Source organism: Lissotriton vulgaris, chromosome 12, assembly GCF_964263255.1.
Source record: "Lissotriton vulgaris chromosome 12, aLisVul1.2, whole genome shotgun sequence".
Taxonomy (NCBI): domain Eukaryota; kingdom Metazoa; phylum Chordata; class Amphibia; order Caudata; family Salamandridae; genus Lissotriton; species Lissotriton vulgaris.
Window position 1 is genome coordinate 92,536,092 of NC_141700.1, and position 144,179 is coordinate 92,680,270.

Genomic DNA, 144,179 nt, shown 5'->3' on the forward strand with positions numbered 1-144,179 from the left:
AGTCTGGACATACCTGTCACACTTAGGGTATCAAATACAAATGATGCATGAAATGCTTGAATTGAGGTGAATGTTTTGATTTGTTCTGCCTTCCGTCCATCAATTGTGTGTCTTTTGCTTTCTTGCCCTAAGTGCGCCGAGTATGCCCAGACGTGGGTCCCGGGCTCACTGTGCCACCGCAAACAAGCTATCCTGGCTGATGAGGGGTGAAACCCCGAAACCGGTCCTAGGATGCTTGTTTCTGGTCCAGGGAGGACCTGGCTTGGCAGTTCGGGCTGGACTGTTCCCATGAGGCACAGGGTCAAGACTGATTTGCATATGGCCAGGTCTAAACTGGGGTGGCATGGTATGCAAAAGAATGATGGATTTAACCCAGATCTTTTGACTAGGGGTGAATGTTTTGATTTGTTCTGCATTCCGTCCATCAATTGTGTGTCTTTTGCTTTCTCGCCCTAAGTGCGCCGGGTATGCCCAGATGTGGGTCCCGGGCTCACTGTGCAACTGGACACAAGCTATCCTGGCTGATGAGGGTTGAAACCCCAAAACGGGTCCTAGGATGCTTGTTTCCGGTCCAGGGAGAACCAGGCTTGGCAGTTCCGGCTGGACTGTTCCCATGAGGCACAGGGTCAAGACTAATTTGCATATGGCCAGGTCTAAATTGGGGTGGGGTGGTGTGCAAAAGAATGATGGATTTAACTCAGATCTTTTGACTGGGGGTGAATGTTTCGATTTGTTCTGCATTCCGTCCATCAATTGTGTGTCTTTTGCTTTCTCGCCCTAAGTGCGCCAGGTATGCCCAGAAGTGGGTCCTAGGCTCACTGTGCCACTGGAATCAAGCTATCCTGGCTGATGAGGGGTGAAACCCCGAAACCGGTCCTAGGATGCTAGTTTCCAGTCCAGGGAGGACCCGACTTGGCAGTTCAGGCTGGACTGTTCCCATGAGGCACAGGGTCAAGTCTAATTTTCATATGGCCAGGTCTAAACTGGGGTGGCATGGTGTGCAAAAGAATGATGGATTTAACCCAGCTCTTTTGACGGGGGTGAATGTTTAGATTTGTTCTGCATTATGTCCATCAATTGTGTGTCTTATGCTTGAATCAATTTCAACCACTTGCGAAGGCAGGGACAAAGTTCAGATTTCACCAGAGGGAAAAAATGATTGCACCCTGACACCTGCAGTGATGATTTCCTGCTACGAAATGTCCCACTGGCTGCATTACCACTCAAGGTTACCAGGTACATGATAAATGGCAACAGGCGTTGCTCAGCAAATCCAGGGTGGCTTTGCTTCCAGTGTGGTGGGAGTGGTCTAGACACGAGGCTTCTTTCTGTGTTTGTCAAGAGATGGGGCATCAGAGCAGGCACAACGCTGCTCCAGTCTATCTGCTAACCAGTGTTTCCTAGAGTGTCTTCCCAATACTGAGAACAGCAGTTTAGTCTGTCCCTTATTTTTCAAACAATTTACAAACTTTAAACTTCACAAAGTTAATGGAAATTGTCAGGTCTAACTGTCCATGTCCAGGGTCTTGAATTGGGGAATTAATAGAGGGAAGTCTATTGACATTTCTAAAATTACAGGGAACCATGCCGGAGATCTCCAAAGAGGGGTGACCACTATTACTGTTTCCCTGAATCTCCGAATATGTAGGAGGAACCTGGGCAGCATGATAAATGGCAGGAAGGCATATGGCCTCAGACCTCTCCAATCTTGCAGGAAGGCGTCCACGCCAGTAGCTTGAGGGTCCGGCTTCCAGCTGAAAAAGTTGGGTATTCAGCCTGTCTGCAAATAGATCCATGTCGAAGGGGGCCCCAGAGGCGATTGATGTAGAGGAATATTTCCCTGTCCAATTTCCAATTGCTGGAATCTCTGAAATTTCTGGAGAACCAGTGGGCTACTCCATTGCTGAGACCGGGAATGTGTTGCGCTACAACTGTAATCCCTCTGTTGAAACAGTAACTCCAGAATTCCTTTGCTAAGTCTGCTAAGTCTTTCGAGTGTGGACCCCCCATCTTGGTCACATATTGGACTGCCGAGATGTTGTCCATGCGAAGCATCACCCAACATTTCATCTTCTCCTGAGTGAAACTCCGGACTGCGAAGGAGCCCGCTAGGAGTTCCAAGCAATTGATGTGCATTTTCTTCTCTTCTTTCGACCAGCGTCCCCCTGTCGAAGCCTGTCCGCACCTTGCTCCCCAAACCTCTAAGCTTGCGTCTGAGTCTATCACTAGTTCAGGTTCCTCCCCGAAGATCGCTCTCCCGTTCTAAGCCTGTGCGTTCTTGAGCCAGCATTCTAACTCTTCCCTTGACTCTCTATCTAAGGAAAAGATTTGAGAGTATGAATGATTGGTATGAAGGCATCCCCTTTTCAGTCTCTGAAGGGCGCGGTAGTAGAGGGGTCTGGGGAATATGGCTTGGATGGTGGAAGATAAGAGACCCAGGATATTCGCTAGGTCTTTCAGAGAAATAGTCTCTGCCAGTAGGATTTTCTTTATTTCCTTTCGTAACTTTTTTAACTTGTCCCTGGGAAGGCGGAGATCCGTGTGGAGGGTGTCCACCACGAATTCTAGGAATTGAGTGTCTTGTGCTGGGACCAGGCAGGACTTTTTCTGATTTATAACAAATCCCAATTTTTCTAGTATTTCTATTGCCCATTGAGTATGAAGAGATACGATTTCTTTTGATTGACCCATGAGGAGGATATCGTCTAGGTAGATAATGAATCGTACCCCCTTGTCCTTAGCCATGCTGCTATTGGTCTGAGTACTTTTTTGAAGCACCAGGGTGCTGAAGAGAGACCGAAGGGGGGACTGGAGAATTCCCACATCTTGCCTTGCCATGTAAAACGGAGGTATTTTTGATGAGGAGGCCAAATGGGGATAGTAAGATAGGCGTCTTTGAGGTCTAGTCTTGTTAGCCAATCCCCCTTCCTTAGGATGTCCCTTAGGAGGTAAATGCCCTCCATTTTGTAGTGGCGGTAGACTATCCATTCGTTCAAATCTTTTAAATTCATGACAGGTCTCATCTCTTTGTTCTTTTTCTCTACCAGAAATATGTTGCTGATAAATCCACCCTCGAGGTGAGTTGCTTCCCTGATAGCACCCTTGGCCAGTAAATCTTGTACCTCTTTTGTTACTAGTTCTGAGTGTTCCCCAGAGAATGTGATTTCCCTTGGGATTTTGTTTTGAAAGGGAATGTCTATGAATTCTATGTAATACCCTTTGACCGTTTGTAGGACCATGGGGTCTTGTGTCACTATGTCCCAGTTTCCAGAGAATTGGGCCAGTCTGCCTCCCACCTTTATCGGGAAAGGTAAAGGGTGTTTGAGGTGACATACCTTCTGAGAATCCTCTCTGTCTTCTATCACTCGTTGTTTCTGAAGCGACCTCCTCTCTGTCTTTGTGGATAGAAATTGGAGTAGCCATAGGAATGGAAGGATCTATTCCCTCGAGGGAGGTAGGGTCTGGAGGAAGGTATACCACGGCTGGGGAACTGACCCCTTGTCCGCCCGGCCCTTCCAAAAACTCTATCCTTAAAAACTTTTCTGATATCTTTTTGAGACTTTTGTATGGAACTAAAGATTCCAACAAATTTTGCCATTTCTTTTATGAAATTATCACCAAAAAGTTGGCCTTGGGAGGAAGCCCCTCCTTCCTTGTTAGCAAGTTCTATGAGCTTTGGATCAAGTTTTAAAAGGATACTTTTCCTCCTAATATTTGACAGGGCCGTATTTGCGTTTCCGAGAAGGCAAACGGCTCTCTGTGTCCATTCTCATAGTTCTTTGGGATCAACCTTGTCATCTTTCAGGTAGGCATATTCGGCCATTTCGAAAATCTTAGTAAGTGCGCCAATGACATCAAGAAGCCTGTCCTGACAGGACTTCAGGCCTCTGTCTAGGCCTCTTCTGGGGTCTTTACCGTTCTTGTTAATGAAAGACACCACTTTGGGATCGAGTTCTGGGGTCTTGGTAATCATATCAGGAAGAGATGGGCGAGGACATTCAGAGTGTAGGCGCGATCTGACTTCCTTAGGAATCTCTCTCCTCAACCGAAAGGTAATATATTTTGCGACGTGCTGGGAGGGGCTCCACTCGGGTGAGAGGGGGTGTTTTATCATCAGCGGGTCGAACATATCATCCCCGAAAGGGTTGATAATCTTGGATCTAGAGGCCGAAGACGCCTCTTCAGGTATCCCTTTTTGGTCCAATTGATTATCTTCGTATTCAGAACCGAATTCTGAAGAGCAAGATAGATCAATTTCGGGAATGTAGGAGTGATCCTCATCGGAGTCACTGTCTATAGGGACAGTCGGGCCGTCATGCCCATCCGCAGCGTCAGGTACACTGAGTCTATCACCGGCATCGTCGGTATCTTTTCAATGACCCCTTTTGACTTTTTGGATTTTTTAGAAGGTTGATCAGAAGATGGTCTTTTCTTAGAGGGATTATCTTGCCAAGAGGAACAACCAGGTTCGTCAGAAGGTTGCTTGGAAAGGCTTTCAATCTTTTTATTGATGGGGTCATGGAGAAGTGTGGCTCACTGGTTAGAGCGGCAGACTCTGAAGCAGAGATCAGGCCTGGGACCAGGGTTCAAGTCCCGACACGGCAGGGTCTTGGGCTCAATGTCCGCGGACTCGATAATTCTCGCCTCGGTGCCTACTCTAATCATGGGTCCCACGCTGCAACTCTGGGCAATAGCTTGCTTAATCTCCACAACGGCCCGAACAACACTGGGATGCCTAGCTTCACCTTGGGGGTGCCCAGGAGGGGCATCTCACAGGGAGAGCCAGGAAGGGTTCCACAGCGTTATACAGCGCCGGGAAGCCCTGTTGCTGGGGCAGCTGTGCGCTTTACAAGTATATTACATTTACATTTACATATAACTACCCCATCAGCTTACCTAGAGCCCTATTTACGAGATCCTCTAATTTATTTTGTACTAAGGAATCTAATTCTTGTTCTTGTTCTGACATCTTGGCTTTCCTTTTTTTTTTGTATCTGTATATATTAAGTAAATTAGTAGTAATGGCTAATTTGGTAATAAATAAATAAATAATCAGGTGAGGTCAGAGTGGGTTCTGAGACCTATTAGGATCCACTATAAATAACCTGGGAGTAGAGTTGAGTAGAATGATCTATTTAGAAATGAGGGTAAAATCCTCAAGGCTTTATAAGACTGAAAGGCAATGGGGGGCGGCTAAAACTACATGCAGGCTCGTTAGAGTGAGTATCGTTAGGGGAACGCTTTGAAAAGCGTTTCCAAAGCGCCCGTAAGGGTCTGTCCTCTAGCCGACCCAAAACGAGGCTTGGAGGCTCCTCAGGCGAGGAGGAGACGAGAGAAATCCCCGGTGCGGTCGCGTTAGGGAGAGCGGCAGCACCAGGAGTGTGTCGGGTACGTGGACGCGGACGTGGAGGGTCTAATGGTCTAATCAATCCCGTTTCAACTGATATAGTCCATGTAGTTAACTACCTTACAGAATTATTTGATTCTGGATTATCCTATAGGACAGTTAACATCTATAGGTCAGCTATCTCTGCTGGTCACTCCTTAATAGACGGTCTTCCTGTAGGTCAAAGCACCTTAACGAGGAAAATTATGAGAAGCATTAGGGTCCTTAAACCCCCGATCCCAAAGTACTCTTTCCTTTGGGATGTTAAACTAATTCTTCAAGTTTTGGACAACTGGGGTGATAATCGTCATTTGTCACTCAAAAGACTCTCTTAAAAACTCACAACCCTTCTATGCCTTGTTTCCTTTAGGCGTACGTCTGATATTAGAGCTCCGGACATCAACAGTAGGGCCTATCAGCCCAAAGGTGTTTGTTTCTATATTAAAAGAAGGACTAAGACTCTTTCCTCCACCATTTTTTACCCCTACTTTCATGGTAATCCTAGATCAAGTGCCCGGGTAAACTAATGTTTTATCTATTCTTTCTTTCAGAGTGACAATTTTGACCACGGATTTAATCTTTCTTCTCCTGGATGTATTCAACAGGAATTTCTTCGGATTAAAGTTTATTTCGTTCGCAGCGCCAATAAAAGAAGGAAGATGGCTGCCTGAGGCTGGATTACATAGAGACGTTCAGAATGTTCTTGATGTTCTAAATTCTTTCTAATTGTTGCTGCTGTGTGAGCCGGCAATGAAAGGAGATTGCATAATCTTAGCCTCCGTGTCTTTAATAAAATCCAGATTTTATTTTCAGTAGGCTGTGGAAAATCTACATTGTCCATGACAACATACATATTGGGTTTATCATGTTGACACTTACCAAATGTAATTGTGTTAGCTGCTCTCCAGTGAATGTCATGCTATTCATAATTTTGCAACTTAGAAGACAAAACGTAGGAGTGCTTAATTTACATACAAAAAATGCTAGCCTCAAAAATTGGCTCTTCCAGGGACAGATAGCAATATTAATGTGTGATGGGGTGCAATGGTGACAAACTCACCATACCTGCGGCTCCCTCGATGCAGCATCCCCGGTGCAGCCCTTCTTCCCAGGCGCCCACAAGCAGGAATGGAAGAACTTACTTCCTGCCTAGTGGAACACCAATCCAACCAATCCTGGAGCTTCTCTCATCAGCATGTGAGCAGCTCCAGGATTGGTTGTAGCAGGCTCACCAAGCACTCATTTTGAGGCTAGGGGCCTCTGCCAGCAATTCCCCTGCTGTTTCACAGACGTGGGTTTGCTGGGTCTACAGTGTGCATGTCAGGCTGTCCGTAGCAAGCCAGCAAGCCAACCTGACATGCAAACTTTAGGGACAGCTGTAATTGTTAGGGGTGGTCGGATTCACAGACCCTCTGTAACGTGTGTTCAGCATTGTGTTCCCTCTTAACCTGACTTGCATTTTTTTACAAGTCCCCTTAATGAACTGCTTATGTTCTTTGTACCCTGTCGTGTACTTTTGAGACGATCCCTAGGGAACTGAAAAAAACGTCTCTCACGCGAGTCCACGCTTGGCTTATTGATTCTGACGTGACACGCCCCCTTTACTTAGCGTTCGCTCTTCGTGCTTCGTGGAAGCTACCGGAGCCTCTGTTTCCCGATTTCCTCCTGCTCAAGTTCCAGATATTGATTCCTGGCCATCGTTCTGGAAAGAACTTCTGTACCTTGAATTCTATTCCCTATTTCCCCTGACTGCGCTCTGCCTAACTTTTGACTGGATTGTTTTCTTCGTTTTCACACACCCCCTCCCTTTCGCGAGGGGGGTCTTGTCTTGACCCCGCAATCCTTTACTTCCGGGTTCCGCCTTATTCTGGGTTACGACTCTCTCATCTTTACCTGGCATTCCACTGTGTTCGTGAGTGTTGTCATTTCATGTGTGTATGTCTAGTGAGGTGCTCATTCCGCTCCGTCTTTAGTTTACGAGCGGACAGCACTTCCTCTTGTCTCGAGTGTGTCCGTAACATTCTGTCTATTTGAGAGCCCCGTACCACTCTGTCTTTAGCTTAAGAGTTGGGCCGAGCTTCTCATTCGTGTTTGTGTTTTGTGTACACACGTTCCGCTCTGTCTTTAGTTTTAGAGCCGGACGTGGTTTGCTCAACTTATAGTCTAGTACGTTTCCTTCCAGCCCTATCTCTGGTTCATGAGCCGGTAGGAATTCCACTGGTAGTGAGTGTTTGCTCCGCTTCTGTTGCTCTGGAAGCTGGGTGAAACTCCTATCCTCCCATGTTTTTGCTGTTGCCTCTTTTCTGTGTGAGTCCGCCACTGCTGTCGGGGTACATAACTTCCCTGGCGTTTTTTCCTCTCTGGAGTTTCCTGGTGACACTTCATTCAAGGTCTGACTCTAACTATCGTGGGGTTAGTGGAACTTCATGTTGAACACATGTATATAATTCTTGTTGTTTCATTGTAGTTTAGAAACACTGTGTATTTTTTGCAGTCTTCTCCTGTCTCCAAGTCTGCAGCTACAACATCCAGCTTGGGGAGAGTTGGTACACTCCTCGGATTATTCCCCCCCCACTTTTCGGGAGCAGTTGGCATTGAGTGTGTATATATCCCACTCTTGTCGTTGCTTTTTGGAAGTGTGGAGGACTTTCATCTTCGCTTCTGTGGAACTTGGCCCCTCCCTATTAGGGGAATCGCGACAGTAATGCTGCAATCGTAGGATTCAGCACTGCCTCCTGCCCTAACATGCGCAAGCTGGGCACAAAAAAGAAATGCCATGGCAATAAAATAGCATTGCCATTCTATTTTATTTATTTGTTTGTGCCTGCTGCTGCTGCTTGCTCTTAAGGAGGAGCTGGCCCTGTCCATGGATCTTATTGTAAGAGGTAGTATCAGCCAGGCAAGTGGGCAGCACACAAGCCTGCCAGGAAAGAGAGAGCAATAGCCCTACTTTCGTTTTCTTTGTGGTTCAGGGAAATAAAAGGACTGCTAATACACTGAAATTATAAAGGATATACCAATGAAGACATCAGGTGACACATTATCCCACTGCGCAATCTAAATTACTAAATTACAACCCTTAAACTAGTGCGACCTGCCACGCCCCATCCACTTATTCTAATACCTCTAAAATGTTTGGCACAAATTTATGCTGAAAGCATCAATCATAAAGCTGCACCTAAAGAGAATAGGCATGTGGTAATTTTACACGAATTGCGCCCTCCCCACAAGACACAATATAATTGTAGTCAATCAATCAATCATTTGTAAAGTGCACTACTCAACCGTGACGGTCTCAAGGTGCTGGGGGGGGTTGCTACTGCTCGGTTAACCAGGTCATGAGGAGTCTTCTGAAGGTCAGTAGGTCCTGGGTCTGCCATAGGTCGATGGGGAGGGTGTTCCAGGTCTTGGTGGTGAGGTGGGAGAATTATCTTCCGCCGGCGGTCGTTCTTTGGATGAGTGGGACGGTGGCGAGGGCGAGGTCAGTGCAGCAGAGCTGGCTGTTCGGGGTGTAGAAGGTGTGTTGAGGTATGCTGGTCCGGTGTTGTGGAGTGCATTGTGAGTGAGGATTTTGAAGGTGATCCTCTTGTTGACAGGGAGCCAGTGTAGGTCGCTCAGGTGTTTTGTGATGTGGCTGTGGCGGGGGATGTCATGGATCAGGCTTGCAGGGGCGTTATGTATGTGTTGGAGTCGCTTTTGGAATTTGGCTGTGCTTCCCGCGTAGAGGGCATTGCCATAGTCCAGTCTGCTGCTGACGAGGGCCTGGGTGACCGTCCTTCTGGTTTTGGTGGGGATCCATTTGTAGATCTTGCGGAGCAAAGTCATTAGAGAAAGATTCCCTTTGGGCAGATACACGCTAGGACATTCATTTATACATATACAAATTACATAGTAACAATGTATTAAATTGAACAAATGAAACAAAAAACAAATATCAAATAACAAATACAAAAACGACTTATATAAAAAGGCAATGCAAAAAAACAACATGTATAGAATTCATGTCTCACAGTTTATTAAAACAAATGCAATAAGAAAGGTCATAACCAATATGGTTTATGCTCACTAAATCTTCCCACAGTAAAAAGTTTAAAATATTTGCATAACAAATGACGCGATTGATAAACATAAAGGAAAAGTTAGTTCCTATTTGTAAACAAGGAGATACACCAATGAGATCAGTTAGGCTTCACATCAAAACTGTTGTCTCTGTAATATTTATTCCTCCTTATATTTCAGCATCGACGCGTTTCGGTGTACGCTTCAACGAAAAGCAAACACCTTCTTCAGGAAAATAATATAACCATCCCATAAAATCTTTAAAATTGTTATAAACCTGTCATTCAGATGCGACAGTAAAAAAGTTCAGCGACTGGAACACAAACATGTGCTTCCAAAGAAGAGCTCGATAGAGAAGGTCTGGTTGGGACGCTCGTTACGCTGCCTGTTTCGTCGGCTATGAACGTACGAGGGGCGATCTTTTGGCGCCATTAAAATTTGAAAGTTACTCAGAGGCATCAGCCTTGTTTACAAATAGGAACTAACTTTTTCTTTATGTTGATCTATCCCGTCATTTGTTATGCAAATATTTTAAACTTTTTACTGTGGAAAGATTTAGTGAGCATAAACCATATTGGTTATGACCTTTCTTATTACATTTATTTTAATAAACTGTGAGACATGAATTCTATACATTTTTTTTGCATTGCCTTTATATATAAGTCATTTTTGTATTTGTTATTTGTTTTTTGTTTCATTTGTTCAATTTAATACATTGTTGCTTTGTAATTTGTATATGTATAAATGAATGTCCGAGCGTGTATCTGCCCAAAGGGAATCTTTCTCTATTGACTTTGTCTTATTGGTACCCCATCCCTTTGGTTAGTGGACCCCTCTCTTTTATTAGAGATCTTGCGGAGCATGCAGAGGATGTTGAAGCAGGAAGGTGAGACGGCGTTGACTTGCTGGGTTATTGATAGCGATGAGTCTAGTGATTCCCAGGTTGCGTGCGTGGTCGATGTGTGTCCGTGCAGCTCCCAGTGTGACTGGCCACCAGGAGACATCCCAGTGGGATGGGTTCGAGGATGAGGACCTCCGTCTTGTCCGAGTTCAGCTTCAGGCGGCTGTTCTTCATCCATTCCGAGATTGCCTTCATTCCCTTGTGGAGGTTGGTTTTGGCAGTGGTGGCGTCCTTGGTGATGGAGAGGATCAGTTGGGTGTCGTCGGCGTATGAGATGATGTTGAGGTCGTGCGATCAGACAATGTTGGCGAGCGGTGCCATGTAGACGTTGAAGAGTGTCGGGCTGAGTGATGACCCTTGGAGTTCGCCGCAGGTGATGTTGGTGGCTACCGAGCGGAAGGGAGGGAGGCGGACACTCTGTGTTCTGCCGGTGAGGAAGGAGGTGCTCCAGTCCAGGGCTTTGTCACGGATCCCTGCGTTGTGGAGGCATGTGCGTAGGGTCAGGTGGCAGATGGTGTTGAGGGCTGCCGACAGGTCCAGGAGGATAAAGGCAGCGGTGTGAGAGGATGGCTCCCCGATACCATAAAAACACTACAGAGACAAGAGTCCTTCAAGATCGAGAATGAACGTAATTGGGGGAGTCACCAACCAATCGCTAAACAAGAGGAAATTCCACCCACCTTTTGTCTTTCTTTACAGAGCCACACGGAAGCCATTGAGGAAGGTGCTGACCCCGGAAGTAATAACACAACCTCCTTGAAAGACAGGACCCAGCAAGACGGAGGCGCGTTGTCCTGCGGAAGCGGAACCCGAGAGGAGGAGCCGACTATGGAAGTCCCTGGCGACCTGGAGGAACAGGAACGCGAAGGCGACGCAGCAAGCAAAGACGGAGAAGACGACCACTGGACCGGAGATTGGTGGCGTCCACTGTAGGAAGCTGAGGAGCGGCCGCAACTCCGGAGAATTGCGGCAGGGTCGGTGAGTCACACTGATTCACGGGCAGTCGGGGAGGGCTGTGTTGAGGGTGGAGGGAGGGAAGAGGCTGTTAGGTAAGGATCGATTGTGTTGATTTTGCTTTTATGAAATCCTTCCGGCACGTAACCCTCAAAACCCTGCACTACCTCCCGTAGTTTAAAACCCACATTTGCACGTAACCCTCAAAACCCCACACTACCTCCCGTAGTTTAAAACCCACATTTTCACGTATCCCTTGTCATCCTGACTCGTTTATAAAAAGTGCTTTCAAACACCAGGTGTTGGTGACGGTACCCTAAAACAAGTATATACAGATCACACTGATGGCCCCTCATTTTCTTCTTTCTCCTTGATGAGCCTTCGGTTCCGGACACCACCACGGAGGAAGTGAAGTCTCAATCCATGGCCTCTGGCCCCATACCGGGAGACACCAAGACCACTCAATCATCAGAGGATAAAGAAGAAGAGGACGCCCTTTTCCCTACAACCTTATCTTCACACACTGTACTTCCTGATAATAAAACAACCAATGCCAGACATACATAAAGCCTCCGCGTCTATATATCTGGCCTGCACGCGCTTTCGTTGTTGTTTAGCAGGGTCCTGATGTTGTCGGTGGCGGGGAGGAGGGCGGTTTCGGTGCTGTGGTTGCTGCAGAATCCCAATTGGGATGTGTCCAGAGCATTGTTCTCTTCGAGGAAGCGTGTCAGTTGCTTGTTGACCATCTTTTCAATTACTTCCACCGGGAACTGGAGCAGGGAGATAGGCCTGAAGATCTTAAGGTCCTTGGGGTCCGCCTTGGGTTTCTTGAATAAGGCATTGATCTCTGCATGCATCCAGCTTTCCGGGATGGTGGCGGTCTCGAAGGAGGTATTGACGATCTTGCGGAGGTGGGATGAGATGATGGTGCTTGCTTTGATGAAGATGTGGTGAGGGCAGGGGTCGGGCAGAGATCCGGAGTGGATGGTGCTCATGGTTTTGATGGGGTCATCATAGTTGAGGTGGGTCCAGGACAGCAGGAGTTTGGTGTGGCTGGGGGGCGGTGATTCTGCGGTATCGGTGGCTGTCGGGGGGGTCTGGGTGTTGAAGCTGTCATGGATGTCTGCGATTTTACGGTGGAAGAAGGTGGCTAGGGAGTTGCAGAGGTCTTGCGACGGCGGGAGGTCGTTGGAGTTGGAGCTGGGGTTAGAGAGTTCCTTCATGATACCCTGACAACTTAGGGTGAACAAAGCAGGGTCAGACTGATTTGCATATGGCCATGTCTGAACTGGGGTGGCGGAGTGAGCTAAAGAATGATGATGGATTAAACCTAGATCAGTTGACTAGGGGTGAGTGCTTGCAATGTTCAACACTCCGTCCATCATCCCCTTTGGTTTTGATTAGAGCACTTTACATCAGTAGCATGATACAAGGGTATATACAGCAAGTTACAGTTAATATAATTACGTTCAAACATATTGCATCAGTGGCAGCAACCAGGACAAAAGCAGCCGTTGGACAGGAACGTACACTGTTCAAGCATTTTTAGAAATGGGGGTCTCTGGTTGGCAGGTTGTTTGATTGTCCAAGTAGGGATCCTTCTTCCTACTCAGGGTAAGGGGATATACTCTCCTGAAATAACCCCTGCTCCTCCCCATAGTAGCTTGATACGAGCAGTCAGGCTTATCTCAGAGGCAATGTGTAAAGCATTTGCACATAACAAACAGTAATACAGTAAAAACACTACTAAAGGACACCACACCAGTTTTAGAAAAATATCCAACATTTATCTGTGTAAAACAAGACCAATACAATAAAAATCCAACATACAGTTATTATAAAAACTCATAAAGCAAAAATAGACTTTAGGAACAGTTCCTTGTAGTCGATAGCTCTGTCTGGGACTATCACACCGCTGTAAACAAACAAATCCAATAGTTCTAGCTGACCGTGGTGTTGCGGGCCAGCTACGGTGTCAGGAAGACCTGCAAAACAGTACCTTTGGGTGCTGTGGACCTCACAGTGAACTCTGAAGAGACGGCGCAGCAGGCGTCTGTCTCGGAGGTCGGTGCAGGAGTCGTTGGGCCCTTGAAGTCATATGTGCTGTAGGCCCAGCTCCGTGAGGTTGAAGTCAGGAGTGCCAGCGTCAGCGGCGGCGAGGCTGTGGTGCGAAGTGTAGTGGTGCGACGTGTAGGCAACAGCTCGGTGGCAGCATCAGTGATTCAAGGTTGGGTGCGAAGTGGGACGGGGCTCATCGCGGTGCTGCAGGTCACGGTGCAGGAAGTGGCATCATCGTTGCTGATTCAGAAAAGGGGGTGGTGATAAACAGAGTGTCTGAATTAAGCAGACCACTCTTACCCAGTCCAAAGATCAGGGCTTGATCCATCACCGTTATTTATCTCACTGCCCCATCCCAGCTCAGAACCTGGCTATATGCAAATCAGTCTGTCCCTGGCCCAGTGCATCATGGGAACAGGGCAGACTAAACTACCAAGCCAATTCTTCACCAGAAAGGAGACAAGCTACCGGGGACCGGTTTCTGGCATTTCAGCCGTCTTCGGCCCGGCTTGCTTGAATCCCTGCGATTCAGGCAAGCCGGGCCGAAGACGGCTGAAATGCCAGAAACCGGTCCCCGGAAGCCTGTTTCCTTCCCAGTATAAGAATTGGCTTGGTAGTTTGGTCTGCCCTGTTCCCATGATGCACTGGGCCAGGGTCAGACTAATTTGCATATAGCCAAGTTCTGAGCTGGGATGGTGCAGTGAGCTAAAAAACGGTGATGGATCAAGCCCTGATCTTTGGACTGGGTAAGAGTGGTCTGCTTAATTCAGACACTCTGTTCATCACCACCCCCCTTTTCTGAATCATCATCGTTGCTGAAGCACTGTCATCGGCTGACGAACTGGAGTTGATGGTGCCGGCCTCGGTAGGCTATGGATGCGGTGTGGGACATGGTGGTGAATTGTGTAACTTACAAGCAGTGCCCTCAAACCATGGCGAAGGCAGCAGTTTCAATGTGGAGCAGCATTGTTGGGGATACCAGGGCAGCAGTGTGGCGTGTGGCTGTACAGAGTACAGTGCCCACAGGTTGCGGTGCAAGCAATGGCTTGGTGACAGTTTTGAAGTGCGGCAGTGCCCTCCGCGGTATCATCAGGTCATGGCATCGGAGGCTGTGTCATTGACAGCGCTGTGTTGCTTTTTCCTCTGTTGCAGCACAAAACACACATTTCCAAGTGCTGGTAGCAGATGAGCTTGAAGTCTTTGCTGTTCCTGAGACTTCTTGAACAGGGGGCAAGCCCTACTTAAAGCCCTTAAAGAAACTCAGCAAAATAGGATGCAGACAGTCCAGTACAGTTCTTTCACTGCCCAAAACAGAAGCAGACAGTGCAGGCCGACACAGAAAATCACACAGCAAAGTGGTACTCCCTCCTCACAGTTTCTCTGCTCTTCTTCTTGGCATGTTTCTTGTTCCAAAAGAGTTCTAAAGTTCTGGGGTCAGGCCCCAAATATTTATACCGCATTTCCCTTTGAATTTGGTAAAAAGTTCCACTGGCATACATCAACCAGTTCTGCCTGGTCCAGGCGAGGTTCACTCTAGGGGGTGAAGACAGCATTGTAGAAGGCAGACACAGTCCATTCAGAGTCAAGCTACAACTCCTCCCACTACTGCGGCCAGTTCTATTGAGCCTGGCTATGAGTCACCCAGGAAAGGCAGGATGCACCTCAATCCCCCCCCCCCCCGCCCCCCTTGTGTCTGTCTAATGAGAATGCACAAACCAGCCCCTGCCAGTCTAAAGCCAAGACAGATAATACACAAAACAGGCAGAGGCACATAGATGGTAAGACATGGAAACACCCACTTTCTAAAAGTAGTATTTCCAAACACACAATATAAAAATCATCTTTACTAACAGATGTACTTTTAAATCCTGAGTTCAGGCATACTAAATTCAATTTCTCTCTCTTTTCTCAATTGAAAGTTATGCTTGTAAGATGTTACAATACCACTCCAATGTTGGCCTATGGGATAGACCCAGCATTGCACTACCAGGACATGTAAAACATACCAGTACATGTCCTACCTTTTATGTACACTGCACCCTGCCCAGAGGGGTACCTTGGGCCTACCTAAGGGGTGCCTTATATGTATGAAAATGGAAGGTTAGGGCATGGCGAGTGGGCACAAACTAGGCACAGACACTGCAGTGGCAGGTCTGAGACACCTTTGAAAAGCTACTTTTGTGGGTGGCACAACCAGTGCTGCAGACCCACTAGTAGAATTTGATTTAGAGGCTTTGGGCAGCTCTGTGCACTGTACGAGAGACTCACCAGTAAATAAAAAAAACAATCATACCACAATTTACAGTAGGAGCCCTTGCACTTTAACACTAGACAACAGTGAAAAAGTGCGCAAAAACTAAGCCCGGCATACCATCAAACCAGTAGGTCAGAAAGCAAAAAAGACAGGAGAAACACGCCAAAAGATGCCAAGTCTAACAAACATTGATTAAGATGGCGGGGACACACAATGAAGGTAGTTTGTCTCCTGGATAGAGTGCTTAGGTATGGTCAAGGGTGATCAACCCAGGTGTCTGTCGAATAGGAGTAACTTGAGGTCCTTTTTGAAGGTGACTAGGCAACTTGTTAGACAAAGGGAGGTAGGTAAGGAGTTCCCTATTCTTTTGGCACTACCAGAGAGTGACTGGCTCATATACTGTTCTCAGCTAAAGGTGGTGGGTTCCAGGAGCAGGGATTGGGAACCCCTGTGTGCTCCAGAGATTTTCAGATTCTCACTTAGATAGGAGGAGTGCAGAGATCTGTGGGTAGTGCAGGTGGTTTTGAATTGGGCCCACGCTCCAATGGGGCGCTAGTGGAGCGTTATCAGAGCCGGGGAAATGTGATCACATTTCTTGAGACTTAACACAAAGTGCGCTGCTGGTTGTAGAGTTGCTCTCAGTGGGCCTAGATGAACTTTGGGAATGCCTGAGAGAAGTGCAATTCCAAAATCTAGTCTGGAGAGGACGAGGGAAAGCACCACTGTTTTGAGGTCTTGTTCCGGGCTCAGTTGGTTCACGCCCCACAGCTGCCTCAGTTGATGTTGTGCGGTTTTGGCCATGGCTGTGTTTTGGTTGTGGAGATTTAGATGATTGTCAAGGGTGATATCAAATGATCTGGCACTCTGGACAATGGCGGGCCTGCCATCCAAGATGAGAAAGTTGGCCATCCATTCCTGTACGGTTGTTTTTGCTTTAGGGGTGAGATCAAAAGAAATTCTGTTTTAATTGGGTTGAGTTTTAGATGATGGTTAAACGTCCAGTTTTGAATCTTTAGGAGCATGATTGAAAGGAGGGCAAGGTTTTCAGGGGAAGTGGTTTTCATATATATTTGAGGGTCATCAGCATAGAGGTGGAAGAGAATCTCAGTGTTTCTGAGAATCACATATAGTGGCTCTAGGTACAGGTTAAAGAGGGTTGGGGACAGTATCGAGTCTGAGGTGCCCCTTGATGTACATGTAACATCCTTATGCAGGCGCTACATATGAAACAAGTTATTATTTTTGCATAGTGCAGAAATAACCATTCTGAAATGTGTGCCTACACTTTACCACGTCTGTTGCTTTTCAGCAGCCACCTACAAGACAAAGAGCTTTATTTGGACTCCTGGAGCATAGGGAACCAAGTTCGAGTCTTGATGTCGGCTCAACATCCTGAGATTCTGGGCGAATCATTTAACCCTGTGCCTACCAAAAATGAATGTGCCCTGCCCTTGTGTAATGTAACTGGTGCTCATGCAACACGCTATAATACCTTCAGGTTGAGTTTGCACTATATAAAACTGCAAAAAAAATGGCAGGGGAGAGTCCACCCTATTTAAAAATCCCAGCCAGCCTGCCAGAGATCTTCGTGCGTGTAGGGAGCTCAAATATAGTGTGAAGGGCGACACCCCTACCTGGACTTATGTCACAGGAATGAAGGTGTTCCATGGACACCTTGTTTATAGCACACAGGGTGCAACAACAAAAAATGTTTTGAGAAAATAAACTCCAAAAGTGGAACGAGTTTTGTCAACACCAAAAATAAATGTCACCGATGAGAAGGGCTTTTATTCTAGGCAAGTGGGGGCTATTTTAAATTTAGCCTGTAGGACAAATGAGTGATAGTTATCCTGTGTTAAGTAGTGTTGGGTGACTAACCGGTGTAACCCTGTTGATGCTCCCATCTCCAGTGCATAATTTGAAGCTGTGGTTTGAGTGCTTGGCACCGGCACTTAATTGTCAACACCGACTCTTATGACAGTCTGCCATGTGGTGGCGCTGTCTGTCTAACTAGAAATGAGCACAACAACAACTCTTTATTAATTGACTGTACATTAACAATGACTAATAACTGCCACCCAAGCCATTCTTATAGCTTTGGGAACCTGAAATAGTCTGGGTGGTGTAAGCTGCAGTGGCCTGCTGACAAGGGCCCTGGCACTTATTTTATTACAAATTAAGCACTGCCCATCTTCAAATGGAGAAGGAGAACCGCGAGATTAATGAGGCGGGAGCACCGCCAGTTTAGACAGGCTTCAGCTTCCCTAAGCCCTAATTAAGTCTTTTAGTTCCGATGTCAAGGACCCCAGAAAGACGAAAGGCTGTGTCAGACTTACAGGACACAAGCCTGAAACCTGCAGAAGTGTCTGCAGTAAGTGTGTTAACCCGCCCAGCTGCCTTTCCAACATTAGTAATGAAAAGTCGAAAGAGTCAAATCAAAAACACATTTCTTCCTGAGCACTTGCTGGTCTCCACAGACTTAAATCCTTTCCTAGTATTAATTAACAAACAGCATGAAAACATTTTTATTTAAGAAAATAAAGAAAGGGAGGTTGTTGAAAAGTTCTGTTTGGTCGCGGCATGTCAGGCTGCTCAGTCAGCGCCCCTCCAGGGTGACTGGATTTCAGATGTCAACACCAGCTGTGCCCAGGGTGTGTGCGTGAGAAAAACCGCTGCTTTGACACACATGCCACGTTCGTCAGCTGGTATCGCGAGAATTAAATCCGAGCACATTCAAAGAACAGGAAATGCCTGGCTTGGAATGTTCGTGGTGGACTTCAATGCGAGAGGCGCGCAGAAGGCGGGAAAATAAACCATCTTAATATGGTCATGGTTTGGGGAGTCAGGGGCCAGATTCGGGGGTCAGGCTTCTTAAAGAATCCAGATGTCAGAGTTTGAAAAGGAAAAATAAAGCATTGCTGTCACTCTTGACTCAGCAATTGACACCCACCGGTTTAAAATGATTTGGAGTGGAGAGACCGGAAATGGAAGGCGATGGTGGACACCGAATTCGGTGCATCGGGAGCAGGGTTGTAAGAGTTATCAGCCGTTCTGCTTATCCACAATTCAGCAATGCAGTAACTTCTCATAGTGAGGTGGCAATCGCAGTCAAACCACTGGCTAGCGCACTGCTTGGTTTGTAATAATGTAAGTGCCAGGGCCCAGTGCTTTAAATGTAAACATAGAAGTGCTGGCACTCACTAAATAGAGTACTTGTGCACTGGTAGTCTCATTAGATGTATAGCAGCAGTGCTGGGGGTGCAGGTACTCTCCCTTTCAAATTAAAGAAGTGCAGGCACTCAGTACCGGGCAGTGCCTGCCAATTTAAATCACTTCCAGGGCCTCAGATATTTCCTCAGGAGGCCACATGGTTGGCATTACCCACTGCCCCTGTTGCGCTGCTAAATTCGAACCATAACACAATACAAGCATTATATTTTGACTATTCCAGGTCACTTAGCGCTGTAAACATGTCCTGGAACCGCTGCTTTTATGCTTTTTTTAAATTATATTGAGCATGATGTAGATGAGTTCTGCTCAAAAATATCACCACCATGTGGGAGCTTGTTATAAATAAGTGCCTGCGTTTACAAATAATTGCAGGTGCTCGGCACCAGCAAATACCGGCACAAATTAAGCTCTGGGCTAGTTTCTACAAATGTTGCCCTACTGTGCATTATATTGGCGACTGTCGAGGTGGTCACATGCCATTTGGATACATAAGTAAGTGCAGAGGCAGAAAGATTTTCTTGCTGCTGCTGGTGCTTCTGGGTGCTCGTGCTGCTGAACATCAAGGCTGCTTAATTCCACCTCACGCCTCTTTCTTCCTCCTTACACTTCCTGCCTCTTTATCTCACTCTTACAGATTCTTTTTCATCCCTCATTCCTTACCTTGTCATTGTTTTTCTCTCTTTCTCCTTCTTTTTCGCCTTATGCCTTATGATACGGCTGTGGATTATACCAGTTCGGCGGCGGTCTGAGCAGCAGGAAACCGTAGGTTTATGGGTGGTGCTATTACCTTTGACACAAGTGTGACTACAGGATTTCATCAGGTGCCAGACATGCATAATGCCAAAATAACCCATAATTAGGGTAGAATGAATTCACAAATGTATCATAACCTTAAGTGAGAGCTATAGGCCTCTTACACACACAGAGAGAATGAATGTGTAGTAATTTCAAGCAGGGCTAGAACTTTAGCCCAAAAGAAGGCCCCAGATCTGTTTTGGACTTGTTGTGAGGGCCGAAACGTGTTGGCATTCGGTTGAATCAAGGTTAATTGAGTAATAGCTAAAAAAATATAACCTTGTTATACTTATATTTTTACCCATACCCCCAGGAACCAACTAATAAAAGGCTTTCTTTTGGATATACTGTGGGTATTTTTAACTCACTACCCTCCACTCTTTTCTGGATCACTACTTTATCCAGCTTTATTTTAATGAAGAACTTCCAGAGACCTTCTTATGGTTGAGTCCGCCCAGGTGTATCAACTCACTAGGGTGTGGCTAGGCACAGATGATGAAGCATGTTGCGATAAGTGAGTGGGGTGTCTACTCCAATATCTTTGGATACCCCTGGAAGACTAATGAGCTTCAACCGGTACTCTTGTTCTCATGTTTTCTTTCTTTTTTCTTTTTTATTCATGGCTCAGTTTCCCTTTTTGTGAGTAATATTGTTTTTGGGAGAATGCAACTGGACACAAATAAATCTTCCCCTCTCTTGGCACGAAACACGGGCTAGAACACCCACAGCCTTCGTCACCCGTTTTGGCGCTTTTCACTTCCAGCGTATGCCATTTGGGCTTGCATCAGCAGCATCGGTGTTTCAGGAATTGATGTTTAGATTATTTGGGCATGAAAATAAGTCCTGGTGTGCCAGGATACCATCCTAGTATGTTTCACAACTGAAGATGATTACGTCTCACTGCTGGACAAGATCCTTCGAAACCTCAGCCACGACATCATAACCGTCAGGAAAGAAAAATTGTGTTTTTTCCAGGACATTGTAAAATATCTGGAGCACACTACTACACCAGAAGGAATCAAACCGAAGAAAGATCTGCTGTTGGCAGTAAGAGATGCACCTAAACCATACTCGAAAGACCAAATTAAGTTACGCTTTTGGCTAAGGCTATTATGCCTGGTTTGTGCCTGGGCTTGCAGTTCTGGACGAACCATTTAAGAAACGACCCCAAAAAAACTTGTCTTTTAGTGGGGTGTGGACGAGATAATGCATTTGAGTTGAGAGTGAAACAAATAATTGTGGGTGGTCCCGCTCTTAAACCATTTGATTTTCTGGCAGACTGCATTGTGGCAATTAATGCAAGCAATGTGGCCATCGGAGCAGTTTTGACATAAGTGTGTGAAGAGAAAAAACACGCAGTGAGGGGTTCATTCCCAGTGCTTGAGGGAGGTGGAACACCAATACAGCACAATTGAAAAAGAAGCTTTGGCAAGCATGAGGGCCGTTGAATATTTTGAAACATTCTGTGGGGAAGAAGATTTAAGACATTAGCGGGCCAGAAGCCGTTAACATTTGACAGGTATGCGTGATACGACATTCAGGTTGATTCTTTTCTTCAGAAGTCCAATTTCAAAATATGTTACATTCCCGACAGCAAGAATGCAAGGGTAGATTTTTGTCATGTTTCCCTATCGCATCTGAGATAACTGTTGGTGTGGAAGACTGTTTAAATGAATGATTGGTGGGTTGGGCGCTGTGTTGAGACAAAATGCTGGGGTTGTAAGCAAAGAGGAATGGTTTAAAGTGGAAGGGGATGCTGAAATCTGGCAACAGTTGAACAATGTTATTTATCTTTGGGTGGGTCTGCAGAGAGTAAGTTATTGAGGCACTCAGGAGCTGTATCAAGGTGATGGATGGGCTAAACATTGAAGGGGATTTGTTGTTAAGAGGTGACAAATTAGATGCACCATCTGGAATTAGGGTGTATTTGATGTGGTTGGCTCACTCTGGGCAAGTGAGGGCGACGTCGACAAAGAAGAAACTGAAGTTGTACTGTTGGTGGCTAGGCATGGATGCACTTGTTGATGTCATTGTGGGAGCATGTTCTCCATTTCAGGATGCTGATAAGCAATTTGTAGTTAGGAACGCATCCTTGTCACCAATAGTGTTACCAAAGTTGCTATGGAGAAAGATGGCAATTGATTTCATGTGTCTAATTTCAGTTTTCTCCATTGGAGTAAAATTATTGTTTGTCCTCATTGACTACCATTCCAAGTGGATTTTTTACAGGCTTGTAGTGTGGGATGATTATTGGTCATTGATTGATTTTTTAAAGTCCGCTTTTGCTAAGTGGATAACGGGGTACAATTTATAACATTAGAACACAGTACGTTTTTAGAAACTTCCAGGGTTTCACACATTACCGTGTGTCTTTATAGCTCCAAGTCCAATGGGTTGGCAGAGAGGTTAAACAATATGTTTAAAGAATGTTTGCAACTTACAGTGTAGTTCAAGTTAGACGTTGAGAAAACTGTTTGGGGCGAATTTGGAATTATCCTTTAACTCCTCATTCCACAACTTAGGTTTCCCCATTCAAGGTGTTGAGGGGTAGAGAACCACATTTGGGGCTGAAGCCATCATCGTTGTATGACAAGTTGGCCTTAGAGGATGTGGACATGAAAGTGGTCAGACAAACTTGTGTTAAGGTTGTTTGAAATGGCAAGGAAGTTGAGGTTGGTGGAGGTTAAACTGCACACCTTATTGTGACTGGTGGACTTAGATTTTGGAAATGGCTGGGGTCAGAAGATATGAAAGTGTCACGATGGTGTATGAAGGAGCTTCAGCTGAGTGAATTAGATTGGGCTAAAGCAATAAGGAAGAAACTCTATTCCATATGTGAAAAGTTGAAGGTGAAAATTGATCTGCACTCCCTATATATTGATGAATCAAAAAGTGTACTCAAATCTTTAGCAAAGGAAATGTCTAGATTGAATGACATTGAGTACATGTTAAAGAAAGGGTCTGTGCAGTTCATGATAAACAGCTTGTGGAAAGAAAATTGGTATCCCTATCTAGACACCCTACCAAATCAATGGTTCAGAATGAAAGTGTTAAGGCTGAGAATCGGTATCAATCCTGCTCGGTTAAATGACAAAATAAAAAGGGAACTAATACGACCAGACGGTAGATGCACATGCAGGATGGGCACGAAATGCAATTGCTTACACATTTTAATGGACTGTCACAAATTGTTAGCCCAGCGAAAACAGTTCTTACTACCAATTTTCTTAAAATATTGTATTAGGTCACGTAAGCAAGCAATCGAGCTCCTTACGGACATACATTATCTTGATATCGCAATAGCTGTGGCGAAGTTTATTCAGGCAGCTAAAATGTTTTTTATGGAATAGGGAATGGAGGGCTAAGTTGAGTAATGATTTATAGGGATTTAAGTTTCTTCTTTTTTAAATGTTTTAAAATAGGATTTTAGTACTGTTTGGATCATATATGGGATATTTGAATGTGTTTTTAACGTATGTATGGAATTGTTTTTATCAAAACAGATGGATTTTATGAAAATTAGCCTCCTATAATGGAATAAGTGGATGAATTTGTAATCATCTTTAGAATTTTATACAAAACTTTGTGTTTTATGTGGTTTAAAGATCAATGGTCTTAATAAACTTTACTTTTGATTGATTGATTAATTGACTGGTAGCGGCGTGTGAGGTGGCGGAGTTCATGGTTGCGATATTCCAATCCAGAATACGGCGCTGGAAGAGTTGCAAGAATTGCGATCGGTTGCTGAATGTTTTTTACATTCAAAGTGTTGAGCTCTCTGTTGGAGGGATGCAACAGTTTGGAACGTGTTTCGGGTATGATGACAGTGAAGATGTCCAGAACAGTGATGGTGGCAGTGAAGTCCTGTGAAGGATGCAAAAAGGTGATGGATGGAAGGCTTCATTCATTTCAGCCACTGGTAATCACTCGGGCCCCATCCCAGTTCCCAGAGAAGAGGAGCAAGATATGGATGAACAGTTCATGGATGACAAAAAACGCAAGTAAAAATATAAGAAAAGGAAAGACGCTGCTAAGAAGGTGTGTGACTTAGAGTGCTTTTGATCAGGCAATATCTCAAGTAGGGCCTTTTATCCGGGTAATGATGATTGTGAAAATATGGCCCTAGTTCATGGAAGGGTAATTAAGAGGAGACAGCGTTTACAACGTTGTTGTTACAACGCAGTGAATTTACAACGCGGTGGTTACAACGACCGCATTGTAAGTACACAATACCTTTACATCTCAAGTCATTAGAATGACTTGCGGTAGGGGGTGCTAAGTAGGGTGACCAGATTCTCAAAACAAAAAACGGGGACAGGTCATAGACATACAAGTAGGACTACGGTTTGCAGTAACCATCGACATAAAAGTAGGACTATTTGCCAGCTGTCATGGACATAGAAAAAGGACTACAATGACAGCTCCCTCTGCAGACCAAGATGAAGCATTACAGACAACAAATCTGAGGTCTTTTATTGACACCCCTCTCCTTTACGCAGCAGGATTAGTACTTTTTATTACATTTACACTTTTAAGGACTATAGCATATATTTGCCAAAAAGGAGAACATGCGCGCGCATGCTCAACTGGAATAATGAAAAACAGGGACATTTCTGTGTTTAACCTGGACACTGTTTGAAAACAGGGACATTTGAGTCACTTGGAGAAAAGTGTTGGGACACAGGGACACTTCAACAAGCATTTGCAATGCAATAGGTCTCGCATTAGGAAAGTTTGATCTATTGGTTTTGTAAATGACAAATATAATATTTATGTGTTTGTTTATAAAATAGCTAAATTAATAGCTTTGTTATTGACAATGCAAATAGTTTTAACTTTTGCTAATGTGACACCTATAGCATTTGTAATGCAACATGTTGTGTATTTATGTGACTTAGATGTATTTATCATACAAATAACAATGTATTACTTTTTTTAATTAATTAATTAATACTTAAATAAAAGTGATTTTAATTTATAATGGCAATAGCTAAAACTTTTGGAAATAACTTTTGTGAAGAATATGTTCACTGTATTTTATTGTGAGGAAAATCCAAGAACAGAAGTGAAATATTAACATCATTTTTGTGACATTTGTAATAAAGCATGAAACGTTGAGAGAACGTATTTGAACCAGTTGTTGTTGAATGGTTGCACTGATTGATACTGTAATGGCGCGGAGTGATGTTGCGACGAATGATGCTGTGGCGTTCAGTGATGCTGTGGTAGCACATAGTGATGTTGCGGTGCCCCTCAGTGATGCTGTGGTGTCCCTGAGTGATGCTGTGGAGGCCCTAAGTGATGCTTTGGAGGCCCTGAGTGATGCTCTGGAGGCCCTGAGTGATGCTCTGGAGGCCCTGAGTGATGCTCTGGAGGCCTTGAGTGATGCTCTGGAGGCCCTGAGTGATGCTCTGGAGGCCCTGAGTGATGCTCTGGAGGCCCTGAGTGATGCTGTGGGAGCGCATAGTGATGCTGTGGTGTTCCAGAATGATGATGTGGTGATACTGTAGTGTTCCAGAGTGATGCTGTGGTGGTGCTGAGTGATGCTGAGGTGGTGCTGAATGATGCTGTGGTGGTGCTGACTGATACTGTGGTGGTGCTGAGTGGTGCTTTGGTGGTGCAGAGTGATAATCTGGTGGTGCTGTGTGATGCTGTTGTGGTGCTGAGTGATGCTGTTGTGGTGCTGAGTGATGCTGGGGTGGCGCTGAGTGATGCTGGGGTGGCGCTGAGTGATGCTGGGGTGGTGCTGAGTGGTGGTGCTGAGTGGTAAAGTGGTGGTGCTGTGGTGGTGCTGAGTGATGCTGTTGTGGTGCTGAGTGGTGTTGTGGTAGTGCTGAGTGATGCTGTGGTGGTGCTGAGTGATGCTGGGGTGGCGCTGAGTGGTGGTGCTGAGTGGTGCTGTGGAGTGGTGCTGTGGTGGTGCTGAGTGACGCTGCATTGGTGCTGAGTGATGCTGTGATGGTGAGTGACGCTGTGGTGGTGCTGAGTGATGCTGTGGTGGTGCTGAGTGGTGCTGTGTAGTGGTTCTGTGGTGGTGCTGAGTGATGCTTGGTGCTGAGTGGTGTTGTGGTGGTGCTAAGTGGTGCTGTGGTGGTGCTGAGTGATGCTGTGGTGGTGCTGAGTGACGCTGTGGTGGTGCTGAGTGACGCTGTGGTGGTGCTGAGTGACGCTGTGGTGGTGCTGAGTGATGCTGTGGTAGTGCTGAGTGGTGCTGTGTAGTGATGCTGAGTGATGCTGTGGTGGTGCTGAGTGGTGCTGTGGTGGTGCTGAGTGATAATGTGGTGGTGCTGAGTGATGCTGGGGTAGCGCTGAGTGATGATGTGGTGATGCAGAGGGGAGAAAGGCACAACGAGGCTGGTGCAGACCCCATAGGGCAGGGGTTATGAGAGAAACGCAACGATGGCCGGTCTCTGGGACTCCGGGTTCACATACTAAACATCTCTAAGAAGAATTTGAAGCATTCGACCTCGGGAGGATGACGGTCTCAGCAAGCCGTTGTCAAAAATAAAGTGGTTATAGCGATTTGCTGTGGGGCACTAAGGCGGTGCTGCTTTCACTTTAGGAGCTTCAAATGTCCCATCTTTGTAGCAAACAGAAAAGCTCATTCTAATGTGAATAATCATAACATCTCTTTTATGTTGAGCAGCCTCGGATTCCCTAGCAATACTATGGTAAAAAAAATATCTGTGCAATCAAAACGAGTTGGGGGGAGAGGGATTGATGTTGTGTGGCCGGCATGGGGAAGCACACATACAAGTTATGAATTCTAGGGGCACAAACAATTCGCACAGGATAGTGATCAGTACTAGTGCGGGAGAGTGGGAGGAGGGTTCAGGGGGGGAAAAAACAGACGGCGAACGGTTAAGTGGAGCCCTAGTGCAGAGAAGCACACGGGCTTCAGGGTGACACGTATAGCGTGGTGGAGAGAAGCATACAAAGGAAGCCACTGCAATACATGCAACATTCTCTAGGCAAATCATGTATCTCCCCGTGCCTAAAATAAAATGTAAACTTTGCGTTTGTCACATAAAAGCGATACCTCTTTAAGAAGCCATCACCCAAATAAAAGAAAAAATTCACGTCAATGAATGTGAGCCTAACAGGGGCAGAAAAAACGTGGCCGCGAAATGAAAGTAAATAAACGCGGCCCTTAAATGAAACGCGTTTTAGAAAAGCACTTTAAAACGCAACGACACGTTCAATTTGAATCATCTCTAATGGAAGGGTTGTCTTGTTTGCTGCAAGTTTCTTCAGCTTGTAGAAAGGGTGGAGGTTACCACATTTATTTACTACAGTAGTTTTACTTAAAGTATTGGAGAGAGCAACAAAGAATCAAAGAAATGCGAGCCTGAATCCGACAGAGTATCCAACGAAATTACAATGCACGGTTATGCATGTTATTATTGCACTATGGTGGCCACTAAACATCTGTATTTACGGTTCTATTTACCTAACCACAAGGACGGGACACGAACATCTAAAGGGAAGTCCTGTCCTAGCGTTGAGGAGGCAGTTGTTGCCGAGCAGCTCCGAGCAGCAGGAGAAACATTCCAAACAGCAGCGCCATCTTAAGAGCAGATACCAAAGCAGGGGGAGGGGAGCACAGGCGCCCTTGACAGTTTCCATGGCTCTTCTTACAGCGGCCCAGCGAATTCCGATGTGTGGTCTCTGCTGTTATGCAAATAGCGCAATTGTAACCGAGATTTATCAAAGAACATTTTAAGTATTTACTGTAACATATTTATTTGGTACAACAGTATGAATCAAACTCCACGTTCTATTCTCGCAGAAAATAAATTATGTGGTATTTATCACTATCAATAAATTCCGACTCGGATGTTATCGGTGCGATAACTTTCCAATCAATTGATTACCGGATCTCTGTAATGAGGGCCACAGTGCGGGAATGCAGTCTAACCTAAAGGGATATCTAAGATGGAAGGATTCGCGTGCTCTGCTGTCAGGCTATGAACCAAGCCTAGAAATAAGTGATCAGGGAGATTTACGCAAGAGATGCACGAACTTGAGGATGAGCGGACACAGAGTACAATAGAAAACACAACGAAACCAAGACAGTGAAATGGGTGGAGGAGCCACAATTCGCCCAACATTAAGGGGAGACGGGTTGCGGGCAGCGTGGACTGGCTGCAATCAGTAGTGACAGAGCAAGATACAGTATGGGTCTGTCTCTGGCCGCCCCTTCACTCCACAGGAGAAATTCAGTTCACTTCTCGTCTTACCTTACCACTCCCACTTCAGATCCCGATGAAAGGGATTGCAGTCCCATAACCTACCTGTCACCTTGTCAGAACCAGCTCTTCTTTTTCCGCTGGCCAGTGACACAGGAGCAGAACGACGCAAGCTCCAAACTCCTCCTCAGGACTCCCAGCCACGCACAATATTAAATGCGTAGCCAGAAGAGCCCCAACGGGGAAAGGGGAATTGGACAGAGAAGAGAATGCACACAAGTGTTTTCTTCTTTTTCTTATGTGGTCTTCTATTCTTCTGCTCTACTGTTCTATATGCTGAAAAATAAATTACATGTAAATCACTCACTGACTCTACCTTTTTTCTGCTCTTATTCTCCTTGTATACTCTAAACTTACTCAGGAGCTGTGTGCCTTTACTTCTCTTCTTATGCTTCTTGTTCTTCTATTCTTAGTATGGTTCACTGTAATGTAATGGACTAGTGTTATTTGTTGTTCTTTCGCTATTTCTAACTTCTACCTTTTCTCTCAACGGGTACTCACTTATAGGACAGAGAACTGAAGCCTTGGTAAGTATTTTCCTTTTCTTCTTCACCTATAATACTTCTTATATTTAACTACAGTTTATTCACTGTTGTTATTTAGCTTTTCAGAGGCTGGGCACTATGTTAACAAACTACAGTTACATCACTGTCGTTATTTTGTTTTCTGAGGCAAGACTCTAATTATATTCTCTTAACTTTCTTCGTCATTTGGATACTGTCCTCAAGCGTTTAAAAACTCTACTATTCGTACAGGAGACGAACAGGACACGGCTGTCAAATAAACATGAATGCCGTCACCTCTCAGAACTCCCGACCAACTGCCGAATACAAGGTATATTTTGAACTTGTGCTGACTCTAGATTAACTCCAGACGACCTTTCAGTGATACTGCGCACTCGCTCTACGAAAGCGGAGCTGCTAACGAGCATGTGCTGTCACTAGTTTTCTCGGACAACTTCTCTACAAAAAATGGAACAGTCTTACTAGGGTAGCTGTTGCACTCGAACTCTGGTTCTTTCTCTGGATACTCGTGACGCGTAGCTTCTTTTTCCCTAACTAGCGCAACGCATTAAAGACACCTCTTACTCCTCTCTTGGTTCAGGTGAAGTGCGCAGCTCTCTGCGCGCCTCACCTGCATCACTCAAATCTGCCGACCTGACTAGAGCGCTGACCCGTTTCTCATTAGGGAACTCTCTGCCGCCATCTTGAAATCGACCTTGCACCCAATGCTGTTTACACAGCTTGGACAACACGGCAACCACAATTCCTTTCTTCTTATACTGGATATCTTTCTTGAAATGAGACCTTTTAATTGGGGACCTGACACACCTGCTTACTCTCATAAGCAAACGACAGCTCAATCGCATCTAAGCCGTACTCCCAAGCCTGTGACACAGTACAGTTGCTTTTACAAAATATCTATTTGACAAGTATTCAAATGCATTAGACCACTTTCTTGAAGTTATGTTGAAGCTTTCGTTCACGTCTAGTGCATTTTCATAAATAGCCAAAGGAAATAGAATATTTTCGGGTCAATGGGCCAAAGCAATTAACAGCCCGACACCGAGGGGTCCGCCAGTTTGTGAGCTCAGGAAATGTTGCCTATGTCGTTAAGGAACGCTGTGGGTGTGACATGTTGGTGTGCGATTGTCTTTAGTGTCAGGCGAAGGTGAAAACAGTTCTTGAACAACAAGCAGGTACAAAAATCAAATAAGGACAATGAGAAAGAAGGCACATACCAGACATGCGTTATGTGAGATTTCTTTTTTTTAAAGATGTACTATAATGCGAATTGTACTGATAATTTGTAAAATGCTACAATGGCTGTTGTCGGCAAAACGAAGGTGCTCCAAAAATGTAGAAGCTCCAAACTAAAAGTAGAGCGCAGCAAATCGGTAAACTATTTCAAATAATGGACGCGGCGGGGGGAGGCGAGGCGCTTCAACAAAACCATATAGGGTGCAGCAGGGGGCGGAGCGGATCGCTTTGAAGTAGCTGGCGGCCGTGAAAGTGAGAGCAATTGGGGGGGGAGCAGAAGTGAGGCCATCGCGCACTGCGCACGATGGGGAAGCCTGTGGGAGGAAGGCTGATTGCTTTGATGTGGAGAGCATCAGGAAAGCTAAACCAGCAGGCGGATGGAACGCGTTCATGAGACCACATGCACTTGTGGAAATCCGCCGGCTGGTTTAGCTTTCCTGATGCAACCCTATAATTCTCGCTATTCATTCCTTGCGGAATGTTATAGCAAGACCTAAAAACGGGGACCGTCCTGGGAAAACGGGGACGTCTGGTCACACTAGTGCTAAGGTATTGCATATGAAATCTAACTTCTTCCCTGCTGTTGGGCAAACTGGAGTAGGAATAGTAAATAATACTATTTCTAAGTCCAGCATGCCCCCTACAGCAAATCGTTATAATGACCTGCGACGTAAAGGTATTGAGTACTAACAACGCAGTTGTTTTAACGACTGCGTTGTAATAGTACGTGATGTAATCCCATGCGCTGTGACATGCTATATTCTTAATTAAGTATACTTTGGCCTTGTGTAGCATACAGACCCTGTACCAAGGTTGGCATACTCCAGACTTTATTTAAATGGCTGTCCTCGGATGGCTCACAGCAGGTTAGACTCATAATGTGTAAGTGATGTGTACACTCGAACTTGCATGTTTTAAGCTGTCTGCCCGGAGATGGCACACTATGTATAATCTTTTCTTTTTACAGCTTACATCCTCAGATTGCTTTCTACAGCTTACATCCTCAGATTGCTTTCTACAGCTCACATCCTTAAATTGGTTGCTATCACAGAAAGCCGCTTTCCACTACACTCCCAAAACCCTGCATGGAAAAAATGAACTTGACTTAATTCCTCTTGATTCCTTTAGGCTTGAAATCCCTCCTTTCTCTCTTCAGAGTGGCCCTCTTCTTCCCTTTCATCCTCCACGTGGTTTCTATTGCTGATACCCGCCTCCCGTCAGTCTCGTACCGAGGTGCCTCATTCTCTCTCATTGTAATTCTGCAAAAGGCTGACACCTCATTTCACAGATCGCAGCATTTCCTGCTTTAAAACCCTATCCCTGCAACCTAACATTACATAGTTTCCCTCAGCCGATCTATCTCACTAACCTTTAACCTGAAACCCACCAGCCCCCATTAACGACCCCACCTGTCTGGTATTAATATAATCCATCACGAAGTAACTGACGTAAATGCATGCGGTGTTTTTTCTTGAGAGCACATGACCAATCGCAATAATCAATATTTAGCCACTAACCTTGGGTTCTGGAGTAGCGTGGTACTCGCTGTAAAGCGCTTTAACGCCTTGTCGGGGGTAGGAAGCACTATATAAATTCAATTACAATTACAAGTTATTTTGTACACCCTGTCACCTCAGTTGGACTCAGCCATGTTCAAATCTGTCTTGACCCTGTTCCAACTGAGGTGGCATAGAAAGCAAAATAACGACAGACTGGGATGCGTATGTTCCAATGGGCGTGAACCTCAGTCGCACTCCGTCTTAGGTACACGCTCAGGCTTGGTTCTTCGATCCTTAATGGATCCAGCTACCAAAATCTGCCACGCTGGATGTCTGTATTCCTCAGTGTAACACTCCTACACGTGGGCTGATCTTTGGTACGCCACCACCAATCGGCTGGGTGTTCATCCCTAGAACATGGCAACTGGAATTATGCAATTCCGCGGCCATGTTGTTCTCCGCATAATTATGTGCTTGTCACACTTGCCCCATAATCCATCATCTGCTGCATAATCTGCAGATTTTAACTAACAAAAAACATTCAGTTTCTGGCTCAAATAGTTCAAACGTTCCTGAAAACCTGGCTACCGCCTTTGCTGCGAAGTGGAAGATCCCTTGCAAAGGTTGGCTGGCCACCTTTCTGTTGCCTAATGCTGTATTTGGGGTTTGAACTGGTGCTAATGAAGCAAAACGCTTCCCCCAGACAGTGCTAGCATGTGTAAAAAGACAAAATAATACGGTAATATGTCACAAAATGAATGTATCTTTTTTGTCCGCATAATGTAGTCAACTCTGCTGCCAGTTTAGTACTCCCCTGCTGCATCATGACAGTGGTCCTGCCCTTGATGTAACAAAGATCAAGGCTCGCTCTAGAATGCAATGGGCATGACCCTGGACTCCTGCCCGGAGCAGTGAAATCTTGTCATTGATACCCTGAAAGCATCAGAACCCTACCCCCTACCCCCTACCTACGTTGTCGTTACAACACCTACCTACCTACCTAAAGCCAGAGTGCTGTCGGAACACGGTCCAACGGTGCAGGCGACACAGCCCCAAACGGGCCTCACAGAGCTGATAAAAAGCCACCTTTACAGGTGTTTCTGTTCTTAATGGGGCAGGTGTGTGGTGTCACGTGCCCTGCAGCGTGGACGCGGTAGCGCGTAAGCACGCGACGTCCCTGTGCGCGCGTGGAAAGAGTCTACGTCAGAAGCTCCCCTAGTTGACTAGAACTAGAATCTACCACGCTAGAAGATGGAGCGGGGCAGGGCACAGTGAAGGTGTAAAACGACTATTTATACGTCGTGTGCCGTTTTTTTTCCCTCTAAAGTTTTACTACGTCGTCGTTCTTGACCTTATGTACATATATAGGGTACTATTTGGTAATGTGGAACCATGTGTACCACATAAGTTTATTGTAAAACGCAATAGCACCTTTGAATAATGTCGCTGATATAAATAAAATAAAAAAATGTTTTAAAAAAAAGATATATATATATATATATATATATATATATATATATATATATATATATATATATATATATATATATATATATATATATATATATATATATATATATATATATATATCCTCCTGCTCCGAGGGGGCTCCTCGTTAAAAAATTCCCACTCATCCCGCAGAGCTCGTGCGCGTGTGTTCACGCACAGCGCCGTCCTTGCACAGCTCGAGTTGCAGCGCTATACACTATACGTAACAGGGCATTTTCCCGTCATTAAACAATTGGCAGCGACGGGTGTTGCTTCACCGTCAGCTGGGACGACCTTTGTAACTTCGCTTCACCTGGGAGTGGGCGGGGCCGGACCGGTGGACCGGCTGAAGGAGGGGGCGGGGCCTGACTGTTGGACCGGCTGAAGGCAGGGGGAGGGTCGGACCGGCTGACTGCAGGCGGCGGGAGGGACCGGCTGACTGCAGGGGGCGGGAGGCACCGGCTGCGATGGAGCCCGGCCCCCGACAGTAGTAGAGGCCACCTGCCCGCAGCCCTTCAGTCTGCTCCGGGGCTCCTCTCCCAGTCACTGCTGTGCAAAGCGCCTTCTTCTCACCCCGCGTGGCACCAGACCCCGCCTCAAGATGACCGGCTACTCCACCAACATGCGGGTCAAGCTGCCCGTGATCTGCGCCATCCTGGAGGGCATCACCATCATCCTCTTCGCCATCTTCGTGCGCTACGACCACGAGACCGACTCCCGGGCGTGGCACGAGCACACCAAGAACCTGAGCGCCTCGGACATCGAGAACGACTTCTACTACCGCTATCCGAGTGAGTGGCGCCGACCACAGTCAGTGTGTGATCCTGGGCAGATGCCCTGTAGGGAGGGGATGGGGGGTGCGGACTAGTATAGATCACAGTTGTAGAACCAGAAATCTTCAATCCTGGCTTCTACGCTGGACCACAGTGTGTGATCCTGGGCAGATGCCCTGTAGGGAGAGGGTGCTGGGACGGGGGTGCGGGCTAGTAATTAGATTACAGTTATAGAACCAGAAAACATCAATTCCGACTTCTACGCTGGACCACGATGTGTGATCCTGGGCAGATTGCCCGAGGACCTCCGTGTTCAGCGGCTCCCTTATCTGCTACAAGTCTGGAGGGGAGTCGGGGTGAAATGCTGGACCTGCACGTGCTGTGGGTGACTTAGCGTTCACAATTCCCGCTAGTAAGCGAGAAAAGAAGGTAGGACTGTCAATACCGCACACGAAGAAGTGCACACTGTTAGGAACAAGTTATCCCGATGTGTGCAAGGCTAGGCTGCAGGGGAGTCGGCGCAGAGTTGTTTTCACCTTGTTGCTAATGTTAATGATTGTAAGTGCATGGGGGCAGAGGTCCATTTCTTTACCTACGCACACAGTGCGCACGTGGCATGGTGCATTCTCTTGGTTCGCGGGGCTCTGTCGCACATGGGGTGTTCTGTGCTATTGAAGAGACGTCAGTGGAGGTATCCGAGCGCCTCAGTCACGGCGACGCATGTCTCCTCACTCACAGCGCTAGGGGGTCTCGGGCTTGCCTCCTCGTCCACACCTAGGAAGGGATCTGTGTAACCCTCCACTGTCGCACATGTGTAGAGCGATCTCTGAGCGTGTCTCCTGAGTAGATGACCTGAGCATGTTTTCAGGCACCGCTGTAGGGGACCTGTGCATGACTGTTCATTCACACCTGAAGGGAGACCCGAGCCTGTCACTTGGGTCACATACGTACATGGACCTTTGCATGTCTCTTTAGTCACATCTGCAGAGGGGCACGTGTGTCTCAGCCACACACGTACACGGACCTATGCACGTCTCTTCAGTCACACCTGCAGAGGAACTTGTGTATGTCTCCTCAGTGACCTCTGCAAAGGAGCATGTGTAAGCCTCTTTGGTCATCCAGTCTCCTCAGTGACGTCCACAAAGAATGTTGTGTATGTATTTTTGACCACACATGTAGGGAGACCTGTGCATGTCTTCAGTCTAACTCCTATACAGGGACCTGTGATATCTCCTAAGACACCTGCAGAGGAACAAGTGCATGTCTCTTTGATCACACATGTAGGGAAACCTGTGCATGTCTTCTCAGTCACACCTAAAAGTGACCCGCTTGTCTGCTCGGTCACGTGTGTCGCGGGATCTGTGTAGTTCAAACTGTTCTTGTAAAGTGGCAATAACTTCAAGTGGCCACTCACCCACATGTCTCCCAGGTTCGAGTTCCCTACTCGGTCCCATTTCTTGAAACCAAATAGTCTGGGTGGGTGAAACATGCGTGTGCCACCCTGTAGTGAATCCTCTTGTTCGCCATCAATTTACAGTTTAATTAAACCTCATTCATTCTATTTCATAATCAGTAGAAAGACATGGTGGGCCAGAATCACCAAGCATTTACGGCCAAAAATCAAGTTTATGGCCGAAAATGGCCCATTTACGCCAGTCCACAATCCACAAAATAATCGTAAATGTGGTTTTCTTCAACATAATTGTATGTTATGACTGCATGTGATTATGTAATAGTAAATCCATTGCAAGGAGTGGGAGGTTTAAGGGGTGGTTTGGTGGGGGATTTGTGAACGCCAGCCAACCTATGAGTATGTGGACAGTCACATACCTCTCCCCGATACCTTCCCTGGCTGAAGCCAGAGATTTGCTCCAGAAAAAAGGATGATGTTGACCCTTTGCCACCCTCGAGTGCCTCCCCTTCTAGGGTGTGAAAAGGAACAGAACATGTCCAGACTTTGTGGGAGTGCAGGAAAGGGGGCTTCGCCACAGGCAAAAGGTCTTCTGTGTGGAGGAAAAAATGTGAATTTGCATAAGGCCAGGTATCGCCGAGGCCCAGCCCTACCAATGAATGACCACATATCCTCCCACCTGTACCCCTATCATTCCCCATTGCCAAAGGCGGCACACCCCACACTTTTAAAAGCTTTGAGGTTATGGGTCGTAAACCCCAGCTGTATTTATTATGATAACAAAAACATGTCGCATTAAAATGCACTCAATATCACTTTACAAAATTATACGCAGAAACCCCCATAAAACAACAAAGTATTATTTACAATTTTGATGGATGGCTAACCTTAACATGGACTCTAATACATAGAAATTCCTGAGCATATCTATCCTTGTCCCTGCGTATCCAGTATTGATCCTACAAGTGAGATCATGACTGGTAAACTTGTGCAGGCCCTTCCCTAAAGGGAGCGGCCCACCCTGTTTGCATTCCTCCTATGAGTAGGCTTGAGCAGGGGTCCCGTCTGCCCGCCAGGTTACCTACCTCGGGCACCCCCTACACCCACATTATCCCCCTCGAGGGCCTGAGCTAGCTTGTAACTGTGGGCCAAAAATCCGTTCCGCTCGCGGGATTTTCGGCAATTTCGCGATCCGCAAATCTTCGAAATTGCCCAAAAAAACGCTCGCATGCAGATTTTTTTTGGGGCCCACAAGAAGCACTTACAGTTAAGGCAGGTGCTAGACTATGGCGCCGGCAAGCTGCCAGAGTTGAAGTTGCTTACTTGCAAGTTGCAACTTCAACTCTGGCAGCTTGCCGGCGCCATAGTCTAAAATGGTTACAAAGTAAGCTTCAACTCGGGCACCTGCCTTAACTCTGTAAGTGCTTCCTGTGGGCCAAAAATTAAACCTCAACAGGAAGCACTTACAGATATAAATAAAGCAGGTGCCAGAGTTGAAGCTCCAATTCAGTAACGTTTTAATCAGCCCAAAACATTAGTAAGCACGGCTGGGCAAGTGTGCTTTAACCCCATATCTGCTGTCAAAAATTAGCTGTAATACTCGAGGGAGGTCTTTGAATTCCTGAGTTTCTCGAACGCAACGCCTGTGTAGTTCCTGCGACCAGGAGGCTGCTTTCTCCTCACCTGCTGCCCTGCCCGCTCTCTGACCCTTTATACACAAGAGGCATGTTGACACGCATAGATTCGTGGATTTTTTTGCGTTTTCGCGTGAGTTTGCGGACCGCAGATCCGCAAAATTCGCCCATACTTACTAGCTTGGCGCCCGTGCAGTGATTGTCTATAAGGGTCTGTTGGCAGCGAGCACTTCCATACACCTGCACCCTCTAGCCGACTTGCTACAAGCACCCCCTGGTGGACCCCCTGGGGCGCTGTCCCACGTATCTCAAGTAAAAGGATGCCTTCAATGGACCCAAAGCGCCCCACCTATCATGCGCAGCAAAAGATGAGTCAATGCGAAAGAAACATAGCTAACAAAAAACTCCAACTTAAATTATGTTAAGCTGAAAGAGAAAAATTCATGAAAACATGACAGGAAAATTAAACTACACAACAATCTGCTGTCTAAGAGGATGGTGGGCGGGACAAAAAAATGTAGCCCTTTCAGCAGAGCCGTGAGCAGATGAGACCGCTTCACCACAATGCACCCTCTGTTAAGGGGGAGGGGGGTCAAGAACCAGAATGGGTACAACCCAAAAATCACTTAAACTGCTTTCAGGTCTCATGGTGCCTGAGCCCCAATCATAAACCCACTACGGGCAGGTGGCATCACATACCGCCCGACCCCGACTGGCTGGTCAGGTGCGGCCCCTAATTTGGGGGCGCCATGGCAAAGTAGGTTGGATTTTCCCAATGAGAGGTTGCACCTTCCGTACAGCTCCTCGTAGGGGAAATAGCCATTGTTACATTGTGTGACCAATAGGTCTGTGGAAAGATGTGACTGGCTGCTTCGGGTGGAATTGGTCACATTTTCGAAACATCCTTGGTCACTTTTACTCCGGTTAAGTCTGACATTGGCACAATTCAGTTGGTATAGCTGTATACAACAGATAATTCATTGATATAGTCACTTCTTCAGCAAAATAAAACAGAAGAATGTGTCCCCAAATCATTAGAGGTCAATTTTGCCTCACATGTTACCTGATAACCCTCTTCCGTTCACCCTAGTTTGTTTCACTCATGTGCTAAATACTCAGGACCAGATAACCATGCACAGCTAAATTGGGTGTAGATTGTCAACCTGCTAATTTACAATTGTCCAAGGTTTGTAAATTAGCAGATGTGTAATTTGCATTAGATTACATGTTGGAAAAGGATCAACGTGCTAATCACCCATAATATTCACCATGCCAATATATGCAAAAATTGCACATACTATATTTGTTCCAGCAACTTGCACCTAGTTTCACCAGTCACACAACGTGAGAGCAAACTCCTGAAATTTGCTCCCCACCTGTAATTCAGTTTTGAGAGCAAAATGGAGTTTGCACCCAATACGGGACTAGAAAAAGCTGATTTCGAGAAAACCCCAAACAAAACATGTGTCTGCTGTCATGTGGGATAGTTATATAAATAATTTTCCCTCGTTGTTGTCTGTCGAAATCCCCAGCGCCACCGCTCTTACCTGCTCGGGCAGCGGCAGGAATTTGGGTAATCAAGCGAAATGGCAGTTTGTCGTTGGAGTTTGTCAAACTTCTTACTACAAAGGCCACAGTTTGGCATTTTCTTGTTCTTTGGCACCGTCCAGTGATGAAGCCCTAAGGCTAAACCTGGTCATTTGGAAGCACTGGCTCGGTGAGGGCTTGATGGGAGGGGACGGCCGGTCAATTGAATGCTCTCCGATTTGTATTGGGGCCTAGTATTTTCACGTCCCTTGGTGTAGCGCCTTCTGTAATCTGCGGGGTGGGGGGGGGGGGGGGGGGTTAAAGAGCATGATTTGCCATGGTACTTTCACCACCCCTCTTTGTTTGGTGGATAGACACAACCGGATTCACCAAAAAAATTCTTCGAGGTGCTGTGAGGTGTAAATAAGGAATATGATGCACATACTCACATAATTATCCTTGAGAACCAGCCCCACCAATGGCTTCTTTGGTTTGACTTTGATGCAGCAGCCAGATGTGCCGACCAGGGATCCAGGTTCGAGTCTCTGTGTCGGTGCAACATCCTGCGATTCTGGGCACATCACTTAATCCCCATGCCCATGGATAGCGCCTCGATACCCTTGTGGGTGATAAGCCGCACTATATAAATAAACAAACCAAAAAACAAAGAGTGGGCCTTGTTAGGGTCTCCTGTAGTATTTGATGGCTTGATGGGGCGTGTCATATTAGTTTCTTGTATTGCACCTCCTACCAACTGCTGTGTGAATGCTAGTATGCTCAAAGCCAGACTGCCAGATCTGCCACTCCAGTATTTGCCCTTTGGGCTGCGGGCGAGGGGGCTGCTTTCAGAGCTGGATAGTCTGCCATGATCCAGCGTCTCTCCCCATGGTGTACATTATGCATGCCAACATTTTAGAAGAGGAAAGTGGGAGATTAAAAAAAATAACCAAAAAATGTCCCCCCCCCCCCTCCCCCCTCATTCACTTTTATTGAAAAGGAGGCAATTTCAGGCAGGAGACATCCAAAAGTAAGCACGTTTTTAGCTATAAAAAATTGGGATTCTCCCGCTTGATTCATGTCTAATGGCATGTATGATACATGTCATCATTTTAAAACTTGAACGTGGAAGATGTTGAAAAAGACATCTGGGGACATCGTTTTCCTCATTGACATACATTGAAGCAAAGGCCGTTTTAGGCGGGAAACCGCTAAAATAAAGCCATTTTGTCTTACAAAATCAATATTCTTCCATCTGAATAGAGTCTGTTGGCATGTGTACCAGGGCTAAATTTTGTTCCCAGTCTGTTCTTAGATATGTTGTGCTTATGTTATGGTAAGTTTTGCTATGCTGGATTGACCAGTTTCTTTTCACTGCTGTAGCTGGTCCCGTTCCATCCCTGCAGAAAGAGGTGCCCGTTCCTGCCACCAATGCCCCCCCCACCATTTTCCGATGGAGTGATCACTTCCGGGAATTATCCCTGCCTCTTCCAGCCTGAGCATGCACTCTGAGCTGAGCACCTTCCGGTAATGGTACTTTAAAGCAGTTTGCAGTGTCTGTATAAAACCCAGGGTGGGGCCCTCACTAACGCTGTCGGACCAGGAGTTGTGACATTCGCCAGGTGTGCTACAGCACATAATCCCTGAGAACCGGAAGAACCTGATCCGAATGCTTCATTGTGAGGGAGAGAGCAACATGTTCGACAAACGACTGTGAAGTCAGTAGCGTATATTCTGGACCTTGCAATTTCAGGTCTAAGCCTATCAGACAGCGCAACTGTCTAGTTTGCTAAAGACATCTTGGGGACATTCAGAAAGCTGACCTAGGAATGCATTCCGCCCGTTGCTTACCATTGGCTTTATGGTTTGTAACTCCCATTTACTGACTTTCTATTTGCTGGCTTTACTTGCTTAGGCTGTTCAGCTTGAGTTCCTCCCACCCGTTCCCTAAACCGTGTTTACTGTATTCTTCCACAAACTCACTTTCTGTAAACAGCCTTTAAATCTTGTTCTTATCTTGTTACATTTGCGGTGCATTCATAGACAGCGGTCAAATGTGAAGGTCTCTCTTTCGAGGGAGCTTGGTGTTTACTTTTTTTTCTCTGACTTCAAAGTGAGAGAATTGAGGTAACAATCCCGCTGAGTATGCATGTAAGAGGAGAGGGTGTGGGGTGTTATTTTATTATATTTCTAGAACACAAAAAATGAACTGAGCTAATGTCACAGAATATATAAGAATTATCACAAATGAAGCACACTTATTTTGTAATTATAAAGTGTGGTGGAAACAAATATTTTAATACAGTTTAAATATATCAATATACTAGGTGATCATTTGTGTGCAGTAAAACCATATTTCGGTGTTGTGTGCAGTAAAACCATATTTCGGTGCGAATTTAATGGTTATTTCAATTGAAAACCTGCTGTCTGTTATGGCAGTGAGCTACCCAACATGCATAGTCCCCACTAAGTCACTCCCCTCTGTGCCACACCAGTCGATTCTACAACGCTCCCCTCTACAACATGCCACTCTACTCTATACCCCTCAACTCTACGACACACCACTCGACTCCGTCACTCTAATCTGTGCCACTCACTCCACGACATGCCCCTCCACACCACTTACTCCACTCCAATGTACCCCACACTACTTCACTACAATCTACTCCATTCCAATCCACCCCACCCCACTCCAATCTACTCACTCCACCGCAATCTACCCCACTCCATTTGAATCTACTCCGCTCAATCTACCGTACTTCACTCAAATCTACCAAAGTCCAATCGATCCCAATCCACCCCACCCAAATCTGCCACAATCCAATCTACTCTAATCCACTACACTCCACACTTCCCCAATCTATTCCACTCCACCCCAGTATATCGGACTCTAATCTACCCCACTTCACCCAATTCAATCTGTCCCACTCCCCCACTCCAATCTACCCAAATATACTCCACTGCACTCCACTTCAATCTAGTCCACCACATCCCAATCTACCCCATTCTACCCTACTATATTCCACCCAATCTACTCCACTACACTCTAACCCACTCCAATCTACCCCACCACAACCTCTTCTCTACTCCAATCAACTCCCTCTACCCGACTCTTGCCCAGTCTACCCCACTCCACATAATTTCACTGCAATCTACCCCACCCCACTCTATCTCACTCCACTTCAAACTATCCCACTCTTATCATCCCTCTTTGATGTACCCAGCTCATATCCAATCTATCCTACTCTAATAAACCCAATCTACCCCACTCTACTACACCCTAATCTACCCCAATACACTCCACTCCAAGCTACCCCACTCCACTCTTCCAGTCCCCTGTACTCCAATGTACCCCACTCCAATCTACCCCACTCTGCCCCAGTCTACCCAATCCACCCTATTCAATGCCAATGCAATCCACCCTACCCCACCTGCTCTAGCCCACTCCACTCCACTCTACCCCACTCCCATCAACCCTCTTCAATCTACCTCATTCCAGTCCAATCTACCATACTCCACTCCAACCAAATCTAATCCACCCCACTCTACTCTACTCTAATCCAATCGAACAAACTCTATTCCACCTTACCCAATCTACCCCACTCTACTCCAACATACCACATGCCACCCAGATCTACCTCATTCCAATCTAACCTACTCCAGCCCAAGCCACTCCATACCACTCCAATCTATCCTATCCTACTCCAGTCTACCCCATGAAATCCACCCCACCCTAACCCAATCTACCCCACTCCAAACTACTCCACTCTGATATACCCTACCATAATCCACTCAATCAACCCCACCCCACTTTACCCCACACCATTTCAATCTACTCTACTGCACTCCAATATACGCCAGTATATCCCATTCCACTCCAGTCTACCCCACTCTAATCTACTCCACTCCAAGCAACCCCACTGCACTCCACTTCAAACTAGTCAACCTATCCCAATCTACCCCACACCACCCCAGTCTACCTCACTCCAAACTACCCTAATTTACCCCACTCCATTGTACCCTACTATATTCCACTCCAGTGTACACCACTCCAATCAATCCCACGTCACTCCAGTCTACCCCACTTCACCCAACTCATCCCCCAATCTACCCCGATGGATATCCTACTCCACACTACCACAATCTACCTCGATCTACCACCTCTAATCTACCCTGATCTAGCCTGCTCCTATCTTTCTCACACCAATCTATATCCTCTAATCTAACCCGATCTACTAAACTCCAATCCAGTCTACCCCAATTCAATCTACCCCACTCCACTATAGAACGCTAATCTACCCAACTCTCAACTCCAATCTAACCCACCAAATTTACCCCAATCTACCCCACTCCACTCCATTCTACCCCATTTTTCTCTACCCCACTCAACTGTAACCCACACCACTACCTTTAGCCATGATGAACAGCAGCACCACTGATGTACATAATGGCTAAAACACATTGCCAAAGCCAATAGCTGTTGCACAGGCGAGAACTGTTGGCTTTGCCAATGCTTGTTTGTGTGTGTGTAAAATTACTCAGTGGGTGTGGGAAAGCAAATATTGCCTGTTCAGTCGCAAAACGGAAAAACAAACTCCACTGGCCCCATTCCTGCCACGCTTCAGAGACTTTAATGTGTTTTTATACAATTAGGAACTTTTTGCAGTGTATTCCACTACGTGTGTGCGTGCGAAGTGACTAGAGATGGAAACAAGGTAATAAATGCACCAGAGCAAAGGCTCTGCCCTTCACACTGCCCCAACTCTTCCCAGGCCCGTCCTGGCGCGTGCCCCCCACGTCCTTCATGCCAGCTGCGAGGTTAGTGTGTGCTGGAGAGTGAGAACGGACCCAGGCTCACCACCCCCCCCCCCCCTCGCTCACATACATGCTGGTTGAAAGGTATACCCGGCCGGTACCCACCCCTTCCGCTTTATTCGAATCCTTTGTGATTTACGTCAGCCCTCTGGTTTCCGGTTCTAAGGATTTTATTTGACAAAACCTATTACCTCTTGCAACAACATCTTTACATGTTCATAGAGTGGGATTTGGCTCCACCCAGAGACGTATCACACTTTCACTTTTGGTCATTGGCTGTTTGGCGTATCATTCGGCCATTTAGGAAGTTTTCCTTTGGCATGCACGAGGGACTATTTTACATCAGAAAAGCAACCTCTGTCATCACCATGTTTGTCCCTGTCATCCCTACATGCATTTCAGACAGAAAGCAATCCATGTTACAACTTTTCCCAGAACCTGCAAAACTTACAGGGCTGTCTGTAAAGTGATAAAACAGCATTTGTGCATGCACTGCACGGAAACAGCATTTGTGCATGCACTGCACGGAAATAGTATTTGTGCATGCACTGCACGGAAACAGCATTTGTGCATGCACTGCACGGAAACAGCATTTGTGCATGCACTGCACGGAAACAGCATTTGTGCATGCACTGCACGGAAATAGTATTTGTGCATGCACTGCACGGAAATAGTATTTGTGCATGCACTGCACGGAAATAGTATTTGTGCATGCACTGCACGGAAACAGCATTTGTGCATGCACTGCACGGAAACAGCATTTGTGCATGCACTGCACGGAAACAGCATTTGTGCATGCACTGCACGGAAACAGCATTTGTGCATGCACTGCACGGAAACAGCATTTGTGCATGCACTGCACGGAAACAGGATTTGTGCATGCACTGCACGGAAACAGTATTTGTGCATGCACTGCACGGAAACAGCATTTGTGCATGCACTGCACGGAAACAGCATTTGTGCATGCACTGCACGGAAACAGCATTTGTGCATGCACTGCACGGAAATAGTATTTGTGCATGCACTGCACGGAAATAGTATTTGTGAATATCTGTGTTGGCGTGCACTGGCACATTAACACCATCGATGCTAGTTTTATTTTCCTCCTGTGCTGGTTTATTGAGTTTCCCAATGTTCATGACGAGCTGAGCTCCTCATGAGCGTCCAAGGAGTTAAGCCAGCCCTATTGTATCTGCCAAAGCTTCTTAGCCTCATGCTTATAGCAGTGATAGTGCAGTGGGATTCTTCAGGCCTAGACCAGTGCCATATAATGCCCAGGTCCCTGGCTCTGTATGTGATGAGCAGTCTGGTCAAGTCTGTCATTGCCAGTGCAGTCTTAAAAAATAAGAGTCTCCCAGAAACCAGAAAGGACCGGGTATCAATAATGTACACAAAAAGAATTCTTTCTGTGTTATACTTCAAATTGGAGACCAAAAGGCCTACACACAAGTCATGATTTACTTTGTATTCAGATTATGAAACGGATAAATATTGCTACGCAACACTAGATTTACTTTTGATTTCTCAATTTTTATTTTCCTTAAAAAGTTTTTAACTGAAAAACTTTTTCAGGAAAATAAATTGAGCGATCAAAAGTAAATCTAGTGTTGCGTAGCAATATTTATCCGTTTCATAATCTGAATACAAAGTAAATCATGACTTGTGTGTAGGCCTTTTGGTCTCCAATTTGAAGTATAACAACACCGAAAGGAATTCTTTTTGTTTGCATTGCCAGTGCAGTGACACTACAGTATGCAGTGGCAAGCTTTAAACCATTGGGAAAGTTGTGCCTGGGCTACCTTACGAGCTATGATGCCCCACCAATGGGATTATATAAATGGAGGCCAGCAATAACACCAAAAGCGCAGCACTTAACAAAAGCCAAAGGTATATTGACGGCCTTCCTGCCAGGTAGGATCCCTGGGGTAAACAAGAAAAAGAGACTGGTGAAGGGCTCGATTAATCTCAGCTGCTGGTAATTACCCTGGGAACCAATCCAGTCCTCTTTCAGCATTGCCTGGATTGTACACCCAGCATGGCGTGACGCAATGTCCGTCTCTATTGACCGATTGCAGCAGAGAGAGAGAGAGAGAGGTCTCTTGTGACACCCAGGGGCTCGGTTTTCAGTGTCAGTTACTGTGTGGTTCCTTGTTTCACTTTCCTTCCCGGGGCCAGGACTATCTGTCCCATCAGTTTCCAGCCAGCCGGTGCCTCGTTTCGGTTGTCTCACTGGCAGCCTGTTTGTAGCAGGAAGAATGAAGAGAGCGGGCATGTACCATGTTTATATAGGAGAGGGGTTGTCGCACAATCTCTCTTCGGGTCCTTTTAAACCCCACTCTTGAGGATCCTTGCTGGGCCGGCAGCAGCCACAATAGGGTGCCCGGTTGCCAGAATTAAACCCTGTTGCTGGGTAAGAGAACACGTGAACAGCCAAATAGTATTTTAGTTTGGGCTCTGTGAATCCTCGCACCAGGGCTACCTCCTTCCTTTCTGCTGGTCCACACACTAATTATTTATTAACTCTCAAACTTCCAAAACTAAAAGCCCCCTAAAAATTTAATTTTGACCGAATTCAGACTTCCTTTAAAATACGCCGGCTCGTTGGATAGGCCTTTGTGAATGGAATGAAAATGAAAACGCATGCAAAGTTTATTTTATGAGCAGAAATAAGGAATATAGTTCAGCTAACTTTCAAAATGAAGCTCACAATCTGCACTGCCAGTAGCGTAGCAAGGATTGCATGTGTTCTGGTGCATGCCAGGAAAAGATTCCCTTTGACTGCTGTCTGCTTAGCAAAATAAATCAATAATTTGTGTTTAATAGGTCCCGCAGGGTCCGAGACCCGGTGCCACTGCACCTGCTGCACCAATGGTACCTAGGCCTCTGTGTACTACCACCAGAATAGGAAGAATACCCCCAGCAACCTCTGAAGCAGGTTGGATGCACACAGTATGAAAATGCCAGAAAATTATACTGGTGTACCGTGGGAGGAGATGGCACTGGTGCCCGATGAGCTAAAACACGAGGGTCGATTGTGGAGGTGATGGGACATTGGTCCAGCTCACTGGAGGAGCCGGCACAGTCTGATCCAATCAATCAGGATTTATAAAGCGCAGCTAATCACCCTATAGAGCATCCAGGCGCTCGCAGGTCCCGGAGGCTTATTCGAACAGACAGGTCTTGAGGGCCATTCAGAACTCCGGGAGTGAGGTGATGGTCTGGAGGTGCGTGCAAGGCTGTTCCAGACCTTTGTTGTGATGTGGAAGAAGGAACGTCCTCCACTTCTGCTTTGGTAGAAGTGGGAGTATGGGCAAGTCAAAGGGAGGTGGAGAGTAGTCTACTCGATGGTTGGTTGAAGTTCAGAGGTGGTTAACGTAGGCGGGTCCTTGGTTGTGTAGAGCCGTGTGTGCGTGGGTCCGAAGCCTGAATTGGCATCTCTTCTGCACACGGAGCCAGTGGAGTTGCCTCAGGTGGGGTGTGAAGTGGGTTCATCAGGGAGGTTGATGACTAGTCTGGCTGTGGCTTTCACTAGTGAGCAGTGTGAGAAGCGGGCAGTGTTGTGCAGAAAAGAATGGGCATTTGAGAGTTGTGTGAAGTACTGGCATTGACAGGAAGTATAACTGACATTGATGAAAGATGTGAGAAACAAACACCAGGGGTCCTGTCGGGAGGGAAAGCTTGCTGTAACAGTTGGCGGTGTGAGGAGCAGGAACTGATGGGCCGCGGCTGGAGTCGCACTAATGTGCGGTGTGAGGTGTTGAGGATGCAGCAGGCACACCAACTATGAGGAGTAAGTAGAAAGTATGAGGAGCTGGCATCGGTGAGCAAATAGGAGGCTGTGGGGCTATGGGTGTGACGGGGGGGCAATCAATGCCCTCATCTGGTCTTAGGATGCGTGATGTAACCTCTGCTACCCATTCGTTTGTAGTGAATTGGCGTCCATCAGCACAGGCTGGCAGTATAAGGAGAAAAAACCAGTGGGCAGTGTGAGACCTCTGCGCTGGTGGAATGTGTGTGGAGTTTATGTGGATGGGAAGTGTGAGACGCTGACACTAGTGGGAGGTGCAAGGGGCTGCTATTGGTTGGCACAGTGAGTCATGAGCACGGGTGAGCAATGTGAAAAGCAAGCATTGATGGGTGGTGTAAGGAGTTCACTCTAGTAGGAAGCTTCAAAAGCTAGACCTGGTGGACAGTGTTAAGAGGTGCAACTGATACCTTGTGTGTGATACAGGCACTGACATGAAATGTGATGGGAGGAACTTCAAGAAGCTGTTAGGGGCTTCTGGTGGTGAGAAGTGTGAGTAGTGGTGGTATACGGCATATATACGGGATTGTGCAATGCAGGTGGGCAGTGTTTACCATGAGCCTTGGCTAACAGTGGCAGGTACACACACGTTTCTGCAGTGTGAGAGGCTCTCATTTTACGCAGTTTGAGGAACTGCCGCAGGCATGCATTGTGGAGCTGGCACTGCTTGGCAGCAAAGACAGTAGCCACGTCTAGTCCAGATGATGAGCTATATTATGGTGGGCAGTGTGTGAAGCTTGTAGGTGGCCTGGTGGGTAGCTTGGGGGAACTGCCCCCGATAAGCTGTGTGAAAAGATGGCCCTCGAAGGTACCTTGAGAGTTTGCACTGCTCAGGATTGTAAAGTAGACAATGAGGTGCTAGGGCTAGCTACCAGTTTAAAGAGCGAGTGCATGGGCCCTGTCCAGGGCAGGTCGCGTAGCAGTAGAATTTGAAGTTCTTTGCTTGGTTCTGAGATTTGGCTTGAAACTCTGCCTGCTGAGACTCCAGAATGATGGACCAACACTAGAAGCTAAACAAACTCAAGAGAACTGAGAACAACTGTTTTCAGAGGAAAATATTTATAAGTTAAGAACATCTATAGTTTAGGGTAAAGCAAGATCACCAAGCAAAGGAGTAAGAAGGAGCAGCAGTAATGAAGGAGCGCGTCAGAAACCCCGGACCGATCAGACTGGACAACAACGTATCCATGTTGCGTCCGGCTAACTCCGCCTCTAGAATGTGTCTTTATGCCGAAAGTTCACAGGAAATAAGGAGACGAACTAGAAATTCCTTTCTGCCATCTTGGATTGGGAAGAAACAGATAAAGGTCAATCAGGCAGACAGTTCCTAAAGTAATGTCAGGATTGCAGTTCAAGGAAGGAATATCTGAGTTTTGGTTTTTGGAAGCTAGACTCCTACTCACTAACATCCCTGAACACAAACTGTCGAAATATACTTCAATATATGCAGGACTTTATGAGTGAGAGAGGCGTGGGAGTTTGACTTGGGCCCGCTCGACGCTGAGGACTGGACTGAGGCTTTGGCTGCCACCAGAGAGCCGGTGAAAGCTTCCCAGTTCCCACTGATCCAGCCGAAATGTCTCCACCGCACTTGCTTCACCCGTGATATATAGTTCAAGATGGGTTTGATCGCCTTGGGTGCCTGCCTGCGGTGAAACGTCCTGTTGGAAACTTGGTACACACATTTTGGCACTGCCCAATCCTCTTCCCCCTTCTGGAGTGGGGTACTGGGGCCCTTGGAGGGGCTTCTGGGGTGGAGGATACCTTGTGACCCCAAACTGACAGTGCTTCACATAACATATGATGTAGATTGAAACGGGTACCATAGGGCGCTGCTCTGGTCGGGCCTAGTAATAGCCAAGCGGGACATGGCACAGGCATGGAAGGCTACAGCAGCCCCATCTGTTGAGCGATGGGCCTCCCACTCTTCCCCCTCCTAAGGATCAGTCTTATGTGGAAATAAACAATGGAACCTCGCTATTAAAATGGGAGCATTAACTGAAGTGGGTATCTCCCCCGCCCTGCGGCAAGGTTGATTACCTTACCAATGTACCAGATACTACAGTTTACCTCCAAGAATTCTGGAGTAGCAAAGTCATTTTCTACATATTCCTCCTCGCCATCTACAAAAATAGGTTTGGGAAGTTGTGGATCAATCAGAAAATATCTAGGACAAGAGGCTTTAGAAAAGACACATGGAAAGAAGGATGAATATGCCACAAAGAAGATAACCAGGCAAAAAGGACCTGCCTGGTCTATTTAATTGGCGGAATATCTCACCATAACCTGGGGATGCTAGACGATCCTCTAGGAGTATCTATCTATTTATCTATCTATCGATCGATCTATCCCTCATTATTTTCAAAAGATGTTGTTTGATGTTGCATATGCAAACTCCACAGATAGAAGTAAAGACTTCCAATTGGATTGAGTGCCTTGACAAAACAACAAAGATCTCCTTCCATGGTTCTAATACATTTCTCTGTCATTGGTCTGAGGATGAAATCCAGAAGAGATAGCTCTGTGGATGCTGATGAAATTACAAACCTGGGCCCAAAATTCGAAAACAAATTGCACTTCCTTTTCAGAAATGATCTTTGTTGGAAGTCAATGGAGTCTGACCATTTCAGAAAAGAAGATGGCTGTTATCTGTGGGCCCGAGGCTAATTTAATCAAGGAAGAAAACGGAGCCTTCTTGGCGAAAAAATTTGGCATTACATCCTTGAGATTTAAAAAGATGGATTATAAAATCTACAGAAAGGACTTTCCATGGTTGATGATGTAACTCTAGACTATGTAGAAGCCAAACCTTAAATTGAGTACTCCTTAGCTTGTACACAGATGCTGCAAGACTCAATATAGTCTACTATGTCCTTATGGAGAGATGGCCACCACAAATTTCTCCTGACTATATCTTCAGTGGTCTCCTGTTTTCTATTTCTCGCCATCAAAGAGTCATGACTTAAACTGTAAGATTATTTTTATTGCAAGCGTTTGGTAGGAATTAAAAGCCTCCAATTTCCGAAAATTAAACCTTTTTAAATATAATTTGAATTCCTTTGTTTTCCAGGGATAAGCAGCACACTTTGTGGTCTCTGCTCGAACTAGATCTAAAAAAGACAGTGATTCCATTTATTGTAGAAAAGTTCTCCGGTAATAAAATCTTTTGGTTATGTAGGGAACCTTCCTTGTCTGGATACATTCTGAGCATGCTATTGGCAACAGTGTTCTGAGAACCTGGTGAGTTTGCGATGTCAAAGTCCTACTGCTTAAAGAAGTATGCCCATGTAGCCTTGCGGCTGTTCCTACATACTGACTCGCATATTGGGGCTATCTGTTCTAACCATGGTAGTAGGAAGACCCCCAAATAAAAAATGTCTCCATTCCTGAAGCTATCTTAGTGGTAACAGTTCCCTTTCACGTACAAAATCATTGATTTTGGATGTGCTCCATTTATGCGAGTAGAAAGGCGCTAGACAATTGATCCCTTATGTGTATTACATTTAAAAAGGGGTTTTATACCTGTTTTAAGCACGCTTACCTGCTAGGAAGCACCGTGCTGTTCTATTAAATTAATATGTTGTGGTTGCTTAAAAATATTGCGATTTGTATGAAAAGTAACAAAATGTTACTATCACAACAGCTTCTCGAGGCAGATACATTTAACCTGAACATTTTTGGGGGGTCTGAGCTCCCAGGAGCCCCAAAGGCAAAAGTGTGAGGTGGTGGGCAGGGGAGAGGGGGACCCCTCCATGTACTTTGCGGGGGTGCACCCTCAAGTTTTGTTACACCACTGATATAACGCATCCATAATTATCAGATGCGTTAAATAACAATCTTCACTCGATTTCTGAAGATTTAATGGGGGGAAAAGCATGCAGTATTTACCGTATCATGTGGATTTTGGGGTGTTAAACACCAAATCGTATGTTCTATCACAAAAAGTTGTAATAGGTGCTATTTATCAAACCTGAAAAATAACGTACCCCACAGTGTTGTTGTTAGGTGCACTAAATAGCACCTAAACTCATGGCCAGCCCTTAATTGTTTTTAATCTGCTAATAACCTTGTAATTGGGCAGCACTGCCAGTACCACATGCTTCCTCTGATACACTGTACTTTGCAACTTTTACTCTTTGATTGACCATCTGCCAACCTCCCTGTCCACCAACTCGATGGTGTCCTTGCCCAGGCAAAATAAACACGAATGCTATGTGGTTTCCGATAAAAGCTCAACTTCATGCGCACACATACATCCGCGAACCATTATCTAGGCACAGATCCAAGTCAAACATTGGTATCTAAGAGGGCAACGGATGGGACAGTACAAAAGAACAAGTCGCTTTGAACAAGTAGATCAGAAGTACCATCGAAACTCAACACAAAAAGGAGTTTCCCGGGAGATGTATATATACACTCCACCTTTAGTGTAGCATTATGAAATATCCGTAGCACTACTCATTGACCACTACATGACTTGTGTCCCTGAGCTGCTGGTCAGGACACGTGACCAGGGTAAAGGACAAAGGTGAGCTTTAGTGACCAGCTCCAAGGTCCATAATACTCATGGCAGATTACTGATCCTCAAACAACTTTGCTTCTCTTCTCTCCGCTTCCTGTACTAGTAGCTATACGCTGCATTATCGACCATCTGGTTGGCTGACTCCTTCTGAGCACTCCCACTTGACAATAGTGATGTCGAGGCGAGCTTCTTGCCACCGATCCAGTGGCGGCTTCTCTGTTCAGGCGGAGAAGCGTTGCCCTACTGCTCATGGAGCAGTGTAAAAGAAAACAATAAAACTGAAGTTATTATCATTTTATTTTAATATCCTCTGGTTAGGGCATGGCTTGCCTCCCGCGACATTGGGGAGGAGGAGTGGTTGCTGCCCTCTTTAGTGCGTATGGCGCTTTGGCCGGCCAGCTTGCCCTGGCCAAACCGTCATGCGCACTTTGCATTTTCTCCACCCAGGTTGCATTTACAGCCTGGGTGGAGAACATGCCCAGGCTCCCTGTCCCCTTCTGAGCGCTGAGCCACGGCGCTCAGGCCAATCATAGCGCTGCATTGCAGTGCTGTGATTTGCACAGGGGCGCCTGGGTGCTTACCAATCACAACACTGGCTATGGGGAGCCTGGGTGCATCCTGCAAGACGCGCGGAGGAGACACGACATAGGAGCGACACAGCAATCGGGTAAGTGATTTTTTTTTTTTTTTTTCCCGAACCCCTCCTGCCTCACCAGTACCATACCGACCGCCACTGCACAGATCTTTTACTGTCTTCCTCATAGTTCTTTGTTCTTTCATTTCTGTAGGATGGCAATCTTTGCACATTCACTATTTTATTTGTTAGCATTTTGTACTGGATTACAATTAAATACAGCTTTTAAAAGCCATAACATGTAAACAGTAAATACATCATCGAATGGACCGTCGCATTTAATCAACTGGGTAAAAAGGCAAAGCGGAGGAGGCCCCCAATCATATCAAACATTTCTACAACAGCTGATGCATAACAAAATTCCCATTCACAGAAGGTGAAACAACTTTTGTATTCCATACTAAGATTGAGCCTATTTCTGTTCAGTTGTTACCTTTACAACTATCTAGTCTAGCAAGTTAACCAAGGCAGCAGTGTCAGCGCAACTTGTACCCTTCCATTTGAGAAGCTTCATCTTCTTCAGGGTCATAATAGTCTTCTGGATCCAGAGCTTTGATGGAGGGTACTGTAAAGGAATTTTGTAAACGTCATGGAAAAAGCAACTTTTAATGAATACATATTGCCTCAGCCAGTATCCTTTTAATCCTTCCCATGGGCTGTTGCTTGCTGGAAACCATAGTCTGGGGTGAAGGTTTTGCACCAATGCAGTCTTCGCTGCCACCACGCTGTTTCTGTCAGTAATGGTTTGTGGGAGGTTGTATACTCGCTGTAGAAGTGTCCAGAATGCACCTGGGTTACAATAAAATGTTACCAAACCAGAAATGCCAGCCTTTTACTGTTTGTCACTTAACCGTTATGTAAAGTCAGTACAACACACACACACCCACAAGACATTCAGAAATACTACCGGCAGTTTTAAGTACAACATTCCGTTTCTGATACATTTCCCACGTTGATTTAAGCCCTTTGTGTACTCCATGTTTGAGAGTTGTTCACTGCCTCGTTCGTGTTGTAATTGTGTTCTCCTGTTCATGAGGTACTGACTGCCTCTAATGCTCTTTATTGCTCCCCTTCCTCAGACTCTTGCCCACTTCCAGGGACCCTGCTGCCCCCTCTTTAACCCCATAAATCTATCCAGTGTCCCTCCATATTTTTAAGTCCTCTTGCACTTTTTCGTCTTTCCTAGTTAGATGTTCGTTTTCCCCCCCCCCACTAGAGTTCATCCTCTCACATCACTAAGCCATCTCTTGTCTTTAACCCCTTCCCTGCGGGGGTTTTTCACCTCCTGTGCGGGGAGGGCGGGGGGCGTGCAGCGCGGAGCTGCATTCATGATGTCATGGCCACACCCGTTTTTCGAACGTTCAGCACAGCGGGGAAATTATCCCTGCGTGCGAGCTTTCCAACGGCCGTGACTAGCTCAGCTCGTCATGAGTGCAGCTCAACTGTGCCTCATGACGAGTTCAGCTTGTCATAAGCACGCAACGGGTTAAGATGGAATGTAGGGCCTGGTTTAGAGTTTGGAGGACGGATTTTTCTCCATCAAGGTCACGGAGTAAAATACCCCATTGTCCAGACAGTCCAGTGCTCCACATTTAGAGTTTTCTGATGGCCCTGTGAACAGCTCTAGTTATTGGCAGGAACCACCACCATGGCAGTTCCTGTCAATTAGTTAAAAGTTTGATGGAGGGCTCCGTGAAACATGACAGCTGCCTGTCAAACTTTTAACTTTTTATTTAATTGTTCAAAAACAAAATCCAAAGCAGGATTTTCTTTTTGAAAAATCCAAAATGAATGAGCCCCAGTCCCTGGTGAGGGGGCCATTAAATGTTTTCGCTGTCCCTTACGGCCAGATTTTTCTTGGAGTTGAAGGAGAGTAAAAATTGGCCTTTAGACGCCTACTCTAAATTGTGAAGGCGGTTGAATGTCAAAAACTCAGACGGGCAGTACTCTGTCAAGTATGTCAGCAAAGGAGGCAGAGTAGACTCTGTCACTGACATACTTTGGGTCCTCCTGCCAGTACATCGGTTGAGCAGACCGAGGTTTGGCGGAGAGGGTGCTCCGTCACAGATTTAGCAGAGTACGTTCTCAGTCAAACTTCAAATAAGTCCCTTAGTTTTAATATGACTGAAGCGCCTCAACTGTGCAGAGACTTTGCAACAATTTGCAGTGTTCGGGGGAGGGGGGTGTCTTAAAACCAACAATTCTAGTGAGGAAGTGGCCATATGAGACGCAAGGAAAACCCTAGTAGGCTGAGGATTCCGAGGCCGGTTTTAGGGTGATGGAGAGAGGGTTTACTAGTTAAGCACCATCGCAAACACCCCAGAGGGAATATAGAGAGTTTTCTTGTGGATAGATATGTAACTTCTCTTAACTATACTCCTCCTGGAGATGGTCAGATCCCTTCGAAACCCTCAATGGCTGGGCTATGAAGCCGATAAGAGCACATTTTCCAGGAATGATTTTAGCTGCCAGTTCTCCGCTGCCGGTGGTTCACAAAACTGGCCAGGTGTAGCACCCTTCAACCTACGATGACATCACAAAGCTTATAACATTTTCAGCCTTTCAACAGCACCCTATCTACTGCAGGACATCTTTGGAATGCGCATGGATGGAAACCTACTGAAAGCAAACAGTCTTTCCTTTTATCCTGTTACTACCCTCATAACCTCTGAGACCGGGGGTAGAAAGAGCAGTACTAGGGGTCTCAACGGGCATGCTGTGACTAGTAACTGCTAACCCTGGTAAACCATGAAGGAGGTTGATGGTTTCTTCTCCTTTTGGTGCTCTGAAATGGCTCAAAGTATCACATAGTGCTAATGACAAATGCAATGAATTCTGAGAAAATTAAAAGATACAAGTGTCCGAATTGTCAGATTCCAGGCTACGAGCCAAAAATATTTGATATCAGCCAACTTAGTTCCATTGGGTTTGTTTTTAAAGGAGGTCGATTCGGTATCTTTTAGTTCTTCCTGGCTTTCTTAGGATGACCACAGGGGGCAGTAGCTGGTCTGGGAGTGGCGTGTCTTTTCATGTCCGCTGTTTATCAGTTTATCAGCAGAAGAGGATAGGAAACAGGTTTGAGTGGGTACTGTCAGGAGTAGGACACCCCAGAGTGCTAAAGGCTGCTGGAGGGTGGGCACAATTATATAAATGTTAGTCCATTTAGGGCACCGTTTGTTAGATTAGACTTGTCAGAATCTGTAGAGTGGCTTTGCAGTGAAGATAATGTTAAAGCCTCTTTGGGCCACCGCCATCTTGCCATCCCTAATTGGTCTGGAGCAAAGACAAATTAAACAGATTTTGATGACTATCACCAAGCTTCAGAAAAAAATCTTATTGCTGTCCGTGAAAATGTGTGGTTCATCGCCTTCAATGAAAAGGAGACCAATGTGGTACATTCTGGGCCACCTAAAACAATACCATCTCTGTTTTGCATATGTGTCTCATAACACAACATTTACTATACCTGTTGTTGCTATTAACAAGCACAGTGACGCTGGAAAGGTCAGCATCTTGCTTGAATAGAGATCAGATGGTCGCCACAATAGCGGAACGCATGCGTGTTGGAAGAGAATGCTGGGTAGTCTACAAATGTTTGTCGATCGAGTTCCATTATGGTACCCTTGAGAACTATTGCCTTTGAAGACTTACAAAACATGCCCTATCTGGTGTACCAGTCCATTAGATATATCCTTAAAATCAAAGTGGGAGGAAATTAATACTTCAATATAATAATTATTGGTTAATCGTACTCCTTGAGTAGGCGTTGCAATATAGAGCCATCAACAGGAACGTTTTCCCCAACCCAAAAGACAAAGCGAATGCATCTGATTTTACTGATTGTGTGGATAAGGCTAGGAAGGAGCAAGAATACTGGTGAAAAACCCCACCACTGAAAGAATTTAAGAATGTCAAACTGGAAGCCGTCTTCTGTTATATTGTCACCAACACCAAAGATCCTCAGTCTTGTTTCTGTAAATTAATGTAAATAAGAAGTCCAGTCTGGGCAACCAAGGGACTCCAGATTTGCTTTTATGTCAAAAAAGGGGAAATGCCTAAGATCAAAAGTCTCAATAGGTATGCTCGGTTTGGTGGGGATTGCTCGCCAGCCGGATCCTATGTAAACTCCATGCTCCATTCATCCCTCCGTTTTCTACACTGTTATGGTTGGAGAGTTGGAGAATTTCACAACTTTCTTAGAAGATGAATGGTCTTAAAACCAGTAATGGACCCACAATCGAGTAAGTCATCTGTCCCAGCAGGGAGCTTGTCTTTAAAATGTTAAATCTGCTAAGTCATGATGCAGTGGTTCAAGAGGGTGAATACCACGCTGGAGCCCTCATGGTGCATTAATTTGGCTTCAGCAACAACCTATTCTAGGCAAAAGTATCAAGATCTCAACTGTGAACATTAGAGTAATTGTAAGAAAGGCTTCTTGATCAATGTCAGACGTTTTTGCAATGGCTGGGGCCAAAACTCAACGCTAGACCCTCTGGATGCTTCTTCCAATTTTTTTTGTCGGATGTCAAGCACCTACTTCAGTATATTAAAACATGTATTCCTGGGACAGAGAAAATGTGGCATCTGGCAGCATCTAGAGGTCTTACCACATAAGCTGCCTCATTATTTAAGAGATCAAGACTAATTGCAGTTAAACATCAATTAATAAATGTTGCTGAATAAGAGCGAAGCCCTGGAACACATGAAACAGTGGACATAATGCCATCTTCCTGGTAACGAACCAGCATGTTTTCTCGAACCGGTATGTATTTGTGTGTGAAATTCATACAGAAAAGTCACTTATGAAATACTGACAATTGTATATAGGTCTAGTACTGCAAAATGGACCGTGAGATATAATCCTAAATAATTGATCCAATGGTTGTTGCCACACTTTATCAGACCTTTGCATAAATTAATTGAAGAGCCATGCACTCCTGTATACCCACTGTGTACTGCAACTGGTGTACATCAACATGTTTCAGCCCATTGCACAATTTGAAAGGGGCCTTCATCGGGACAGTATATGTAGCAGTACTAAATACTGTCATTTTCCTCCAACTGCTGTAGTAAAGGTAAAATGTGATGAATATAGAACATCTGTGGTGGACTTCAGGATGAGTCTGCCAGAATGACAGCCAAGGAAGGGCACAGAGCATCAGTTAATTCATGGACTAGGATCTTTCAGAGGTCCGTGGAGGCAGCAACATTGAATCTGTGTAATCCTTTTTAAAACACTTTTAAACTATTAAAAACCATGAAAATATATTTTTTAGAGGTGACACATTTCGTTGAGTAATGAAAAAGTCCTCTGCTCTCTAGAGTATCCCTCTCAGACGTTAACCACTGCCAGTTGTCCTTCATTTCAGGCATATAATTGAAAAAGTCAGTCTCCTAATAAGAGCGTGGTGAGTACAGATAGTGTATAGTCTGAGGGTTGGGGTCTTATCTGCTTTCAAAGAACTACGTTTAGATGGTAAAGTTTTGGCACTTTTCAGAAACACGTTTTAAAGGGGTTGTCTTGTAGCAACTTTATATATTCTCTATTACAGGCTTCCAAGATGTTCACACAATGATATTCATCGGCTTTGGTTTCCTGATGACTTTCCTGAAGCGCTATGGCTTCAGTAGTGTTGCCTTCAACTTTCTTCTTGCGGCATTCGGCCTCCAGTGGTCTACGCTGATCCAAGGATTCTTCCACAGCTTCCACGACGGGAAGATCCACATTGGAGTTGAAAGGTAACCTGGTGCAAAGTGACATGGTCTTCTGGAGATTTCCTATTTAATTGTTTTATAACCTGCTCTGCCGCACCTTTATTAGAATTTACCACAGTCCTGCTGTTTGGGTCCATGCCCAGTGTGATGGGAATGCTCCCAGAAATGTTGTGTCCCACTCTGCCAAGTTTATCAGTTCAACCTCCTCTTCTGAAAACAGGGTAATCTATTCTTTAGCTTGTGTATGAGCAGGCTGACCTCAAGCCCCGTACAAACCACCCACATTATGATCACTTCTGGCCCCTCAAATCAAAACAATCTGAAAGCACCTGGAAATGGGTGCATACCCATAATTAAGGAAGATAAAATAATTTCATCGTGATTAGAAGCAAAGTAATTCGCTATCTAAAGCTCTAAGAAAAACTTGGTATTTACAATGTAGATTCATTGCTCTTGTAAATCCTAACTTATACATAGTTTCCAATTTCAATCATTTACAAATTTAATTTCAAAATGAGATGGTTTGCTCATGTAACTCCTACTTTTTAAAAAATGTCAACCTGCAATTGTCCAATAAATTTAATTTCAATCACCCTTTGCTGAGAAACAATAACAATTCGAAAGATATCTACACAGCTAAGTAATTTAATTTTTACACTATTCCTTCCTACAATAGAGAGACACACATGTCACGTGTATTTTTTATTATACTGAGTCGACGTTTAAATTGACACTCCTCTCTGTCGCTGCTTTGCCTACTCCTTATTATTGGTCAATTAAATTGACGGCTTTGCCATACAGTTATTAAACACAAATACCCCTTGTCCTTCAGGTTCAAATGCACATCTTTTATCCTCCCGACCCCTTTCTTACAAGTAGCTCCTTTTTGCCCATTGTCTCCTCAAGGATTTAAAGCAACAACGTGTGAGACCATATGAAAACCTGGTGTTCTGTGTTGGTGTATTGTCCTAGAATTTGCTGCTATATTTGAAGTAAGATCTAAGCATTTCCATCTATCCGCATGGCAACCAACGGCCTTGCTTACAGAAATATATCTTTTTAGGTCTGGCAATATCCACCACCTTCAATTCAAGGTAAATACCATATGACATGTACCTATAGGGGAATGAAACCAGCCCTCTTCACCTATTAGTCTGTGCCAGTATAATTTTTCTTCCACCCACTACTGCATATAGCATGGGGCAGCGTGTCTGCCCACTTCAGCCATTGGCTAAGCTCACTGCGAGTGATGACACTACGCTCTTTCACAAGGAAAACATCTGCACTCTAAGGGCCTGATTCTAATGCGGGCTGGAAAGCTTCCCGACCGAATCAGGTTGGAAATGGTTTCCGGCCCACTCGGATCGGGAGAGTCCGACGGACGGAGTACGATGTATCCGGATGCTTCAAAATACGATTTGGTTGGACTCCCATTGACTTCAATAGGAGCCTATGATCCTAACCGCATCATAATTGGGCCCTTGGTCGGGAAGACAAGTTCGCGATCTGATTTGGAAGGAGCAAATGCCATTAGGAGGCCCTCCTAACCGCATCAGAATCGGGCCCTAAGTAGTTACTGTGGTTTTTTTTTTTTTTAGACCAAACCTATCGGTGGTTCTGGATTTTTTTATTTATTTTAGAGACCCCGGTAGCTCCTTTAAAAGATAAAGCTTTACAAAAATCATATCTAAACAAAACAAGCGTTGACCAAGTTAAAAAGTTGGCAGCCAATGCCTGACCTTTTGGCTTTGCCAGTGCTTGTTTTCAATTCTGTACAAGCCTGCATCCTTTGGCCAGTAAGTATCTTGAAGTATTTTATTTGGCACTACTGCGCAGTAGTCCTTCATTCCTTTTTAGGCCGAGCCTGCCAGCAGGGCGCATGCACTGTTTGGAGGCTGATTTTTTGTTTTTTATTTTATTTTTTAAACTCTAAAAATGGGCTTTTAGCCCGCCCTCTACTTACCATTTATTGCCATCAATATCCCTCCTGTTAGTTGTCTTCAGTTTGGCAGCACATGCAAAGCATCACTAGTCGTTTCCTTTTCTTTCTATGGTGCATGGACCAAGCACAGATTTATTTATTTTAATTAGTGTCTGACGCTACTCATGCTGTGATTAAAGGACCATCTCTTCTATTTTTTACAAGAGCACCTGTTCCATTACAGTAGGTCACATTAATTTTTAGGCAGGGGAAGATTAAATGATTTGCCCAGAATCACAGGATGTTGAGCAGACGCTGGGACTTGAATCTCCTTACTTGTCATGGTAGCATCTGTAGTTGGGCTGAATTGCGCCCTGTAAATCTATTTCTTTAACACATCACAGGTTTGAACTGTCCTGCAGGCAGTGAGAATCAAGACTGTCTTTGGGTAGGAATTAAAATAAGAAAAGGTACAAGGAAATAAAATTCTATTTATTTTAAAGAAGACCCAGATCGGTCAAACACACTGTATTGTAATTTCTTTGGAAGGCTCATTTTATAAAATGTACTCTGTGCTAATGGCAGAGCCTGGAAGCCATTTCCTGTCTAAAGTTGCACTGACGTGCATACTTTCTGTAGTTACCATGCAGTAAACTACGCCTCCTTCTGCCAGGAAATACTGGTTTCCCATAGGCTGTTACTGGCAGGATCCCTTACCACAGCCTAAGGCCAGGCCCTGCCTGACCCGGTTGTTATGCAGACCGTGAACGCTTCTCTACCCGCAGCGTTCATTTTTCATTTCCTTTGCTTTACTGGGAAAACACTGACAATTTCTGATGAATTAATGTAATAAATGTTCAGGTGATCCATGTCAGTGATTTAGTTCCTGTTTATATTTCACATGTTTCACTGAATCGTTACTGCATTAGTGTTCGCTGTTCCCAGGATGTTGTGATCTTGCATTTATTGTCCTGTAGCATATTACACTTGTAAAGTTCATGCTTAGAACAGAGTCGCCTCCAAGTGTTTATAATGGCCACTAAAAGGGCTCTGGTGTTCAGGCCTAAGGCAGTGCGAGTCATCGCAGTGCCCGTCACTGGGTCAAAAAGGTGTACAGAATACACGGTCATTCATTCAATCCTTGGCCTCTCTGCAGAGCACATACAGACAACTGTTGACCAAGCCATGGTCATGGCTGGTTTTGTGTATGTCCGAATACATGGTCATCCAATCCTTGGCCTCTCTGTTGAGCACATACAGACAACTGTTGACCAAGCCATAGTCATGGCTGGTTGGTAAAACACCTTTACAACAAATCTTTCTTCCCGCATACTATCACTCCGCATACTTTTACAACGAAACTACCATCACTCCGCAATGCAATTATAACGCATGGCATTATATCTTACATACTTTTACCACGCATGCTTTTACAACGAAATTCGTTGTAAAAGCATGAATGGTAAAAGCATATGTTTTTAATATTTAAGTTTATGGCGGGCTTTAAAAACTGATCCAATCGATCCCACTAAAATAACAAAACAGAGGCCCGTAGTCACCTTAAGAAAGCAAAACGTGAACTACGCATAAGCCAATGGAACTTGTTTTGGGTCAAATTGCAGCACGACATTAAAACAAACAACTCTGCCAGGTTTTGGAGCACAATCAATAACGCATCTGGGAACGTATCCAAAGTTGCCTCTTCGAGCATACTTTAAATAGAGTGGGTCGAATTTCTCTACTCCCACTTTAACGACCAGGAACTGCCCATTAACCATCCAAATCTCCCTCCCATGGACAAAGTAACACAAACAGAGATTGTCCGGGAACCTGTTCTGAACACTTCAAACTCCCTAAAGAAGCTAGGTCACAAAATGACACCAACAAAAGAATGCCTCTTGACCCAAAGCTGTGCAAATTTTGCAACAGTCCAGAATGCGGAAATAGAAAAAATAATAAAAAAGGGACGCAAGGATGGTGCGCCTGGTCGGGGTGGAATTCCTCAAGCTCTGTTCAAGGAAGATGCAACTTTCTGGGCTGCGAAACTAAGCCCCCTTTTTAACTCATGTCTGCAAAACAACATCACACCGCCTTCATGACATGGTTCCATCCTTGCACCAATCTTCAAAGGTGGGGCAAAAAATCCCCAGGGAATTACCGCCTCATCGCACTCATTGACAATGAAGCAAAGTATTTTGCGGGAGAGCTACTCAACTCACTTAGGGCATGGGCCGATTAAACTCCACAATTCCTCTGAATCAAACAGGATTCACAATAAACACCGGCACCTCAGTCAATCTCATGACCCTTTCTTGCCTGATTGACCAAGCGAAATTCTGCTCCTGCCCACTCTATATGGGGTTTATTGATTTCCAAGCAGCTTTTGACAATGTTAACAGAACTAAACTCTGGCAGAAGTTGTCCAGACTCAACATTCCAGAGGTCCTCTTAAGAGCCATAAAACTCTTACACCAGGACACATGGGTTAGAATTAAGATCGGGGACGGCTCAAGATTGTCCCGCCCAATTCTGACGGAAAAAGGCCTCAAACAGGGTTGTGTCTTGGCCCCGACACTCTTTAATCTATTCTTAGCCGACCTCCCTGAAGCTCTCAACAAGGTCAATTCCCACGCTCCCAAATTATCTGGCTTGTCGCTGACAAATCTACTATATGCCGACGACGTGGTACTGTTAAGTAAAACAAAGATCGGAATGCAAAGACTTCTGGACGCTACTTCCGACTATTCAAATAACAACGAGCTTCGCATCAACAACAGGAAGACGAAAATCTAGCAGGGCACTCAAGGAAAGCTAATAAACTGTCTTGGGCACTGAACAATGAAAGCATCGTTGAATCAAATTGCCAAAGGTACCTTGGAGTCACTTTCAATCACAATGAACAATATAAATCCCACTTGGAAGAGCAAAAAAGGAAGTGTTCGGCACTTGCTTCTGCAATCGGACTAATTCAAAAGAAGCTACAAGGCCTAACTTTTGCACCCACACTTCAGGTGGCTCAGGCAAAAATCATTCCCACCTTAATTTACGGCAGCAAAGCTTTAAAAGGATTAGACAGTGACCATTTGGACAAAATTATTAGCAAGATCTATAGGTCAGTTTTCAAATTACCAAACCAAACGTCACCGGCACAAATTAGGTTGGAACTAGGCATCTGCAAACGACCATTGGCCAGAGCCATGTCTTTTCTCGTGTGCTGTCACAAATTGAGGCTATCAAAGAAGGGAAGTTTAGGATACCATTTGTGGGCCAGCATTGATAACAACTCATGGCGAGCAGGACATGAATACTGGGCACAAGGTTTAAAAACCCTATGCCTAAATGACCTCTGAAATTTGCACGCTAGTCAGAAGGAATTTAAAAGGCTAGTGAAAATCAGTACGAAACAATTATCAATAGTGGAAGATAAAGCCAGCCTTGCAAAAAGAAGTCATGGGTGGATGACCCTTCAATCCTATCCCTTGCTAATTCCACAGCCGTACCTTACCACATCGTTCAGTGCTCGAACGAAACTAAGTTTTTTAAGACTGGGAGTTATTAAACTGCTGACTCATTGGCCAAAATGGAAAAGAGAACATGGAAAAGTTCAATGCCGACTTTGTGGGACCCACAAAGAAGACATTATACACATCATATGCTTGTGCCCAAAACTACTGATAGAGAGACGGGCCCTACTCAAGCACCATTGGAATAGAAATATGATTAGAAGTGGTAGAGCAGCGGTTTTGGCCTGCTTTGACCCTAGGAACATTAAACTAAATTGTGCCCTAGTAAGATTTATGGAGCGCGCTGTAAAAAAACTCATTGAGGTACCCAGAGTTTGCGACCGCCCCCCCCCCCCCCATTGGAACAACGCTGTCAAGTTAAACTTGTTGTTGCTATTCCTACTGGCTTATTATGAATATGACTTTTTAAACGGAAGTTTTATCTGTTATCGTCTACATATAATGGTTTTTTATGAATATGACATTCTAAATGCATTTTTGAATCCTTTTAAATGTCTGTACTTGCAATGTTTTTTTTTAAATCACGCAATAAAGATTTATTATAGTCAAATATTTAAGTTTAAGGTAAGTATATAGTTTTAGTTAGGGGGTGTTGAGGTATGTTTCAGGGGTTCGGGAGTATTTTAAGGGTGGGTTTATTTTTAGAGTATGGTATTTTTAGATTATTATTTTCTCATTATTTTATTAGATTGTAATTTTTTTTAGGGTTCAGGGTGGGTTTTGGGTTATTGGGTACAGGGGTATTTTTAGGGTTCAGGGCTAGGTTTGGGTTTTGGGGTACAGGGGTATTTTAGGGTTCAGGGTAGGTTTTGGGTTATGGGTACAGGGGTATTTTTAGAGTTCAGGGCTAGGTTTGGGGGTACAGGGGTATTTTTAGGGTTAGGTTTGGGGTACAGGGGTATTTTTAGGGTTCAGGGCTAGGTAGGAATTTTGGGGTACAGGGGTATTTTTAGGGTTCAGGGCTAGGTGGGTTTTGGGGTACAGGGGTATTTTTAGGGTTGAGGGCTAGGTGGGGTTTGGGGTACAGGGGTATTTTTAGGGTTCAGGGCTAGGTACGGTTTTGGAGTACAGGGGTATTTTTAGGGTTCAGGGCTAGGTATGGGTTTTGGGGTACAGGTTTTTTTTAGGGTTCAGGGCTAGGTATGGGTTTTGGGGTACAGGGTTTTTTTAAATTCAGGGATAGGTTTGGGGTACAGGGGTATTTTTAGGGTTCCGGGCTAGGTATGGGTTTTGGGGTACAGGATTTTTTTAGGGTTCAGGGCTAGGTATGGGTTTTGGGGTACAGGGTTTTATTTTGGATTCAGGAATAGGTTTGGGGTACAGGGGTATTTTTAGGGTTCAGGGCTAGGTGGGTTTTGGGGTACAGGGGTATTTTTAGGGTTGAGGGCTAGGTGGGTTTTGGGGTACAGGGGTATTTTTAGGGTTCAGGGCTAGGTACGGTTTTGGAGTACAGGGGTATTTTTAGGGTTCAGGGCTAGGTATAGGTTTTGGGGTACAGGGGTATTTTTAGGGTTCAGGGCTAGGTATGGGGGTACAGGGGTATTTTTAGGGTTCAGGGCTAGGTTTGGGATTTGGGGTACAGGGGTATTTTTAGGGTTTGGGGCTAGGTTTGGGGTACAGGGGTATTTTTAGGGTTCAGTGTGGGTTTTGGGGTACAGGGGTATTAGGAGTTAGTGTGGGTTTTGGGGTACAGGGGTATTTTTAGGGTTCAGGGATAGGTTTGGGCTTTGGGGTACAGGGGTATTTTTAGGGTTCAGTGTGGGTTTTGGGGGTAAAGGGGTATTTTTAGGGTTCAGGGCTAGGTATGGGTTTTGGGGTACAGGTTTTTTTTAGGGTTCAGGGCTAGGTATGGGTTTTGGGGTACAGGGTTTTTTTAAATTCAGGGATAGGTTTGGGGTACAACGGTATTTTTAGGGTTCCGGGCTAGGTATGGGTTTTGGGGTACAGGATTTTTTTAGGGTTCAGGGCTAGGTATGGGTTTTGGGGTACAGGGTTTTATTTTGGATTCAGGAATAGGTTTGGGGTACAGGGGTATTTTTAGGGTTCAGGGCTAGGTATGGGTTTTGGGGTACAGGTTTCTTTTTAGGGTTCAGGGCTATGTTTGGGTTTGGGGTACAGGGGTATTTTTAGGGTCAGGATGGGCTACTGTTTAAGGGTGCTGAGGTATTTTACAGAGTAAGGGTGGGTTATGATTATGGGGTGCAGGGGTATTTAAAGGGACCAGAGTGGGATTTTTTTTAGGGTGTACAGGGTAATTCAAAAACAAAAATACATAAAAATATATATATATTTAATCAATATAAATATATGTGTATATATATATATATATATATATATATATATATATATATATATATATAATATATAAAAAATATTTTTTTTAATTAACAAAATGTGTGTGTGTATATATATATATATATATATATATATATATATATATATATATATATATATAATGGCATGCGTGGTAAAGGCATATGCGGAGTAAATGTTTGCAGGGTCATGGTAGGTTGGAGTAAACGCACTTGCGTTATAAAAAATGCGCAGTAATGGTATGCAGGATATTATCCTGCGGAATAACATCACATATTCGGCTGGTTTTGTGTATGTCAGAATACATGGTCATCCAATCCTTGGCCTCTCTGCTGAGCACATACAGACAACTGTTGACCAAGCCATGGTCATGGCTGGTTTGAGGTGTACGTTCGTTGTTAAACAATCCACAGTTCCCTGAATCACGTGAAAAAGACATCTCCAAGTGCTGGCAAGGACATTTCTTTAATAATCTCTGAGTTTAGTTTATTTTGTGGTAATATTCCTGCTCTAAAACCTGATGCCTCACCCTGGACGGAAACTTTCACCCTAACTGGTTCTCCCAGCTTAGCAGTGGCACCTTTAGTTATTTGCAGCTTTCTTTATTTTTAGCCAACACTGCTCAAGCTCCTGACTAACAGATTAATAATACAGAAAGCCAAACTGGAATCTACAGCATTTAGAGGCTCAATAGGTTTTCAAAACAAAAACACAGATAGCTAGTGAAACCAGCATTGGCAAAGCCAATAGGTTTCACCGAGGCAATGTCCCCACTGTTTACTTTAGCCATGTTGTGCAACAGCACGGCTGCTGTGAGGCATGGCAGAAAGTAAAGGAAAAGTGCTATGACGCAGCCAGCACTGATCGCACCACAGCACTTCTCGTTTGTTTACTTTCAGCCATACTGCACAGCACCCCCACTGTTGTACAACACGGCTAAAACACATTGATTAAGGCTGTTGCCCAGGCATAGGCGAGACCTATTGGCTTTGCCAATGCTGGTTTAATTCTAGTTTTCCAAAAGCACTTTCAGATTAGCCACCAACACTTGAAAGATATACTAGCAGGGTAATCTAGCGCAGGGGGGGGGGGGTCCAGAAGAGCTCCAGGAGGGCTGGACGCATGCCACATTTTTGGGACAACCAGTGAGTATATAAAGATTTAATTTCCATTCAAACTTATGCAAATTCATTTTTTTGTGAATATTCTGATAGTCTGTCATGAATTCAACAATCCAGAACCTCTGCTGGACCAGGGACGTGGCGCAGCCCCTGTGCCGCAAAGCCTATGGATAGAGATGAGATGTGGGGGCCTCAAGGGCCCCTCATCACATTCTGCAAGGGGGACCATCATTGTGCGTTATGCCACGGTGTTGGACACCTCAATGTGGTGGCTATTGACTTAGCGCTGGGGGCCCTTATGTATTAATGCATTTCCCCAGAGACCCAGAATGTTTGAGATCCTCCGATGCATCAGGCCTTAAATCCATAAGAAGACTTCCCCACTTGACTGTGCTACACATTCCTGGCTATATCCAGGGCCACTGGAATTATGCGGCAGCAGAGGGCCAAATTATGAGATAGGGTTGAGTAAATTATGCAGCAAGAAAAGTCAAATTATGCGGCATATTTTGTGATTAGTATTACTTTCATTATTTCGTCATGTATAAACTTGTTAACACTGTCTGTGCATTAGCTGCACCTCTTTAGTACCAGTTTCACACCCCAATATATCCAGAATCTACAGAAAGGTGACTAGTCAATGTTTGCAAAGTGCCTACGACAGCACGGTAAAGTGTGTCCATGCGTTTTTTGTAACTTTTGAACAATTTGAGCTAGAAACAAAAAAAGTATGTTAAAATCTGCAGATTATGTGGCAAATCTATAATTATGCGAAAATTGCAGCAGCCGCACAATTGCATAATTCTAGTGGCCTGGTTATATCATTTCATCTGTATGTGGCAAATCTGTGGTCTCCATCTGAATTAGCCCCCACGTCTGCTGAGAACTGGAAGCGCCCTGGAGCAGGTTAACCCTTAGTGCTTACAACAAAACCTGAACATTTAAGGCCACCACGAGCTCTGGAGTACTTTCTGAAAGTAAGGTGAACTTGTGCTAGTGAAGTCTCATTTATTCACTTTGCAGAGCGGCCTCGAAGCCCTATGCTTCAATAATTTAGACCCTGAAGGACTAAAATGTACACTTGACTTATTCGTTAACTGATGCATTTCGAAGAAACTCCACCTATCACTTTGGATACACATTGCCCTCTTTGAAGTCAATCTCAGCAGAGAGGCCAAAGAATGAATGAGCAATTTTATCGTCCTGACTGGGTAGGATGCACCCAGGTGAGTAGTAAGGGAAGTTCACCTTGCAGCAGAAGGCTTTCGCCTCAAGTACTCAGAATAAGGTGTTTTTTTAAAATAAATGCACCTCTGTAAGTTAAGTGTGTATAAGTGAATCAAGTTGCACTGTGCGCTATTCTGAAAAAAAATTCACGTAGAGCTGAAGAGTCAGGGCAGAGAAAAATGACATCCATTCAAAGCTTCTTCCGTAACCCTATCTTTTGGAAAGGTCTACAGTGCCAGGGCCTACATTTCCTAACTTTTAACCCCCACCCCCTCCCCAGGGATGATCAAACGAGTATTAACGTCACGCGATCCCAGGAGAAAAACATCAAAAGGCATTTGTTGATATTTCACTAGGTGAATTTCCAAATGCCAGGGTCATTGCTCACCTGACATTCTGGTTGCCAGCACACCTGTGTCTGTACATGTTTTGTGCAACAGACAAGTTATGTCCTAATCACTGCAAAGGACGAAATGATATCAAGGTCGTCACAAAATCACAGCTCTAGTCCTTGTGCCGGCCTCGCCTCAAGGAGATTATGTGGAATAAGGGAGAAAGGGAGGCTGATTTTTCTCTTTGAGTCTGCCACCAGAGTTTCTGTATGCCTGGGCTTCCAAATACCAAGTTTGCCTGGTCTTGGTTCCACCTAATGACTTATGACTCTTAATCTAACTCCTGCATTCTCCTTTTCATCCCTGCTTTCTCTATCTGTTTTACTATCTTTACCTTTTATCTCGGGCTCAGTCTGATGAAGAAAAAGAAGTCCCTGTTCAAACCACTGGCAAACACCGGCATAAATTAAGTGCTGTTGTTGTAGCATAGATATTGAAATATACGTGGCTCTGCTCTGTCTCGGCTGCACTGTCAAATGCAACAATAGGACACATGGATTAGCATTTGGCCGTATTATATATTTTCCTAGTGCTTTTGAATAAAAACTTGTTGGCTGCATTTCAGTGCCACCTCGTGGTCACTATAAAAACTGCAGCAGCAATGTGGAAGATACAACATTCATTTTGACAGACATTGAAGAGTCAAATGTTAGTTGTTGGCTCTTGTATGCAGCGCTGGAATTAGAAAAACTTTACTCTGGTAACCCATAAACTGGGAGTCAAGGTGGGCAACACACAGGGGGTGGAGGCACAAGAGGTGGAGTCATGAAAAGCAGCCTGACAGTAAAAATATATACATTATTTTTAAAAATCTCTACCTCAAAGAAATTGGCACCAAGGATAAACATGACAGAATATTTATTCTGGCTTAATTGTTTGCAAACACTGCATTTTAAAATATCTTACTGGGTAAAGCACATGTTGCATAGAGCTTTGTGTGCTCAGTTGATCACAGGAAATTATAATAATGGTAAAATAACTGGTGGTTTAAAACACTTCATGCAGAGATCTGTGTTTTCTTTAGTCACATGTTTGACTCAATAAGTAGCATACAGGGCGAATGTGTCGCCTGCAAAGCAAATCGGGTAACATGAAAATGACAGATTGTTATGTTAGGTAAGTGGGTCATTGTTTTTTTTTTTTTTTTACTTCGAGATCCTTTTAATACTTGCAGTTCATAAATTGCAATCCTTACAATATACATCAGTGAGCTTTGAACCCGGACCAAGGACCTGCCTGCAAACTGCAAGACATGGGTTTAGAACTTTATTGGCTTTTCTCAATCTTTTATTTCTTTTATTATTAGAATGCTAAAAGGATTTAGACAGTAATAAGAGGACAAACACAAGCACTGAGTTACGATTTTAACCCTTACTTTGTGTTTCTCCCAGCTTCTATAATCTCTACCAGTTAAGACAATGTGTGACTCCTACACCTTGAAACCGTCTGCCTTTTGTTACATCCTGTATACTGATTTACACTACATGCTTGTATGATTTATTTTCAATGAATGTGTGTGTGTAATGTAAAAACACCATACAGTGGAAAGAGTAGTGCTATGAAAGTACTAAATAAAAAATGTGCAAGTTCTATTTAAATTAGTTATTCGTGCAAATACTCGTATTTATTGATACATCAGACATTCTTACAGTACTTGCATGTCTCTTGCATATAGGGTTTGCACTAAGTCAAAAACCTAAGTGGTATTTTCACTTAAATACTTATGAAGTGATAACAAGCTGTGTGCCTTTATTTCATCATTAAACAGGGATCTAGGTGTTAGGCTGCAAATAGCTTCCTGGCAGGATTAGAACAAAAGAAGGGCTAATGGCCCTTTAAATTTGCCATTTGTTTTGATCTCAAGCTGGAATAGAAAATACATTTTTTTAAAGCCTCCTCACTAGCTGCATGTTGTTGCTGGAAACAAAAAGCTGGCAACATGTAGGCACTGCTGAACTGTGTCCCAGTGTTGGCAAATGACACCAGGACCAATCAGCATATTTCACTGGGGCCAGCTAGACCTCTGAAATGGCTGAATAACGGCTGCCAGATCGGGGATCCAGCGGTGTCCTCCTTCATTCCAGAACTGCATGCATGTAAAAGTAAGCCAGTCTGATTGGCATTGTCAGTGCTTGTTAGAGGTGTTGGCACCTTATCTGGTGGCCCGGTGCCAGAGTAGGATGAGCTGTAAATAGGAAATCTAAATACTGAGGGTGGGCCGCCATAATGTAGATGGAGAGTGCTGGCAGAATCACCTCCACTGCCTTCCTCTGCATCCAGTTGTAAAACCTGTTTCTCTTCAGTGCTTGATGTACTTCACCTCCTCTTGTTTATCTCCCTGGCACTAGCATGATTAATGCAGATTTCTGCACCGGAGCGGTCCTCATCTCCTTCGGAGCGGTGCTGGGGAAGGCTAGTCCCGTCCAGCTGCTGATCATGACCCTGTTTGAAGTGACTTTGTTTGGCATCAACGAGTTTGTCATACTGAACCTGCTGGAGGTGAGTGCCTTAGAAAGGGGCCTTCATAATACTTTGATGTATATTGACTTTGACATTTCTAATGGTAGTGTACCTGAGTTAAGGTTCAATGCACTTCTTCAGAAACAAGAAGGGAAGCAACCTATTTGTCTAAAAGTCAGTGGCGGTTGGTGATTTACAAAAATAGTGGGTTGACATAAATACAATTAAAAAAAGACCCATACCAATAAACATTTGAATATGAAAAAAGTTTCACTTAACTTAGCCTGCAGCAGGTCCTCAGTATTCTTCGGTCCCTGGCTCCAGAGTCCTCCGAGCGCAAAGTCCCACAGAACTTTATCCAATCCAAACTGCTCTCCTGCTGCATGAGTGAAGCATCTGGCATGGCTGGAGCAGGCTGCCTCAGCACTTCGAAAAGTACAGGAGGCCTGTCCCTGCTCACCTGACTGTCTAAGACAGCTGGGTTGGAGAGCTTGAATTGCGCATGTCAATACTTGGAGGTAAACAAACTATTACATACTAGCCAATCAGCCTTCCGACCTCACTTTAGCACTGAGACGCGCTTCTGGAAGTAGTAGAGCATGTTTGAAGCACCCTTTATAAGGGAGGCAAGTCCATGCTGATCATGTTTGACTTAAACGTGGCTATTGACACGGTTCCCCATCTAAAACTACTTGCATGCCTTCCGGCAATATGGATCAAAAGCAATGCCCTGAAATGGCTTACTTATTTTCTAACAAATCGAAGTCCAGAACTATGGCTGCCCTCATTCTTATCGCAAGCTAGAACTTTGACAGTAGGCATTCCCCCCAGGGATCAGCCCAGAGCCCCACTTCGTTCAATATTTACCTGACGCCTCTAGCAACATTGGTAGAGTCTCTGGGCGTAAAAGTAATCTCCTACGCAGACAACACCCAGCTTTACTTCTCCTGTGGCAAGAGAGAGGCGCTAGATTAGGAGCTCATCTCACAACGTCTTGCTATGGTGTTTCGGTGTTTGGCTTGGCACCAACTGAAATGTAACAAGAATAAGATGGAGATCGTGCTTTTTGCAGCCGCCCCTCCCAGCTTCTTGAGATCTTGCTGGCCTAAAGGTACGCCACAGCCTGGCCCTGCCCAAAGCTCTGTAAGGAACCTAGGTATCAAATTTGATGGTACCCTCTCCTTCCAACCTCGGATACAAGCGTTGGCCGGTTTCTGTTTCAGCACTCTTCGCATGCTGAAAATATTCCTACCTCTCCTGTCTGAGTCAGCCAGGAAACGGTCATCCAGGCCCTGACTGCACTATGGGAATGCCCTTTACTCCTGGACTATCTCCTTAGTAGATTTCAGGTGGTGCAGAATTTGACGGCTAGACTTGAACTCAATCTTCCCCCTAGATCTCATATGTCCGCCCATCTGAAGGCACTTTACTGGCTTCCAGTGAAAAAGAGGGTGCAATTTAAGGCCACAGTACTACTGCATAAGGCCGTGCATGATTCAAGAGCAGGTTATCTCAGAGAGCGGATTCATGAATACATTCCAGCTCGCACTTTGCGCTCTTCTTCTGCTTACCGGGCAAGAGTCCCCCGGATCAATTGACTTAAAATGGGCGGCAGATCCTTTTCTTATCTAGGACCCTTCAACTGGAATTAACTTCTAAGAGATAGTCTAACCAGTGATCTCTCTGCTTTCAAAAATAAACTTAAAACCTGGCTTTTCGCATAAACTGACTAGGTTTTAAGTCGATACCTTGAGCGACGGGACACTCTTGAGTAGATGTGCACTGTACAAATTGTTATAACATGTTGGTTTGGCTGTAGAAAGATAGCCGACCAAACCGACATGTGTAATTCATACTGAAGGGGTCACTTGTCATTGCTGCCAAATTAGCAGCAGTGACGCACTGGCCCAGCGTGCCCTCTCCAGATGGCAGAATGTTGACAAAATAAAATGGTAATAAAATCTTTTTATTACCATTTTATTTTTCCAGCTTTCTGCGCAGAGGGGTGAGGGGGCATTCCCACCGCTACTAAAAGTGCAGTGGAAAAAAAGGTCTTCAAATGTAAAGTGGAATAGATGGACGGATCAATGGGAGATTGATCGATAGATTTAGAGAGAAGAGTCAGATTTTGGGTAAATGGGAACAAAGTTAATTAGTCAAAGATTAGGCCAATATGAACAACTGAAAAGCAAGATAGGGTAAATGTAATGGTCTGGAGGTAGAGAGGAAAAAGCGTGAGTGAAGGAAAATGAAATAGTGAAAAATGTAATATGAAGGGTGTTAGACCTGTCTGGCTTATTGACGTAGTCCCTCCTATTTATTATTTATTTTGTCCCCTTTTTTGCCCCTCATACCCTTAATAATTTTTGTCCACTGACTTTTTATATAGGTGTTGGCCATGGGGATAGGTGTTCTTTTTCCCCTCATGGTTTTTCACCTCAGGCCTAGAGGCCTGTTCTGTCAGGAAACTCCTGTAATTCACAAAATGGAGGACCCCAACTGTTTCCAACTGCCACATCTTAGACAGCCCCATAGGATAACCTTAGGCCTTCCAGAACCTTCTGGGCCCTACTGGACTCTGTGGGGGTTGTCTATATAAGGGCAGAGGTTGGGAAGCCATTTTGGTGCTGACCAGAGAGTGGAGGAGTGAGGCAGTGGTGAGAGGAGGAGGACGCACTGGGAGCAGTTAGTTTGTCCTTGTGACACTACAGGGAGACGTTCCCCCTTCAACCCCTGACCAATCCCTCCCAACCACCTTCTTCTACTGAAGAGATTGTCCCATCTGAGGTGGAAGCCCCCCTCTACATTTGAGCCCCATTGACCCCTGTCGGGACGCTCTGCTTAAGGATTTCCCTGACTTCCCCCTGGCCGTGCTTCACTTACCAGCGTTGTGAAGAAGACCGCTCTAGCCCAGTGTTGAGCCCAGTGTTGTCCCAGAGGCTTAGAGGGAAGGCGAGTGGCTACTGAGCTTGTGTGGCCCTGTTGAGCGAGCGTAACGCTCTATTCAGCGTGTCCCTGGAGCCAGGTGAGGGGGAAGACTGTGAGAGCAGAAGCGGAGATAGCGCGGCGCCAAGCGGGAACACTGGTCCCTCGCGCCCGCGCTGACGTGTTCTTCATCTCTGTGAGGCGACGTGGAGAGCGAGCAGGCCCCTGCAGGAGACGCTACTGGCGGCGGTTCCGCGCATGCTCCAACGTGTGAGGCAAAGGGTAAAGTGAGCAGGCCTTCGCGGGAGACGCTTCTCTCGTCAGGTGATCAGCGCCGACTCCCAGCCGGCACACTACTTCCCCGCGTCTGCGCGAAGGAACCGGAGTGCGTAGGAGACGCCCAGATCACCGAGGAAACGATCGGCGAGGAAGCAGGCTTTGGCGCTTCCTCGCATCAAGTACCCCTCCTTGTCCCTGCAACAGCGCATCACAGAAGAAGCGCGCTGAGCAGTAGGGAAGGGGGAGACAACCAGGCAAGCCCCCACAGTTGTGGCATTGACTACCCCAGCGCCAGCCCAAGCTAAGGAGCTAGTCAGGGAAGCTGGGCTGAACCCTTGGAGGCCGATTGTCAGACAAGAGAGGAGGACTGTGGCGGAACTGCCACTGAGACACTAAGGAGAGTGGGGGTGAGAAAGGAAGGTGCTGTGCCCTGGTGGTTAATGATACAAATTTACAAGATCTAGCGTCTAGCAAGGTGCCCTGACTTATTGTCATCTTAATTTCTAAACTGTGTCATAGTAGGTGAGGGGAAAGTAACTTCATAACCCCAACCTCATTTTTACAGGTTTAGGAAACATAAACTACTGTCAGTAGAGCGCTGACGGTACTCGCCCATTGGGGAACTACCTTCAGGCATTTATAGCAAGTGTTGATGAGTACAGTGAACCTGGGAAATTCCTGCAGTCCACTCTGAGTGTGCATTCTAGCGCTGTATTAAGGTGCAGATAAGGGAGGAGAGAGCATAATATCAGTAGTGAAGGTGTAGTGATTTGGCAGGTTAAAGTGATGAAATATATTGATATCATTGATTATTAATGCAAAGTGACACTGCTTAGCGTAATCCTATTGAGATCCTTTCAATTCCAACAGTAAGCATTTCTGAACCCATGACAACTGAATGTTTTGAACTGTAAATTTTTCCACAGCAAGAAGAGTGTTATTTACTTCTTGAGATCAAAGGTATAATTGTTATTTCTGAGAAGAACTGAAATGTCTTACACTGTATAATTTGAAACCGAAGAGTATATTATTTTTATAAAGCAGTACTTATTTTCTCACATTTTTGGTGTAGCGTTATTTTTGTGTGATATTGCGTGGTTTTACTGTTGGGTGGTCTGCAACCTTTACACTGTGCCTCTGAAATGTTAGTCTTGCCCTAGGCCAGGCTACCCCAGTTCCAACAAAGGGAAATTAAGAAAAATATGAGATTTAGGGAAAACAAAGTATTCAGTCTTGTGCCGCTTAATGCCTGATCGTGGTTAGTTCTACATACCAGTCAAGGATATAATTAGAGATGACACATTTGCACTTCAGTTTTTTCTTTACTAATACCAGTATAATTGTAACAGTATACAGATACACTGAAAAAGAGGCTTTAAAATGTAAATACAGTGCTCATGAACTAGAACTATATATGACTCGGAGGTACTTTGAAGGGGCCAAAGGAGTTTTTAAGGACCTAAAATACTGTGAAACCCCAGAAACTGATGCAATTCAGATTTTCTTTGTTTGAAAAACCAACAACTTTGTAGAGTCAGTTATGATTTCATAAAGTTTCCTTGACGAACCCTCCAACTTTTTCCGTCACTTTGGGGGTTCTTTTGTTTTGATTAAAGCAGAATGGTGTATCTGTTTAATGAAGTAAGTTGGAAAATAAAAGACTGTATTTCAACATTACTGTTCCTCTCATAAAGAGATGTTAAGCAGCTGGTTAGGATAGGGGATATGGCTTTCCTGACTTTGAAAAACATTACACATCATCTTTTCCTTCAAATCAAGAATCGTTGTCATGGGTACACATCAAAGTCTTTAATTAGATGAAGTACCTTTTTACCGCAGCTCTTCTGTGCAATAGTAATGGAGGCACAACCGATGCTAGATGTTAGCATACTCCAATGAGAAACCATGCCTGGAAGAATTCAAAATCTGAATGAAAAATATCAAATTTTGAAAGAAACTGCAAAAATAAAAAATGTCTAATGCTTCAAAGTACAGGCTGTGCCATCTCCATTCATAATCACACCATATTTTGTGGAATACAATAATACAAAACTATAAACTGTGTAAACCAATGATTTAAAATGAAGGTACCATTCATTTCAAAAAGCTGATGGACACGGTTGAGAGCAGAGGAAACATAATACCCTAGAAACATGACTGTAAAATCCTCGAGTTCGACCTACTACGTCTTCCTGAATTTTGGAAATAAATCTTGGAACATGATTGTCGTTATGTTCTCAAAAATGCAAAAGGAAAAATACTCTGTATGAGAAATCATTAAAATAATAGTGTGTCTGCTACTCAAACTATCTTGCAGCTATATACATAGTCATACGAAAGCTTGAAGGGATATTTTTCATTACCAGAATGGAAGACCTGTGTATCATTGTTAGCCTAGACTCATAACCTATAAATATTACACCACACTAAACTCGTAAACATCAAAACTATTTGACATCATAAAACAAATGTTGGAAGCAGCGTGAAATTGTTGGAAAAGGCGAAACTGTTGGAAATTGCAAGCATAGCACTGTAGAAAATGAAAGGATGAATCAGTTGTCAGTGGAGGTAAAATATGTGGCTCATAAGAAGAAGCTTGGTTACAACACAGACCTTGGAGTTTAGAACATACTTTTTGACATCTTCAACACTAGCATAAATAACCCCCTTGTATGGATAAACTGCCCTATTGTAGCTGGGATCAAGAATAATTCTACCGCTCTGGAAATGCCCCCTACAGTACACAAGTTGAATATTTCACCGAAGTCTTGTTTAGTCCTGTATAATAAGGAAAGGGTCAAGCACTATATAAAATCGGATTACATCCCAGAGGAAAATCGAGCAAGGAATCGTCAAGGAGTGTCGGGGTAGTTAAGGGTCCGTCTACAAGAGTCTCGAAGTACGCAGGTCTACGGCATAGGTCTGCCTGTTAACACTCATCTGTCTCTTCTTCTTCACTGTTCAGGCAAAGGATGCTGGAGGCTCGATGACCATTCATACCTTTGGAGCCTACTTTGGACTGGTGGTGTCACGGGTGCTGTACCGTCCGAACCTGGAGAAAAGCCGGCATAAGGAGGGATCGGTCTACCACTCTGATCTCTTTGCAATGATTGGTATGTTATTACTTTGTGAGCAAATACTTCTGTACTGCACTTACAAAGCACTTCTATGAATTAGCGCAACAATCTATGAGCTCAAAGTGAAAGAACACAAACCAAGACACAGTTTGCCATATATATGTACTACGTTACCATGAAAAAGAGAATGGTTGACAGATTTGTTTTCTGCCTCAAAGGCTTACTAAGGATTTTTTTAAATGATGAAAATGCAAAATTTAAGGAAATCTAAATACATCTGCAAGATTTACTTAAACAAATTGTACCATACTATTGTACATTACAAATAACTGGTCCATAAAGACATTTAACATATTTCTGTGGAAGGCTGATTCTTGAAAGTGATGAAAGATAAGTTGCTAGACAATAAATTATTGTGCACCAACAATGCAGTTACTTTACATCTTCAAAATAAACAAGTATTGCCTGTCATATGCTGCACATGTCCTCAGAAATCTGTACATTTTTAAAAGGCACTGAAAACAAAATGGCAAAAAGTGATCTTGAATTGTTTTTCTCTCCATAAAAAGCAACAACATTATTCACTTTCAATATATTTTAGGATGATAACTCATTACTGCAGTTGTTCCTGATGCATAGAGACTAACCCAAGGTAGCAACCCAGCATATAAATATTGTTAGGCCTTAAATAAAAAGATGCAATTTAAAGAATAATCGCTGATGACAAAGGTGCATTGGGCAGCGGCATCACTCTTTTGAAAAGCTTTAGTTCTATAGATTACCAAGCAAACCTACACAGGTGACTAATACTAGGCAGTCTTGCTAAATAAAAATATTATGTGAGTTCCAGTGGTAAGAAAACCAAGTAACGGCGGTGTGTTCATAAATCTGCAAGCATAATCTGCACTGGGAACACAATGGGGAAATATTATTTTAAAAAGTTGAAACCAATGCAGACACCCTAGGCATATCATTGTTCATGAGTCTTCACACCTACCTTTCACCTGTTCAATGCTGTGTATTTCCACAATTCAAAGTAGGACATCAGAGTTATCTTTACTTCTGGGTGCAGGGATGCCTCTACAATATTCCTGCATAACTGGTAAATGGCCTCTAATCGATTTTGTAATAAAAAAAATACATGTAGATGTGTCTTTAGATAAGTGACAATGTCTATGAAGTTCTAGGTGATGAGAGCCACAGATGTTTATAATTTGGCTTTATTTTTGTGTACAGGAACAATTTTTCTGTGGATGTTCTGGCCAAGCTTCAACTCGGCTGTCACCGCTCATGGAGATGATCAGCACCGAACCGCTTTGAACACCTACTATTCCCTGGCAGCGTGCACCTTGGCCACATTTTCGACATCGGCGCTCCTCAACGGGGAAGGAAAACTAGACATGGTGAGCATGCTAAATTTAGTTGCTTTATTAATGTTCCCATAAAGACTGGTAGTCTTTTTGGAAGTCGGCAAATTTCACACCGGTCCATGCTTGTCAAATAATGCTGAGGCAGAGGCAGTGCTGCCAACATGCTCTGGGCCTAGTCCTACTTGCTATGTGACATGCATTGGCTTATTTGGAAATACAGTTGTTTGCCAATAGGCCTGCAAGCCTCTGTTTTTCCTTACAGTTGGTGACTTTCTCCTGGGATCTGATTCACAAAATTCTTGCTCCTCTAAGTTGGATCTAGGTGTAGTAATACCTCCATTTGTTAGTGTAAACTCACATTTGCTTGTCACAAAATGTGACAATACGCTCACAAGTGAAGCTACTCACACCCAAAATGTCACTATTAAGGTGTAGTTTTGTGTGTAAATTACTCTGTGAAAAGCAGCGGCTTCCTGGCATACTAAGGCGGGGATGCGAGCCTAAGTTCTTGAATGCCCAGCCAGAAACAGGATATTTTGTGGTTATTCACAAATCATTGACAGCAGACACATTCCCATCCTGTGTGTCTCAGAGATTTACTCTAGTCAAGTATGGGATTTTTGAGAAGTAAAAAAAAAAAGAACAAAATTGCAAGGGCAAATGCACTCTTGGGTTATATTTAAGCATGCACAAATGTACACCTGAAAAACCTAGATATGTATGAATGTGTGAGAAAACTACAACAATTGCAGTATCCTAAGTGTACCACTGAAATACTTTGTGCAAACATTGTAGTATTTTTTTGTAATTCTCAGATTGTATTGGCAAAACAGTTCAGATAGTATCTTTCCTTGGAACCTGCAAACCATTTTCAAATAAAAAGCCAAGATTCATTCAAATGCACAGCCTAGCTCGAGTTTCAGTATAATATGTTCACATTCACTAATTATTCAAGTCATGGCTCTAAATTGTAACCGAAACCCCCAAAATTTGCCATTTATGGTCCATTACGCAAACTATAACCAACGCCCCGGGTATGATCACCATAACTCGATCACCAAATCAACTGTTCGTGAAGTCACAATATTTCTACCAGTGAACAATGCAACATCATTAAGTAATAGCACCTACTATAACAAGGGATACTGTGTCCATGGTGATGTCATTGATAATATTAATAGAGTATCGTGTAGTGATGTGCATGTAATGCAACGTAGAGTGATGTGTAATCGCCAGTGATGTCCTCAATGCAATGAGGCGTGGCGTCTGCCAGAGCATCTTGGAAGTCAAGAGTGGTCCATTTTGGAGACGAGATATGGTTACAATGACGAGGGCAGGAGTTTTGATTTCTGTAGCAGACCATGACTGAAGACTTTCAGGGATTTTCTAGGTAGGGATTTAAAATCCTAGTGCCACTTTAATGGCATTTTGATTTTGGTGAATAGAGGATTCTCCATGTAAAACGTAGAGGGCTTGTACTATCTGACTTTAGAAATTGGCAGTGTTTGAAGCAGTACTGGCCATAGCCAGGTCCAGCACTTAACCACCCATGTATTTTACGTGGCCCTGCACACAGTTTTGTTCCTCAAACTTAATCTGCCTTTTTTGAAGTTCACAAATTCACAGAAAGTTTCAAATTAAAGAAAATGGGGCTCGCTGCCTACATCAAAACCCACATGGGTTTTTCAGTATTCGCATTTTTACCATTCACAAAAGTTTTCATTTTTTTTACTTTGAGCAATATTCCCTCGCCTCTGGGTACCTGCCTACCCTCTTTGTAGCCCAGATCTGGTGGTCGTGGTCTACTGTCTTGATTGTTTTCTTATGACACAAAGCTTACGAGGATGGGCACAACTACGAATTCCACGATGAAGGAAAAACATAATTCTTTCATCAGCCAATCTCATTTCGCAAAACATTCTAATATGATTGATATAACTCTTAAGTTCCCAGCTTGTAAGTTTAAAAGACAGAACACTTTAAATTTGTACTCTTCGGTGCCTGCACAACCCTTTTTCAAGTACTAATATCTCATAAACAACTGAATGGTATTACCCAAACCCCAATTTCATGTCCAGTTTGGAATACATACATACAAGTGTGTTTTGCTGCAGTGAAGCAGAATGTGCTATGGAGCTAAAACCAAGAAATTCATTTTTTATCCTCCCTATAGATCTGCAAGATACTTGGACAGCCCAACTCCAGCTAGTTTTTCTAATGGTGTGTCAAATTTCCTGCAGGTTCATCACACAGTTCCAAGTTATAAGCGAACCAATAAATGCATTTTTAAGGAAAAGTGCAGCCGTACCAAAAACAACAGTTGACATCTTTGTTGTCTATCCTGTGCAATGTTAACTGTTTCTCTAGCTTGTTTATTGTCACTTACCACCTATAGGCCTAGGACTTAAAAAAAATCTGTGAAAAGTGCAACTGTATTGTTTTGTATTTTACAAATGTATCTGTGACGAAACACTCTGTATTATTTTGTACTATAGGGTTATTTACCAAGTGTTTTCGCTGTCCCTCGAAATACTATTACTTGCTCAATTAATAAGTAAATAAGTTTCTTCTCTTTGTAAATAAGCTCTAATTCTAATCATTGGTATCCAAATTTAGAAAGGTAATGGTAGACTGGATCTATATCAAAGATCTATATAATAATCTATTTAAATAGTTGAAAAGTTGAGTGTACATTAAAAAGTAGGTAGAAGCATAAATTCACAGGGATACGAGGTAGGTGAGGCTAAGGGGAGATAGTAAAAGGTGGATTATTTTTGTATTATTAAGACCATGGGGCTCCCAAACTTTCGACATTGTTATGTCTTCTAAAAGAGGCCTCCCCAGTTTTCAATAAGAATGGGCCTCTCCTTCGTAGTTAGAAGAATGGCAATTGTGTGAAATGGTATTTTCCTTTTGATGCAGAATTAGGTTATGACATATACCACCTCTGGGGAACTGTAGTTACAGGTATGTACTTTGTTTATTCTTGCTTTGACTTTCTGGGTATGAACAACAATCTTGTTCTGTTTCTGCAGGTTCACATCCAAAATGCCGCGTTGGCCGGGGGCGTGGCCGTGGGTACTTCTGCTGAGATGATGCTGACTCCATTTGGATCCATGATTGCAGGGGCCCTGGCTGGCATCATTTCCACCTTCGGGTTCAAATTCCTCAGCGTGAGTATACTCCGTGCAGGATCACATGATGTTTTAGAAGAAAGTGTAGCTAGACTCTCATTCACCAGGTGTTTTGCTCTTCAACTTTATTGGTATAGAAATTCAGAACGATATTTTCTTCATTTTCCCATGGTCCACCATGCAGAGACCCAGGACAATAATTAACATTAGAAGTAATGTACTTTCTAGAAGTACTCACCTCTCAGGTGCCTCTGACCAATTCTTCATTCCTTCTGACTTAGGGCCATATGGATCAACATATTTCCCCATAGACACAGAATGGGCAAAACCCTTTGATACATCCGGCCCTTAGTCTCTTCTTTGGCTGGCCTCTCTGTTCCGTCTAGTCTAGGCCACCGTAGAAATCGAATGGGAAAACTGACTTACATGGTCCTTTTTAGTCTCGCCTCCAAAAAACGTGATCTTCTTTTGTATGTTTGGTTCTAAAAATTCATAATAAATCAGAAATTAGAAGACTTTTTTTACATACTGGACTTCAAATTCAGTCCTCGTCTTTTGATGAAACTGCATTCCCCCAGAAAAGATATTCTCAAAAACAGTATTTCTCAACCTTGTGCGTTCTGCAAATGGGTTTTTTGACTAGTGAACACCATACTGGCACAGGGGAAGAGGCATGACATGAATGTGTCCTACGACCAGAGTGGCACCGTGTGGGTGTGGCATAGGCATAGGCTCTGAGAATAGAGATTCAGGCTTCCAAAAGCTGTCATAAGAGTCCATAATGGAATGAAAAGCTAACAGTGGAGACCTTCCAAGCCTTTGCATGTCCCACAGGAAAAATACCACTGCCGCAGAAAACACCTTCCACAAAGAGTTGAATTATCATGCACAGCTCAGGCCTGTTTGTTGATGCTGACCTTTGTCCCAATCGCACTTTAACAGTCCCTAACAAAGGAGATCTTCACAGAATGGCTAACATACGAAGTTTAGATAAGCACAGTATCAAAGTCCTGCCTAATAATCACTTAGATGTCCCCTATCAATAATCCCATTTAACCCTCTTCCCTTTCTTTGTGTAGCAGACTGTAAAATACAGTAAAAAGTCAATATAATGAAACAACCTACATTATGTGGCGAGTATAAGCAGAGTTGGCGGAACTGGAAAGAATCCACTGTGATGTGAAGTTTAAGAAAATTGATATTTTTTGGGGGGGTCCAGATTCTTTAGTTCCCACATTGTTGATGATGGTTGAATCGCAGTGTAAGCTCAATTAAAATTAATTGAAAACAAAAAAGAATCAAGCTATATAGAAGGAACAATGGACAGGAAGGTTATTGTAAATGATTGAACAGCTGCCCATGGTTAATTGTTAAAAGTCAATCATTGACATAGCTCCCGCTTAGCTGTGGCTTTATGTGCCAGTTTATACCTTATCTCTCCGAAGCTGTAAAATCTCTCCTTTATGATGGGCGTAGCTTCAAAACGCCTCTCGTGTCTACTGGTGATCACAATGAGGGTGCTGTTTAGAGGATGGGCCCATATAACAGGTTTGTATGAGCGACAGCTGAAGGCCAAAATTAGGAATATCTCACGGTGGAACGTCTTGGCTCTGCACCGACTAAGACAATAGGCTTGTCTTGTTGATAGTGAAAAGATTTTGCTGTTGCACTAACACATTCTTAGTTTAGGCTTGCAGGGTTACTTTGAGAGCAACCAGTCAAAGTTCTAGGACTCCCCAATAATAAAATGCTGATCCAACTCCAACTTTCCCTTGACATTTTTTGGCCTGACTGAATGAGGACTTTCTTTTAGCAAGGCAGCGTTAGGGTGAATACAATGAAGGTGGTCTCTAAGCGAGGGTCTCTGTAGGGCTCTGAAGGACTTTGCTGTACTTTAGAGTATCTGCCTACAAGACCCATGGTGTTATGAGTGCTGCTGATGGCTGTGCCAGGGTTGTTTGGTGAAAGGCGCCTTGGACCTATGATGAGGTGCCCTGGTGGCTGTGCCAGGGCTCTGTGGTGCGGCCTGCTGGGCAAGGGCTTTGTGATCATAGTTCTTGGTCGCTGTACCTGTGCCTGGGCTCAGTGGTGAGATGGGTTAGTGGCTGTGCCAGGGCCCTCTGCTGGTAGGTGCTAGTGGCTCGAGAAAAAGAGGTAGCGGGAGATGGGAATCTAGGAAAATACATAAAGCAGAAGAAAGGAAGGGTTATGTTACACAATGGATAGGAAAGCGTAAGAAAGATGCCATAAAAACTGGTAATATTTTGCATAGAAAAAAAATGCGCAGACCTGAGATGGACTAGTCGGGTCCCCACTTTTCCATTCACCTTCGCAGCATTTTGAGGCACATAGGAGGTCAGTGTGAGGAACTGGCATTGATGAGCAGAAGGAGGAGCTTCAGGGGCAGCGAGTAGTGTTAGAAGCTGAGCTGGCACTTGTGGGCTGTGTGAGAAGTTGGCAATAATGGGTAGTGTTAGGAGCTGGCATTGATGGACAGTGTGAAGAGATGATTCGCTGGTCACTGTGAGGAAGAAAGCATTGCTGGGCAGTGTGAGTAGCCTACACTGTTGAGGAGAAGACACCGAGGACAATGTGATGAGGGGACACTTGTGAGGAGATATCACGGATGACTTTAATAGTGACTTGGTACTTGTGGGCAGGCACTAGTGTGAAGCAGAGGTAGGTGGCACCAGTAGGCAACATGAGAAGCTTGGTGGACTCTCGGGAGCTGGCACTGGTTGAGTGCGTAATTTTAACACCTTGATTTGACGGTGATAATGTGAGAACCTGCACCTGTGGGCAGCTTGAAGCCTGATACCAGCGGTGTAGCGTGGGTTGCCAGCACCTGGGGCAAAGCAAGTGTTGCACCCCCTAACCCACGGACCGTCAGCCCTTCCTGAGTCCTTTCCACATTTTTTCCTTTTAACTGCACCCCTAAGGAATTTTGCCCCCGGGGCAACTGGCCCTGTGGCCCCCCCGATGCTACGCCACCGCCTGATACTAGTGAGCAGAGTTAAGTGCGGGTACAGGTTGAAAAATGTGCTACCCATTGGTGAGCTTGGTGGATCCATGTCCTGTTGGGCTGTGTGGAGTGCTGACATTGGTGGGATGTGAGGGTGAACGATGGTAGGCAATCCGAGCAGTACACAGAGGTGTGCGGGACTTTAGGCGACAGTGCCCCCAATATGGCAGCGTGATTGGGGAAGAGGAAAGGGGTTTGGCTTGGGTGGAATGTTGCAATAGGAGTTGGGTGAAGTCTGATATGAATAATGTTGGTGTTTGTCTGTAGTAGCATTGTGAGCAAAGAAAATTGGACTGGAATGCGCCCAGAATAATCCAGTGCCTGAGAATAATTTAGGCATCACACCTATTACACTTTTGTTTCCTTCAGAAAAATGTTCATGGAATGTGTACTTGTAACCAGGATCAGTTGTGAGTTTCTGGCATTTTTATTTTATTTTACAGCCGATCCTGGACTCCAAACTTAAGATACAGGACACGTGTGGCGTTCATAACCTCCATGGAATGCCAGGCGTGATGGCAGCTCTCATTGGTGCCCTTGTGGCATCCCTCGCCACAGCAGATATCTACGGTGATGGGTAAGTTCTGGTTTTTCAAGCAGCCCACCAGGGAAGGAGTCTCATTGACACAATGAGGAGACACTGGGAGACCTGACATGCTCAAACAGTGTCAATACAAAACAGAATCTGCCAAGCTAATAGGTCCTGCCTGTGATGCAGGGAACCAGACCTTTTGGCTTTGCTAATTCTTTTTTTTATAAGATCACTGATCATGCATGCGCATACGCAGGCTAGCACCTTGGAAAGGCTTTAAAACTATTCACTGTTGGTCACTGGTCACTTGCCACTGTATATGTGGCAGGCAGCGGTTGAACCCTAGGGTGAGGCAGGCGCACAAAAAGCTGGCTCTACAGGAAGAGCAGAAGTGAAGTAGAGAGTCTGTAGAGTGGGAAAGGGAACAGAGGGGGAGCGGGAGCGGGAACAGAAATGAGAGCTTAGAGAGATGGAGAGAAAGTGGTCCTTCTTGCGCTGCAGTACAGGTTTCTGACATCAGTGAAGGGTACAACTCATCCAATCAACACACGGTGACACAGAAATGCTCCATTGGGCAGGACAAACAGAAGAATAGGGAGGCACGCCATGAATCAGGGACATGGAACAGACCCAAAGCCTACTCTGAAGTATATACATTATTATATACAGACTGGTTCATATGCATTATTGTACTTCTGTTTCAAACACTATGTATTGGCCCTTGAGGTAATACATGAAAACTGTCCTCCATATATTGTAGAGCTTTTAACCATCTCAGGAGGATACAAGTGTCCGAGAAACAAAGATTATCTACTGCTAGGGGTTACAGAATTTAAGGTTTCACTAGCGAGCAAACAGTCATTCTCTGTAGCAGCTGTTACCGCATCGAACCGTTTACAAGTAAACTGTAGACCGCTCACGCCTCTCGCTACTTTCAAGAAACAGCCAACATACTTTGGTTCAAATAGTTTCTGACCCCGTGCAAGATTATTGCAAAGAAAGGCTAAATCAGTATAGACCAGGCGCGCAACACCCATTGGACTCACCGGGCTTCAGCCCCACCACCCCTCGTGTGTGGCAGCCCGGGATGCGACAGATCCCGGGCACACACAGGGCCGCACCCGATCGTTTCACAGGTCTTTAAAAGACCATTTGAATGTTAATTAGACCTTGCAGTTGTTTCACCCCTTCTAAGAGCCCCTGCAGCTCCACCCTGCCTACTTATTAAAGGTTCAGCCCCCCCCCCAACCGAAATTTTTTCTTAGCCCCCTCCCCCCTCGAAATTTGGCTCTAGTTGCGCCTCTGGTATATACAATATGACCTGATCAACCTTTCAACATTGAGCCCATTCACTCTACACAAAACCTTTTGATAGATAGATTTGTATATATTGAAGGTTCTTTGTTGTGAATGCAATATTCCCGTCTGTAGCTTGATCTATCCCTAGTACTGGTTTGATAGGTTATTTGTAAAACCCCTGAATATCTCTCCGGTCTCGTTTGACGTATAAATAGTTAACAGAAATAAATAAGTGTATTACAATCAAACAGCTAAAGCTATCTAGAGGCAAAACCTAAATGTCATGTTTGCTAGTTAGTATGAGTCTTGACTGATATTTAACAATGTCTCGGGGGACAATGGTAAACGCATTGTCAGCTGCAAAGAAATAGAAACATTCCTGAGGCGTACATGGTTTTATCACTGCATCATTTTAAACTAGGAGTGTGTAGAATTACACATATGAAACTCCATGCAGGAGGTAACTGCATCACGTGCTGCATTTTCTTTACTAATTTTTCCTTCATTTGAGCTAAGTACATTTGTTTGCTGAAAGCTGCAAATTATCTAGTAATTATAGAATATGTGGCCAGTGCAAAAAATCATGAATTACGTAGAAAGCTTGCAACTGCAGTATTACATAATTTCAGTAGCCCTGATTAAAAGGTGACAATATTTCGGCACCCTGAACGGATGGGTAGGGTTTTGGCTCTGTCGAATTTTTTTCTTTGCTAAATCCATTGGTGTCTTTTTATTTCAAATGTTCTCAACTTTAGCCGTTCACTTGGCTGTCAAACCTGAGGCACACATTGTCTTCCACCCATTCCATCATATGCTCTATTGCTAGTTGTCCAGGGCTTCACAATCAGTACCAAACAGCTCCATGTCACCTCTATTCCAGGATGGGCGATGTCTTCCCTCTGATCGCGGATGGAACCCGAACAGCGCAGAGGCAGGCAGTCTACCAGGCACTGTCGTTGGTTGTTGCCCTGGGATTTGCTCTGTTTGGAGGTATCCTTGTAGGTAAGTTGGTGCCCTACGTGGATGTAAAGCATACCCATTGTGAAGTCTTTTCATTTTTGAATGTTGAGTACTTCAATGCTATTCCATTTTTGACGCAACGATGGCTCAGGAAGTTGAATGTTAACCACTGACAAATGCAGCATTCCAAAGGTGGTTGAGAGCTTAAAAAAAAGAGTATTGCAAGACTGGTAGTTCTATCCCACTGAAAGACTCGTTTTTTAAGAAATGCCATTCCTGACATTTTATGTAACAGTACCAGCTCAGTGAGACATTTTTTTAATCCAAGGGAACACAGCAATTATGCTGTTAGTTCTTTAGGTACAAATATGTGTTGTGTTGGTACGTTCATTTCCACCTAAATGGCATGTATATGCAATACTAGAGATGGGTAGTGTGATTTTCCTAGTACATGATGTAGTGCTTGTGACTGTCAAGGTGCTACTAGAGGTGCCTGTTGATGGTGCAATTACTCTCTGGTCATCTCTTTTGCGCCAAGGCTTCTCTGCCATGTGCTATGAAAAACTAAGTTAAGTAAGTCCATAAAACCGGAAGGAAACCCTACCACTGTAAAATCTGAAATGAACCAGCTGTCCACCAGGACAGTGCTCCAAGGGGTATGCTAATCCGGAAAGCTTCTGGTGAGCCAACCAAATCCAGAAAATGTTCTGTGCGAGCAAATACCTTTGGGCTGGGAGGGATGTGATGGGGGGGGCCTAAGAACGGAGATGAGGATCAAAGTACTCTAAATACTGGGTAAAAAGAATCACAAGATTACTCCTGTGCTCCTCAATGACCTAATCCTTACTAAAAATAGGATATGCCCTACCATAAATGAGATTGCGCTGACCCCACAGAATCAAACCTTAAACAAATACGACTACAACATTAGTGGGGAAGTATCAAAGCAAGCACCATAAACTCAGTATCAGTCCCTTCCATGCCCTCATCATCAATTTGCATGGTAGAGAGAAGGTGAAGGCTCTTGAATTAAATTGACATTTTGCCTGCCAGTGCTGAACATCCTTGTTTTGGTGTGGGGTGAAGGTAGTAGGCTACGTAGTGGCTCAATAAGACTCTAGTCTGCAAACATTTGGAAAATCAAATACCAAATTACCAAAAGGTGCTGCAAAGCCCTACTAAAGGCTGATTGTTCACGATACAAGTACTAATTTACAACAATAATAATAGGATGCAAAATAGAGTAATTGTTTCTATCTGGTAAATTTACCAAAAATGAAGAACAAATACATCATCTCACTCATCTCACTCACTCAAACCTTGGCTTTCTTCTGGACTCTAATCTAGCCTACACCAATCACGTGGGTAAGGTCGCGGGAAAATGCTATGGACTCTTGAAGGTCCTAAGGAAAATCCTGGACCTATTGCCCCCCAGCTCCAGAAAAACTATGGTACACGCCCTGGTCACCTCCCAGTTAGATTACGGGAACTCTCTCCTATGTGGACTTAGTAAAAAGGGCCTGTCACAGCTACAACGCGTACAAAACGCAGCTGCGAGGCTGGTCCTTAACCTCCCTAGGAGAGCTTCTGGGAAACATGCATTACGCTCCCTTCATTGGCTTCCAATAAGGAAGAGAATTAAATTTAAAACTATGTGCATCACCCACCGTATAGCTCACAAAAAAGCACCTCCATATCTGCAGGACTTGCTTCCTGTCTATCGCCCTTCACGTCCTTTGAGGTCGATGGGTAGCATGCTATTAGTGGTGCCCCGGATCCATAGAGCAAGGATGGGAGGACGTTCATTCAGACACCATGCAAGCAACGAATGGAATAATCTGCCTATTGAACTGAGGATGGAGCCGTCTGAAACCAGGTTCAGACAGAGGCTGAAAACCCATCTTTTTCCCATGATAAACTCAGTATAGTTCTCCCTTGTTCCTATGCTTCCCCTCTGTGAGCTAAGCTGAAGAGTTGTAGGTAGGTTCGTCAGCGCAGGGACGCACTGTTCTCTGTGCAACCAAGCGCTCAACAAATGTCATAAACAAACAAACAAACCATCTGCTTAAGAAAGAACAAGGCTAAATGGCAACTCTGGCAATTGGAGTCTGGCAACTGGACAAGGCTGAATGGCCACTCTAGCAACTTAAACAAGTGAATGCCTGCTGTACTCCAGACGTCAAGCAGGAAATTCATAAAAACAAAAAAAGCTCAGCGGCATAGTAAGGGAGTAATACCACATGTCACCCCAAACCCCCTAAAAAAAAAATCACCTTGTTAACAATTTGGACTCCTCTTCATAACCAGTAGTCTAAATGGAAAAAACCTAAGGAAGACTCACTAAAGAGGGTACCTTGACTGGAACAGGAATTCCAAAACACACTAACTTACAGGTAAAGGCCAAGATAGCATTTGAACAGCAGATCCTATTTCCAATGTATGGGGTTCCTTAATATGGAGAACGCTGCACAGCCGGAGTAGGAGTCTGTTTGAAAGGTCACTAGACCTTCTCCAGAGTGTGCCTGGACACCACCTGCTCCTGGTGTAGCTTTCCAGGTAGACTTTCGACAATATTGGTGAATAGGAAAAATGCGTTCAGGTGCAAGTGGAGATCTCTGGCCATAATCTTACTTCTTTTATGCCATGGGCTCAAAGCGTTTGGACAGTCATGCATTGTCACTTCTGTTTCTTTCCTAATTTAGATTTGAAAAGCAATGCCTAGGCGAATCATATTAAATAAAGAATGTATCCAAACAACAATTGAAAGGTAATATACATTGCACCAATGCCATTAAGCTGATCGTCCTGTGTCCAAGAGAAGTCTTTTTAAATAGTGTTATCATGTTTGGAAATGTGAATTCAGTGCTCACATAAATCCATCTAAAAGGAATGAGAAAAGGCTTTGATAAGGAAAGTGATCAGAAATGAGGGCAGCAGGGTTATATGAGGTTTCAGCACTCCGTATGAATATGCCAGGTGTGAGAGTCCATTCTTGTACGTAATGGAAAACATAACTTACAGACTTAACTATGTCTAGGAGCTGTCCGCAAGTATGTTTGAGAACAGGTGAAAGAGGAGAAGGACTCTGCATTGAGGGTCTGATAAAAATGCAAAGCCCTGCACAAAACAGGACCAGAATACCTAAACAGCCACATAAACTTCCACCAACCCACCAGACACCTACACTCTGCCTCACTTGGTCTTGCCCACATTCGCAAAGGCAAAACTGGAGGTCGCTCTTTCTCCTACATCGCTCCCATGACATGACCTCCCTCAACACATAAGAATCTCCTCCTCACTTCTTGAGTTCTGCAAGAAGCTGAAGGACTGGCTCTTCATATAAGCACTTTAGAGACTACACACCTTGCCCAAGTGCCTGGATACCTTCTTGGGTGATTAGTGCACTATACAAATCAATATAACATAACATGGACTGTTCAACTGCACAAGCAGAGGCTGCTTGAGGGCATTATAGAATTGTTAACAATGTTCTACTTGCAACACCTAGATTAGAAGGGAGTTCGCAAACATTTTGACATAACTCTATAGTCTTTTTAACCCAAGGTTACCATATAAAGCTTGTGCAGTACCAGCGTCCTGATTGGACCAGGGTCAGCCACAAATAGAATTCTCTAATCCAGGTTTGGAAATAAAGCATAACATCATGGTTATTTTGTCACATGTACCTGAAGCTGGTAAACCAGCAGATTTTACAGAGACTTTGCAAGAGCTGACAGAATGGATACAGGGTGATGGGTAGGGAGAATGTTGTGGTCGATCTTATTTATGGTTTGGGGCTTAGCCACCTATCTTTTTGCTCAGGCGGGAGAGGCCTTGGCTCAGTGAGTGGGCTGGTACTGATAAACACTAATATTAGCAAGATTAATGGTATTGAATTTAATTATCACAGAATGATGGAGGGCTGCGATTGGCCTTATTAGGGTTCCATCTTGTAACCTCAGGTTACAGCAGATGTCAGTAGCAAGAACTCAAGCCACTGAGCTATTCTACCAGCCTGTTAGCCATGGGATGTTAAATAAGAAGGAAAAGTCGAAAACTACTCCGCCCTGGTTGCTTTTATTTCTTAATGGGTCTATAATAGTTTTATGAACAGAGCAACTCAAAACAACATTAACAGCGTAAATTATTAATGTCCGGATACAAACCTAATCTTGCAAATGAAAAGTTAAGAAGTAATGAATAATACTTCTCTTTGCTAAATAGATTTGGCCCAAGTCACAAAACCATCTGCAGTATAAACATCCATTTACCCCTGTCCGGTATCCAGAAATGATACTTGGCAGGTATAAATGGTTTTACTACTGTATTACACAACAGTAAATTGCACTCATGGAAGCCAGTGGGCATATTATGTTGTGGTTTGCCTAGAGAGTTTATGAGCATCCACAAACTCTTCTATAACCCTTTCCCACCCTGGAAATCGTCTCAGATTTACGCAAGCGAATGGCTGTAGTGACTCCCCTTCCTGGCTCTGAAGGAGACCGAATTTCTTTAACCACATGGCTGCTAGGCGTTTTCCCGTTCTGCGCTGAAGCACCAAAATAACCATTATTCATGACGAGCTGGCCTTGTCATCCGCGCACGGCAGGTAAGCGCCATGACGAGCCCAGCTCGTCATTAGCCTCGAAGGGGTTAGAGAAATGGTTCCTGAATGAGAAAATATTTAACACATTAGAGGGGAAAAAATAAAAAAATAACTGTGCACTTGCACGGGTAGTCTCTTTTTTTCCCCAACGAGGGATTGTACTGTGCTTGTAACTCTATATTGAGGAAATAGCAAATGTCACATATAATTCCCAAAATTACGCCTTGAAAGATATTGAAGCTTTCCATGGGTACTACTGGGAACGTTTGTGGATTCCCAAAAGTATGCTTAGGAAGCTGCAACTACTGGAGCTTTTCATGGATACTACTGGGAACGTTTGTGGATTCCCAAACAGACTTCTAGAAAGCTGTAACTACTGGAGCTTTCCAATGGGTACTATTGGGAACGTTTGTGAATTCCCAAAAGTACGCTTAGAAAGCTGCAGCTACTGGAGCTTTCCATGGGTAATACTGGGAACGTTTGTGGATTCTCAAATGGGCGCCTAGAAAGCTACAACTACTGAAGCTTTTCATGGGTACTACTGGGAATGTTTGTGAATTCCCAAAAGTACGCTTAGAAAGCTGCAGCTACTGGAGCTTTCCATGGGTACTACTGGGAACGTTTGTGGATTCTCAAATGGGTGCCTAGAAAGCTGCAACTACTGAAGCTTTCCATGGGTACTACTGGGAATGTTTGTGAATTCCCCAAAGTATGCTTAGGAAGCTGCAACTACTGGAGCTTTCCATGGGTACTACTGGGAACGTTTGTGGATTCCCAAACAGACTTCTAGAAAGCTGTAACTACTGGAGCTTTCCAATGGGTACTATTGGGAACGTTTGTGAATTCCCAAAAGTACGCTTAGAAAGCTGCAGCTACTGGAGCTTTCCATGGGTAATACTGGGAACGTTTGTGGATTCTCAAATGGGCGCATAGAAAGCTGCAACTACTGAAGCTTTCCATGGGTACTACTGGGAATGTTTGTGAATTCCCAAAAGTATGCTTAGGAAGCTGCAACTACTGGAGCTTTCCATGGGTACTACTGGGAACGTTTGTGGATTCCCAAACAGACTTCTAGAAAGCTGTAACTACTGGAGCTTTCCAACGGGTACTATTGGGAACGTTTGTGAATTCCCAAAAGTATGCTTAGAAAGCTGCAGCTACTGGAGCTTTCCATGGGTAATACTGGGAACGTTTGTGGATTCTCAAATGGGCGCCTAGAAAGCTACAACTACTGAAGCTTTTCATGGGTACTACTGGGAATGTTTGTGAATTCCCAAAAGTATGCTTAGAAAGCTGCAGCTACTGGAGCTTTCCATGGGAACTACTGGGAACGTTTGTGGATTCTCAAATGGGCGCCTAGAAAGCTGCAACTACTGATGCTTTCCATGGGTACTACTGGGAATGTTTGTGGATTCTTAAACAGATGCCTAGAAAGCTGCAACTACTGATGATGTCCATGGGTACCACTAGGAATGTTTGTGAATTCCCAAAAGTCCTACATTTACACCGATATGCAGCAGTACATGTTTAAAAGTGTAGATTTTTTTGTGTTTTGTGAATCGGGTCACATGCACTGAAGTAAAAAGATAACACAAGCTTGTCCATGATTGTCCTCCTTGCTGCTTTCTGATCTTACTTTCTGTGTCCTAGGTTTTATTTTGAAAATACCCATTCTGGGTTCTCCACCTGACACACAATGCTTCGAGGATGAGATCTTTTGGGAGGTAAAATATCATATACTGTACATTGCTTCTAATAATTGAAAGAACTTTATAACTATTCCAATCAGGCTCCTTAAACATAACAACACCATTAATGTTCAAGCATATAATACGTGCAAGGTTTCAAATATATGAAAAATAATGAACTATGAAATCCTTCACTTTAGTTACACATTTTAAAAAGGGATTTCTATTAAATTACGTTATCTACATCTGTACCTAGCAAATTATTTTAAACTTTTTTGCAATCTATTTTTCAATTTATATTTGTGCTGATTTCCATTCCAGAAGTGAAGCAACAATTTCTTAAGTAGAATCCTCCTTGTGCCAACAAAGTTGTCATATTAGTTGATCATCTGTTTCCAGGAATATCACTGATTTGCACGGAGTGGCTGTTGATTAAGCATTAGTCCAAGTGTGCTTTCTGTTACTTTCCAGGTGCCGGAAGAGGATGGTGGTCACGGACAGATGTCAGCGGTTAACGGAGACGATATGGAGAAGCACACTATGACCTAACTGCATCGATCCACAGCCGAGCAAGGACTGAAGAACATTCAAATTCCTTGTTGTAAATTTGCGCCCTTATAGATAGACACAGCATTTATGGTATTTGCCTACCAATGCAGATACACTGTGTTGATGGTATATGCCTGCCACTGCAAATACATGTATATGATAAATAGTGCAGATATACACAGCATTGATGGTACATGTCTATCAGTGTAGATATACACAGTTATAATTGCAAATATCCACATAATGGATAACATGTGCTTACCATGCATATGAATACAGCACTTATGGGACATGACAGACCGTGTGGATACACTCCTCACAGTTGATGTATGCAACCCATGCAAATACCCCAACATTAAAGTTATTTGACTGTATGTGAAGATGAGCCTTGAAGGTATATACGAAGGTATATACCTACACCCAACACTGATGGTATATGCAGAGAGGTTCCAAATATCACTCTCATCCTGCCTATACACACAACACTGAGGTACTCCTCCAGATAAAGAACCCTGATAGCATAGGCCTCACTACCTAGACATGCTCAGTGCTAATGGTATAGGCTTACAAATCCAGGTGCACACTGATGAAATCCTGAAAATATATTCAAGCAGGTATATGCAGGATTGACGGCATATACCTATATGTTTGTGCTTGTTAACTAAACAGTATTTGATTCCAGTAAACCAGTATGTGCCATTCCCTGCAAAAACACCAAGCAGTAACCAATTAGAAATGAGATTGAAAACATGAATGTGTATTTCTGCAGAAGCTTTACCTATGGAAACTGGATTCCCAGTGTGCTTCAGTAATGAAGCTGTGAAACAGACTTCATAGAGCACACTTACATTCCCAAATGTATTTGCCTATCAATGCTGATAAATACATTATTTACCATATTTACTGGCGCCCAAATGTGCCTGTGCAGAAATGCATACAACTAACCAATTGCCATTGGTTCTCTAATATGCATACTGTAGATCTATTTATACACATGCTGCACAAACCTTCCATTTTGTGTTTTTTTTTTTTTGAGGTCTGCACAATTACCAACCACCAAAACTATGATCCTCACTGCATTTACACATCCACAAATTCTGAAACCACTAGTATAGATTACTGAAAAGTATTATCCACGAAGCTATGTAAAGTTTATTGGAACCGTCAGGAGTCTTACTATGAGGTTGTCCGTAATTCCGATGGAGACCGTAATGGAAGTAGCTGGCCTTAGTGGAACTACGAGGTGTGCGGTAATGCCTCGGTTCTGGTGCATTTCACTAAGAGATTTTGGCCACTGAATCTCCAAGTGAAATGCCTCGAAATGGGTTGCAGTATTATTCATGATTCCCTAAGGGGTCCTACCCATAATAACTGGTAAGAGGACCACCACACCCCACCTCTACAGTTACCAATGCCATTGGCATCATGTCGTCGGTTTGTGAACAGAATTACCAGGCCTAGCTCTGGGACTCTGCACATTAGGTACCCATATATAGTTCAGTGCCAAGAATAACTCAATAAATCAATGCCAGGCTCCTCTTTTGGCGATTACCTAATGGGTAATGAGGGCCCACCACAGAAGACCAATAACATCCAGACATGGCCTAAGCAGTCCTAGAATGATATTGGATTTTATAGGTCACTCATTTTAGCACTGTTGTTTTCTTTTCTGTATATAGCAAATCTGTGCATGCATATTCTTTATCTCCGTTTGCTTCTGAAGTGAATCTCAGTTTACTCTTGCGCTGGAAAACAAACACTGCATTCGACACAAACTGAAGAGATGAACTCAAAGACAAATAACAAAAACACGCACAGGGAAGCACTCAGATTCCTTTGTATACTGCACACATGCACAGGCACATTAAATGTGAATAGAAGAATACACATACTCAGTGTGCAGATAGGCATACTGCAGAATCCTCTCCAAGCACACCCCTCTGCTCCTTCTCATGCACGCGCTCAAATGCAAAAACAGGCACCCCTGAGTCACAATTTACCCAACTACCAGTTATCAGGTATGTTGATAGATAGATAGATAGACATCACTTCCGATTTCCATTTTTTACTTTATTGGGTTGGAATATGAAATGCTTCTGCAATTTGCCTTTCCTGTGATGTTGCTGAGAAGCTCACTCCCTGCAGAATCATGTAGGGCTGTACAGATATTTCTGGTTTGCTTTTTTGTTTTGTTTTTTTTTTATAGTATTTTGAATGCCCGTTTGGCTTGCTGTCCTTTTTATACTGTCTAACTCTATATGGTGTATGTATGCAATGTGAATTTAGTATGGTTTCACGGTGCCGCAGTGACGAAGAGGCAATGGGAAGTCTTTTGCTATCCCACACAAATGACCAGGAGTTACTGTGGAAACTTTCAAGGCAATGAACTTTATAGAAAAAGGTTGCTCACAGAAACAACCAGATGCCTCTAAAGAGAACCTTTGAGAAGTTGATGGTAAAATTCCCACGGTTTCTGATGCGGACAATCTTTGATGCTGACCATCTAGACTTTGATGCTGACCAGCTGAAAGTTGAAGCGAACAATCTGAATATTGCTGATGCTTGGCCTAACGTTAATGCTGTGTATCTTAACATTGATGTTGACCATTGGTTTGGATCATTCTAAAGTCCATTCTTACCATCAATACTGACTTTAAGCTTAGCAAGATCTGCTTAATCTCAATGCTGACTTCTTTAAAATCTATGGGACCATCATTTTCCATCTTCTACTCAGTTCTGGGTTCACGTGAGCAGTGTTGAAGTGCAGGAACTTTCATCCCTATGGTAACTGTGTGGAGGTTTTCCATTTAACTCTGATTCAACATTTGTAAAGCAGATACCTTTATGTTCATATGTTTGTATATGATGTGTATTGATGAAATAGGCTAGCATATAGTCCTATAATGTTCACAATATACTTTTTTTGTCTAAAAAACAATGTGTCACTTCATCTATGCTTTCTTTTGGATGATTCTACTTTTAACCCATTTTAATTTAGATTTAATCGCAAGGCATGAACACACAGAGTTCCGTGAAAAGATTAAAACAAAAAAGGCCACTGCTGGTGCAGGAGTAAATGGTACAAATAATGGGGAAATGTATCCTGCTCATTAGGAGCCAGGAAGACAACCTTAAAAGGAGTGGAAGCGGAGGAAATAAAATATCTTTAGAGGGAGGACAAAAATGCTGATGAAGCAAAAGACATCAGATTGGGGATGTGGAAGAAGAAAAACCCGTTCACTCCGTGCTAAAGGGTATAGATTTGGACAACAGAGTTATCCATTAGAAGGTCTAAAATTATTCTTTGGGGGCCCCAACAAAAACAGTTTCTGCTGTGGTATTCTAAAACAATTAATGAGAAATGAAAGAACATTTACATGAGGAAAGAGGAGATCTAGAGCAAAAAGCAGTTTCAAAGTGCCATCCTGTTTAAGACCGCAAGCTCTGAAAAAAAGTCTGCATAATAAACCGGTCTCTGAGATATTTCTGTATTTGTAGGTCAGTTATAAAGGAACAAACAAGTCAAGTGTAACCTGTAGAAGGAGCCAGAGTTTATTTTTAGCATGAGTAAAAAGGAGAATATTTGCTATCTGCTATCGCCATGCATCATTATGTAAAGTGCAATAGAAAACCACCTCTTACTGGAGACAAAGATGGTAATTTAGAATTTGGCAGAGCACTGCTGTAAATCAGCAGTGCCACTACCCTGATAAGCTTAAGGTTGATTCCTTCTTGAGTTAGTGAAGCCCTGGTTTCCTATGAGTAAGCCTCAGCTCTCCTAGCTGTAGGAAACCTCTGACCCGAGGGTTAGCAGTCCATACTGTTGATCACCCTACCCCATTTAGGGTAGGGCGATCGTCACTAGATATACATAGCCAGGATAACCAAGAAAAACATGGTGGTGTTATGGAGTGGAACAGGTTACTGGTGTGCACAATCAGTGAGAAGATTACATCCATGTCTGCAGTAATTGTATTTTTTCTTTTTTTTTTGCGGTTCAAAGATAAACTCTTGCTTTGGAACTTTATTCTTGAAAAATAAAAATCTTTGCTGCGTGAGCACATCAAATATGGTGCCCACTTGGGTAAGCTTCACTGCCTTCAAGTAGATCAGCTGCAGTGGTGTCTCCAGTGAAGTTATAGAGGTGGGATCTCTAAGTATGTCAGGCGGCCTGCAAGTTGGTGGCCCAGCAGACATCCTGCCATCCTCTAACCCCCAAACATCATGATGTTCAATAGTCCCTCAGGTCCGACCGAACTTCAGAATCCAGTTCACAAACGTTCTCCAACGAGTTATCTTATTTGTTTCAAAGATTCACCTACAAATAATGCTTACAGCGAACAAGCCAGATGTTCTATTGACTAGCCTACATTGTGGCACTGTTTTCTCAGCGGGCTCAAATGCGACCTGAAGAATTGCACTGTGCTGGTTGAACACATCCAAAATTCACTAGCAAATTCTTGGGCGTGGCTGTAAATGTAGAGTTGAAAACATGTGAGTAACTGCATTTCATTTCGGATTCATATTTGCAAAGTCACTTGTGACAAGTACAGCAATGTCAAAAAGTGGCACTATATCAAAGCGACACTTGGCGAAGAATGAATTAGTGCAATGTGAAAGGGGCACAGGGGGAAGCATGTAGTAATTATTGTGAAAGGGACACTTGAGAAAGCATGGCATGTAGTTGTCCAATGTGAAAGGGAAATGGAGGCAGGGGGGACGTGTAGTAGTGCGCTTCACCTTTGTCTGTTTCCTACAACACCCACAGGTGCCACTAACATGGAAGCTGATCCCCCCCACTGACCGCTTCTGCTGCACAGATGGCTACTGTCTACATTTGATGGCCGATAACTTTAATTATTTGCAACTGATTACTATTGTGTTAATACCACAACTGCCTCCTCTGCATTTCCATAGTTTTTGTGAAAAAGCATTATCGACCCGCTTGTGAACTTAGTGTATCAGCACATATCCCATCAGCTTCACATGGGCAAGAAATGTTGTGGTTGGCCTGATAGAATCCTTACTATTTTACTACGTATGACAGGGGTGTCTGTCTTCAGGCCTAGGTACAAATGAGTCACTGTGGTCCATGACATGTTGTAACTTTTCTGTGTGTGTCCAGATGGATTTTTACTCTGTATTGGAGCTGATGGTTTGGTTGCTTACACTCTGTGTCTGATGATTTTTAGGCTGTACCAATACATTTTCTTGTGTGGTGCTACTTTGGTCATTCTTGCCTTGGGGCTTCTGTGCCATCCTGAGTTGAAAAAATATGCCTTTGTTGCTAAAACTCTGTGATGGCTTCAACATTGCTACATAATGAACAAGCTACTTACATTCCGTAACGATATATCTGTAAGAAACTTAGGTTAGTTATAGATTCCTTACCTTAGAAATACCTCCAGGTGTCAGATTGGATCCGGAAAGTTTTTCCATCAGCCGTACCTCTGCGTGTCGGAAGGTGGCATCAGTCGGCTACACATTCGTCGTGTGCGTTGTGGTCCCTGGGATTATGTCGCGGTAGCTACTTAGACACCGCCCTCGTGCGCTGACGTCAGTTCTGTACACAACTTTCCGCGCCAAAAACGCAGAGCCAGAGAGGAGCCAGGTTGTAGACCAAGATGGCCGCTCGGACTCTCGGCTCCGTCAGCCTCCGTCTCCCACCACCATATCCAGCTTTCTAGCCGGCGCCCCAACTATGCTCCCGCACGGCCGAGATGTAGCGGCGCTGATTCATGCGCGCCAGAGTGTTCTGACGGCTTCCTGGCCGGAGATGTGTCGTCTCGAAGATTGCGGCCCGCCCCTGACATGGAACCGGGGTCTAGGGTGCTGAAGTGCCCGGCCTCAACCTCAACAACAACGGCAGGGTGTATGGCGGAAGTACCGGTCTGGCGAGATGGGGACTCGGATTTTCCCGATTTTGACGGCGATCCTCGCACAATATTGCAGCAATGGTGATGTTTGATCCGCCGCTTTCTGCGGACGCTCGAAGGAATACCCCCCCCACCCCCGATGGTGGGTTCGTGACTGTATGCCCTGCGCCGACTGCATCAATCCTGATGGAGGTGAGTGTCCCCCAAAACCCCCATTGGGATTATTTGCCAGCTACCTGATGAGCGGCCTCGGGCCACGTTTCACCAAGTGAGGTGCACTCCGTGGTGGGAACGCCTTGCACGCAATGGTGCCCGAGAGGGTCTCGGAATCGATCCTGAATTGCTCTGCATGGGCCATGAGAATGATGCGATCTGACACCCGGCGTGGGTCGGCCCGGTATGATGAAGCCCTGCTTGATGCTGGGACTGGCGTTAATGGGGGAGAGAAAATGGAACTGCAGTTAGGAGATATCATGGCGGCCATTGCGGACTTGCATTCCTCTTTGCAGCACAAGATGGCGACCGTGGGGAGGGCCCTGGATGCCGTCGTGCGAAGGGGTCGTCTCGGTAGAGCGGATTCCGCCCCGATGGATGGACTAGAGGCTGTGGGGCATGGGGCTTATTGGCAGACGGCTCATGAGTATCCCCGGGAATTTGTGACTTCGGGGCTAGATGGAGGCAACTTGTGTGCCCATGACCGACAGGGGGACAGCAATACTGAGCGGAGTCCGGCGCCTACAGCGGATACGGAAGATTTTACGAAGGTACTACTCCCGGGAGCGTTAACCTGTTTCAACCATCAACCGATCTACAGCGACGGGCAGCGGTGGCGCTACGACTTATCTTTTGTACTTTGTTTTGGACTGGTGGTAAAGAGTGAGCGCCACCACTTGCGTTCCCGGATGGCTCTCGGGCATGTTGATGACGACGTCCCTCGAACGACATTATTGTATACTACCACACCCCAAGATGACATCCTCGTCCCAGTCTGGTACTTTGACTCACTCACACCTGTGGCAGAGGGTCTGGGCTGCATCAGTACTTTGGACCGGGCGGGCCTGGGTTAAGAATCGTAGTGCTGTTTTTTGTGTGCGGCCAGTGTGGGACTTTTCACCTATGTCATTGTGGCGCTAACGGTGGGCTGGCGAAGATTGAACCCACTCAAACTACATTTATTGTATTGCACTCAATTTTCTGCATGGAGTGGTTATTCTTTGTGGTGGGGGAGGGGGGTATGTGTGGGCTGGGGGTCTGTCCTGGTGTCCTCCTCCGTTTTCTTTTTTCCCTCGTTTGGGTTCTTCTTTTAATTTAGTTGGGCGATAGCTCTCTTCCTCTCTTTTCTAAATTTCGGGTTCCATACAATGGGCGACAGGCACGCTGCTGAGGGGGAGGCCGTAGCCGTAGGCAGGGGTGCAGGGTGGGGGGTTAGGGGAGGGGTACTACGGTTTTTCTTTTCCTTTTTCTGTTCAAGGGCCCCTTTTTTCTCTCTTGTTTCTCTTGGCTTTCCCTTTATTCTTCCACTTTTTCTTCTCTTTCAGGAAACCGAGTGGTAGGTTGATCACTGTGCGTTCTCATGGTTCAAATTGCAAGGGTGGACGTTTCTCTAAAGTTTTAAGTTACAGCGGGCATATACTGTATTGGTGGGCGAACTGTACTGTTTATTATCTATCCTGGTTAATATGCGCTAGCGCCAACGCCATGCCTACATTAGTCCTGACTGTGAAGATCCTGATCAATGATAACCCCTTGCATTGGTATTATTTGACTGTACGGCATTAGATCCTGTTCTCTCCTTAACTTTCAAAAAGAAACCTCTTTCATCCTGGTACCGATATGGTACGGTCATTATCCTGAGCTACAATAGGGCATTTGGGAGGCGGAATGTTGCATGTTCATGGCTTTATTGATTTGCTTGCCCGTGATTGTAACTGCTTTACGTAACAATAAAGGTTTACCAAAAATTTAAAAAAAAAAGAACCCTAGAAATCAGTTCGCAGAACGGAGAGGATGGGTGGGGAGGAAAGGAAACTATAACTAGCCTATGTTTCTTACAGATATATTATTACCGAAGGGAAGTAACTTGTTCAACTGAAAGAAACAGGGTTATAGATTCCTTACCTTAGAATAGATACCCCAGCTATACCAACCCAGAGGTGGGTCTGCGAACCAAGTTCACACCAGAAAGTCCTGGAGAACAGAACGGCCAAAGAAGCTGTCTCTCCGGACTTGGCTGTCGAGGCAGTAGTGTCTCGTAAACGTGTGCAGCGATGCTCATGTAGCTGCCTGACAGATGTCATTTGGAGGAACTCCTCATCCCAAAGCAGTAGTGGCTGCCGTCGCCCTGGTGGAATGGGCATGCAGCCCCACTGGAGGCTCTTTCTTTGCTAAAGAATAGCAGACTTTGATACACAAAATGACCCATCTGGAGATAGTCTGCTTGTATACGGCCCAACCTTTCTTGGCACCTACGTAGCCAACAAAGAGCTGGTCATCCACCCCGAACTGTTTGGTGCGATCCAAATAAAAAGAAAGTGCACATTTTGAGTCTTAACGGTGGAGCCTCTCTTCCTCTTGAGAAGGATGCGGAGGTGGAAAGAAGGTGGGCAAAGTGATGGTTGGCCCAATGTGAAAGGAGGTGACAGCCTTTAGAAGGAAGGATGGACGAGTCCTGAGGACAACTTAGTCCGGATGTACAGACCGAAAAGGAGGCTTTGATGAAAGGGCCTAGAGCCCACTTACTCTTCTGGCAGATGTGATGGCCACCAGGAATTCAGTCTTAAGAGTTTAAAGCCTGAACGGACAGTTGTGAAGCGGCTCAAAGGGAGCGCACATTAAATAGGTTAAAACTTGATTCAAGTCCCACTGAGGCATAACAAAGGAAATAGGAGGAAAGAGATGAGTTATGCCTTTTAAGATATGATTTACAACTAGGGACTTGAAGAGAGGCGGCTTATCAGGAAACCGAAGAAAGGCAGAAATTGCCAAAAGATAGCCCTTGATAGTGCCCAGAGCAGAGCCCTGCTGGGCCAAATAGAGAAGGAACAAGAGACCTCAGAAAGAGGATCCACAAGCTTTGCAGTGCACCATGCCACAAATCTGTTCCACTGCCAGGCGTATACTGTCTTAGTGGAGAAATGCCTGGCTGCCAAGATTACATCGCAAACTTCGGGAGCAAGTCAAATGACGTCAACTGCCAATGCTCAATCTCCACGCAAGGAGGGGAAGTCTGGACAGGTTCTGGTGGAGGACTGTCCACTGCTGCTGCGACAGAAGATCCTCCTGGAGAGGCAGTCGGATCGGAGGATCGATGCCCATGTTGAGCAGCTCGGAATACCAGACTCTTCATCCCCAATACGGAGCTACAAGAATGACTTGGGCCCGTTCACGCTTGATCTTCTTAAGCACTCTGGGCAGAAGTGGTATTGGCGGAAAGGCATACAACAGACCGCAACTCTACTCACGACGAAAAGCGTCACCTAGAGAGTGCTGCCTTGGAAATTCCAACGTGCAGAATTGCTGACATTGCGCATTCTCTTCGGTGACTAATAGATCTAACCAGGGCTCTCCCCACTGTTGAAAGAGACCTTGCACCACCTCCGAGTGAATGCGCCATTCGTGATCATCATGCATCAGCGGTGGAGTTTGTCTGACCTGGCGTTCAGGAACCCTGCCAGGTGTTGAACCACAAGGGAAATGCCCTGATGTTCCAGCCATGTCCAGAGGCGAAGGGCCTCCAGACATAGGGTCCATGACACCATCCCGGCCTGTTTGTTGCGCTACCATATGGCGGTGGTGTTGTCCGTGAACACCTGCACTACTCTTTACCGGACAGAGGAAAGAAATGCCTTCAGTGCAAGACGAATCACCTGGTGCTCCAGAAGGTTCATGTGGAGCCCGCACTCCGTTGGAGACCAAAGGCCTCTGATCTCCGCCTCTCCCATGTGGCCGCCCTATCCCAAAAGGGACGTGTCCATCACCACCGCGTGCTCTGGTTGGGGAAGGGAGAGGGATCTGCCGTTGACCCAATCCTGGTTCGTGAGGCACTACTGCAGTTGATATGCAGTTCTGAGATCTAGACGCAATCAGACAGATTCCCCGGATGCTGCACCCACTGGAACTTCAGGTCCCACTGCAGAGCCCACATATGCCCCCTGGCATGATCGACCAGCAGGATGCAGGAGGCCATGAGGCCCAGTAGACTCAGAGTCATCCTGACCGAAACCCGGGTTAGAAGTTCAAAGATCGTAATCGTAGCCCGAATATCCCGGACTCCCTGTTCGGGAGGATAAACCCGAAACTGCGTTGTGTCCAGAACCGCTCCCATAAAGAGGAGCTTCTGAGAGGGGATCAGGTGTGACTTTGGCACATTGATGGAGAACCCCAGCGAATGCAGGAGGTCCGCCGTAGTCTGGAGGTGGGAGACAACAGTCTGGGGAGAGCCTGCCTTCAACATCCAGTCATCGAGATAGGGGAAGACTGGAACCCCTGAGCTGCGCAGATGAGCTGCGACCACTGCCATCACTTTTGTGAACACCTGAGAGGCTCTGGTAAGGCCAAAGGGGAGCACTGTAAACTGAAAGTGCTTGTGACCTACTGTGAACCGCAGGTAATGCCGGTGGGCCGGCAGGGCGGGGGTGGTGAAAATAAGCTCCCTGCAAGTCCAACGCAACCAGTCTCCAGTGTCGAGGGCAGACCAGACCTGAGCAAGCGTCAACATTTTGAACTTCTCCTTCTGGAGGAAGCGGTTGATGTTCCTGAGATCCAAGATAGGACGCAGGCCCTTGTCCTTCTTTGGCACCAGAAAGTAGTGGGAGTAACAACCACAACCTACTTCTGGAATAGGAACATGCTTGATGGCCCCCTTGGCCAGGAGAGCCGTAACTTCCTGTTGGAAAAGGCCCAGGTGATCCTCCAACATGTGGTGGTACTGTGGTGGCATGGATGGAGGGTAGCCTCGAAGGGGAGGGAGTAGCCCCTTCAGACTATCTGCAAAACCCACCCTTCTGATGTGATGGTGCACTAGTGGGGGAGGTGAAGGCGGATCCTGGCATTTGGTGGGCCTGAAATGTCGGACTAGGAATGCCTGGAGGCTGCTGCAGAGAGGGAGGGGGGGTTGGTGGACTGGCCCCCCAAACCACGACAGTGGTTCCCACGTCTCCACGAAGGTTGGGGAACTTGTGTCAGCTTGTGGCTCTGGGTGGACTGTAGTGGGCACCCCTTCCGTAGCCACGAAAGGGGTAAAAAGCAGACTGCGCACTGCAGCTGGAGAGGCCCAAGGACTTGGCCGTAGCCTGTGAGTCCTTGAAACCTCTAGAGCATTGTCCACTTTGTCGCCAAAAAGGCGAAAGCCATCAAAGGGCATGTCCATGAGAGTATTCTGGACATCCCCCAGAAAAGCCAGTCGATCTCATCCTGGCTTATCGGCGAAGGGCTACCGACGTGGAAATTGTCCTGCCTAGAGAGTCAGCGGTATTCATCCCACAACGGATGGTAAACTATGCCACATCTCTCCCAGCGGCAATAGCTTAGGAGAGCACTGTCCGGGCCTCCTCTAGACACTGAGACATCACCTGACACTGAGGCACCACAGAGTGGGAAAAACGGCCCAATAGACATGCAGTGTTTACTGACCCCCAGTCCCAAGCTGGCGGAAGAGAAAATCTTCTTCCCAAGATGATCCAGCTTCTTAGATTCCCTCTCCTGTGGAGTGGTAGGGAATGCGCTCTTGGAGGTAGAAGCTTGGACCACCAAGCTCTCAGGGGTGGGGTGTTGGGAGAGGAAAGTGGGGTCACCCGGAGTCGGGCAGTGGAGTCGGGCAATCATCCTATCCGAGGGAGACCCCGTGTTGGGCCTGGGCCAGGTGCCCAAAAGGACGTCATGAGGGCTTCATTAAACGGCAGCAGCGGCTCTCAAGATCTCGCTTGCGGTTGACCGCCACTGTAGGGGGTTTGAGATTGAGAGCCTGGACGCCCTACGCAACTCCACTGCGTATGATGCTCCCTCCTCTGTATCCACGGTAGGAGGAGACAACATGCCATGGTCAGGGGAGGTGTCCAGACCACTGGCATCCCCCAGTTCCTCTCTCCAGTCCTGTTCACCGTCCAATTGGTCAGTCAGAGTGTCACCTGACCCCTCCCAGTCCGTCTCCTCCTTATCCTCTGGGTGCCAATCTGGCCTAAAAGGGACCTCAGTAGTGAACAGGGGCACAAAAACCCCCCTCTGTGCTGGATGCGGCATCGGACGACGCCGGTCCGACTCCACATCAGGATGGAGGCCGGGGTCGATGCCGGCCAGGAGCCCGACCGGCATCAAATGCGGTAGTGGTGCCAGAGGAAGTGGCGCCGGTGGATGCGTAATGAGGTCAACCGGCACCAATCGGATCCAGGCCTGGATTCAAGGGGGGTGTCTACGGCTCCGGGGGAGAAGGCCTAGGGCCCCCCAACAAAGTCCGAGGGGCCCGAAGGCGCGCCTGCAGTTTCGGGTTGTCCAAAGATTGTGTGCATCGCATCGTAAAACTTATGACACTGGGCAGGAGTCTCTACGGGTCCCGGGAACGGAGGGAAGCGCGGTGTCGACTCTTCAGGCTCCGCAAGCGGAGACGCGGGAGGCGCACCGCCCGCATCCCTCATCGTGTCAGCTGACCGACTGGGAGAAGTCGAAGAGCGACAATGCTTCTTCGACTTGTTTTTGTGCTTTGACTTACCTGACGCCGAGTGCGAAGACTTGGAAAAATGGGGATGGCTCCTTAACCGTTCCCTCAACCTCCATCGTGACTGGGACCTCGAACTGCGCGTAGCCGACTGCAGACGCTCAAGAAGCTTTCGGGACTGCTCCCGCAAAGCCTTCAAAGCCATAGAATGGCAGTTGGAGCCCGACTTGGGGCCTTGATCGTGCTCCAGGCAAAAGAGGCGCACGCAGTGCGGATTTGTAACTGACATCAGTCGGGAACAGGATCCGCAAGCCTTGAAGCCGGGCATCCCTGCGTGCACCTGGAGTCGTAGACTCTAAAAGATGTGGACAAAAGTCACTCAAAAAATTCAGTAAAAAAATGACTGGAGGAACCACTCTCTCCGGATCTGCGCGGGCTGGTTCGGAAAAAGAAAGAACTGACGTTAGCGCAAGAGGGCCGGGTCAAAGTAGCTACCACTACGTCATCCCGGCGACATGACGCCAAAGACGAACGTGGAGCCGACCGATGCCACCTACCAACGCGCAGAGGTACTGCTGACGAAAAAAATGTGCAGACCCACTCTGACGCCTGGGGGTAATTCTAAGGTAAGGAATCTATAACGAACTGTTTCTTTCCGATATGTAAGTTGAATCTAAAGAAAATCTCTGGAAGTTTTGCTCGGACATATGATAACAGAACTGTTTTGATCTTTTGTTCCAGTCAAGATACCTGGATATGACCGCTTTCCCCATGATATGTAGAACTTTAATCCTGATATCACAAGAGAAAACCAAAGACTAGATCCTTGCCATAAGAGGATTCTGAATGCTCATGGAGTTAAGGTAAAGGCTTTTATACAGCCCAGTCAAAATGCGAGAAGACGCTCGGAACTAATCACAACGATAAATCGGAGGGGGGGGGTGTGTGTGATTGGGGTTGCAATAGAACTGCAAAATATCTTCTTCTGTGTTCAATGCCAGAGTGGTCCTGGTTAACGTAATCAAGTGTCAGTAACATGATTCTTTTCCCCAGATACGCAGTCAGGAATTTGATCAATTCTTGCATTAGTACAAAGACTACTGTGATATAATATGTTGCTCTGATGGTGTGGGTTGCACTGAGAGGATCCACCTGCAGTGAACAGCAAAATGAGTGTGTGCAGAGATGAAAGTTGGAGGGAGACTTGGGGTGGAACGTTTTGCCCGAATGCTTAGAACGAACACCGTCATCTAATTCCCAGATTAGGTCTTTAGGGGTAAATCAGTTTTTGGGCTATTAAATATTATCATGATGTGGTCCCTAAACAATCAATGTGAGGTTATTACCAGGTCACAAACACACAATTCTGTGTGTCAAAGGTTTGAAAATGCTTTTAGTCTTCATGATTTATAAAGCTTTAAAGAAGGCAGGATCCACTCCAGATGTGACATGTCAAAGTTTTGCGACCAACTGTGACAAGTGCTTTAGATCACTTTGAGAAACCAATTAAATAAACGTCTTTGGAGCACGAAAATATTTCTCAGGCGTCTCCATCCGGCAGAGAACACTCTTTTACACCAGGGAACACATATCAAGAAAAACATTCTTATCACACTGGTCCACAAGGAACCAGAGAATATGTTAACTGTTTTTTAACAAACAAAAACAGATAAAAATGGCATTTTCTGTCATAGAGTGTCAAAGAATCTAGAAATCACATTGCCAGTGCCAATAACAGCACATTTCCCTAATCTCTACTTTTATGCCCCTGATATCAAGAAGAATCCACAAAAATATACTTCCATTCCATTTCTAACACAGGAAAAGCTCCTATTGGAAATCTAATGCTAAAGGAGACTCCATATCCAAGGGAAGAGAAAGGCTCAGAAGGCCAGCTTTTCACTCGACTACATTTCACAATAAGAAAAAGAGACAGGACGGACCCTTCTATGACCAGCCTTCTGAGTAAGCAGCAAACAGGTACAATACACAAGATGTGTAAACAATAAGAAGTGATTGTTTTATTATAAAGGGAATCTGCTACCTAGTATAATCAAAGATAAGCATGATCAGTCCTGAATCTACGGATAATATGTGTCAGTCATTCTATGATGCCTCGCAAGAGGTATGTGTGGTCCACACAAGTACAACATGCAAGTAATAAACTCACTCTTATCAGAAGCAGGCATCAGAGAGTAGGTTAGCCCTGTACACAACACCTGAAAAAAAGTAGTCAAAATCATGAAGAAGGCTATACAATCCACTCTTCAAAATAAAAATGACCCTTATATGGTACCTGCCATTCCTTTGTATCATTATCAAACGGCTTCCATACGGTAGCTTACCTTTGTTAGACATATGGATGGTGGATACATTTTCATGGTTTGTGATACCCTTCATGTCTACAAGGATAGAAAATGAGGTGGTCTACACACGGGAGAGGTATGCTGTGAGGTTGTGGAAGTGAAGTACTCTTTGTTTTCATTAGTTTATTTATTCCTGCGCATGGTTTTGATATGTGGTCTTTTCTGTCCATTTTTTAGCAGTGTTAAAAATATTCTACAGCAGTTTCTCATTCACCATAACACCTATAACCTTACTCAAAAGATGTGAATTATTGTCCCTATTTGAGAAGACCGGGCTTTCTGAAAGACCGTTCCAGTGTTCAAATGATCTTTATGGTACATTTTGCCATGCTCGTCAGAATCCACTTTCACTGGTTTATCAAATCTGTCTAATGCAGTTGTCACAGAGGAAACAAGAGACTGTGACAGATGACACACACAGCATTGTGGTCGGATATTTAATTACATGCGCTATACTTTATAATAATAACATTGCATCCACTACATCAACCTAACCAATATAGAGCAAGGTAAGTATATACCTACTATGCATAGGCCTGCCAACTTTTGGAAACAATGTAATCCTGTTAAAGGAGGTTAGGGCTTTAGTGGGAAGTGTCGGAAGAGGAACAGGGCTTAAAGCCCATTACTTTTACGAGGCAGGAGGGGGTGGGGTCATGGAAAAGTGGCGAGGCTTTGTGCTGAGGACAGACCCCGACCATCCCCAATGAAAAAGCTTTCAACGCTGCTGCTGTAGTTCTGGAAAATGTGCAAATGCACAGGGACATCAGCAGTCCCCAGCATTCAATCATGAGCAGGAAACCCACACTGCACAGGGATTGCCATCTCGTTTTATGTGGGTTTGCAGCTCATGGTATCCCACCTTGTGATTCTGGCTCCTCACTGGGAATATTGTGAACAGAGCCGATATTGTGTGACGTGGTGGGATTGTGTGTGTTAGCAGGTCTGCATGCACTCAGAGGTCTCAGGCATAGAACTATGTATGTGCCCTGCTGATGAACACACATTGACCTTCCAGCTGCCACATGGCATTGGCAGACCAGATCCTTTCCTCAAATGTACAGAACAGTCTATGTACTGATGTGTGAATTGATGCAGTAAGTTTGGGACATTTAGCAAACTGTATTCCTGAACTTGCAGGGTTAAAGGATTAAGGAGAAGGCACCTGGGAACCTAGATTGCCACTTGCCAGTTCCTGCTTGTTCCAGCATGAGCCAGTTGACGCCTTTTGACCAAGTGACACGCCCACTGCGCAGATGTCCCCCACTTGCGGTTAATCTGGCCAACAGAAGCCCTGCCTACCCCAGGACGCACTTAATGCGGACTGCTGCACAACCACATCGGTAGGCATCTGGACACCTAGCTTGCCACTTGCAAGTTCCTACTTGTTCCAGCCTGATCCAGTTGCTGCCTTTTGATGAAGTGACAACGCCGCTTCCCAAGTTCCAAAATTATATGCATAGGGTCAAAACGTTAACACAATAATAGTGTACTGTTTTAATTTGATTCTGGAGCATTTCACACTGTGTCAGAGTGTGTACCAACCACTATTGCATCCTCAATCAGTCACTATTCATGTACATAGACTCTATAGCACCAGAGCCCTTTACACTCACTTATTTCACTTGCACTGCGCTGTTTGAGATCACCTTTTTTCCTTGCAATTTGGCTTGAGTATAACAAAATGCAATGTTTTTTTTTATTATTAAACAGACTGAATACAACTGTCTTGTTTAAAAAAATCTTTTGATGGTCAAAATAATTTTCTCCAACAAAGTAAAGGGTCACACTCCCCCCTCTTTGAGGTACCACTGTTTCTCTTTATTACTTACCGCTGTGCAAAGTCAGGGGGAGCGTTTCAGAGGATAGAACAGCCAGATAAAGAGGGTAGAGTACCAGTCGCGAAAGAAATGACTGATCGGGGTCCTGCATCGTCCCTCTATATCCAGTATGCTATAAAAACAGCCTGAATATGATTCACACCCTTAGAGATCTGCCCACCTTTGTCTGCCTCTTCCATCTTCCCCAGAGGCTAACTCATGTCCCAGTCTTTAGGTTCATTGTAGGCTTTCAGATTGCGTCAGATTCTCAGCACCCCATTGCTCAAATTCCTGATTTCCCACTGATAGAATCTCGTCACAGGAATAACGCTGCAGGCATCCGATAAGTACAGAAAACCTTGTTTCAGTGCAGGGATGACATCTTCTGCCAAGGTGTGGGGGGCAGCTGTAACCCCAGAAAATGGTAGAACTCCTCAATATCAATTATATACTGGCCAGTTACAATAGTACCAAGGAAGTCAACAGCTATCCTACCATACATTGTGCTGTCCAGAAATTGTTAACAGCTCAGGCGGACTCTCCTAACATCAGGCAGAAATGAAGGAACAAAGCATTTGCTTCCTCGGTTTAAAATAGGGAAGGGAATGGTATATTTTGCCACAGGAGACTTTTGTTAGCCGCAATGCCTTGATGACATTCATGACAGAGCTCAAACATCTGCTTCCTCTGTGGACATGGAATGCTAAGCGTGTGCCCCAAATATGAGACCTGTTTGATGACAACCACACTCATTTAGAACGTGTCTGAACAACAGTAGTTGCTGTAGACTGCATGGGTGATGTGCCTTGGTTTGCTCAACCGACCTAAAAAGTATAATCTGCCAGTCATAAACTCCATTGCTCAACGCAGGGCAGAATTCCAGCTTTTAGGTTAGCAAAACATGACATTAGGCCTGGGTGGTCAGACATAATTGTGAACTCCTTGCCATACAGGAGCAAATCCTTGCCATACAGAAAAAAGAAAAATATTTACATGCTCATGCCCATCCAGACTTTCCCTTCAGCTTGAGAGTAAGCCCTTTAAGTGGTCATCAGTCTCCAGCTTGCAGATGTTACATTGGAATCTGGAAACTCAGCATTAGGGTCACGTTGAACCAATGCAGCCCCCAGAGGTATAGAGCTTACATCTACGACCAGTTTGGTATGAAAGGTCTAATCAGTGCACAGAATATAGACTGCCTTGGCTAGGCTAGATTTAATTTCCTCCGAAAGCAGCTTAACCCAGTCTCCACAAATGATCGGGCTAACCTTTCTGTGAGATTACCAAGAGGAGTGTTAATGCAAGTAAAAGCCTTAATTCACTTTGTACAGTAGCTGGCCATTCTCAGATTTGACTGGAATACCAACAGTGTCAAGGGCAGATGTTGAGGAGTCTGTGACCCAACAAATAAGAGAGAATAGTTTTCCTATCCCTTATTTATGTTATCAATTTTCCTGGAGATTAGAGTTTGTATGAGTATTACAGCTGTGTTGTCTCTTGCATTTACTCACCACCATGATGATAAGGGGCATAAAAAGATTCCTGCCAAACTTCACGACAGTGCATTGCACCTTGATGGGATATAGATACCTGGATGTGAAGTATTGTCCTATTGAGTTCCGGCATTTTGTGAACAGGTTTTTGATGAGTCGTGCTGACTGTGCCAATATTTAGTCTACAAATGGTTACTGTAGGTTGCATTCTTTATTATCACCTTTGTGTTTGCACAAGGAGTCTGTAACAAACTTTTCTTTAGACAGATGACACCCAATCAGATGGTCCGTGTTGAGTATTTCACAATGCCAAATTTCGATTTCCATCTCGTCCTCCTTCCATTTTTTAGGTCTCTCCTGTCGATGCGCATGCGCATCGAGCAAGCGAGACTATGGTGGCTTATCCACTCTTTATCCAACTTGCAAGGAATCGTGGCGATTCCTTGCAGTGCACGAGAAATTTAAGCTCAATGCGCATGCGCATTGAGCTTAAAAGCGCGTGCACATGCCCCCAGCCACCTGCCTTGCCTACTCTCCCAGCTGGTGCCGCTCCACCCCCTGCGGCATCAAAGGCTTTCACGGCCGGCCGGCCATGCTTTCAGTTTCACGACCGGCCGGCCGTGTGAAGTACATTTCAAAGCCCGCTCTCCCTGCTCCGCCCCCTGCTCCGGCCGAGACGCATTTCTCCTCCCTCCTCCCCCCTCCTGGGTCAGGTTACCCTGCTTTCTCTTTCGCTTTTTTTTCACCCGGTGACATTGTTGCCTTTAGCCCTTCCCTCACCTCCTCAAGCCGTTACTCGTTGCCTCTTACTCTCTCTCTCACACATGCACACTCTTTTCCCCTCTCTCTCGTCCCTCACTTTATGCCTCTCTCCCTCCTTCTCGTTTTGTCTCTCTAAATCTCTCCTCTGTTCTCTCTCTCATCTACTTCTTCTCTGTTCACCTCTCTCCTTGCCGTCTCCTTTGTCTCACACTCTAATATCCTTCACGATAAAGTCTCCTATGCCAGATGCACTTCTCTTTCCCCTTCAGACTGCAAGGGCTCTTTCCCAACACCCCACCCCCACACCTTTACCCCCCACCCTCACCTGTCTTAACCCACTCTCTATTTGATCTTCTTCCTCGTACTCATACACTCGCGTTCAGGAGTCTCGCCTTCTCTACACCGCGGAGCTTTCTGTGTCAGTCCAGCCGCTTCTTTCTGTCTTCATTTACTGTCTCCTGCACAAAACGTCTTTCCTCTCATTGGCATTGCTTTTCTGCTCTTTTCAACCTTGGTGGTGCTAATAACTAAGATGGTTGGGGAGAGGGGGTGCGTGAGGAGCACGGCATGCATTTTTTCCCCTTTGAGAGCAAAACCTCTGTGCTGACACTGTGTATGCAACGCATGTTATTTCTAAAGACATTATCAGCCGTAAGCTAACGAATGCTTCCTCGTACTCATACACTCGCGTCCAGGATTCTCGCCTTCTCTACACCGCGGAGCTTTCTGTGTCAGTCCAGCCGCTTCTTTCTGTCTTCATTTACTGTCTCCTGCACAAAACGGCTTTCCTCTCATTGGCATTGCTTTTCTGCTCTTTTCAACCTTGGTGGTGCTAATAACTAAGATGGTTGGGGAGAGGGGGTGCGTGAGGAGCACGGCATGCATTTTTTCCCCTTTGAGAGCAAAACCTCTGTGCTGACACTGTGTATGCAACGCATGTTATTCCTAAAGACATTATCAGCCGTAAGCTAACGAATGCCAGCGTAAAGTAAACGCCTCCCTTGTGTGTTCTGTTCACAGTAATCTCTGTTGTATTGATGTAAATATTTAAATAATGGAGAGGGAAGGAAGTCCTAGCCCTACCCCCCAACCACCCCTCCCCCCGCCCCACCCCCGAAGAGCATTTCTAGACTCAGCCCGCCTAACACTAATGCGCCTTTAATTAATCCAACTCAGTTGTAAATTATATAAAATCTACTTCAAATCCTGCCCAAATCGCACTATTTGCATATTTATTGCCTAATGGGGGTAGAAACTTTAGTTATAGTGAGTGAATGGTAAAAAAAAATGCATGATTGACCTAATACTGGCGGGCATTTTACTCTCAATAGGTAGGATATTTTACATTATACACCACTACCTGTAAACAAATGTGACAGAAAGGTAAAATAAAGTCACGTTCCAATTAGGAAAAACATTAGCTGTGTGCAGCCAAAAATCAGTGTAGGCAGGACCTAGGTCACATACTTAAATCTTAGGCTGAACATGTCATCAAGACTCTGTTTTCCCAGTTATGGCCTTTTTTTTTACCAGTACTAACGTTCAGATGTATTAGTGCAACCGGCTTACTAGTATCAAATCCCAAGAGTGGAAAAAGTGTTCGGGTGACAAGGAGTCACAAAGGAGCTACTCTGCTATAAAACTCACCCACCCTCACCCTCACTCACCCTCAACCCCTCACTCACCCTCAACACCTCACAATGACTCACACTCACCCTCACCCTCACACACCGTCACACACCCTCTGCATAACAACACCTCTCACACCCTCACTCACCCTCACACACACTCACACTCACGCAACGTCACACACCCGAAGCCTCACACCCCCTCACTCACACTCACCCTCACACCCCCTAACCCGCACACCGCCTAACGCTCACACCCCCTAACGCTCACACCCCCTAACCCTCACCCCCTAACCCTCACCCCCTAACCCTCACCCCCTCACTCTCACCCCACACCCTCACCCCCTCACTCTCACCCCACACCCTCACCCCCTCACCCTCACCCTCCACCCTCACTCACCTTCAACCCCTCACCCTCAACCCTTCGCCCTCAACCCTTCGCCCTCAACCTCTCACTCACCCTCAACACCTCAGCCTCACCCTCACTCACCCTCAACCCCTCACACTCACCCTCACCCTCACTCACCCTCACCCACACTCACCCTCCCTCAACCCCTCACCCTCACTCACCCTCAACCCCTCACCCTCACCCTCAAACCTTCACCCTCAACCCCTCACTCACCCTCACTCTCACTCACCCTCACTCAGCCTCAACTAATCTCACTCACCCTCAACCCCTCACCCTAACTCACCCTCACCCTCACTCACCCTCAACACCTCACTCAACCTCACCCTCAACACCTCACCCTCAACCTCAACCCCTCACCCTCACTCACCCTCACTCACCCTCACTCTCACTCACCCTCACTCACCCTCACTCTCACTCACCCTCAACCCCTCACCCTCACTCACCCTCAACCCCTCACTCACCCTCAACCCCTCACCCTCACTCACCCTCACCCACCCTCAACCCCTCACCCTCACACAGTGCAATAGGTCTCAGACCATTTCAGTTAGAGCTTTAAGAAATGTTTATGGCTTTTTTTATTTGTAATTCTTTAGCATTGGCTACAGGAAACAAAAATGCTAAACATTTACAAAAAAAAACCCATAAACAATTCTAAAAGCACTAACTCTAATGGTGCGAGACCTATTGCATTTCCAATGCTTGTTTTTATTTCATATCATTTTATTGAGATAAGAAAAAAATAAAAATAACAACAAGGGAGAACGAAAAGAACAGAAAGCATACAGGTACATCGAGGCAAAAAATGAGTGACATACATAAATAATTCCATCAAAATCATACCAAATATGAGCAGGGTATAACACAATTACATAAACTACGTAATAAAGCATATCAAAAATCCAAATATGACAATCAGATCAGCAACTGTCGTGCAAACATATATGATTGCAATACAACGAGCAAATCCAGAGCCTTGGTCTTACAGTATCTGCACATGTTCCACAGTTTCGAGTGTCAGTTGAGAGTAGCATCATATGAGGGGATGAGTTGCCCTGGGACCCCAACCAAATCTATGGGGAGTTGATACAATTGCCTACAGTATCTTACGGAGGGTCAAATGAAAATGAGGATGCATCAAGAGACTTCCAAAGCTTCTTATGAGAGGGGCGCCATGGAGAGGTATGCTGGGCAGGATTATCCGCTCCTCTCAGAAAGGATAAACATTCTTGCCACATCTTGAAAGCCGTCTTCCACTTACATAACACTACCTTACAGGCCAGGGTGAGCATTAGATCAAGCAGTTGGCGGTCATTATCATTGACTAGATTTGGATCTAGTACTCCCAGGAGAACATAAACAAATTCCCTTGCAGGCTTGATGTGGAGAATATATTCTATGCAATCAAAAACTTTTCCCCAGTATTTTCTCAAGGAAGGGCAGTTAAAAAGCATATGGGCCAGATCCCCCACATCTGAGTCACAATTCCAACACTTAGGGCTATCTCTTAGTTGAAGTCTAAAAAGTTTATCTGGCGTCCAATATGTTCTGTTGAGTAACATATATTTGGTTTGTGATAATATTGGAGAAACTTTGTTCAAGAAAGCAATAGTATGGATTGTGTCCCACTCAAATGTTATACCTGTTGAATTGGGTTCTGCTTCCCATCGTATCTCATTACGTCTGTGAATTTTCCCAGGTAGAGGGAGGAGAAGTTTATATATTCTCGAGACAAAATGTCCCGCGGCCCTGATCCGTATTAAATGGGTCTTAAGCCATGGTTCGGAGTATTTCAAAGAGCGAGTGGAAAGAAGTACTTTCAATTTCAGGAAATCATAAAAGTCTATTGATTTAAGGTAGTGTATGGCCTGGAGCGAGGAGAACGGTGAGGGTGCAACCCATCGTAGAGGTCACTCACCAAATGAATACCTTTTTTTGACCAATATTCCCAATGGAGGGGTTCCCCGTCTATTTTAAAGGCCGGATTACGCCACAAGGCTACTGAGGTGGTGTTTTTAAACTTTAAACCAGTTTTGTGGGATTGCTCAAGCCTTAAAAGGGCATGTCTTGAGTTCAGTAAGATGTACTTCGAATGGGGATGGTGTGTAAGGTCCATGGTAATTAGAGCAGGGAGGAGTACCCTGCCAATGAGGGATCTTTCAATATCTAACCACAGCGGGGTGTATGCCGGATCTTCAACCAACCACTGTGCACCTTGCTTACAGAGGAACGCAGTTTGGTAATTTCTAAAGTTGGGAAGGCCCAGGCCGCCTTTTTCTTTCGCTAGTTGTAGCTTTTTCATTGATATCCTAGGCTTCTTCCCTTGCCATAAGAATGTACCAAAGAGTTTATCGACCTTGTGTAAGAAGTCATCTGAAAAGGTCATGTGTATCATACTAGCTAAATAGTTTACCAATGGAGTTACCATCATCTTCAGGGTTTCAGCCCTGCCCCACCAAGAGAGGTATTTGGGAGATCAGCTGTCGAGTAATTTGGAAATGTTCTTATGGAGTATTTTCTCATTAGTGCGCAATGTAGAGATTAGATCCTTGTCAAAGTCCAACCCCAAGTATTTGAAGCAGCCCGGCTGCCAAGTTAGACCAGAATTCCCCAGCACTTCCATATTCCCTTGATTATTTAATAGTTGAACTTCTGTTTTGTCCTTATTTAATTTATAGCCGGACACCTTTGAGAACTCCTCAATAGTAGTCATAATGGCCGGTATAGCCTCCTCCGCTCTTTCCGAAACAACTAAAACGTGGTCCGCATAGGCCGTTAGTTTGATGGTGCAGTCCTCAAAGGGGATTCCCGCGATGCCCTTAATACATCTTATGTGGTAAAGAAGTGGTTTGATAGCTAATAAGAATAATGATGGGGAGAGGGGGCATCCCTGCATGGTTCCCTGCTGCAATCGGAACGATGAGGAGAACGACCCTCCCGCCCTGACTCTAGCTGAGGGGCAAAAGTACAGGGACATAACCATCCTAGTGAAGGACGATCCTAGATTGAATTTATTCAGTACTGCCTCCAAATATGTCCAATCCACTTTGTCGAACGCCTTCTCGGCATCGAGTGTGATTGCTGCAGTAGGGGTGGCAATAAGTTTTGCTTTCTCAAGCACATGTGCTAATGTCCTGGACAGCCTATATATATTTCAAAAATCCTGCCTGGGAAGGGTGGATAAGTTTGGGCAGAACTTTCTGGAGGCGGTTGGCTAAAAGTGAGGCTAAGAGCTTACAATCCATATTAATAAGCGAGATCGGTCTATAATTTTTGGGGAGTGTTGGATCTTCCCCTCTTTCGGCAGGACAGGGATGATGGCTTCCGATAGTGTACCTTTCGTTTCCCCTGTATCATTGATTTCCTGAAACAGATGGAGTGGATGTGATATCAGAGAGGAGAAGCATTTATAGAACCTAGCAGTAAACCCATCGGGTCCGGGGGCCTTCCCACATTTTAGTGATTTTATGGCCTTTTCAACTTCCAGGATCGTGATTGGTCTTCAAGTGATAGGGAGGGTAGCTCGCATTTCTTTCAGTAATCATTAATTTTAGTGCCTTCGACATCCGCATTTTTGGCATATAGATTTTCATAAAAGTCTTTAAATATGTTTGCGATCTTGATAGGATCTGAGTAGGCCACTCCAGACTGATCTGTAATGGAATTTATCATATTTTTCTGTACTTTAAATGTGAGGTAGGCTGCCAAGCTTTTCCCAGCTCTGTTCGACTCACATAGTTTGAATCGTTTCCTCCTGTTTAGCCACACTCCTGCTCTCTCACTCACTATTTTGTTGTACTCATACTTTTTGTTGGCCAGTTTATTCAAAGTCTCATCTTTCCTGTCAAGCAGGTGTCTAGCTTCCGGGGTAGATATTTCCTGCCTTGTTGTGATGCTTATTCATAGCAGATTTAATTTTAATAATGACCCCTCTAGTGGTACTTTTTAATGCTTCCAAGCGAGTTAAGTCAGTGGTGTCCCCCCTATTGTTATGTTCCAAATACTCTTTAATAGCAGCTTTAATGGTGGACCGATGTTGTTCTTTTTCAAGTACCTCCTCATTGAGGCGCCAGAGGGATTGGCGGGTAGAATGTTTCACGTTGGAGATGGAAAGTGATATACAGGAGTGATCTGATAAAACCCTTGGTTCAATTGTCGCATCCTCTATTCTAGGGATGGCATTTTTTGTAATAAAGAGGTAGTCAATTCGGGAGAATGAGTCGTGTGGGGAGGAGTAAAATATGTATTCCCTCCCATCAGGGTTTTGCAATCACCATGAATCTACTAGGTGAAACCGATTACAAAGATTAGTGAAGGCTTTGTGTGACCTGTTACTACGGAATGAGCAACAGGAGTCTCTGTCAAGAGTTGTGTCAAAGGGCAGATTAAAATTCCCTGCAAGGACATGTACAGCCGAGTCAGGGATAGTGTCAATTTGCTTTGTGAGGTCTGACCAAAATTTTAAGTTGCATGTATTCGGAGCATAAACGTTTGTTACATAGAATTTGGTGTCGACCTTGAGTAACTTGGCTGTGACCCATCTCCCCCTTAGTGTCAGCCATAGAGGAAATAAAGTCAATATTGTACTTGTTGGCTATCAATGTTAAAACGCCATTTTTCTTTCCAACTGCTTCCGAACCTGTCACTTCAGTGTAGAATTTGTTCCTAAGTGTATGAAATTGTTTAGCGTCTAGTTTGGATTCCTGCAGTAGGACAATATCTCCCTTGTCTACGCATGTAGTCTAAGATTTTCTGACGTTTGACAGGCTGATTAAGTCCTTTAACATTAAGGGAGAGTATTTTCAGATTTCCTACTCTCGAAACCCCAAGGGGTGTATCAATTGTGGGTGAAGACATGTGCATATAGTGAAAGATCAAATGTTATCAGATAAACGGAGTAGCCGTATGGTCTGTAGACCTCCCAGACTGAAGTGCATCGGTGTGTATATAGTGAAAGTGTGGAGAGCAGCAGTCGAGCCAGCTGGGCCTGATGAACAATCGGGATAAGGACAGCACTTACTGCAGAGCAACCTATAGCAGCTCCAGAATATTGACAGTGTGAGCACCTTGACATTGATATGCAACAACTAAACAATACGTAGGTAAAAAACAAAAGAAGAAAGTCCAAACTCTTACCCCACCCCGTCCCCCCCTCCCTTCCTCCCCACCCCACCCCACCCAACCCTCCCCAAAGGTAGGTGATAGGCATGGTGACTAGGAAAAATAACAACGTTGTCCCTCCCATGGCCTTACACACAAATCACATTAAGAATTGGAACTAAGTTGAACATCTGATAACAGTAACTATTAGATGTATTGGAACATCTGAGAACAGTAGTTATTAGGTACAGTACATTCAAAGCCATTGTGCTTCACAGATCTATGGAACATAAGTATAGCAAAATATGGGTATAGAAAAACATGGCTCTCCTGGGCAGTTTGTCAACTTACAACAAAATCTCTATGACAAAACTCTACCCCAAGTCTCGTGTCCCGGTCATGAATGGATCCGTACCAAGAGTAGTAACTTATGCGCAGGGTGTGGAGTGAGCACCACAAATTATGGCGGTTGTAGCTTGCTTGCTAGGACGATTGTAGAGCAAGTGCAGTTTATCAACAACTGTTTGAAACCGGCTGAATTAATAAGGTTGAGTTTCACTGTTATTGTTAGCCTTGATAGCGGACTAGGATTCCGTGCCCTAGAACAGCATAGCTTCAAAAGGACAACATGGCGTCAGTGAGCAGGGTAACATCAGTACCGCAAGGTGACAAAGTAACTGACCTACCAATTGGACGGAAAGCAACACAAATTTTAACATATAGAGCATAGAAATCTTACTAACGTTACATGAAGGCATGAAAACACATCTCTATTCCAGTAAAGGATACTCATTTATAGCCAGAGGCAGCTGCAGCGTCCAGCGTTGTTGTGTCCATATCAAGTTCTTCTTGGCCGCTTAGAAGCCTTTTGAGTCTCAGCGGGTCCGTGAAGATCTGAGGAGAACCCTGAATAAGCACTCAGAACTTTGCTAGGCCTATGAATCCGAATTGGTAACCCAATGTTCGAAGCTGCGGGCGAAGAGCAAGAAAGGCCTTTTTTTTGTGATAATGCCTGGAACTCTGTGTGCCCTATCAAACTCGAGCTGCTGATGGAAGGTGAGATTGGCGGCCTGTGAGAAGCATGACTCCAAAAAGGATACACATAAACAATGAGCTTCCTCAGATCCCTCCGGTATGCCGAAAATGCGGAGATTTCCCCTCCGGTTCCGATCTTCCAACTCGGACAGTCTCCTTGTCGTTTGATCAGAGGCTATAGTAAGGCGCTTGAGAGCTCCGCAGGTCTTGACTTCTACATCTTCCAGTCGACTGATCCTCGATTCCGTTTCGGTAAGTCTAGAGTTAGTGTCTCGTATGTCCTGTCTGATGGCCACAATTTCTTCCATTGTAGATTTTGCTAGGTCCGGCACTTCCTCAAGTTTGTTCAGTGTAATGTCCATGGTGTCGCTAACATCTTTCTTGCCTTCGATGGGCGATACTGGGGTCGGAGGCTCAGCCTTGAGTCTCTTTAGATTCTTCGTTGTCTCTTTATCCCCCATGGTGCACTCGTCGGAGTTGTGAAAATTTCGTAGACTCTGTATGACTAGGCTCAGTCCGTTAGCACCTTTCAATTGCACCAGTAGGTTGTGTCGGGAGTTTGAAAGGAGCAGGTGCAAGAATCGCTACCACATTATTACCAGGATTCAGGAGTCATTAGTGGCCTCAATCCAAGGACCCAGCTAACCCAGAGTGAGATGCGCTATATCAGGCACATCGCACCACTATGAGCTATTTGTGTTGTGTTGTGCCCAATCACCATACATATCTTCAGTACTCGATTTGTTGATGGGCGTGTGGAAGTAGTCGTGATAGAGGTCGCGCTGACACATACAGACCTGATCGTTCGTTACGCACCCATGGTATTCTATGTTATGTCGTGCCCCTTTCTTGGATCAGTCGCTTACTTTTGTGTGCCCTTTTGATTTCTGTGTGCCAGCTGCTCAATAATCTCCCACTGGGCCTGCAGTACACTGTTGTAGGAAGGTGGATATCTGACTATGGTTGCCCCCAACTTTTTGCCTGGTGTTTTGCTGGTTTTTCGACTTAGTTGACCTGGGACCCTGCTATCCAGGGCCCCAGGCCTACTGCTCTCTCTGTAAAATGGATTCCATGTACCTTAGGTACATATCTAATTGGATACTGAGTCACCTTATCAGTCCCTGTACAGTGTACCTTAAGTACCCAGGGCATAGGTGTTCCCAGGGCCTACCAGGGGCTGCAGCATGTATTATGCCACCCCTGGCTGGCCATCCAAATCTGACACAACTGGCTGCACGACAGCTGGGACAAGGTGGTGTAATCACCCTTTGCTTTAGATATAGTATTCCTATATCTAACCCTAAAATGGACAAGTGTATTCCTATCAGTCACTCCTATGGCAGGCCTTATCAATCCTGAAGGCAGAGTGCTTGGAATTATGTGAGCTGGTGCTCTGGCATGAGCTGAGCCCGTTTGCAGCTTGCGGAACCAAGTCCTAATAGCTGTTCCATGATAACGCGTACCATATACTCTTAAGTGCATTATAATCCTCGCGGATATTTGCTATCTTTGGTATCGCTTTATCAAAACATGTCGAGTAAGGTGTCATACGAATTGGAATACTAACCCCTAGCCAATTTTGGCGACGGGTTAGCATTCCACCCTTCTAGAGGAACACGACATGTATGTAACTGTGAACCCCGGTTAAAGCTAACTCGAGCCTCAGCATCACAAAATGGATGCTGCCACCACAGACACAAGTCTGACCTCCTGCTGCTGGGAGTCCTTCCAGCGAGGAGAGCTTGGACAAAGGGTTTCCTGTCGGGGCGGTGCTAGCACCATCCCAGACAGGGTTTTGTGTATCCCAGGTAGGCAGGGCTGAGAGGAAGGGGACTGCAAGTGGCACCCCGGTGCTCACTGTGTATATGCCGGCTTAAACCGGTTCCAGGGGCACACCAGCCCCTGAGCTGGGGAAAGTCCGAACAAGGGAGAGGGGTGTAACCACCCCACTCCTGGTCCCACCCACGAACAGGACCTAGTCGCATGCCAGCCCCTTTTTTTTAGAATAAAGGTAGGAGCAGGCCCCCTTCCCAAATTAGATAATTCTGAATCTTGACTACTTTCCACGAAAGGACTCTTGACTATTTCTGAAGACTCTCCTTTGTGGCTAAGGAGTAGCCACCCTGCACCCGCAGGCACCATCTAAGCATCGCGGTTTGCTGTAAGTCCATCCTCCGGATCAAGACTGCCCAGCTCGACGAGACCCGGATTCCCTGGCATCTCTGACCTCTACCTGCATCATCAGCCCAGCTGAGATTCGTGGGTGTGACGAGACCTGAAGGGACCGGCCATCTTCAAAACTGCATGACGCTTAACCAGCACGACCGCCGAGGGATCCTCGAGTGAGTGCTTTGGGGTTTGAGAAGCCCTAACCCTGAGCAGCTCCAGCACCGAAGTCTAGCCCCCCAGCATCCACGAGATCTGCGTGGGGCCCTTCTGCTCTTTGCTGCTCACCGCGTTGTCCGGTCACTTGCCTGCTGGCTAGTGGCCCTCCTGACGACGAACCACGATGATTACACCGCTGGTCTGGTTGCTCCAGACTGGCCCTTGCTCCCTTCCAAGAGAGGAGCACCCCCGACCCTCCTGGTCCACTCCAGACGCCATCTTGACTCCACCGCGTGGGCTTGACTTTGCCAAGGTTTGTTGCCCCAATCCTGGGTCCAGCATCGCCGACAGCAGAAAGCTTTGTGGGACAGCTCGCACCTCCAGCCTGGTCGCCGACAATGCCTCCTGGTCCGAGGGACAGCAGAGTCCAGCGTCGCCCACTCACCTGGTCGAGGTGACTTCATCCGGTGCCATCCTGGTGCCCACCTAATCACTGGCTAGTGATTAAGAACTGAGTCCCCTCTGCTTTCAGGTCGTCTCCATCATCGATCCAGGCTTGGATCACTCCGGACATCTTCACTGGTCGCCTGCCAGCAACTTCTTCTTTCAGGCTCCATAGACTTCAACGAGGATTCCCGACGTCTTTTGAACCCTATGCAGCCGCAGCCGCAGCCCCTGGGCTAGGTAACCTGAGCATTTCGGTGCTCCAACGTAGGTTCACTATCTAAGTGTCCAGATCCTTTGTCGTTTTCAGTCTATCTAGTCGGATTCGTCCGATAACAGTAACTTTGTGAATACTAGCCTCCATAGACTTTGTCCCGCATCCCGCGTGAGAGTGCACACTCTGCACCCGATCTCCCTAGGCCTCCTGCTCCTAACCTTAGGGTTCAGTAGTGTAGTCCTAGCGATCCTGAAGCCTCTGGATCGTGTTACTTACCTGCTAGTATTTCGCATTCCACTTTTATTGTATATGGTTTTTCGTGCCCCTCGGGCATTTGTGTAAATTGTGCGACTTGAAGTATTTTCTTAAGAATTTTGTTGTGTGCTTAGCTCCCTGACTCATAAAGAGTTCAGGGTAGACTTGTTATAAATAAATATCCTTTTATTTTTCATAACAACTTGTGTGGTGTCCTTTCACTTTGTGTTCAAGGGGTATATGTGATGGTATAACAGCTGGCTTAACACGCCCTCTAGAGTTTAGCCTAAAGACTGCTCTTGTCCATGCTACTAGGATAGCTGGTCTATAAGGTTGACTTACAACCAATCATCAATAAGGGTCGTTTGGTATGATACACAGTGATCACTAGAAAAGTGAGCACTATATATCAGGCCAACTTCTCACAACTGTCACATATCGTGCTGTACCGTCCTTAGTGCAAGTTTCTTTTCAATTTAATTTGAGCACCCAATTCGCTTCCCCCAGACTCATGAGGATCTTAATTGGAAGGTTGTTCTTCCTGCGTGCACATTACAGTAAGCGCCACTATTCATGCTGATTTGTCTTTGCAACCCTTCCGCGTATTTATGATATGCAAGGATCAGCTGCAACGTGGCCTGGGGGCCTTGTTCTATCTCAGCACCCCCTTTTTGCAAGCACATTGCTGGTGAGCACATTGCTGGTGAGTCGGTTTTAATATGGCAAGTCCGCTTAAGGACTTTCTGTGATGGGCAGGTCACTGATTTCACTTAAGTCCGCTTAAGTCTGCTTTAGGTCTATCTGTGATGGGCAGGTCGCTGATTTCCGTTTAGTCAGTCGGTTTTAATATGAAGCTCAAACCACTCCCCCTGTAATGACTGGGTTGTTAGTTGCTATGAGCAAGTAAAAGTTGTGCGCCCGTCCGCCATTTTGATGAAGCAGATCCCTCACACTTAGTGGCAATGGGGCACCAGGGGTAGCAATGTTAAACAGCAATAGCAACGCCAAAACAAAGTCAATTATCTATACGAGGACAGAATGGGCCAGCCCGTGCTCATTATGGGTCGCGCATTGTCTAATTTTCAGATACGATCGGTCGCGCCCGCCATTTTGTGCGCGCCGCCTTGGTATCCATGATCCTGGTAGACAACACTGAGAGGCGGTGGGCAGCGCTGCGTACTCACCCAGGGGCCTCGGAAGCCCAGTTGTGTATGTTGCGTTGGTTGTGAGGCATAGATAGCAGCCTCGGGTTCGGTCGGTGCAGGAGCCGCTGGAACTCTGCACTCCCTTCATTATCGGCCGAGAACAGAGGTCAGAGCTCTCACATAATCCGCCGCTCACAAACCTCGCAGCTATCCGGGAATCAGCCACAGGTAGGGCTCCCACTTCCGATCAGCAGATCTGTCCCCAGATTCGTTTTCCGAGTGGTGGAAGTGTCCCAAAAATAGCATATAGTTGGCAGTCACAGGAGGAGAGAAACTTCATGCCACCATTTCTCCCGGCGTCCAAACCACGCCCCCGTCCTCCTTCTATTTTTTAATGTGAAACATGGTTGTGGTGTAGTCTGTTTGACCACCTACAACTCAGCTGGATGGGAAATGTTGCTGGGACTTCAACCCCCATCTTCAACCTCAGTGAATCCATACTTTGTTGGTCTTCTTAGCAGTCCAGTAACTTCAGGCATAAAGTTTTACCAAATGTCCCCCTCAAACTGAGAACTTTACAGCAGATAATCTTCAGTTGCGCCTGAATCTCCAAAGATCTACATGCACTTATGTTGGCATAATTCCATCAGAGAGCTTTTACTATTTATTTCCTCTGCATGAGTACCTCAGAGTAATACTCATTATTTCACCACCACCGGAACCCCTGTTTCTGCGGGTCACAGCAATTTTGAGCAGTGTTTAATTGGTAAAAGAATAAGTGCCAGGGCCAAAGTTTTGCTTAGAAACAAATGACCCGCGCTATTCAATACTGGTGTGCTGAGTACCAAGGATAAGTAGTCTCGATTCCACCTAATGTCTCTTTAAACAACCACAAGGTATCTCCTGGCCCTTTGTCTCACAGGTTCCTGCTTTATCCCTTTGCCACAGTTATTTCATCTTTCTCTTAGTCCTTCTTTACCCCGTGTGCTTTTTTCTCTCTCTTGTCCTGGTTCAAAGACTGAAGAAACAAAATAAATGTTTATTGGGCCCCATCTGCAACCACTGGCTCAAATCAAGCACTGATTACGGGGCCACAAAATCAATAGGGAATACAAGAGTTTGGCGTTCTTGTTGCTTTTACAGTCTATCATATATCATGTCTGCAAACTGCCTACACCTCATTCCATTGATCACAACCTCTTCTTTCCTTCAATCCAATACCTAATGTATTCGAGGTTGCCTCACCATCACACCAATGATAACCATGATGCTGGAAAGCAACTATTAATTATGCGATCTAACTCGTGATTTATTGAATTTACCACAAAAGAAACTGACATTAACGCATGGAATGCTTCTGTTGAGAGCACATGACCAACTAACCACCAGATTAGCCAGTAACCTTGGGTCTGGAGTAGCGTACTACTTGCACTAAAGTACTTCAACACCTCATAAGGGGTAGTAAGCTTATTATAAATACAATTACAATTCAAAACAAAATAATGCAAAAGATGACAGTCATTAAACAGCTCCGCATTTAAGATGACAGTCATTGAACAGCTAGCTCCTTGTTTAACTGCTCCACGTGACATGGCCTCCTTTCTTCCACCTTCCTATGCATTCCACGACAAAATGTTTTCTCATTCCAGAATTGGATGCACTTGGTATAGGTACATTTGTCATGACACCCTGTCACCTGCTTTTTTGTGCATTCTCAGAACAGGTCTGCCATGACCAATAATATTTATTTTTTGAGTGAAATGTTTTGTTAAGTATGTCTTATATTCTCCAGCTCACACAATACAAACTAGCAAGTATTTTATAAGTGGCTAAGGTACTAACATTAGGCTGAAACATCAGTTTTGTTTTGAGTTAAATTCCTTCAACCTTCACTTGCTCTCCAGTGTATGTTTTAATTTGTCTGATGTTGCTCTCAGTTACTCATGCCACCATACATGCCAATATTTTAGAAGAGGAAAGTGGGAGATTTAAACAAAATTATTGGGAAAGTGTATTTCCCTCATTGACTTCTATTGAAGTAGAGGCCATTTCAGGCTGAAGACAGACAAAATAAAGCCATTTTTGTCTTTAAAAAATTAAGATCCCCCGCCTGAATCGGATCAATTGGAATGTTTGCTACGCACCGACTATCGGAGAACTTTACTTATGTACAGTTTCTCTCCTAGCTACTCCTAATTTCCGTTTAAAAACAAACATTTCTTCTCGGTTGCATGATCTCTAATGTTTCCTTGATGTGATTTTTGGTAACGGTTCTTTTGGAAAGCGCTCTGTTGACCACAGGCCAAGGCCGTGCTATATCATACATGCTAACAAACCTGTCAGACAGGAGATGCCTGATTTTTTTTTTAACCCCAAAAATACTTTATTTTACCTGTCTCTCTCCTAAAATAATTGCATTTGCTTTAATGTATGTCATAGGGAAAATAAAGTCCCCCATTTTTTTTTCAAAGTCTCCCTCTTCATAGTCCTAAATGTTGGTATTTTTGCTTTATAAAATCACTAAAATAAATAAATACATTCACCAGCTCCACCTGATGGCATACCTCAAACTGCCAATAACGTGCGAATTGTCCGGAAGGGGAATAAACTCTCGTGCCTTATATTGCCGTTAACCATTTGGATTCACGAGCTCACGCGCTCCCCGCCATCTGCTATTGGTTAACTCTTTCATGCGCCGAGATCTAGTAGCTCAACCGTGCATACCCGATTGGCTGCAACGGAGGGTTCCAGCCTGATTAGCTATTGGTTACGATGCCGCAACGGCTGCACGCTGCGGTGCTGTTCAGCGCTGCTTCTGATTGGCTGATGTCGGAAACTGGAAAGGGTTTGGGAGGGCTGTGATTGGAGCTAACGAGGGATGCTCTGAACGGAGTCGGTGAGGAGACAGACGCAGGTGAGGAGTGAGAATGGAAGGAGCGTTACTGTGGAAGGTAGTCGACCCCTAGACATTTCGTCCAATCTTCCTGCCCCCTTAATCCTCCAGAACCTCACCCACCTAACTGGGCTTCGCCGCACGAGGTTTGCCAGAGACTTCCAATACACACCCGGAACCGACCTACTGCCTTTTAGGATTTTAGGCCGGGGTTCCCAAGAGGGTCCCACAGCCGAATCCTCTCTCCGTGCTGCAGAGGCAAAGGGGTTCGCTCTGTAGGACGCGGTTAAAAAGATTAAGAGCCTGCCGTCTTATCTTTTCAGTGTCCAGTCAGACCCCTGTGCTCCGTAACTCCAGGCTGCGTTGTCTGTCTAGTTACAGAGTTGCCACCTTTACCATAGAAAAATACCGGCTGTTTTTTTTTCCCTAAATACTGCTAAGGCCAGGACATGATACTTAAATATAACTTGGTATACAATTGTAATCTTTTTTTAAAACAGCCTTTTGTCTTTAATGATCATTAAGGCAGCAAAAGAACACATTTTAAAGAGCGTTCATAAGTGTCCTGTTTAAACAGTGTGCTGATAAGGGGATAATGTACTAGCTTTACGTGATTTTCCTAATTTTTGTACAGGCTGGGACACTAAAATACTGGCCGTGTATGTAAAGAAACGGGCAGGTGGCAACCCTAGTTACTGTGTCTGTCAAAACGCACCTTGCTTCGAATAAGGAAACTTCTGCTGAACCTGCAGATTGTTCTTAACCAGCCCAGGTTTTAGCAGAGCTTTAATTTTAACAAGATAGTGTTTTTATCAACCTTATTTTCTTAGTGCAGCTTAGACTGGAACAGTCCCACTTTCCCTGCCAAAACTCCTCCAAACAGGCCTGTGACCTTGTCGGGAACGTTAATTACTTGAAAGGCAAGGAAGAGACCCGTGCAAAATGAGTGGTGGTGGCCGTTTAAGTGAAGCATTCGTCTTATTTTCTGAGAAGTTTGATATAACTCATCTCACTTCTACCATTTTTCCCCCAGTGGCCCTCCAAACCGGTCCAAGGCCAGGAGGGAATACAGCCAAAATCAGTTGTGATGGCTCTTTAAAGTGAGGCTTTTATGTTTTAACGAACTGGAAGTAAAATACCTCAGTGAAGGTAGCTTCTCTGAAATCAAAGTACAGACATTTTGGTAATCTGTAATTGGGAGCCAGCTTGACTCCAGCTCAATAATGTCAGAACTAGAAATGCATTAATACATACTAGAAATTACTACACACTAGAAATACACTTTTAACTGGTGTACTATTTTATCACTTCTGTGCTACAGCAGCCTCTGCAACTGCTCTTTATAGTAAAAAATGTATCCTTCATTTACAGATTCGAAATTGAAACTAAAGTGAAGGGGATATATAAAATTGCAACTCAATATTTAAGAACCAGAAATTAGGGTTATGTTTGTGTATGTTTATGCTCCACATAACTTGCAAAAGGGGTTGATTCGTTATTTACTGCTTAAACTCCTCTACTGTATATTCAGTATTTCTGGGTGACCACTGTCTACCTGCTGTGTGATTCCAAACTCGAAATGCTAGCAGAGATATTATAGCTGAGACGTACATTGAAATTGCAGAGAATACATTTGCCACTTAGCCAACTACTACCCCCCACCTCCCCGTCAACTACTGAGCCCTTATTTAAATTTATTTAAATGTCTTGGCTGTTTGCACTTAAGCTTTAATAACTTTCTTCTCAAAAGGTATTGAGGACAAATTTGGGTCCTGTTCTCCATGTGTTGAAGATATAAAATGCACCCAGGATTTGTGGGTTTCTTTGGAGGGAACCAAGAAAATTAAATTAGCAGGTATAGTGTTAGACCTAGGGTATCCTAGACTACATAGGGTAGCCTGGCACAGTAGAGGAAACAGCTAAACTCTAAGGCGTTGGTTAAGTGCTTACAGGACCCACTTACAGTAACTCAATGAATGACCACTAAAAATAAAAGACGCTACACCAGTTTAGAAAAATACTAGTACCTTTTATAAAAATTCTCTTTTGTTCTCTTTTTAGGCAAAAGCAGTACACATATATTGCAGCACAGTTTTCATATATATCACATCAATTCAATACTTTTCTCAATCAGTGTAAATGAATCAAAGGCACTTCACATTTGAGGTAAATCACTATCACGTTCATAGAATGATTCTTCACTTAAATGTTACAGAAGGGAAAATTCACTATATAGGTTCAAAGGGCTGCTTTACAGAAACCTGGCATGTACATTACCCATCTGTACTCAGAGCCCCGGTCAAGCTTGTCAGACTTCTACCCCCAGCAGCGCTGTTCTCAGAGCCCTCAGCCAACTAAAAAGCTAAACAGGAGACAAGATGAATTAATAAGGTTTCCTTTTGTTTACTTGATGGCTACACCGCTCTGGTAGTGAGTCTAACTCCAGGTGATTAATTGCCTGCAGAGGTCCTGTCAGGGAGCTCTAAACATTACTGATACTCTCTGGCCCAGCTTCTAAAATACTGGCGCAAGCACATGAACCTAGCGGTTCGTGTCCCTTCTCACTCCCTCCCTTCGTGTACTCGTGTCTATAGTCAGAGGGTAGGTAGTCAAATTTCCACGATGTTTATACTGGAGGACTCGGCACTTCGTAGCTGCGTTCGTTATTGCTGCCACAGAAAGCTACTGTTTGGCGGCACAGCCGCCTCCCGCTCCCCCACTTCCCGGCTTACTTTATTTGAAGGCAATCTGGCTGGCGTTGCCTCCTTCTGGCGCTGGCGATGGGGCCTCTATGAAGTCGGGGTGGGGAGACGGGAAAGCTTACGCCAGTCCGGGGCGCTCCACCGACGAGTCCGTGGCGGCGCTTCTGCCTCCTTCCGTGTTACTTCAGGCTGGAGCTCCGCCTCGGGCGCACCTCCGGTGACGCGGCCGGGTCCTTCCTGCTGTCGGACTCCGCCTCGGGCACACCTCCTCTGACGCGCCGGGTCCTTCCTCCTGGCTCCGGACTCCGCCTCACCTCCAACGACGCTTCCTCCCGTTCACACACGGGTCAACTGGGCACTTCACACGCGTGTGGGACAGGCTTGGCTGACGGCGCTTCGCACAGGTAGGAGCCACAGCCGATTTCGCCGCCTATTTCCACCGCGTGAGAGCTGGTCACGAGTGTATGAATGGTATTGTCGTTACTCCTCGGCCAGTAAGCACAACTCAAGTCCGACGTCCACTTGGTCCGCCCACAGCCTTCAGGGCAGATGTGCAGGTAGCTCACAAGAGTCGCTTGGCTGCAGTTAACGAGGGTCTTCTCACAACACGACCCGGTTCTTTACAAACTGGTCACGCTTTATGGATGACGTGACAGTGGGGTTTGGTCAGCCTGAAAGGGGGCACTTCCCAATAACGCAACAGCCGGCCCACAGGTCGATCTGGTCACCACTGGTGCGCAATCCTCCTCCACAAGTCTCCTCTCTCCTCACTGGTCACTCCTGAGACTGCCCAAAATGGCTGCTGGTCACTGGCCTTTTATAGAGTGGCCTGAGACCTCTGGAAGCCACTAGATGTTTCTGGAACCTTCCTCATGTTAGTCTATGGGCCTGTTCTCCAGGAATGTCTGTTATGGCAGTTGGTGGACACCATTTTAGGATCATGAGTGTCCCTAGATTTTCCAGGAGTTAAACTAGGCCTCACAGAGTATGAGGGAAGAATGGCGTCATAGTCAAGGAACATCTAGCCCCCCCCTGACAGCACTGAAAAAATCCTGGTGGACATAAAAAATAAAAATAGAAACACTGGGAGGCTAAGGGGGACAAAAATAAATAATGTTGGTTAGAGTATCCCCAGATGCAGACAGGTCTAACATATAGTAACTTGTTTTCTTTATCTGTTGCAAAGATGTGTTTAACAGTTTTTCCCCTCTAAGAAAGACATCAGTAAAAGGCTTCCTGTGTTAAGATCACCCTTGTACCAACATTCAGAAACAGGCAAAGCTGTGAAAAAATGACCACATTATTTGCAGTTTTCTAAGTGGTAGTTAGTTTTTAGGTCAAGACTGGCGTAGGCTGTGCACATGCGCATTCTCGCCAGCGAGTCTTAATGACTGAGTAGCGAGGGTAAACCCTGCCCCTCTTCTCCATTGGCTGGCCTCCTAAACGGCGGCCAGCCATTGGAGAAGAGGTCTCTGTGTCGTCATTCTCTCGCTCTAAGCCCCGTCTTTTTCGTGTTGGGGGGGGGTGTTTCTTTTTGTTTTGTTCTACATGTGGTGTTGTCAGTGAAAAACACGCCCCCCAGTCTGAAAAGGACAGGGCTTACAGACCGTGTGAGCCGTCCTCCCTGCTGTCCCTGCCCGAGCCCGGCCAGGGGGAGGGGAGGGAAGGGGGGGGGGCGGACGCTCCTTCTTGTCCCTGTTGTGGCTTTTGCATCTTCAAGCACCAGGAAGAGGGTCACGTCAAGGTTTACTCGTGGTCCTATGAGAGAACGAGCAGAAAGTCCATAATATTAAACAAACCGAGCTCTTGCCATGCGTTTATTTAAAGCGCAGCCTCAGAATTCTAAACAATGCGTCAAAGAGCAGTTTAAATAGCCAGTTTACACAAAGGCCACCAGAAAGGCTCCGCAGCCGGAAACCACATACTCCCTCAGATCCGGAGGAGCAGGCCGCAGCCAGGGGCTCCTTGGCGACACTGAGTGCACCTAGCAAGAGGGCTTCTTAGACCGCCACTTTTAGGAAACATGTTTATCCAATTGTGCAGCATGAACCTACCCAAAACGGTGAGTAATCGCTACCAAGTAACAAAAGTGCTTCGTACAATGACAAAGATAGGATGGCTGCGTGCGAGCCGCTGGATGCAGTAAAACGGGTTCCTCGCAAAGCATGGGGTACTTTTAAATTCTTGTTGGAAATCTCACTGAAACTCTGTAAGCAAAAGTACAGGTGCGTCTTTCAAGTATCCGTCTTTAGCGCGTGGCGTCAGTTGGTATTTGTTATTATCTGACAAAGTGTATTGTTTTTTATTTTGCTGGTCTGTGGTGAGTGTTCCATGCACTCTCTGCCTGTCCCGTGAAACCTCGCTGCACCATGTTACCCCCGAGTTCTCGCCTCGCCCCTCCCCACACTACCATCACGCAGCCTAGTCCTAGCAGTGTGCCATGCAGCTTACTGTCTTGAATTTACTTTCTATGTCCTCGCTGTGGGCCTCTGTCCGATCCCACCAGGAGGTCCCCCACGTTTGCCTGGGGTAAAGGTCTCAGGACTCTCGCAGTTGGCACCGCCTTATCAAGCAGGGATCCACCGCTCCAGGATTACCCTCTGGGCCGTGCACCTTCACCCGCAGCAACAGGGTGGTCTGTCCTTGGTGGCGCCCTTCGCAGGCCTCCCTTCGTGACTATTACTTCTAGGCTGTTTGCTGAGGGTGATTAACATAAATTCTTTAATGTGTACAAAGTGCTCGCAGACACCCCCCCCCCCTTTCCCTGAGCCTCGCCCGCGCTAGTGCCTGTTGAGTACACATCTCTATGTGATCTTGGGCGTGCGCAGCGGGGGTGGCTGATGAGCCCTCCGTGCCTTGGTCTGGAGATCTGTGTGTGTGGGGGGGGGGGGAGGAGGGGTGAAGCCCCACACTGCCTCCTCATAGCGCCTCCCAGGTGAAAACTTGCCTTCCAGCCGCTCTGCATTCTGTTCTGCGTAGACATGTGACTGCCGGACGGACAGGCTCAGATATTCCTGCTCTAGAGTTTATTACACTCCCTGGGACTCTGGGCCTCTTGAAGCCTCACACTCCCTCCTTGTTTAACACTGGACTTCTAGCCGCTCTGAGTTCTGTGTAGACAGGTTCAGACATTCCTGTCCGGCTCTGGAGCTCATCCCCCCCCCCCCCCCCCTTCTCTTGACGCCCCACACTGCCTCCTCACACCGCCTCCTGGTTTGACACTGGACTTCTAGCCGCTCTGAGTTCTGTGTAGACATGTGACTGCTGGGTCGAACAGGGTCAGACATGTCTGCCCGGCTTTGGAGCTCATTACACACTCTCCAGGACTCTTTAAGCCCCACACTGCCTCCTCATAGCGCCTCCCGGTTGAACACTGGACTCCTAGCCGGTCTGGGTTCTGGGTAAACATGTGACTGTAGGGGCGGACAGGGTCAGACATGTCTGCCCGGCTTTGGAGCTCATTACACACTCTCCAGGACTCTTTAAGCCCCACACTGCCTCCTCATAGCGCCTCCCGGTTGAACACTGGACTCCTAGCCGGTCTGGGTTCTGGGTAAACATGTGACTGTAGGGGCGGACAGGCTCACAAGTTCCTGCCCGGACTTGGAGCTCATTACACCCCCCCAGGGACTGCGGGCCTCTTGAAGCTCCACACTACCTCCTCATAGCGCCTCCAGGTTGGACGCTGGACTTCTAGCCGCTGTAGGTACTGTGTAAACATGTGACTACCGGGGGCTGAGACATTTCTGCTCGGTTCTAGACCTCATTACACCCCCGCTGCCCCCCCACCCCCCACCAAACTTTGACGCCCCATTGAGTACTTTATTGATTCCGGATAGATCACACCCAAAGTAGATTTTTCAAAAGAGTTTTATTTGTGAACAGTGTCCACTTTTCAGGATTCACTGTATCAATCACTTAAGCCTACACGTGTTTCATCACAGCATGTGGCTGTGACTCATCAGGGCTGATCAAATGATCGTGACTCGTGGTCGGGGAGCCGGTGATAATTCCAACCCGGTCCTAGTCGGGTAGTTAATTGGCACAGATGATTGCTACGTGTGCCGTCAGAAGATACATTCAGTTGGGAAATGTTCTCAATTCAAATTCAGGCCGTGTGCAGCCCGGGTTCAGCTTGTAGAGCTTCTGTCTCCGAATTGGTTCCCGCATTCGGAGACAGAAGCTCTACAAGCTGAACCCGGGCTGCACACGGCCTGAATTTGAATTGAGAACATTTCCCAACTGAATTTATCTTCTGACGGCACACGTAGCAATCGTCTGTGCCAATTAACTACCCGACTAGGACCGGGTTGGAATTATCACCGGCTCCCCGACCACGAGTCACGATCATTTGATCAGCCCTGATGAGTCACAGCCACATGCTGTGATGAAACACGTGTAGGCTTAAGTGATTGATACAGTGAATCCTGAAAAGTGGACACTGTTCACAAATAAAACTCTTTTGAAAAATCTACTTTGGGTGTGATCTATCCGGAATCAATAAAGTACTCAATGAGGAATATATTTTGAATAAATATAGTGTGCTCTGGTTTTCTGCCAAATCAACATAAGAGGGGTGGTTTCACCACTTCTCTTTACAAAGGTTAAGGTTTTCCTCTGACCAAGAAGCACCTACCTAGATACAGCAAGAACTCAAATCTATACCGTTAGAAGTCGAGCGCCTAATCATTCTGAACACTTAAAAAACCGACCCACAGATATAACCAAACTTTGACGCCCCACACTGCCTCCTCACACTGCCTCCTGGTTTGACACTGGACGTTCTACGAAATAGTACTATTAAAGTACCACCACATAATCGGTTTACGTAAGTTCAATGGCAAAGGAACCGGATATTTACATTTGTATCTTATAATAGTGCACCCTTCATTTGCAGTGCCGCTATTGTGAAAAGGACATGCTTGTTTTAGTCTTCAAAGGACTTAATTTCTTTGTCATTTAGTAGCCAATTAGAGGGCCGTCTAACGTGCTGCTTAGCCATTTTTGAAGTCTACACGAGTGATTAAGAGCCATGCGAATATTGGCATATCTCCCTTCGATTCTGGTTACAGTTGGGTGGTTAATTTAGTTTTTGGGGCGTTTATTTCACATATACATCGCTGAAACTGACCGTGCTAAATATCCTATCTGAAAACACACGTTCTGCAGAGAATGAATTGAAAAGAAAGCAAGAAATCTTAAATATTACATTTTCTGTTTTTATTACAAAATGCCAGCTGGTTAAAAATACATTGGGAAGTCTTTGGTTGGGTTATTTCTCGAATACAAGTCGCAGGTAAACACACACCGGTTTGACACTAAACTTTAAAGGCACCGTAGGTGTTCCTTTATTAGTTGTGCCTGTATTTGGTGTATTTATTTCTAACTTTTCTGAAAATTGGCTTATTGAAATATATAGCTTGCTTGTCGACCTAGAGGGACCACACTCAGCTGCAGTTTCCGGGTTCGTGAATATTAGTACTTCGGTCTGCCTCCTACGTCTCCACCCCAGCAGTCATTTCACAGCAGCCATTGTCTGCTGGGGCGTCATCTCATGCATTTCGCAGCATTGGCCCACCTCGGAGGCAGCATGGCGGAAGGTAACATCAGGGAATTGGTTGGCTCGGCCACTTCTGCTGTTTATGAATTGTAGCCTGCAATATCGGGAAAGGAGCATTTGTGATGTGGAGTACCTGCTTGCACAAGCCCATGCGTTTGAACTCCGGTAGGGCCTAGCCAGACTTTCATCATTAGGAGGACGATAAAATTAGTAATCTGAGGTGTGAACTAATGCGTAAAGACCATTCCGTTTCTACCATAACCTCTAAATAATCACCACTATTATCAGTTCAGTGCACTGGTCCAGTCCGCCTGAACAATTACTGTGCCAGGGCAAAGCATACTTACTTAACACACTACATCGAGTAGCGGAAACGTGCAATTCTATAGCAGTGCGCGTGCACCGGAAGTTGTGATCTCAGGGGCGGGCTTCGTCTCCGATGCGTGAGTTCGCGCTAACACCGGCTGCTGTAGCGTCATCCCATGCATTGCGCAGCATCGGCGCACCTCGGAGACAGCTTGGAGGAAGGTAACATCAGGGAATGGGTTGGCTCGGACACTTCTGCTGTTTATGGATTGTAGCCTGCAATAATGGCGGTGAAGTTCTTCAAGAAGAGCAAATAGGAATGAGAGGCTCCGATGGATTGGTGAAGGGGGAGTAGGGGCAAAAGGCTTTGGCATCTGTTCTTCCCAACATTTTATTTTAACATCTGACATGTTGCCTACTCAAATAATGAACTGGCCATGTTTCTTACTAGTTTCTGCGAGTAATACTTGGCTGGGTGTATTAGCTGTCAAACCAATCATTATGTTTGCCGTAGCTTTTATGCTAGTAGGGACTGCTAGCTCCTGTTACTGCGCCGAAAGTGTACGTGGACTAGCTCATCTTTGATTAATATTCCCAGAACTCTAGTGATGGGGGCAGGCAAACTATGCTCACCTCTTTAAGATTTAGCCTGTGCTTTTCCATGATTGCACCTACTGTAAGGTGGGCCTGTGTTACACCACGAGGGGAATTGGCTTGTTGGCTTAATTGCACCCCTCCCGTGCCCAGCCTGTCACTTCAATCCCCTTGTTTTCTGTGGTGTACCATGATACACGGATGCCCTCGGACCCCAAGAGACCGCTGCTGACCGTGTGTCATGAAAGGGATGGTGAAGCTCTCCGATGTTGCGCAAGGCTGACAGGATGTTGGGAGGAACTGGGAGTGAGAGGAAGTGTGACTCCGGGAAGTGCATGTCCCACTGGGAGGAAAATGCCTGTGTCTGTTGCAGCCTGCAGCACTTCCTGATCTTGGGAACTCGCGCTGCGCAGAGCTCTCAAGATCTGGGGAAAGGAAAAAATGCAGTCTGCCATCTGCATTTTATGTGGCTAGAGACGCATATGTTTCCCTTTGCTGGCTTAAGGAAACACATGTTGACTGCTTGTTTAGGTCTCGGCTCTGTGTGTGATTCTGTGTGTGTGTGTGGCTCTGTGTGTGTGGCTCTGTGTGTGTGGCTCTGTGTGTGTGGCTCTGTGTGTGTGGCTCTGTGTGTGTGGCTCTGTGTGTGTGGCTCTGTGTGTGTGGCTCTGTGTGTGTGGCTCTGTGTGTGTGGCTCTGTGTGTGTGGCTCTGTGTGTGTGGCTCTGTGTGTGTGGCTCTGTGTGTGTGGCTCTGTGTGTGTGTGGCTCTGTGTGTGTGTGGCTCTGTGTGTGTGTGGCTCTGTGTGTGTGGCTCTGTGGCTCTGTGTGTGTGGCTCTGTGTGTGTGTGGCTCTGTGTGTGTGTGGCTCTGTGTGTGGGTGTGTGGCTCTGTGTGTGTGTGTGTGGCTCTGTGTGTGTGTGTGTGGCTCTGTGTGTGTGTGTGTGGCTCTGTGTGTGTGTGTGTGGCTCTGTGTGTGTGTGTGTGTGTGTGTGTGTGGCTCTGTGTGTGTGTGTGTGTGGCTCTGTGTGTGTGGCTCTGTGTGTGTGTGTGGGTGTGTGGCTCTGTGTGTGTGTGTGGGTGTGTGGCTCTGTGTGTGTGTGTGGGTGTGTGGCTCTGTGTGTGTGGCTCTGTGTGGGTGTGTGGCTCTGTGTGTGTGGCTCTGTGTGTGTGTGGGGGGGGGGGGCTCTGTGTGGCTCTGCGTGGCTCTGTGTGTGTGTGGGGGGGGGGGCTCTGTGTGGCTCTGCGTGGCTCTGTGTGTGTGGGGGGGGCTCTGTGTGGGGGTGGGTGTGGGTGGCTCTGTGTGGGTGTGGGTGGGGCTCTGTGGGTTTCGCTGTGTGTGTGCAAATGATATAGGTCTTGCATTTGCGAGAGATTAAGCTATTTGCATTGTAAATGACAATGCCATTTATTTATGTTTTCAAAACCAACACATAAATAAAAAGTTAGACATTTACAATGCCAATAGCTCTAACTTTTGCAAAGGCGAGACTGTTGCATTGTAAATGCTTGTTCCGATTCTTGTGGTTTCAGCCTTCTTGCAGTTTGTGTGAAACTCTCTGGTGAACCCAGAAAGTTAGGGATAATTTATGTAAATCACTCTAGGTTTTCCCATGGAAAATATTGGTTGAAATAAAAAGCAGGCCTCGATTAAAATCCACTCGCTATTGTGAGTCAAAATTTGAGGGCGAGCTATATTTAGGGCTTCCTCACAGGTTCTTGTGAGCTGATAAAGAACAGCTGTTCTGTTCACTTAAAAATTAATGGAGCAATACGGATGCCTTTGCTCTGTGTTCAAAGACCGAGGTCATAAGTCATTTTGTCTTCGTACAATTACTTTTCTTTCTGTGCAGAGTTAAAGTATTTTGTAAATTAAGTCTGACGTGCTGTACGAGTGTGAAATGAAGGGCTTTAGTGTCAGTTTTTTGTCTAACACACAATCTTTAAATAGCTTGTCGTCCCCCATGCTCTTTGTTCTCCGTCAACCTTTTCACAGTGCCCCGAGTTAGATACACCAGGATGTGTGGCCGCTCGTTCTCTTTTCTGGGCTCTAAGCTGTGGAATGCTCAAACTGATTCTCTGAAGCTGCGCCTCCTTGTCCAATTTTCTCAAGGAGCTAAAATCCCGGTTAAGTTAGGTCCTATTTCGTAGTTGATGAACCTGTTCCTAAGCGCTGGGAAACCCTCTGGGTAGCCGTGCTCTAGACAGGAACATAATAGCTAATAAGTGAGCTGTACAAACATAAAAAAAAATCAATGGTTATAAAAGCCCTGTTTTGTAATTTTGGGATGAAAAAATATCATTACAATTAACTTGGTAATGTGTAAAATATAAATATATTTGCTGAAACCCATTTTCACTGATTGTTGTTAATATACTATACAATTATGTCAGCAAATCTACATGTTAGTGGGAAGGTTTTGAGCCATTTTAATTGGACATTTACGTTAATGGCAGTGTGCTACCACATCATGCTGTAGTAATATATGGTCACATATACAAAACATTTTTTGAGGTCGCAAATAACACAATTCTCAGAACCCGGTCATTTGCAACAGCAAAGGGTTTTTAAAATGCACAAAAGCCAAATTGCGAATCGGTAACCTGTTATCAAATCTTAGTTTGGGTTTGCAAATCGTATTTGGACGGGCGTGTTTACGGCGTCCCTTCCTAATACCAATTCACAGTGGTTTGTATGAATGTTTCGCGACCACATTAATTTTTTACTGACGCCTCAAGGATGGTGGTGGTAACCATTTGAAAAAGAGGAGTTCCCCGATGACCCCCTTTCCGACTGTTAATACAAATATTTATTAAGAGCAGGCAGTGGTCCCACAACCCACTGCCTACTCTTAAAGTATACTGAAACGTTAAATTTTTTCTTTTTAAACACATCTAGTTTTCTTTTAAGGAAAACGGGTTGCATTTTAAACAGAAAAAGGTAGCTTTATTAAAAAGCAATCAGACGTGGTGGTCTGCTGAACCCAGCAGGCCACCCTACCTGTGATGGCTGCAGTTCCTTATGGGCCCCAAACAGCGACCTAATTCCTAAATATTTATTATGTAGGTCTATTGCGATCCCATTTTGAATCACTATTTCCAACTTCTATGTCTTTGTACCTTAGGACATGCTATTTCCTAATTTCGATTTACAAAGAATAACAATTCCTAACTTGCCTACTTATGGCCCGAGGCCTCAAAATCATAAAAATGTCACTAGACCTGCAAGTCTAGTGACTTAAATAATCTACTCAACCTATTTGTAATGCTCTTGACCCATAAACTAGTTTCAATTGTTTTAATTCATTGAGCTGCCATTTTCATGATTATCACATATTAGAGCACCTTCAAACATGAGTTCAGCATGTCTGCTGTACAAAAATCTTTTGTTTGATTTAATAGACTAAACTTTTGCTCCATATATAATGCAAATCTATCCACCTATAGAAAACACATGACCCCTGATTTACCTCCTAGTTCATTAACCGCATTGTTAGCGTGGGTAAGGTACAGGAATGTTTCTCAAATCATGTTAAAAAATGATCACGTTTAATAAATACTTGACTAAAACGTGAAGTGGTAGCACACTGTAATTTGAAATCAGCAGGTTTTATATTGAAATGGCCACAACATTTCCCAGTGACATGCAGCTTTACTGATAAAACTATATAGTGTACAAACAATGATTGTAAATAGTTTCTGAAAATGTGTCATTTGCACATCACAAAGTAAAGTGTTCTGATTTCTTTTGCTCCCATTTAACTTTTTGTATACATCACATTTCTTAATGTTGTAATTCCTGATATATTTTGAAATATTTGTAATATTAGTTGTCAGGCTATTTATTTAAATGTTATGTGTTGGACATCTTCAGACACTCACTTGACAACTGTTGTAAGAAAAAGAAGAATAAACGCCATTTTCCAAGCAGCAATTAGTAAAAAGACAAACTGACATTTGACCTCTTCCTTGAACTGGCAGCAGATGTGTCAATATAAATCTGATTTAATGGCATCCTTATTGCCCATTCACTTTCCCAATGAATGGAACACCTGTTGTTTTCCAGCTTAAGTTCACTCCCTAACTGGGACTAGTAGGTGCTAAAAATAGCTTAACCTGATATTTGGCAACCAATTGTGAGTGGGCGAGTAGATTTTTCGAGGCCTGGCCCCATATTTATTAAGTGAGTTTTAAAACATGGACTGAGAAAATTCCACCAGGGCAGGAAAAGAAGGGTTTATCAGTGAACTAAGGAAAGTTGGGGGATTATGTGTACCCTATATGTGGGCTGGTTCTAATTATACATGGAGCTAACGTTTAGTCTGTTTAATCAAACAAATGGGTTTTTTGTATGAAGGAAATGCTGAACTTGCATATTTGAATGGCTCTCAAATGTGATTATGAAGAAAAAGGCATCTCTGTAAAATAAAATATTTTACTTGGATGACACAATTTGAGACCAGTTTATGGTTCAAGTACATTACTGTTGGGTAAAGTTGATTATTCATGTTACTAGACCTGCAGGTCTAGTAGCATCTTTGTGAATTTTCAAGGCCTTAAAAATAGAAATGGGTGACTATGTATGTTTTTGCCACACTTGCTGATTTACAAAAAATAATAAACCTGTACGTACGTCAGACTCTTTTTGGTTGCAGGGAAATGTAGGGCTTGTTGATTGTCAAACAATTGACACCAGAGCCATCTACTGAGTTTGCTTATGATTTTGCATTGTGTACCAACCATACATCGATTTGTATGGTAAAATCTTGTAAATGAACAAAGAAAGGCTATTCATTTTTTAAATGTGCCGTAGGTTGCAGGGGTGTGGAATTTTTTAAAATATCTACTTGTCCATGGGGCAAGTTGCTTCATAAATCTACTTGTCCTGTAACAAAATCCACTTGTCCCTTTGGTGCCATGTCGTTCGGCGACAAATTATGGCAGCAATATCATTATATAAGAGCTCTTATATAGCCTCTCTGATTATGCCAGGGCTCATACCATAGTAGCTTTTGAATACTAGCAATCCCTTTATGTTGCCACGTTTCTGCAGATCTACATACTGGGACTGAAGGTAGTGGTAAGCAATAGTTCCAGGGTTGGAATGCCCTTTAAGTCTGTGCAAATCTACTAAGGGTGTTTTTAAGGGTTTTCAAAAACTCTTCTCTAATCTTTTCCCATACTGAGAAATGTTGGAAATTTACTCCTGACAATGGCAGACGTAAACCTTCTTCCAGAGTTGAGAAAAAAGTGGTTGATGGGAAAAGGACCTTGCAAACTCCGGTTTTCGCATGAGCAAGTCTACATATGCATATTTGCTCATGATAAACTGCAGTTCACAAATATTTTCCATGAGTACATTTCTTGCCCTACTTCTATAAATTCTTGTAAATTCACGCAAGCCATATAGCTGCACTTAATGCAAGGACATATTACATGGGGGAATTTTGAGACTTTCTTTAATAATAGGGCCCCTAATTTGGTCTGGCGTTAACCACAACCTTTTGTGTTTGTTAAAATTCTCTCTCCCTCTCTCTGTATCGGCTGGCTTGACTGTGAGTGACGGCATTAAGCTCTTTCACAAGGAGTATATTGGCACACAAAGTAGTTTTGTTCAGTGGGAGTAACTAATGTGGCATTGTGTGCTTTTTTTGGACCAATTTGTTTAGCATTTCACAATGTTTGTTATAATGGTGAGGGCCCGTCGGCTCTCACATCAAGAAGGCTTTACAAAAACCATGCCAAAGCAAGTTAGGTATTGGCAAAACTAAAAAGCTGACCTCTAATTTCAGACCTACTGGCTTTGCCAATGCTTGTTTATTTTCTGTTTCTCATAATCTTATTGAAACTGATTTTCCAACATGAACATTTTTGCGAAATACTAGCATGCATCAACACATTTTACTAAATGATGCTGCAAAGAAACGGTACCTGAAATTTCACAGTAGTTTAGCAAAAATTTTTTTTTCCTACTTTAATTTTTTTAGGAACATTTTATATTGAAAGCAAAGAGTCATTAATCTTGCTCTCAAGCGTCTGAAAATATTTGCATCTAATCAGAGAGCATTCTGGGAGCATTATGCATAGTCATATTGCTAAACTTTGAAACCATGAGTACACAGTTTTATACTGTAACCACTGTCAGTAGTGCAGTCAGAACTTACATTTACTTAGAGCGCTCACCCTAATAACAAAGGTTTTCAATAAATGAACCATAAATACAAGTTTGAACAGCATTAATATAGGCACACAAATAATAACTTAACTTCAGGCAGTGCTCTTCCTTGGCCCTTAATGTGCTACTGCAAACTGGCAGCCAAGGGGTTTGTGCTGCAGGGGGTTGGGCCTACTTGTCCCAAGGACAAAATACACATTAAAACTTGTTGCCCTTGACCCCAAACAATATGTCCTGGGTGTCGGGCTATAGGAATTCCACATCCCTGGGTTGTCAGCAAACAGTCTTTGTACATCTCCCAATCTGGGGTTGCCCATAATATTTGATTTAGAGGACATCTTGCATAAGTGCTCTTTCTTGCACACATGCTTACATTTGTAAACCAAAAATGTAGAGAAATTCAATTGATAACAAATGTGTTCATCACGTTTTCTGATAAAAATGTTACACCCCCCCCCACACTTGTCAGTGTGCACATCACCCATGACAGGAAAAGCTCCAAAACGAAAATTCGGAAACTGCAGTAATTTTTGTTTTGAAATTCATTCATTCTGGCATGTGGGT

General features: G+C 45.0%; 2 protein-coding genes across 4 annotated transcripts in view; both read left to right on the forward strand.

Moving 5' to 3' along the window:
• The first annotated feature begins 32,970 nt into the window (after nt 1–32,970).
• RHBG (Rh family B glycoprotein) lies at nt 32,971–94,896 on the forward strand. Its single transcript, XM_086947321.1, has 10 exons — nt 32,971–33,425; nt 57,305–57,491; nt 70,314–70,464; nt 76,595–76,742; nt 77,943–78,109; nt 81,112–81,249; nt 84,676–84,809; nt 86,944–87,065; nt 93,280–93,353; nt 93,789–94,896. Exons 1-10 carry the CDS (start codon nt 33,236–33,238, stop codon nt 93,864–93,866), a joined length of 1,389 nt encoding a protein of 462 aa, XP_086803447.1. The 5' UTR covers nt 32,971–33,235; the 3' UTR covers nt 93,867–94,896.
• Nucleotides 94,897–128,215: 33,319 nt separating this feature from the next.
• Nucleotides 128,216–144,179, forward strand: part of LOC147673477 (tudor and KH domain-containing protein-like) — a 619,192-nt gene continuing 603,228 nt past the window's right edge. The window contains exon 1 of one of the 3 annotated variants that reach the window (XM_086947328.1): nt 128,216–128,301. The gene's annotated coding sequence lies outside the window, so the exon portion shown is untranslated. Of the gene's footprint in view, nt 128,339–144,179 lie in introns of all 3 variants that reach the window. The other 2 variants (XM_086947327.1, XM_086947329.1) reach the window with 2 other exon arrangements.

Bases quoted from the DNA above. Each gene is read 5' to 3' on its own strand.
- RHBG (XM_086947321.1), top strand. From the start codon at position 33,236: ATGACCGGCTACTCCACCAACATGCGGGTCAAGCTGCCCGTGATCTGC. The intron at 84,810-86,943 runs GTAAGTTCTGGT...CCTCTATTCCAG, and splicing joins GCAGATATCTACGGTGATGG to GATGGGCGATGTCTTCCCTC. The intron at 87,066-93,279 runs GTAAGTTGGTGC...TCTGTGTCCTAG, and splicing joins GTTTGGAGGTATCCTTGTAG to GTTTTATTTTGAAAATACCC.